Source organism: Vicia villosa, linkage group LG6 (assembly GCF_029867415.1).
Source record: "Vicia villosa cultivar HV-30 ecotype Madison, WI linkage group LG6, Vvil1.0, whole genome shotgun sequence".
NCBI classification, from domain to species: domain Eukaryota; kingdom Viridiplantae; phylum Streptophyta; class Magnoliopsida; order Fabales; family Fabaceae; genus Vicia; species Vicia villosa.
In genome coordinates, this window is record NC_081185.1 from 81,220,252 (window position 1) to 81,364,430 (window position 144,179).

A 144,179-nucleotide genomic window follows, 5' to 3' on the forward strand; every position below is an offset into this window, starting at 1 on the left:
GAGCATGGTGAGCTTGCATGTGTGAGGCGTTGGATTGGCTTTGAGATTGATCCAAGGGCACAGATTTGTAGGTGCATGGTATGATGGTGTACACTGAATCCAAGGGGATTCAAAGTCTTTGCAGGGGCCCACGCTGGATTGACCAGCGAATAAGATTTGAGGGAAGGGCCACCTTGGCGCGCTGAAAAGTCAGACGAACCACGCTTGGACGCGTGGTCGTCTTCAACCTCCAGAAGTGAGGTTTTCAGCTTCAAATAGCGGGGGTTTTTAACCTCCCCTATTTGGACGTTAAAATTCCAGTTTTTTAACAACCTATGAACCTGCAAAAAATACGAGTTAGAAATAGAAACAAGTGACCCAGATCCACTAATTAGAGTGTCCTGAATCCAAATATGTCATTTGTTTTAAGGTTTGAAGCTCCTAGCTATGGATACGAAGAAGATGAAGCTTAAACACTCATGGACTCGTTTTAATGGTGGAGCCTGATCCTCACGTTGGAACACTCATGCTAAGGCCCAGATCACACATATAGGTCCCCATAATGATGTTAGGGTGGTTAGTTTGCAGTGAAATTAGTTGCATATACAAAAACGAAAATAAAACTCATATGTACATGAAGAGCTTTAAGTGCTTTATACGACTCTCATATGTCTATATTTAGAGCTCAATCTTACTCTATAATGTTTGAGGAGATGATTAGAAGTGTTTATTGGTATTGATATTGATTGGAAATTTGAATTTGAAAATTACAAAGTATATGCAAATTTTGAGAATTTTTGTGATATTTCTTGCTATACTCTTGCCCTATTTCGTGTGTCTCCCCTTTTGCTGAAGTATGATGCTTCTTTTATAGCCCAAAGTTGCTTGGAACTCAAGCTAAGAAGCTTTGTTGTCTTTGTTGAAAGTTTGATTTTTAAAATATTAAAAATCTTTGAATTGTTGACCAAGCTTGACTCCATTCAATGCTCTTGTCTTGCTCTTCAATTCTTGCAGAAAAAATGAAGATTCCTTGAAGTGAGTCATACTTGGAGGCCAAGCAACCATTATCCATGCATTTTCCTTTTAATTTTAATCTTAAAGTAAGATAAAATTATGCAAAAAATGGCCAATAAAGATGTGGGCTTTGTCTTGGTCGTGGGAGGCCCATAGTAACATGGCAAAGATGTTTGGACCATAAAAACTTGGACTCATTTGGAAAAAAAACATTTTTGAGCAATGTTGATTTCATGCATTTTCCCAAAATTTAGCCAACTTCAACAAGGTGTAAATCCTTCAATTTTTGTCATATGAAGGAGATCTTGCACTTTTTGGAAACCTCAAAGAGTCCTCTAACCAATGTCTTTGGTCTCATATCAAAATGATTTTTGGTTCTCCTTGTGTGTCCATTTGAAAAAAGTGTCTTTTTGTTGACTTTGAAAATGACCTGTAATGTCTTTGGCCATATTTTTCAAATGGTGAATGCTATGACCATGGGATCAATTGCATTTGAAAGATAATTGAATTTCCTTCAAAATGAGCTTTGGTTGACATTTTTTGGATGAAGGATGAGAGAGTTATGATCAGTCAAAGTTGAGTTGACTTTTCAGGCAAAAACCCTAATTTTGAATCTTAGGGTTTTGTTGATTTTTGATCTTTCCTTGATGAATTGTGATCATCCAACGATCAAATGTTGAATCCTTTGACAAAATATGGACTTTGACAAAAAATTTCATTTTTGACTGTCAGTTGACTTTTTTGGTCAAACGGGTCGTCTGTTGACTGTTTGAGCTGCTGACGGTGCGTCTGAGTGAATTGAAGTTTGAAAATTTGTATGATGGTACTTTGAGATGTATGGATGTATATGAAATCCATTTGAGCTCTCAAAACTTGTTGCTCCTGTTAAAACAAGAAAAACCCTGATTAGGGACTGTCTGTATAGGAGGCAGTTAAGCGTACCTGATTTTTGTGCAGTGTTGAGTCTCTGCTAATCGCGTGATATTCAGAAGACTTCTAACACAAAAATCTTGGAAATTTGAATTGTGAATGATTGATTTGATTGATTGTACAAATCACTGTGAATTGTACTGTCTGCAGTTTGTCTGTCAACCGACTGTTCGTGTACCGAAGCAGCAGTTAAAGTGAAAAATCAACAGTCAAAGTTAATTTTCTTTTTTGTTGTTTTTTGTTTTTGTTTTATGTGAAAAATGAAAGTTTATTTACATGACTTGTTAGAAAAACACAGACATAATAAATAACTAATATTTACGGTATGCGGGCAAAATTACCGATAATAACCCTGAAAATCATTTAATGCACAGAAATAGGAATATTTGACTGGCAGAAAACACACAAAATATTATCTTAGTAACTAAGCAATATTATGACAAATAGTACAACATTTAATACTGACAGTACAAATATCACATACTATATTGAACAGTACGACGAATAAACGGTACATTTAAGAAATAAGAAATACGGCAAATTTTAAGAATGACGATTAATGACCCATGCTATGAACAATAACATGTAGATGATTGGGAGCATAACCATTGCAGGTCCACACTCCTCAGGACTGTGCAGGCAGAAGAAAGTTGTGATCACCGTAGCAATGGTGACGACTGTAAGAAGCAGTGTTTCTATCCATTTTGCCATTTTTGCTAGGGAAGAAGAAATGATGGATTATGAGGTAGGATTTTGAAAGATGATTTAGAATTTGATGTGAGATTTGTGGGAAGAATGAGAGGTATTTATAGAATGGAAAGATGATAGAGACGTTGGGGAATGATGTGATTCCGTACAAAAGGAAATTTGAGTGGTAGTGAGATTTGAAAGAAAGTGTAAGGTATTGTTGGGAAAAGAGAGATGGATAGAATAAAGTTGAGATTTGAATTTGAAAGGATAGATTTGAAAAGATTTTGAAAATAATGGAATATAGCACAAAAGTTAGTGGGAAAACAAAAACAATTGTTACCAGTACAGTGTGAGTTTCCTGCTTTTGCGCCTGCAAAAAGATTTAACCCTGCATGAACTGTGTTAGTACTATTTATCTGTAAAATAAATAAATAGTATTTGTGAAGTAAAGAACAGTATTTGGCGTTTGCGTAAGAATAAATTCCACTGTAAGCCAAGTTACTGTGTAAGAAAAATTCTGAAAACCAAGTTCTTCATATGTCAGGATATTTTGAAAAAATCCATGTTTATATGAGACTCTTAATTTTCATATTGAAACTTTCCTGAAAAAAGAAGTGGGCAAATTTTGGGGTATAACAGACCCTATGCAAAATCATGGACGGGCTAATATCGGGAATGTCGGCCAATGTCGACCCAATCGCCTTCTTATGCTTCTTCAAAACCTGCAAAAGCTTATTTTCGTGATCAAAATCAAGGTTAGAAGAAATTATAACTGGTAGCTTCTCATTCATCTCTAAATAAACATATTTTAGATTTTCAGAAATTGGTTTCAACTCTTGGGAATGTGGTTGTTCGATGGATGATTTGTTCCGGGCAGCCGGGGTGTCAAGAGCTTCAGCCGCATAAACGACTTCATGTATGACTTTATCTGCATGAGAAACATCAACCTGCAAGGCAGCCTCAATCTCAACACAAACAGAGCAAATTTTAGTGTCAGTACAAACATCACAAAAGTAAACATCATCAAAATCGGACAATTATGGAAAATCATCTGCAAACAAATAAGTACAAGTTTCATCAACAGTTTCAGAAAGCAACTCTATTTGAAAAATAGATTGCTCTTCCAAGGGTTTTTAGTTTGATCCTTGAGCTTGTTGCATGGCATTCATCAAAGTGGCAAACTGTCCAATCTGTGTTTGCAAAGTCTGAAGAGTAGAATCTATTTGTTGTTGATACTGGAAATTATTTGCAGCCATTTGTTTGACAATATCCTCTAGTGAAGGTTCGGAAGGTGCATAGCACACAACCTGAAATTCCTTTAGATGCTTATGCGGATCCTCACCTGCAAAACCATTAAACCTAGGCAACAAATGTGTTAAACCATATTCCAATTCAAAAGGTGCATCAGCTGCGGGATACTCAATACATAAACCATTATAGTTTGCATCAGGGGCAGCCAACTATCTCAAAGTTCTTTGTTCAGCCATGTTATCAACAAACACAGAAATACCAACTATGTCCCAAACAGGCAAAAACAAAGAGAAAGAAGAAAAACGATTAAAATAAAATCATAAAAATATAAAAACACAAAATTTAATCTAATTAAGACAAATAAGAATTTTGGGAATTTTTTTGGATTTTTCGACTCTATGAAAACAGTTAAAAATTCATTAAAAATAGAAAAACGATGAATTTGGCGATTTGGGGTCGAATTCCCTTACTCTTCTAGAGTAAGAGAGTATTGATCGCACAATTTTCCTGCTCCCAGTAGGCGAAAACAGATTATCAATCAGACTCAATTTCCAAAAAAAACCATTTTTTCGACTAAAAAAGGCGTTATGGCCGAAACCGCGAGGAACATATGGCCTAAACGCACAAACACTTAACATAAGATTCTAAAATTAGTTAATAACGATAAGAATCCCCGGCAACGGCGCCAATTTGATCCGCTGTCGCGCGCGGATCAAAAACGAGTTATTTTGAAAAGACCGTAGATAGCGACAAGTGACTCGAATATCGTTCTCAAGGATTTTTGTGTTATATTAACTGAACAAAATGAATTTAAGGGGGGGTTGTTTGGTTGGTCAAAAAAATGATTATCAAAAGCAATTATTGAAATAAGTTGTTTTTGTGAAATAAGTGATTTTGGGATAAGTCAATCTACCGATTCGGATTCCTACCAATCATCGATTATTATAATCTCACTACCCTAAGTGGATTCCATTCCCGTTCGATTACAATATAATCGACAAGTGCAACGATATTATACGAATTATATTTTCCGTTTGCCGAATTAAGCATTCGGTTAAGCAATAAGCGGATTAACGATTAAGCATACGATAAACACACAGATATATTGGAAAACATAAATCAATCGAACCAAACAATATATATTAAGAATATCAAATTAAGCAAAAGATAAACAAAATATATAATTGAAGGAAAAGGAATTTTATTGCAATACTATAATAATCTCATAGTTTTGGAACCTGAATACGGAAGATTAACTCGAAAGGATTAATTCGCCATGGATCAATTCGTACCACTTTGATTTTTCGTGAATAGTGACGGTGATGAACAGTGTTTCGGCTTCTTCCCTAGGAGAAACTAAGACAACCCATTTTACAATCCAACTAGGTCAAACATACGACCCAGGCCAAAACTAATGACCCGAAACTTAAATAAAACTAGTGCTGCAACTTCAACGAATTTTCTGGTCTTCTACAGTCCGATTCTGACTTCGACTCCAACATAAGAATTGTAGCTCTTTCTTTTAGCTTTCCGGAGATTATTAGAACGCCTCAATCGGACTCCTGGAACTCCAGATATGATCGTTTCCGTGCAGACTGTTAATGCTGAAAAATTAATACGAAAAACAAATAAGTGCAAAAATAAAATAAAATATAAAAACAAATTAAAACATAAAAATAAATAAAACAAACCGAAGAAATGCTTAGTACAAACATGGAAGAACGTGCATCAAAATGCACTGATCACATACACATACACATATATATCTTCTCCCCCTTTGTCATTATCAAAAAGGATGGGAAAAGACTTTTAAAAATATAGAGAAATTTATAAAAATAAAAACAATTTATACCTTTCAGTTTTACCTCATGGTTGATTTCATCAAACATTCATCTTTGGTGATATATGATTTTGAAGCCTTTGTCACAAAGTTGATTTTTGCTTAGAAGATTTTGCTTTAATCTTTCAACATAAAGTACATCTTCAATTTGATGTGAAAGTTAGTACTTCAACTTTGTCAATGCCGGGAATTATTCCTTTAAGGTATTCCCATATGAAATAACCCTTGGACGTTTAGAACTATATATGAAAATTATTTTATGTCTCCCATCAAATGCTTAGAACCACCACTTCTCAAAAACACCATAGATTTTAAGTGGTCCTCAAGCAAACCTACAAAACAAATTAAGTTTGATTTGGTACCCAATGTGCTTTGGTTCTATCATAGTTAGGTCCTTTCTTAACCCACACATAATTACCACTTGCCACATTAAAATTTCTAACACAACAAGCATTAGGTGTATGGCCACTTAAACCACAATAAAAACATGTAGAAACAAAGTTGCTTTTATATCTATAAACATAGGATTTATTTTAAGGAAATCTCTTCTTAGGATGGTGATGAACCACTTTAGGCTTGTTAACTTTCTCTTGGGATGTTTGGTCACTAACCTTAACAAAAATAGTTTTGTTAGAACTTGGTTTTGAGAACTTTGAATAACCAAGTCCACTTTTATCATTAGAATATCTTTGTTGACTAAGGTCATACTCCAAACCAATTTGTCATTTTTCATATCTTTCAAGAAATCTCTTTAATTGGACAATTTGGAAGGAAAGTGATTCACAATCAAATCAAATATGTCAAGATTTCAAACAACATGTACTGATGTGGTGGTACAAAATGTCACAACATATGTCAGGACATCTAGTTTTTTAATGTAAGCTCATACTCAGTTGTATCAGTTTAAACTAGATGTTATGACATGTTGCTTAACACCTTTCAAGAACTATGTTTTAGCAAAATTATGTCAATCCCTAAAACTATGTGTCATACCCCAAAATTTGCCCATCTTATTTCTCTTAAAACAAACTCAGATCAAAGTTCAAGGCTCAAAAACATCCCTCCTAAGCAAAGGTTCAAGAAACTAGGGTTTGTGGTTTCCTGAAGAAAATCAATGAAACAAAGGCTCCAAGGCATCTCATATGGCCTATGATGTTTCAAACTATCTCTATGACAAAATTCAGGTCTCAAATCAAAGAGTTGATCACTCATTTACTCAGAAAATTAACAGTCGACTGATTTGACCTAAAAGTCAATTGTGGTCAAAGTACAGTCAAAACTCCTGATTTTTTGCCAACAAACTTATTTTGAAGTATCATTCACCATTTGATCAAGGATTGATCATGGTTCATCAAGAAAAGATCAGAAATCAGCAAATTCAAAAGTTTCTAAATTAGGGTTTTCATAGGAGAAAGTCAACTGAACTTTGACCAGCCATAACTCTCCCACATGCCAAGTCTAAAAATGCTTCATTTGAGAGATGTGGATCAAAAAATTATAGGTCTTTTTCAAAAGTCAACCAAAAGTCATCTTTTTCAAAAGAGCACGCAAGGAGCATGGAAAATTATTTTGACATGAGACCAAATACATTGGTTAGAGGACTCTTCAATGTTTCTAAAAAGTCTAAGAACTTGAAAAAATGTTGAAGGATGAGGAAATGGCAAGGTGTACAAGTTCACCTATTTTCAAGGGCATGTATGAAGGGAAAAGGTCCAAAACTCAAAATATTTTCAAATAGGCCCACATTCTTTACATCCAATCCTTATCTTAAAGCCCATCCACGACCCAAAAATATATCTTTCAATATTATATTATTTTTATTAATTATTTTATGGTTTTTATGCATTTAAATCATAATTTAATTATATAAAATAATAAATTAAATGAAGATATGATTTTGCTTTGATTCTAAGCCAAATATCAATCAAATATCTTCATTAAAACACCCAAAATTCGTTCACATGGTTTGAGGTACAAGAAAGGTCAATCAAGACCAAATTTAGAAACTTTGAAAATCAAATTCCAATCAAAATTGCAATCAAAGATTCATTGAGATTTCTTCAGTTTTTGTTGACCTGATTCTATCTCTTATAAGTAGTGAATCATTCCAAACCCTAACCGACGATTTTGACTGGCCAGAAGAACCCTAAATTCCTCCAAAAAAATTGAAGAAAAAGTCACATTCGGATTCCAGGATACAAGCAAACTCAGGGTGTCTCATTGATCCTAATACGTTCCTGAAGTTGTTTGGAAGCTATCCAGGTCTTCACCTTCGATCAACGAGTCCAAAATCACCTGTAATAAGCCACGGTTTGTCAAAATTTAATTTGAATCGAATCCATACATACACACATCTTTAATTGATTTTGAATGCATATTTGTGTTTGTTAAAGTATTTAGATGAATTCTGGATGGTTTGATTGTACTTATATGCTTGAACGAACGATCAACCATGGTTAGGGTTTAAGTCCTTAAAAGGGGGCTTTCGATTCTGGGTAAAATTATACCAAATTGCAGTTTGTTCTGGACTCACGAGGCCTAGACGATTATAATAGGATGGTCGCGAAAAATTTATGTGCTCGTATGGAGTTTTTGCAGGTACAAAGAATTTAGCTACGAGAATAAGGCGTAGCCAATTCCTAGCAAAATCCTAGCTTAAGTTGCAGGGTTTCAATGAAGAAGACGAAGCGTCGCAAGCGCCCATTGGCTGGATTCAAATCTCCCCCCACGCCAGTCTGTTGGAAGCTCATGGATCCGGTGTGAACGTCCCTCGCGCGCGTATGATTGGCCCTCACTCTTCCAGCCACAAGATTTTACCAATTCCAGATCCAATGCATATGGGCTTGCGTGACCACCATGGAATTCCTGCGCGCAGCCACACGGAATCAAAAGCTAAGATTTTTTTAAAATTTTTTTATTTTTAATTATACAATCTATTTTTATTTTATATATTATTTTCCTTTTTTCTTTTCTTTTCTAAAAAAAAACTTATGTAAATTTTCTTTTAATAAAAATTATTCTAATTTTTTTGTTTGTTTTGTTTTGTTAATAAAAACATTAAAAAATAATAAAAATATTTATTTTAATTATTAATATTTATTTTGATTTAAATGATTAAAAGGATAAATTACTTTAATAGTTAATTGTTTAAATTTTAATTAATTTTTATTAATTGATGAAAATAAATATTAGGGTTAGGCTATTTTATTCGAAATTTCATTTTCACCGATTTAATTAATTAGGTTGGAAAACCAATAATTAATTAAATTGATTTTATTTTTCTATTAAACTTAGTCAATTTGCGCCCTAATCAGGGTTTACGAAGATCGTGCTTACACTGAAAATGTTTTCCTTGTGTAGTTTTTCAGGGTTACCATCAGGGTTTGTCCGACTACGAGCCATATCAGATCAAAAGCTAAGTCCCTGATTTTATTCTTATTTTTTTAAATATTTATTTTTGCCTTCTAATTTAAATTAGGGTTTATCTTCTATATCAATGAACTCTGCCTACACTCACCCCTTCTGTTTATTTTTCTTTTTCCAATGTTCAGGGTTAGTCAGTCGGTCAAAGCTCGATTAGTCGGTAACCCTAAAACTCAGTCTATTTATTTTTCTTTTGATTATTACTTATGTCAAACGCATTATTGGGGTTTTATTTGCTATTGCTTTTTCCCCTTCCCCATGGTTTATCATGTAACTAATTCTGGTTTGTATTGCTTGTCCTTGAAGGCACTTAACCTTGTTTATATTACTGCGTGGTGAGTAACTTAGGGAGTGTAACCTCGAATTGAAATAGAATCATTAATTTTACAAGATAAATTATTTTGAATCTGATCACGTGATTGTTGCACCCACACATCTTTTATGGTAACCTCTCTTGTTGCCTGTTGCCTGTTGCCTTATGTTTTTCAGTGCAGAATAGCCAAGTCCCTCGAATACGAGGATACCTCAGCAATGTTGCCCTCAGTTCATTCAGATCATAAGTCCCTAATGATGCTGCCTTCGATTCGCTAATATGATCTCGTCCCTCGAAGTTGCCTACGAAGTGCTGAGGTATCCTCCGGTTGCCTAAAAATAAATGGCTATTTTGATCCTTCCCTTAGACTACCTGCCCCTCTATGGCAGGGACAGTCTTGTGGCGAACGATGATTCGACGACCCTTTAACCTCCAAATAAAAGGACTTCTCTACCCTCCAATGGTATGGATAGCCCTGAAAGGCTAAAAGAATATTTTTCATCTAACCATGTAATTTGCCCCTAATTGCTTTTCTCTGGTTTAAAAATCTTTTTATTACATTTCTTCTTAAAAAACTCCAATAAGGCTACGCTCATTTACGAGCTAAAGTCCTTGTTTCTTCTTCTTCTACATTTCTAAACTTTTGGTTTCAAAGAGCAAAGCAATTAAGAGCCCATGGATAACCATGGATACAAAGGGTGCCTTACACCTTCCCTTTGTATAAATTACCCCCCGAACTCAGTTTTTATTTAAAAGGTTTTTCCTGTTCTTTTAGCCTTTCTATTTAATTTGGATAAAATAAAAGTCGGTGGCGACTATTGCTTACCGCGACATTTCAAATAAAGTCAGTTCACCGTATTACACCATGGATCTAACAATCTCCTCCTTTGGCAAATTATGGCTAAAACAACCAAAGTTCAACTTGGAGACACAAAGCAAACTACATAAAAATTGTATTAAGGATACAACAGTTACACAACTTCAGGCTACATGCTAATCATATAAACTTTGTACATGAGGAAGAAGATAAATGATACTCCCTCTAAAATGCAACTCCAATTTACCATCCTGGAGTTTCTAGGAGAAAGCCCACATAACTCAGAGCACAAGACACAACTATTCTCATAACTCAGACCACAAGACACAAATAGAATGTTAGAACATCCACCATGTCATCTTGAAAACACAATCACAACAGAAGTAGCAAAAGAAGCAGAAACAAACTCAGACTAAAAACTCACATGACAGACAATCATGCTCCCCCTAAAATGTTGCATACATCAAACAAAATTTGACTTAGACCTAGACCTACTGACATTTTTCTCCTCCTTTTTAGCCAAAATTTGACAAAAATAGAGTGAAAAATTGACACAAAAGAATTAACAGAAGCAACAATTGATTCAAGACAAACAAAAAGACTCAAAACTTACTCAAAATAAACAGACCAAGGACAGACCCTAAACTTGATACTAGACCAATTGCACCAAACTGACTCAAAATAAGAGACAAATAAATTGAAACCAACGGAAAAAAGGTAAACTTGACCCAAGGAGACAAAAAAACTAAGTCTCTTGAAAGAGACAAAAACTAAAGAGATAAAGCAAGAACACAAGACTTTAAACAAGACTGACCAAAAAATACACCTTTTTTCTATTTTTATAAACAGATAGCATATAACAACTATCCAATTCACTCTCCCGAGTCAATGAAATTGATCCAGTCTTTGTCAACATCTAGAGTTGAATCATGTAGATGAACCTAACTCTTCATTAGGGATTTCATCTTTGTTACAAATGTTTTCCCTGTCCTAGATGCTCTAGTAATGTTCCAACATTTTTTGCAATGTTGAACCCAACCTTTTTTGGATCACTGCCCTTATCCTTCTTAGATTCCAGCATATGAACCTTTTTAGCACCAGTATCCTTGGAAGATTTGCTCATTATTGAAACGCAGTTTATGAGGATGGTGAGGTTGTAAAGCCTTTCAATACAAGGAGAGTTACCTAGTTTGTAACGAACCCTTGCTTGTAACGATAGTCTAGTCAATGAGAGTGGTTTTGGAAGAAGATAAAATCATCCTTGGTAATAGTGCACCACTCACTATAGGAGAGAGAGAGACACATTTCTTATTAGCTTTTCTCTCTTTCCAAGCTTTGAATGCTGGAAAATGTTACAACATTTGAGATGACACTCTTAATGCCATTGAAAATGCTTTTTCTGAGATTGCACATATCACAAGAGGAAGGCATATACTTGGCAAACCGGCCAAATAGTTACTACTATAATTCTGCAGCAATGCAATTCTAAAATTACCCCTCATATTCTCAATGTAACTTGCACCTTAAGTTATGATGAAAATACTTCCTGCAGCTTCTCAGACATACCAATCTTAGGAGGGTCAATGTTTTCCTGTAACAAGACTCCTGACACAATGGTGACTTGAACCAAAGACTTGTTTCTGTAAACAGAGTTAAATCCTTGAGTACCTTGATTGTAGTAGCTTATCACACAAAAATGTCATGACATTCCGTTTGACATTGTACACTTTTAGTAATCAGCCCAATAGAGAATACATCTTCCTTCAGCAATGTAGCTATCTTTATAGATAGACCAGGATAAAGAAATTTATGATCCAAGAGATATATTATTTCTCAACCAGAACATACTCCTTTAATACCATCTTAATTAGACTTGCCCAAAGGCTTTTACTCCAATATTCACCATCATTAGTTATTTCATCTCTGAAACTACTGATGATTCCAGACTAACGTAAGCTCCAAATAATGAACTCCCTCTTGGACAATTTTTTTTATTTGAGAGATTTCAAACTCAGTACCTGCTAGCCTTTTCCATAATTTATGGAGTAACCACTTGCTGAGATGATGTTTTAACATCTAGTTAAACATCACTAAAGGTACTCCTCCCAGCAGAAACTCTTAGAAGCATACCTTATTCTCTTTCAAGGAGAAGATAAGAACCTTTGAAGACTTTACAGATAATAGATTTTCCTTTGCTAAGATCACAAAGAAAAGGAATATACATGTTTCTATCCACCAAGATACTCAACTTGCAGTAGCATGGTTGTTGTTTTGTACCAAGAAGAAGAATATGACTCCTTCATGTTTTCCATTGCATCGTTTTTTCAAATCTGGCTTTTATCAATTTTTATGGTGAGAGAGTAAAGGACGTTGTTTTATTGGTTGAAAGAGAATGAAAGTGTGCATCGGGGATTGGTGAAAAATGAGGCTTCCTTATTTTCAAAAATGAGAATAATACCCTTACATAACAATTAACTTATGAAAATGAGAAGAAGAAGAAAATAAACTAACTATTAAAATATTTTTATTTTTATTTTTTAGATAAAAAACAAGACACCGGAAACAATCGAAAACGATTAAAATAGGACACCTGGTAAACAATAAAAAAAGACACGCCTAGCTAAACTACGCGCAACGAAATTCCGCAAAACAGATAGGAAATTGTCAAAAATAAAAATACCCGGTCAGATAGGCTCTAACTGTACAGGAAGCAACTGCAAACAAAGTCAGAAAAATAAAACGAGCATACCAAAATAAACTACACGTAATGTAGTTTCATAAAACAGTTGTTAACGATCAAAACTCAAAATATCTTGCCCACTAATTTTATGCACAGTGTCGAATCGCTTTTACCTGTCTGCCTATAGAACCAAAATTTTATTCTGAAGAAAGCAGAATGATTCAAAAAGACACTTGAGGCGTAGAAAATGCATGAAATGCAATTTTTGGTCATTTTCTAACTTTCAAATGATGCAAATGCTAACTTAAGGTTGACTTTTGGTCAACTTAATATATGAGTAATCGAATAATGTTGAAAATGCAGTGAATGAATGACCATGCGACAAAGTTAGGGTATGACAGGTTGATCCCCATTGGTCACAAAAAATTAGTTCTAAAGGTTTAGAATAAGTAGATGTTGAAGCACTAGAGGGACTCATGGGAGCTTTACCCAAGCAACATACATTACAAAATTCAATCAAATTTTTATATGGAATTGGAATATTACACAATTTTAGGATGTTACTAAGGACTTCATGATAAGGATGTACTAATATATGGTTCTAAATCTGATATAAGTTAGGACTAAATCACTTAGAACTATTATTACAAGTAGTAGTCGAAGAATGAGATTCCAGTGCAAGGAAACTCTTGAGACTAGTTGAACTAGAAACTAAGGGGTGGAGATGTTGGCACGAGACTTAAATAAGTTTTATAGACACTTAGCACTTAAGGAGATGAAGACTGAGACTTGCAGTCAAACTTGTACAATACATCACTTGCAAGGGATCCACGAAGAAACCCCTAGAGGTAGCCTGACATTTGAAAATCATTAATTAGCATGAAACTCAAAGTAAACAGAATTGTCTCAAGTAAATTGACTCATACTAATAACCAAATTCTTAGTAATTGAAGGTACAAGAAAAATTGGTTTAGTTTAAGAGTTGTATTATGGTAAAAGTTTGAAGTAAAAGTAATGAGCTAAGAGAGGTAATAGACAAACCTTGACCATTTCCAATCTGGACATGGTTAGAACTAGGGAGAGAGATAGGATCTATGAGATTAGATGCATCAGGGGTACTAGGCTTGGCTTTATAAGAAAGTTGAGTCAGTTCCTGCTACATTGGCTTGAAACTGGAATGAGGAATTCACAGGCTTGGATAAGCTATTGGACCAGGAACTTGGTGCTCTATAGCCAAGTTGTGTCCACACATTTGGTTGAGGGTTGTTATAGCTTCCATATGGATCTAGAGTAAGCTGATAGTAGAAAAAGCTAGCATCATGCTCAGGCTTGTAATAAATTTGGTGCTGATCAAAACTCCTGTGGTTACTACGACCACCACGACCTCTTAGCCTTCCATCGCAAAAACTACGACCATGAGAGTAATTGTCACAAAATGCATATCCAGAATTTTGATAGTTGAGATTGGTAGAGTCATTACCTTCAGGAATCTGAGGACTAGAAGGTTGCACTGATCCTTGAGTAAGATTAACAGAGATGGGCTCTTACATCCTTTTTGAATTTTTAATTTGCGTTTCTTGAGTGATGAAAAGAGATTTGAGGTCATCAAATGAGACAAACTAAGGCATGGTGTTGACTGCAACAATAATTGTATCAAATTATGTTGGTTGGACTTCAAAAATCAGTTCAATTTGATCGCGATGAGGAATCAGAACTCTATTAGACTTTAAGGTGTCCACAATTGTGTGAACACGAACAATGAACTCAACACTAAAACATGAACCTTTGGACAAATATCGTAGCTCAGAATGAAGTTGTTTCGACCGCATTTTCATTTGCGTGTGATAAAAGAAGTGGATCTCGTCCCATATTTTCCATCAGTGACGTAACAGAACGAAACACGAGAGAAGACCGTCAAATATTGTTGACAACAACCATGTGCATAGAAGTGAGTCTTCTCCTCCCACGTAGTAAACTCCTAATTCTTTTAACTAGAATCGCAATCAATAATAGTTAGGTATCATTCAGGAATTTGTGGTGTAGCCACAAATTTCACCATTTTTGTACCTCACAACACTCCTTCTGCTTGCTGCTTCAGTTAACGATAGTTATTTTCATCAAGTTTGACAAAAATTCTTTCTTTGAAGGTAGATTTTACAACAACAAAAATTTCACCATGATTTGTTGTAGCTTGAGATTGTTGAGATTGCGATGATGTTGCCATGAAAATGATTGAAACTAGCAGTATAGGCACAAGGATCAAGAGAAACTCATGATACCATGTTAAAAGTTGCAGGTAGTCATAATAGAGAGAGTGTGTGTGTGTGTGTGTGTGAGAGAGAGAGGGGGAGAGATAGAAATTGATATTGATTATTTAGTTTGGAAATCAATTACAACTTTCCTTATATAGAGGAAAAGTAATCATTACACTAAACTGAATTCTATTATGCCTAATTAAATTATGTTTGGGATTAGACAGGGAGAGGGTAATTGGGCCAGAGCCCAGTCTCTATTACACTATACAAGTCCAATACTAGTTATATTCTAATATATATGTGTTTATCTAATTTAAGAGTTAATAATATAATATAGCATTTATTCCTGACCGACCAAAAATCCAACAAGATCAACTCAACTATGCGGCCCTATCTAGATAAAGCATTCTAATAGTTGATGAACAAGTGTGCCTCCACTTTAGAGTACCGCACTAGAGCATATTAATGTTTTCATCTCCACTGTTGATTCTCGTACAAAGCTCCCCCACAGTCCTTGTCGGGTCATCCAGTAATGGTTTTAGTTGTACTTGATTTTATCCTAATTCGGCCCAAAACCACAAGGTTTACATCCAATCCCCAAATATAGACCCTTGAAATTTCTACTATCACATAACTTTAACAATATGATCAGACAACCTTCTTACATCAACCTTCTTGCATCAGACAATATGATCATACTTTTACTACCACAACCTTCTTACATCAAACCTTATCTTTGGTTCAACTTGTAATTTTTACATCTATATATCATATCAGATTAGCACTCACAATGAAAGATTAATGATAGGTGGAAGATGATGATGTGGTAATTGATAAGATTTATATTTTGCAAAAGAATGATATATATATATATATATATATATATATATATATATATATATATATATAAGGTTAAATATGTTTTTAGTTCCTATAAAATTATCCAAAATGGCTTTTAGTCCCTATAAAATTACTTTCGCACTCAGTTTTAGTCTCTGTAGATGGACCAGAAGTGAGTGTAAAAGTAATTTTATAGGAATTAAAAGTTAATATATTTTTTACAGGAACTAAAAGTCAAAATTGAGATATTTATAGGGACCAAAAACTTATTTAACCCTATATATATATATATATATATATATATATATATATATATATATATATATATATATATATATATATATATATATATATATATATATATATTTGACTTATTAATTATGTATCAAAGTTGACCAACTAACAAACAAACAATCTATGAAGTTATTTATATAACTAAGTAACTAATTCAAGTTGTAGATTAACTAACAAACAACATCAACTATCTACCTAAGATTAAAACATGTCACTAAACATTCTATATTACCCTTTAAGTAAAATAAATTATATACTACACAATACCCTTTTATGTAATTGACTAAATAAATTTGTACTACCCAATTATATTTTTCCTCTCTTCTAAATGACACATCTATTTTTCATATATTCTTGATTTCACTTCTTTACCCGGGTAAAACTTTTACACATATTTTAATTTTTCCATGATTTCACTTCTTTACTCAGGTAAAGCTTTTACACATATTTTAACTTTTCCATTTCCTTCTCAAACACCACAATTTTCTCACCTAAACATTTTTCTTTCTCTATATCATTTAGATAATATTATACATACCTTAGAATTTATATAATTGTCATTTATTTTAAAATAAATAAATTTATTTTAAATTTTAAATTTAGATGTGTAATCAAAATCTATCATTATTTCACACCTTTTTTATTTTAATCAGCAAAATATTTATAAATGTTTATAGTTACTAGTGATTTGCTGTATATTTATTTCCAAATATCTGTAGTTATTGGTACTCTAAATTTTGAATATTGTTAATAATTATATTTTAAAAGTTTCTGCATTACATATGAAAACACCTCTCAATGAGGATTCAAATTAAGTAACATATATCTACACTTAATATTAATTTCATATTGACATGGACTTAGAATAACCCTTAATTAATTTTTTTATCGATTTATTTTATATTTTATTTTTTATAATCAAAATATTATTATTTTACGGGTCACTATCACCACAATTCATTTTTTGTTTTAATCAACAAAATATTTGTAATATTTTTAGTGGTTAAACATATTGGATTTATCATGTTGGTTATTTGTACATATTTATTTATAATATTTGTAGTTATTAATAATTTTATAATAACAATTATATATTAACAAGAATCAAATCTTATCGAATAATCTAAACTATGAATGAATTTATCCGTGCAGACAGACGAGTCTTCTACTAGTTACCAGTGGCGGAGCGAGGGGGTGACGGGGGAAGGCCACGACCACCCCATTATTGAAAGCTACTTATAGTTTTATGAATGATTCTATGTGTAATGGTATTGTGATACCAAGTGAACAAAAAATTTCACTCTTTTGATAGCTTTATTGTCATGGCTCTAGAGATCAATCATCTACCTAGTCTATAGAGTTTACAGAGGTAGGACTCACATAACTACTATCTCACTCAACTAAACAAAATGTATTTTAGCACTAATATTTTTTATTTATTTATTTCTTTTTATAATTTATAAAAAAATCAGTTTTCTTCTTAAAAATAGTTTATAAAATTATACTAATTGTCAACAAATTCAATATTATAATTAATATTTTTAATTTTTTAATATATTCAAATAATTTTATGTTTAAGAACAAATGTAATAATATTAAGAAAATTGATATAAGTGAAACATTAATGAAACTTATTTTAATAAGTGAATTTTATTAGTAGATTCGGCTAACTTATCATTTATATAATCTTTCTTATAAATATATATTTGTATTTCAAAATGATAATAAAAATTATAAAATTATTTCTATCAAGTATTGGAAATGGTAAGATATTAATTTGAAGATAATATAAGTAATATTAGTTTTAAAAATTAATATTATATTATAAATTGAAAAAATAATTTTATTTTGAAACAACTTTTTCTATAAATGAATCACTCTTTTAAGGATAATGAGTAATATTTTTTACCACCTATATTTCTACCACTTTTAATATCAAATAAATTTTTATATTTACAATTTTTGTCAATTATATTTGTTTTATTCGCTTCTATTGCGCACGTGTCACTGTTATCTCTAGTTTTTTATTATTTATTTGTAAATTCATCTATTTTTTATGTATTTTTTGATTTCAAGACTTTATTTTTTGTGAAAGTGTAAATTTTAATTTTAATTTTAGGTTTAAAATTATATATCTTTTATTTTAAAAAGTTGTTATTTTTATCAATTATAATAGAAAAAATTGATAGTATTGTCACTATAACATTTTCTTATATTTTATTATAATTTAAAGATTTCGTATTAAAAGTAATTTAAATATTTTTATAATTTTTAATTTATTTTATCGGCCCAAGTAATTTAAATATTTTTATAATTTTTAATTTATTTTATCGGCCCTTCCAACTTTTTTTATTTTGGCTCCGCCACTGCTAGTAACCTCTAAAAATAAACTTTAACAATATAGTTATTCTCATTCAATTTAACAAATATTTAAAAATATATAATTAAGTTTAATATTTTTATACCGTCATTGATAATCTCAGGCTTCAACACTTTTTTAATATACCTCTACAGCATCTACAATCCCTGGCTTCAACATATCATTCATATGTATCCTCTATTCATTAACAACTATATTATATAACCACGGGTCTCGAAGTATATGTATAAGAGATGTAATTGAAACATTTTCGTGCTATTCAAGTGTTTGAATAGCATTAGAGAGGGTGACACAATTTTTATATGGGTGACGAATGCCAACGTCGTCGTTCTCACACAAGGACATGCATAATCTCTTATGTATGTGATTCATAGTATTTCCTAAATTATATCTAAAAAAAAAGTTTTGAGCAACAGACAAAAAAATAAGTTGAGAAGTAAATTAACCCAAACTAGTTTCTCTGCATTGTGTTGAAAAAGAATTCATAATAGTAATAAATAGAAAATTAAAATGTCCTCATCCAATTCAAACACATTGGTCCAATAAGTAGCACTGGAATCATCCAACAAAATAGTCTTACTAGCTAAGAAAAACACAATTAAGAAACCATCAGTAGTCATTACAACACTTGAATAATCTAACATAAACTATAAAAAAAAAACAAGCGGTTTGCTGCATAGGAGTTTAATGTGGATGAGGAAGAGGCAAAACTAAGCTCTTCATATGTTCCTCCGCATACCAAATTAGAGGATTAGGAAGTTCAACACGTTCAACTCTACCATCTCTTCGATTATACATAACAACATCACCCCAATCTTGTGTGCAGGCCAGCATCAGGACATCTCCATTTTCCGACAGACACACCGGCAACAGCAGCCAATCAGGCACAAAATCATCCAATTGAAGATAGCTAATGTTCACCAACCGAGTCCAGGAATCTTGAACTCCAAACTCTCTCATTTCCCACAAAACAAAATGGGTCTTCATGTGGTCATAATAAAGGCACAGGCAGCCCCTAAAAACAGCAAGAGCTGGTTCATCTTCAGGCTTTTCACCAAAACCGTCAGGTAGCAACACATACTTAGATGTTTCGTTCCGCAGATCAAGAGAAAAAATCACTAACTGTTCGATGGTAACATTTTCCCATTCATACTCATGACAGTTTAAGTTGTTAAGTGCTAACCAATTAACACTACCATTAACAAATGGTCCGTTAGTTCTTCCTAGTAAAGTTGGAAAATCAGGGCAAGTGAGAGTCTTTCTCCAGCAACTATCACCCATGCAATGAACTCTCCCCTCCCATTTCTGCACTGTATGATCCCAAAACACAGCCACCACCTTGCAAGGAGTAAATACAAAAATTAATCCAAAGACTGGTATCACTTTTTTAGAACACCAATGTGCAACAATATTATTATTTTTATGTTCAACTCCTCCGCACTAAAGAGGGTATAACCCAAACAGCAAGTAATAGAAAGAAAAGAGAAAACAGCAGTGCAAGAAAAGTCCAAAATCGAAATAAACAGCTCCATCTTTAACCAATACACAAAATCAGAAGCTAGCATAACAGCAAGACAAACAGCAAATCAGACAAGGCATCAAGAGGGAGAATGGGAAGAGACGTGAAATTCTGATCACCGACATGCATTACACTACGAATCACACTTGAAGTTTCTCCATTATACTCATTTCAATTATCAACTCAAAGTCAAACCCTAGTTTTTTTTTTTAAACAGCAAATCACACAAAGCAGCAACACTCACCATCCATCTGCATGTAACACAATTCTAAATCTAAATATATCCACGAGCACTAAATTGAAATTGAACTAACCTTGTATTTGTCTCCTGAATCATCATAGCCAAATCCAAGGTGCACACTGGCATCAGAATGCAAGTTATTCAAAGTTGGTGAGTTTTCGGATCTCAATCGTAAAGCAGGGTTCCAGAAGCCACTACAAATTTCCCTGTTTCCACCTTCTAGTGATTTATCACCGATCAAACAGACCAAACCGTTGGCCGAGCCTATTGCATAAAAACTATCGTATGTATAACGGTAACACTTGTCTTCGTTGACGACAGTAGAGGCTGGGTATTCGAGTAGACGACGCACAGACTGTGGAGATACCACCCAAGTTTCTGAGTCTTCTACGACATCGAGTAAGGTAAGTAAGGTGTGAGTATGTTTGGGTGATCTTTCAAGGTGAAGTTTAGCGAATGTTGGATCAAAGATGAGCGATTTCCACTCTTTGCAAACGCATGTCAACCTCACCAGAACCTTCACCGGGAGCCATGAAAGGATTTCCTTGATAAGATCGGAAGGGAGAATTGGAAGAGACATCATCTGAGACATCATCGGAGACATGCATTGCACACGAAACCCTATAAAATTTCTTCCGTTCACTCAACACTGTCTATTAAACACATTTCACTTGACAACTCAAACGCTCTCTTTTGTAGTCTTCACGTCTCTCTCTCCTCATTAACTCCTCTATTTAAATTTTTTTAATTCATTTTTATAAGTTTTTTTTTTTTTAATCAAGGATTATATAAAAGGAGTACTAGGGGTACTCAATCCCATTTACAAAAAAACGGGAACAACCCGCAAAAGGGACGAAACCGAGGAAATTACAAAACAATTAGATTCAATCTTAAATATTGCAATGGATCCTTGCAAAACTCATAGAAATTTTAATTGGCAAACCTAATTTCTCCAAAATTCGACCACTTCCAAACTATAACTTTAATGCTCCAAATTATATCAGAAAAATCCCATTTTTCCGACCTGAAAATCACCATATTCCTCCTGCTCCATATACACCAACACACCCCTAACCAAACTAGACTTTCTGCTCCCTTCCTAACTCTGTTAGATCTAAAAGCATTAAACAGAGTAAGATAATTTTCCCAAATACTATAACCCATATCGACATCTATTCCTATCCACCCTAAGATAAATCTCCAAATTTCCTTAGCTATCCTGCAACCAAACAAAATATGATGCAGGGTCTCCTCTTCCTCTTTACAATAAACACACATACGGTCGGAAGATTCAAAAAACACACCTCTAATCGATAACATGTCTTTGGAAGGAAGCCTGTTAATAATCACTCTCCAAGCAAAGGCTTTGAATCTGAAAGGAACAGCAGCTTTCCAAACCAGGCCCAAGACCTTCTCTCTTGCCGGATCGTAAATTGAGCCCAATCGTTGTTCAGTGATTAGGTCATAACCCGAACTAACCGAATAGGTCCCTTCCGCCGCCGCCTGCCACACAACAGAATCCTCCTTCCCTCTATCTGGACTGACCGATCTCAAAAAATCCAGCAACTCCATAATCTGAACCTGCAAAACAGTGTTATTCATAACCTGAATTCCCAAATTTCCCCATCTCCAAACCTCCCCATCCCACTCCCCCATATTTCTAACAGTATCGTTTTTCATACTCGACAAGGCATATAAAATAGGGAACCTAGATCTCAAGGAAGTCTCACCAATCCAAATGACTTGCTAAAACAGAATTCGATTGTCGGCTCCAATAGCAAATCTGCAATTACCGACGAAAGACCCTTCTTCATGTCTAAACTCCAAACGAGATATATCTTTCCACCATGTTGATGCAGTCCTGCTCTGATTTCCTGAAAAACCAATTAAAGTGCTGTTGAAACCATTGCGTGATTCACATTATACGTTCTCATTCTCATTTATTAGTTTGATTTTATTTATTCTTGTTAACATTTCTATAGTTACAAACTTAGAATTATTTATTAACTTTAAATGTTAACATTTTTATAGTTACAAACTTAGAATTATTTATAAACTTTAAATTTATTTTTTGGTTCGTTTACAGTTAGACACTTTAAAAATTCCAGTCTAGATTTATATTACGTTTTGTCAAACTAGTAATAAATCTGTGCATATGCACGAGTTCTGGTTTGATACGCGAATTTGTTTACATAAGATATTTATTTTAAATAAAAAATAAAATTTGAGTCAAAATTTTTATACCATAAATATCATTTTTCGTATATAAAAATATTTAAATCAATAATAGATTTTTTTCGTATACAAATATTATTTATATTTAGGTATCATTTAGAAAAATATTTAGATCAATAGTAAATTTTCGTATATAAAAATACCTAAATTAATAATAGGTTTTTTTTCTCGTATACCATTTTTGAATCAAAATTTTTTGGATCACAAATACCAATTTTCATATATTAAAATATTTAGATCATTAATAGATTTTTCACATATACAAATATTATTTATGTTTAGAAATCGTTTACAAAAATATTTGAATCAATTGTAAATTTTCTTATATAAAAATATTTAGATCAATTGTAAATTATGTATTAAATTTTACATTTGTATCTATCTATTACTAAACAATTGATCAATCTACCTAATTTGCCCTTTCATCAAATTTCTTTTACACTACAAAAAGGACAATTTCGTAATCTTCTAATTAAACCACTTTTTCATTACAATCTACCCATAAAGCCCTTTGATCAACATACTATACATACCTCATTTTCTCCTAATAAAAAGGATATTTCAGTAACTACATAAATAAGCCAGATTTTTTTGTACTTCCCTCTTCCCAAACCCTAGCAGAAGCAATCCGCTGACCTATTTCTCCCTCCATTGTGAACGTCTCACTCTCTGTCTCTTTCTCTGCTCTCACTTTCCCTTCAAACCCTAGCAGTTTTTCACCATGCCTCATACTTTGACGTCGTCATCTCCACCGCAAATTATGATAACAACAGCATTTGGATGACATGAAGTGAAGGAAATGGAAGACGAAGCTGCTGATTTGTGAGAGATACAGGCCAAAGTCGAGAAAGATATGGGATTTGTGCAAGGTGATTCCTATTTGTCCCTATTAAGATCTTTGGGTTTTTAGTTTTATTCTATTTTTGTACTTTATTTTTGAAAAAATTTATGGTGTGTGGTTTTGCAGGACCGTTGTCGCCCCATTGTCCTTCTCCTCTTGACGAACCCCATACGTGTCGTCCTCCTAACTCCTCAACTCAAAATCGCAAAGTCCAACTTCCAAGACTGCAAAATCCTACTCATCCCTTTCTGGTATCTGGACCATGTTTATGTTTATGTTCTACACGTTTTGATAATTCTGGTTTTGTGGTAAAATTTATTGCAAATCATGTTTATTCATTTTCTCAGATATAACACTACAATATACTACGATATACGTACACACACTAACCATGATCCTCAATAGTTAAATCTCAATCTTGTAACAGACCTGCAAGACACTTTCACAACCACTGCAGACTCCGATCTTGTCGGTTTCGCGAGGCTTTTCTGTCTCAGATGAAGTAAGTAGTTAGTGTAGAAGATTCATGAGATTCCCCCAAATTTTTTGAAATGGATTGGTGTTCATATTTGTTGAGTATTTAATAGTGTTAACAACTTCTATTTTATTCTTAAGTGTTTTCTCAATAATTTCTATTTTGATTTTTCTGTATTTCTAATTTGCAGGCATTACCTGGTTTGAGCGTCACTACATCCATATATGAGGTAGGTTTCATCTGTGTTTTTGTATAAAAGGAAAAAAAACGACAACTCTCAAAGGCAATGGAGGACACTCTCATCTAGGATTTGTCCCATCAACCATTGTGAACCTTTTAGAATCCAAGACACGTTTTGGAAACAACATCAGGATACTTTCCGAGGTTTATCTGGTATGTTCATAACAATTAACTATATTAATATGACAATATATGTCTGTGATATTTGTTCATTGGTTGGATATTGTCAATTTTAGAGACATAATAGCATTAAGACTTATATGTTTACTTTTATAAGCCATGAAAGTTTTCAATCAAATTATGAGAATAGTAAAACAGTGGCAATTACGAAGGAAGGTGAGCAAGGCCTAATGTCCAAAATTCCATGTAAAACAGTGTAAAGTTTTCATTTACTGAATGTTAGAAATTTTTATTTACTGAAATCCTCATGAATTTTGGAATAGAACATTAAATGCCTAAATGGTGAGTGCATTTGAATATCTTATGGTAGAATTATCATAATAACCTTTGGACATATTCCAATAACACCATGGAATAATTTCATGTCATTAATTTTTGGTTTTTACAGTTACTTTCTTTATTAGCTTATGCCCTTGAATTTGGTTCAGCTGCTGCCCTGCTTTGACTGCATTGTTGAGAATGGGTTCGTGGCTTTCAGCTGAGGAGTTTCGTGTCAGTGTAAATAATTATTTCAATAATAGTGTAAATGTCCCTCCAATGATCGAGCTGTCCGTGTTAGCCTTCTCCAACATATTGATCAAGTCGGAGTCATTATCAGCTCAATATAATATATAATCTACAGATTCTTCCGACAATTTCAATTTCATTAACATCTAATAATCTTTGGTTAATGTATAGTATAATTTACAAAATGAGGTACTACTTTGTTAATATTATTGAATTGTTATTATTATTATTATTATTATTATTATTATTATTATTATTATTCAATTCATGTTCCAAGATTCAGATTGAAGCTTAATCTCTGCACCATTTGAAGCTTTAATCAGTGAACACTTTATATTTCCTTCGATTCGTATTAGTTTTGAAACAAACTTTATCGATCCAAAAATCAATAAGGTGTGACTTTTTATGGAACTCATGTTTACAGGTCCCATTTTTTTTGTATTGCAGAAGTTTAAACTGTGTATGAAAATGGAAGCTCCTCAAATTGCCATCATATCCTTAAGTGCACTTTTCAGTAGGCCGAATTCTCTAACCAGCTTTAACATGAAAGGAATTAGCCCTTCAATACTGACTTGGCTTGCTCAGAATCAAGACATCAACAACTTTGGTCCTGACGTTGAAATTTTATTTTATTCTCCTTGCACGTGGATCGATGGCACGTTGGTGATGAGACAGAAGGTTTTCTGTAGGTATTGATGCGAGGGACAAGCATCTTGGTATCCATTTTCTTTGAGAGAATTGGGGGACCTAACTGATGCCACTAACACAAGGTTAACTTGTTATTTCCTTCAATGTTAATGCATTTTATTGGGGTTTTGATATGTTAGTAAAGTGAGACAAAACATTTGATAAAGCTCCTGGTTTTGGATGCGGCTTAAATCCAGAAATAAATGCATCACTTATCACTTATCCTTATACTCAAAAGTTTTTCTATCTGGCAAAGCTTCCAAAACCTTGTGCCATTCCTTTCACGTTTGTCATACCCCAAAATTTGCCCGATCAAATCCTCGTCCAATAATTTATCAAGGGTATTGAATTTAAGAGTTGTGGGGTTTAAAATTTCTATTGTTAAACTCATTCTCTTATAAATTATTTTTATTAAAATAGGGGTGAAATTAGCAGATGTTTTGGGATCTAAACATTGGGCCCAATTACCACAAGGGTTCTATTGTTTTGTTAATAATAAAATTGCTTTTACTAACATTTTTTGTTTTTTGGTTATTATTATAATTTTATTAATTATTATTATCCATTACAATTTTATTAACTAACTAGTATTATTATTAGAATTATTAGTATAATTAGAATTATTACTATTAATTTTAATATTAGTATTATTAGGATTTTTATCCTTTTATTAATTTTATTAAATTAATTAGTTGGGCAATAGGCCCATTAGGTGTAGAAAACCCTAATTTGACCAATATAAATAGAACATTTCTGTACACATTGGAGGAGGCCAATTTTTCTCCACTAACAACCCTATTCCAAACATACACGTACAACTTTCTCCGCCCTGACAACTAACTATTCACCAAATTGTTACATACGTTCTATCAGAGAAAACAATCATATTTTCCTCCTAGCCTCAGATACACACTCCCTCATTCAGCAATAGTCAATTTTATTCTAACCTTTTTTACATATTGTACATATTATTTTAACAATAGCAAAAACTTGATACACGTTAGAACAATCCATATCATACTCATAAAGCTTGTTAGAACAATCCTTTGAAAAAAGATCTATACAAATTCTGATAACATTAACACAATTGGTACAAGGTTTTGTTGCAGGGATGTTCAAAAGAGGAAAAAATCCAAGATAATATTAGTATCACTGTTTTTGTTTATTTGTTATATAACTTGGTTTTGCAGAAACAGAAGACGTAAACGAAGCGATCTGCTGCTCCGCCGTACACAGACTCAAACACCGCTTCAACCCACCCGACGCCGACTCATCCTCCGGCCACTCACAGCCGCCACGGCCTCCTGATTCCGACCCGCCATTCTCGGACGTCACCCGATCCCACGCAGCCTGCACTCCCTCCGCCTCGATTCACCGCCCCTCCAATCGAACAATCATCGGCCGCAAAACCTTCGGCCATCACCATCCCTCGGGCTTCCTTCAATAGCCAAAGCAACACCGGGGCGAAAACGTACGTGCAGAATCCGTTGAGCAAGCAAGTTGAAGGAGTTAATTTGAGTTTGGAAGTAGTTTTAACATGAGGCCATGGCTAGGTTTTTTTCTTGAAGCATTGATTTGGGGACGATAGGTTAGCGGGGGAATTGGCCGAAATTTATGCTTTTGCTGGTTTCATGGGTTCAGTTATGGCTATTGTTTTTGGATTTCTCGCTAATGTTTGCAGGTATCGTGAAAATCGCGGCCGGGTACCGCCGCTGCCAGCGTTTTCTGTGAAAGCCCACGGAGAAGATGAATACAGAGCGTGTCTTGTTTTTTTTATTTTTATTTCTCAAGCTCTGTTTGTCTTAAGTTATATTGGTATTACAGGAATATCAAGTTGTCATCACAGCACGAATGGTAAAAGACACGTCCTAATCATGACCAGAATAGGGGTTCGATCCCTGCATGGGACAAGTATTTTTTTCTTCATTTTTCAGCTTCACAAGCCTGCAGATCTGGTACATGGGCCGCGCGAATCCACACCACTATGTTATTGCTGAAGGCCAGAAGTATACACCCCCATGGCGCACTTGCAGGAAACAGCCACATAGGATATGCATCCCAGGTTTCTTTTAACTGTTTATATTATTTACATACCATTTGTATAATTATTTAATTATAAATATATTAATATGTATATAATTTAATTTTCTAATTAGGGTTAGAACATAAAACTAGGATTAGGTTTAGAATTATATTTTTCCGATTATTTTGATTATTCGATTATTCGAGTTAATTAATTTAATTAATTTTAATTAATATTAAACCACAATAAACCTTAGAAATGTTTATACTATTAGGGTTTGTCCCATCCCATTGGCCACGTGGCCAAAGATATTAGGATTTAATTTATTACTTGTTTCGACTAAATTTATTGGTCGCGACGGTTAATAATCGATCAATTTAATTAATCAAATCCTATAAATTAAAACACAATTATTTTGCTAAATGGTTTTAACCATCTTATTGGTTATGATGATTAGCATATTTCCTCAAAACCATCTTATTGGTTATGATGATTAGCATACTTCCTCTTACCAATTCGTTATTATTTGTAATCGAAACTATCGGTTATGAGGGGTAACGATAAATTAACAAATCAATAATAAAACATATTAATTCATTATTAGTGATAATCGAATCAATCGATTTGAATTGGTAATGGTGCAAAACCCCAATCTGTTAACTATGGTGATCAAACCTATTGATCATTGCGGTTAATAGTGCCAAATCAGGGTTGTACGCCCAAACATCTAAAACACACTAAACCACGATACTACGGATTTTCATCCATTCAATTGCGATTTTCAAATCACAACTTCTAAAACTACGATAGGCCATTCAAAAAGCCTCCAAACAATTTCAAATACATTCATAATCAATTCTAAGGGCGTACAACCCGTACCCCGAACTACGTTGACTCTGATCCTCCATAAGGAGGTACGTAGGCACTTGGCAACAAGGCGAGTCCCCCTCTTCCAAACTCTAATCATGTTCAAATAATTAGCCTTTAACTCTATTTACTGTCTGTCATCTTTCTTTATCTTTTGCCATAAATCTTTATCTTTGAATGTTAGCCTTTAGGAAAGGGTTGAGGGTGCCTAACACCTTCCCTCAACCTGAATATAGTATCTTACCCTGATCTCTATACTGCGTAGGGTTTCCTATTCGCCCTTCAGAATAGGTGGCGACTCTCTAAGTTATAATTTTTAGGCAGGTTGCTACAGCTGGCGACTCTGCTGGGGAAACACTTAATGGTGAATTACTATACTCCTATAGGTTTTGGTAGGGTTTAGGTTTGTGGCGAACTATTTAGGTTTTTGGCGAATTCTTTTTAGGGTTTGGCTAATTAGCCATTTTAGGATTTATTTATTTTTGTAAATATTTAAATTTTTATTTATTTTTTCCAACTATTTACGTTAGTTAAATGAATATATATTTATTTAAATAATTGCTGCTTTAATGCATTCTCTAAACTGTAAGCAGCCGAATTGTGAGGTTAGTTTTTTATATTTAAATTTAATTTTATTTATTTATTCACAGCCTTAAATTACCGCAATGTTTTACAGTAATTTAAATATTTATTTAATTGCTGTTTCGCTATATTTTTTTGAAATTATAAGCGGCTGGATTTCAAGGTTAGTTGATAAATATTTAAATTTATTTATTTATATATTTATTTATTTTAAGGTTCATTTATTAATAGCAATTTAGTTAAATATTTCTTTTTATGTGAATATTTGTTATTCTTATTGCATCTTCTGGATAATATAAATTGTTGTTAAACCTAAGTGTGGGAGTTAACTTTGAGATCAATAGGGGAGTATGAATCGCCTACGAGTCTCATTGATAACTCCACTCGGAGTGGGTTGAGTATTCGGAAATGTCCAAAACGAGGCTTGACTTTGTTGAGGGCAGGACTGGATACTTGGCTGATCTCTCCGAGAACCTACCCCAAAAATTCGAACCTTATGGATAAAATGAGTTGTTCTAAAACCCAAAGAGACAAAAAGTCTCGGAGGCTACGAACGACCCCATGAGACCTTCTAGAACCCCCCATAAAAAGGTTGGCTCCCTAGAGCCCCCTACGTCGAACCTATGAACTTAGGACTTTTGTGCTTTTGTGCTCATTATATGTTTGCAATTTATATACTTCGAATGTCTATACGTTTCAATTTTGCAGGTATCACTACGTGGTCCCTAGCCTGTAGGGACTCAAATTTCTAAGACCGCGTCCTTCCCACGAAGGACATTTCCATTAACGCACGTCAATTGGCCTCTCGATGGTCATGCGATCTAGTGACTGTCTCGAACGGTCACCCCGTGCTTACTACTACGTACTCCCTAGCATATAGGGATTTTTTGTTACATCCATGTGTCTTCACAATGACGCGTCCTTCCCTGAAGGACAACTTCACTAGCATGCGTTCGATTGGCCTCTCGATGGCTATGAAATCTAGTGACGGTCCTGAACGGTCACTCCATGCTTATTCTCGCGCACCCTCTAACTTGTAGGGTTTGGATCCCCATTTACATATTACATCCCTAGCCTGTAGGGATTTCTCTTCGTCCATATCGTCCTTAGATAGGTTGTGTTCCGCATAGAGAACCTTCCCACGAGGAACAAATTCATTGGTACACGTTGATTGGCCTCTCGATGGCCATGAGATTTAGTGACTGTCTTGAACGGTCACCAGCCGCTACCTTCTACATACTCCCGAATCTAAGGGATTTCCATTGGCATGTCATAACGTCTATCTCGCAAGAATTTCAATAGGGTCTAATGTCGCCTCTAAGGCTATCTCTAGGATCATATGTTACACGTCTGCATTGCATACATGGAGTTACAATATAAGAAGTCTATCGCTTACGTGTGCATTTGCATTTTCATGCACTCATACATTCGCATTTGCATTTCTATCTTCGCCCGCATCCATACCAACCGTGCTAGCCGGTTTCCCGAAACTCCAAAAAAAAAATAAAAAAAACTATGGAGAAAGGAGAATAAAAGATCTTGGTCTTACTAAAAAAAAAAGAGGATGTCTTCCGCTATGCCAACCACGTGTCCATGCCTTGTCATAACAAGATTACAAATACAATAAAGGTTTTCATCGAGCAAAGATTAGTTCAACAAAGAGTTCCCTCATAGATACACTCAAGATGTATCTAATCATAAAGGGGTCCATCTTAGAACATATCAAACTTTCAAGGACGCTCTACGATAACCTGGGGGCAAGGATTTGTCCAACTGGGGCAAGACTCTGAACAAAGATGCTAACTACGATGGAGGGAAGCCGACATATGTTAACTCCGCACCAAGGGGCAAAAGAGTCATAGGCGTTCTCTCTATCAATCTACAAACTTCGAAGGTTACAATGGTGTGATACTATCCTAAAAAAAAGCAAAAGAGCTTCAGTCAAAGGAAACTCATGAAGTTCCTATATGACGAAAACCCACCGCTAACAAGCAATTTGTTCCCGATAGGTTTGACGTGCCCAAGGGGAATTCGAGGTCACCTTCTACTTCTACAAGTCCACGAACTAAGGAGTAAAACAAAGTCGACGGATTCACAAAGGAGATTGCCCTTAGGATTAATAGGTGTATCTTTCTAGGTGTATTTCCTACGATCACAAAACGCTATTTGATGTAAAACGTTGTACTTTTCGAATAGTAATTCAATACAATAACCATGCAGGTTTTGGAGTCAATTCATTCACTCACTACCATGACTTTCCAGTCACACACTTCTATTTTCAAATTTAGGAGTATTAACAAACGTGAGGGAGAATGACGAATACAAATAACTTGGTCCAGTTAAACATATGCTTTCAAGGTAAGACCGAGCCGAGGATGTACAGGCATTACTTCAATTCCTAAACAGTGGAGATATAAGGATGTTAATCCCTCGTTACCCCCTCGAGCCAGGAGTTGGAGTTTGTTTCTACTTTTCAAAATAACCTTGATTTTAACCAGGGGCAGGGTAGACTTCAATTAGTTCAATGGTGTATTTTGGTTGTCAAGAGAATCAGTCAATCCAAGCAAGGGTTCAAGCATAAGGATCAAGCAAAGCAAAGGTTCAAGCATATTTTCTTCCTCGCATTCATCAAAGATTGAGGAAGTAATGGAGATAACATTCACAACAATCTTCTTCCTCATTACATCATTCAAGATAGAGGAAATATCAAAGGTGAGGCTTGCGAATCAAAATCAACATAGCAGTCACAACATGCAATATCCAAGAATCAATCTCAAAAGGAGCTTTCAAGAATAAAAAACGCCCGCTAAGTCAAAATGAAAATTCCATAAAAGGAAACAAAAAGACTTAGGCAAAATTGGGGCATCCCGATGGGTCAAATTCAAAAGAATTAGCTCATGCAAAAATAAGGGATAAAAACAAAGGCGAAATACAAAGGATAATCTTGTGACTGCTAAACCATCAAAGCTTCACATCAATGCTTGGATCTTTACAATATATGTCATCAAAGTTTGGATCTCCACTAAGGCTTTTGCTCAACATCGAAACTGAAACGATTTTCTTGCAAACAAAGCACATCCATTGGATTAGGCGAATTTTTAGGATCTGGAGAACATCAAGGAGAAAGGGGTGGGATAAATAAAATTTTGAGCCTTATATCCATTGTTTCTTAAAACATGAACCAGGCCAAGTTACAACATTTAAAAGTCCTAATTGAGGCAAGGTTAACTACGAAAGCATATTAAGCAGGAATTTGTTATACTGACTCCTATGTTTGTTAAAACTACTTCTAATCACTATGCTTCTTCAAGCATTCTTTTCAAAACCATCCAGTCCTAATTCATAACGGACTTCGATTTCAAAACTTGCATACGCATTCCATTGGAGCTACTTCTCAAAAAGTACAACACCATCTACGATTATACACTTAGCATCGAGGAAATCTCGAAATGGGTTAATCAAAGGTGATCATTTCTAATAAAGACCCTGGAGTCGGGGGAACCACATCTAGGGGGTTCTCCTAAACAGGGGCAAAAATTTCAAGGAGCACAGGGGCATACAATCGAACATCCTATTAACTAGGGGCAGTCTTCCTAAGGTTCAATCGACTTAGGGCACATCTCAAAGCAATCTCAAACAGGGGCATGTCAGACATGGGAAGAATTCAAATTCAGAGGATAGAACACTATGGATAACCTTCCATGACCTGGAGATCAGGGGCACACCCTTCAATTCAAACGTCAACGCATATGACAAGGTTATTTCCCGGGGCACTTCCTTCATAACTTGGAGATCATAAGCGCCCTGTTTCCGCTGAGCACTGGGGCATGGGGTGTCAAACCCATAAGGCGAAAAATTCAAAGGCTAAAGGTGTGGAGAACCCCCAAAGGTTAAAGGCGTGGAGTATTTCTAAAAAAAAAAAAAATCAAACTGGGGCAAGACACACAACAAAAGGAAAAGGCGTTCTCGCACTTTACAACTTCGAACAAATATTTCTCCTAACTACGATCATCAAAGTTCAAAAACATGTATCGGGGAATCGCGCTAGCATCACACCCCATCCTAGCAAACAGACCTGCAACTCCAGCGAACTATATACGCTTTGGTTATTAATAACCTACCGTTGGAGCATCACACAAATACATACAAATCACGCATTACATACATTGGTTGATACATTACACCGTAACTCTTTATGTGGTCTTCTTCAAGACAAACATTCATATCCATTCAAAAGACCTTTTTCGGGTAATCCTACAGAAGACATTACTTCGTTCCACTCATTACGTCAACCAAGCATACGCATATGCATAAGCATACATAAACATTACAAAGCCAGCATAAGCATAGTCAGGGTATAAGTGCAAGCATGGAATAAACAAGTTCAAGGGGTTTGAGGAGATAAAACCATGAGATTGCATCAGCATTAGCACACATGCATACGCATTAGCATTAGCATATACATATCACAAAAGCCCAATTTTTATTGGCAATCCAAACCATTACAAAGTCCAGTTCCCGTCTGGTAGTCAGTCCTCGTCTGACCATTTCATCAGTATACATACAACATATACATGTGTAAGCATTCACACATACGCATTATACAAACAACAGGGGCATGTGCATAACGCATAAGCATGATGCATACGCATTTACAAAACAAAATTCTACATAGGTAAATTTCGCAATAACACTCGCGGATAACCCTATTGGTGGTACAGGTAAATTATGCGATAACACTCGCAGATAACCCTGATAACATAGGTAAATTTCGCGACAACACTCGCGAATAACCCTATTGGTGGTACAGGTAAATTCTGCGATAACACTCGCAGATAACCCTGATAACATAGGTAAATTTCGCGACAACACTCGCGAATAACCCTATTGGTGGTACAGGTAAATTCTGCGATAACACTCGCAGATAACCCTGATAACATAGGTAAATTTCGCGACAACACTCGCGAATAACCCTATTGGTGGTACAGGTAAATTCTGCGATAACACTCGCAGATAACCCTGATAACATAGGTAAATTTCGCGATAACACTCGCGGATAACCCTATTGGTGGTACAGGTAAATTCTGCGATAACACTCGCAGATAACCCTGATAACATAGGTAAATTTCGCGACAACACTCGCGAATAACCCTATTGGTGGTACAGGTAAATTCTGCGATAACACTCGCAGATAACCCTGATAACATAGGTAAATTTCGCGACAACACTCGCGAATAACCCTATTGGTGGTACAGGTAAATTCTGCGATAACACTCGCAGATAACCCTGGTGAAACAGGTAAATTCTGCGATGATATTCGCCGATAACCCTGTCGGTGCAGGTGAACTTGCTAGAATTATAGCAAGCAATCCTATTGGGGTCCAAACTGCGATGTAACTTGCCAGAACTATGGTAAGTGAGAGGTTCACAAACTGCGAGTAGCTTGCCAGAACTATGGTAAGTGAGAGGTTCACAAATTGCGAGTAGCTTACCAGCACTATGGTAAGTGAGAAGTTCACAAACTGCGAGTAGCTTACCAGCACTATGGTAAGTGAGAAGTTCACAAACTACGAAGACTTACTAGAACTATAGTAAGTAGGGGTTCACAAATTGCGGAGGCTTGCTGACCATAGCAAGCCAATTACACAACCAACAGAAGGTCCTCGCTTTTCCTTTTCAGGAGCCTTTTTCAGGCAGTCTTCTTTAAAGCGTATTCCATCCTTTCTAGGAGCTTTTTCAGGCACACAAGATTTTTAAACCGTTCTTCAATTGGGTTTATCACGTTAGTCCCTCGGCAGTGATATCTTCCAAAACTTCAATAACAGTCAAAGGTGTCTTCTTTCTTTTCAGAATTACTAACATACTTCGATTAACGTAACTAACAATCATGCATCATTTCAAGTAACTAACCTCATTCATACGTTACGCATATACATACATGGCTCTCATTTATTTTGAGAAGCGCACTATTTCATACATCGCATGCATCATAACATCGCATAAAATTCAGGTTGCCTCTTTAGGCTGTGCTACAACCAGAGCATCTGGTTCCTTCCAGAAAGCATTTGCTTCATATTCCGAAAAATGGTATTTACCTTGGGTGGCATCTTTAAGCCTATCTCCCGCAGAAAATCCTTCCCGACAAATGCAAATTTTAGGGCATTCTCAGTGTTCAATCATCTTCCACCTTTAGATCACGATAGGCAGACGTGCCTATCCGATTCTTTAGGTTTAAGAAGATTGAACAGGGGCAGCTGTCATACCCCAAAATTTGCCCGATCAAATCCTCGTCCAATAATTTATCAAGGGTATTGAATTTAAGAGTTGTGGGGTTTAAAATTTCTATTGTTAAACTCATTCTCTTATAAATTATTTTTATTAAAATAGGGGTGAAATTAGCAGATGTTTTGGGATCTAAACATTGGGCCCAATTACCACAAGGGTTCTATTGTTTTGTTAATAATAAAATTGCTTTTACTAACATTTTTTGTTTTTTGGTTATTATTATAATTTTATTAATTATTATTATCCATTACAATTTTATTAACTAACTAGTATTATTATTAGAATTATTAGTATAATTAGAATTATTACTATTAATTTTAATATTAGTATTATTAGGATTTTTATCCTTTTATTAATTTTATTAAATTAATTAGTTGGGCAATAGGCCCATTAGGTGTAGAAAACCCTAATTTGACCAATATAAATAGAACATTTCTGTACACATTGGAGGAGGCCAATTTTTCTCCACTAACAACCCTATTCCAAACATACACGTACAACTTTCTCCGCCCTGACAACTAACTATTCACCAAATTGTTACATACGTTCTATCAGAGAAAACAATCATATTTTCCTCCTAGCCTCAGATACACACTCCCTCATTCAGCAATAGTCAATTTTATTCTAACCTTTTTTACATATTGTACATATTATTTTAACAATAGCAAAAACTTGATACACGTTAGAACAATCCATATCATACTCATAAAGCTTGTTAGAACAATCCTTTGAAAAAAGATCTATACAAATTCTGATAACATTAACACAATTGGTACAAGGTTTTGTTGCAGGGATGTTCAAAAGAGGAAAAAATCCAAGATAATATTAGTATCACTGTTTTTGTTTATTTGTTATATAACTTGGTTTTGCAGAAACAGAAGACGTAAACGAAGCGATCTGCTGCTCCGCCGTACACAGACTCAAACACCGCTTCAACCCACCCGACGCCGACTCATCCTCCGGCCACTCACAGCCGCCACGGCCTCCTGATTCCGACCCGCCATTCTCGGACGTCACCCGATCCCACGCAGCCTGCACTCCCTCCGCCTCGATTCACCGCCCCTCCAATCGAACAATCATCGGCCGCAAAACCTTCGGCCATCACCATCCCTCGGGCTTCCTTCAATAGCCAAAGCAACACCGGGGCGAAAACGTACGTGCAGAATCCGTTGAGAAAGCAAGTTGAAGGAGTTAATTTGAGTTTGGAAGTAGTTTTAACATGAGGCCATGGCTAGGTTTTTTTCTTGAAGCATTGATTTGGGGACGATAGGTTAGCGGGGGAATTGGCCGAAATTTATGCTTTTGCTGGTTTCATGGGTTCAGTTATGGCTATTGTTTTTGGATTTCTCGCTAATGTTTGCAGGTATCGTGAAAATCGCGGCCGGGTACCGCCGCTGCCAGCGTTTTCTGTGAAAGCCCACGGAGAAGATGAATACAGAGCGTGTCTTGTTTTTTTTATTTTTATTTCTCAAGCTCTGTTTGTCTTAAGTTATATTGGTATTACAGGAATATCAAGTTGTCATCACAACACGAATGGTAAAAGACACATCCTAATCATGACCAGAATAGGGGTTCGATCCCTGCATGGGACAAGTATTTTTTTCTTCATTTTTCAGCTTCACAAGCCTGCAGATCTGGTACATGGGCCGCGCGAATCCACACCACTATGTTATTGCTGAAGGCCAGAAGTATACACCCCCATGGCGCACTTGCAGGAAACAGCCACATAGGATATGCATCCCAGGTTTCTTTTAACTGTTTATATTATTTACATACCATTTGTATAATTATTTAATTATAAATATATTAATATGTATATAATTTAATTTTCTAATTAGGGTTAGAACATAAAACTAGGATTAGGTTTAGAATTATATTTTTCCGATTATTTTGATTATTCGATTATTCGAGTTAATTAATTTAATTAATTTTAATTAATATTAAACCACAATAAACCTTAGAAATGTTTATACTATTAGGGTTTGTCCCATCCCATTGGCCACGTGGCCAAAGATATTAGGATTTAATTTATTACTTGTTTCGACTAAATTTATTGGTCGCGACGGTTAATAATCGATCAATTTAATTAATCAAATCCTATAAATTAAAACACAATTATTTTGCTAAATGGTTTTAACCATCTTATTGGTTATGATGATTAGCATATTTCCTCAAAACCATCTTATTGGTTATGATGATTAGCATACTTCCTCTTACCAATTCGTTATTATTTGTAATCGAAACTATCGGTTATGAGGGGTAACGATAAATTAACAAATCAATAATAAAACATATTAATTCATTATTAGTGATAATCGAATCAATCGATTTGAATTGGTAATGGTGCAAAACCCCAATCTGTTAACTATGGTGATCAAACCTATTGATCATTGCGGTTAATAGTGCCAAATCAGGGTTGTACGCCCAAACATCTAAAACACACTAAACCACGATACTACGGATTTTCATCCATTCAATTGCGATTTTCAAATCACAACTTCTAAAACTACGATAGGCCATTCAAAAAGCCTCCAAACAATTTCAAATACATTCATAATCAATTCTAAGGGCGTACAACCCGTACCCCGAACTACGTTGACTCTGATCCTCCATAAGGAGGTACGTAGGCACTTGGCAACAAGGCGAGTCCCCCTCTTCCAAACTCTAATCATGTTCAAATAATTAGCCTTTAACTCTATTTACTGTCTGTCATCTTTCTTTATCTTTTGCCATAAATCTTTATCTTTGAATGTTAGCCTTTAGGAAAGGGTTGAGGGTGCCTAACACCTTCCCTCAACCTGAATATAGTATCTTACCCTGATCTCTATACTGCGTAGGGTTTCCTATTCGCCCTTCAGAATAGGTGGCGACTCTCTAAGTTATAATTTTTAGGCAGGTTGCTACAACGTTTCTGAATTCCATGCTTGTCTTAGACCTGCTGTATGCATATGTAAACCAAACATGGCTTGAACATTATTCACCTCAAACATATTCTTTTCTGACTTAGTCATGGTGTGTATGGTATTGTGTTTTTTTAGATTTTATGAACTAAATATTGACTATGATGCAGTTCTGAATTGATTTTGGTGATGAAATATGGTGGTTCAAAATATGGATTGTATGGAAAATGAATGCCTATAGTGCACATGATAGCAACGTGACCGAAAAATGACGGATGAAGACGAAGCTTGAAGATTAGAGGAGAATTATGTCTAGAGTCAATGTTAGAATTAGGTCCTGTATAACTTTGAAATTAGCTTATTCTTGCAATGTCTTTGTAGTCTAGAGAAAATTGAAGTAATGGCATAAGTTGAAAAATCAACTATGTCTTCTTCTTGGTGCTTACTGTACATATGGGCCACTTGATATCGAACTCAGTATACTCACTATATTAGCAGCTTGAATTTGGTATTGAACTTGGCGTGCCTTGAATTAATGACATGAATTAACTCTCTGTTTTCTTACATATTTTCTAATCTTATACTCAGTACAGTTAACCTTTCTACAAAACAAAATATACACGTGTATTGATTGATCTCTTAGAAAATAATACACATTTTCTAATTTTATACTCAATATAGGTAACCTATCTTGATGTGGTGAAATTGCATTTTTTAATTCATGTTGTTACAATCTTGAATACTATAATCATGAATACTACAATGCAAGATACATAGCAATTACAAATTTGTTCTCATTCAATAATACTACATTGCAAGATACATACTAGCTATTTTGTAGTTATGTTTTCCTGTTTGGTATCTTTTATCTAAAATCTAGATATGTTATTCTGTCAATAGTTTAAAATTGGCATAATTTATTGTGGTAACAGATAAGTCCAATGCATATAAACTACTAAGATTGTTCAAAGTGTAATTAAATATGAGTCTTTTTTTACCATGATATTCTTTTTTGATTACTCAAATTGATTTTATAGGTGTTGGCCATGGAAAACAAATTGTCGTTGGTACCGGAGAATTACAAGATATAAATTGCGGGTATACTTAAGAAACAATATTTAATCACCAAGTTTTTTATTTGTAAAAATTGTTATCATTTGGCATGAAATATTCTCTGTTGATATTATCAATATTCAAAGCTTCATATGTTACAGTATTACATATTATATAGTAGTATTTTTTTTTGAATCAATATAACTTTGATTAATTCAAAAAATACGATATGTACACGGCGATCGCCCACGATCCAGCCAAGCTCAAAGCCTATTACCAAAACAAAACAAACAACAAAGCATCACCTATATCATAAGGCTAGCTAAGTAATTCCTATATTTCTTAACATTCCATAGTCTATAGACTAAACTATCTATGATATCTTTTTCTATATTCCCACTATATCTAGTATGACCAAACACCTTCTCATTGCACATTCTCCATAAGGCGTATATTGATTCAGTAAGGGCACACTTGATAAGAATTGCTCGCCAGCTCTTTCCTTTACAGTTCTTAATAATCCAGTCCATGTCCCTGTCCTAAGGCAAAGGATTATGCGTAACCTGGATCCAGTCAAGCACCTTGACCCACACGTCCTTCAAACCTGCACAGCAAAAGAACAAATGGTTGATAGTTTCTTGTTCAGAACAAAACACACAGCTATCATCCGTGATCATTCCAAACTTTTTCAACCACTCCTTAGTTTCCAAACATCCATTACAAACCAGCCACATAATAAAGATGGCACGAGGCCTCGCATAATTGCCAAACATAAGGTGTCTCCATGCTGGTTTCTCCTCAGTACCTTTGAGAGCATTATAGATCTTCTTGGACTGAAAGATCCCTCCAGTGCTAGCCATATGAGTCTGCATCTCCTGATAGAGCAGCCTTGAATGAAGCAAGTGTTTCATCATCCAAGACTGACTCTCCTTAACCTGCATCTGCATGAAATCAGTATGTCTCAGATAATATTCATGGATCCATTTGATCCACAAGGAGTCTGCCTTCTCGTGAATATTCCACACCAGCTTCAACATGCAAACTTTGTTCCTGCATTCCAAATCCATTATGCTCATACCACCATATGCCTTAGGTCTGCAAACATTCTTCCAAGCTATGGGAGCTTTGCTGGAAATATCTTTCCCACCTGTCCACAAAAAGCTGCGACAGATAGAATCAATGTGGTGGAGGACTGCCTTAGGCAGTGGCAAAACCTGCATCCAAAAGTTCACAATAGAGAAAACTACACTCTTTATTAACTGAATCCTACCAGCATATGTTAATAATTTGGAACTCCAGTGAGTGACTTTGTTGACAATTTTATCAATCAAACCCAAGTAGTGTTTTATGGCTAGCTTTTTGCTTGTAAGAGGTACACCTAGGTATCTAAAGGGAAGCTCACCCTCCCTAAATTTTGTAATTTTCCTAAGGATCTCCTTATCCCTATCCCTCACATCACTAGTGTATAAGAAACATTTAGTAGGATTCATGCATAATCCTGTAGATTTAGAGAAGGAAGCCATTTGAGCAATAAGCAGTTCCACAGATTCTTTGTCTCCTCTAGAGAACAATAAAAGATCATCAGCAAATGTAAGACTTACAAGTTTTAACCTTTTGCACTTAGAGTGATAGTGGAACTCAGGATTTCTGTCCAACTGTAGCAGCAGTCTTGTAAGATACTCCATCATAAGTACAAAGAGCAAGGGGGGATTGGATCTCCCTGCCTAATCCCTCTTCTTGCCTTCATGGTTCGAGTATGCATCCCATTTATGTTAAACCTGTAAGTGACAGTGGTGACAGTTTGCATTATCCATTTGATAAACTTAGCAGGAAAACCAAATTCTTCTAAAATCCTCTCTAAAGATCTCCAGTTAACCATGTCATAAGCCTTCTGCAAATCTATTTGCATCATACAATTAGGGGTAGTATGTTTCCTCTCATAACCTCTTACAAGCTCATATGCTAGCAGAACATGATCCTTCAATTGATGCCCTTTCACAAATGCTGCCTGATTTTTTGAGACAAGGGAAGGAAGCACAGTGCCTAGCCTACAGGTTAAAATCTTGGAGATGATCTTGTATATTGTTGTACAACAAGATATAGGCCTATAATCTTTGGCAGTCTGTGCTTGGTTAGATTTAGGGATAAGAGAGATCACTGAAGTATTAATCCCTTGATGCAGTCTGCCCTGAATAAAGAAGTCCTCCACAGCTTTATAGACATCTCCACCTACAATATGCCAAGTGTCCTTAAAGAATTTGGCTCCAAATCCATCCAGGCCTGGGGATTTATTATCATTAATCCCTTTAAGGGCTGCTAGAATCTCATCTTTAGAAACAGGTCTGGTAAGAAAATTCCTTTGATCCAGATTGACTTGTGTCCCTTGTCTCATGGCAACACAATTCACCTCCTCCAGGTTCCCTTCAGTTGTGCCCATAAGAGAGGTATAAAATCTCAACACCTCCTCCTCTATGTCACTCTGCTCATGTACAATACTACCATCTTCCCTAGTCATGCTTCCAATAAAGTTCTGTTTACTTCTCTGCTTTATGGATGCATAGAAATAGCTATTGTTCCCATCACCAGCTTTAATCCACTCAAGTTTGGCTCTTTGGGCTATATCCTCTTGTTCCATCTTTGCCAATTTTAACACCAGGTCAGTATGCTCCTTAACCTTCAGAATTAGCACAGGATTATGCCTATCAGCAGACAGAGATTTCTGGGCCTCAATAAGGGTACTCCTAGCTTCCATCAGCTTCCTTCTCAGGCCAGACAAAGGCTTACTAAAATTCCTCAGAACATGGACTAATTTTGAGTTTGTGCCAGATAATATACATGGGGTTACCTGAGAGATGTTGTTGCCAGTTTTGAAGAACAATTTGATGGAATCCCTCCAGATGAGTCACATTGTTCCTAAATTTAAACAACCTGCTCCTTCTCCTCACATGATCATGTCTACTAAGACACAATAGGGCATGGTCTGAAACCTGAGGCTCTTGAATTGCAAGGGTCCAATCCTGATAAGCTGTGAGCCAGTCAATGTTTGCAAGCAAATGATCAATTCTGGAATAAATAATCCCATCCACATGTTTATTCGACCATGTGTAGTACTCACCCACACTATCAAGCTCAGCCAAACCTGTGTTGTCCATCATTACTTTTAAGTCTCTGATTTCACCATCACTCACCAATCTGCCTCCAACTCTGTCTTGTGCTTTAATCACATTGTTAAAATCGCCTATCAAGCACCAAGGCCCAACCTGAGTAGCATTTATCCCAGCAATATCTATCCACAGCATTTTCCTCTGCTCAAGCTTATTCAAGGCATATATTGTCGTTAGCCAATACAAGAAAGTCCCACTACTATCATACACCCCACAATGCAGTAATTGATCTGTAGCTCTCACCTTCTTGATGTCATACTTTCTACTATTCCAGCTAAGCCAAATCTGTCCGTTATAGTGATTTTCATAATTGTCTAAATAAGAATCATGAATTCTCAGTTTATTCCGGATACCACTAGCATTATTCCTCTTCACTCTAGTTTCTACAAGAACTAAAATATTAGGCCTAAGATTATTGAGACGGGAGCTGATCTCAGAGATCTTACCTGACTTATTTAACCCCCTCACGTTCCAAGAAATCAGCATCATCCTCCTTGGATCACTAACCCTTCATTCACAAGAGTTAGTGGATCAAATGAGTTGTCTTGGCTAATTTGAGCAACCCCTTCACTGATAATTGCTTTTCCCTTCCTTTGTCTTTCAATAGTAGTCCAGGCTTCCTCTGCATTAACACTAGGCTGAAGCACTTCTGGTGGATTTTGAGTTACCTCAGTGTGTGTGGACTTCCCTTCCCCTGCTTCTGATTGTATATTCTTAGGTTTCCATTGTTTGACAGGTTTCTTCACTGTAGTATCGAGACAATTGTGACCAATTCGCTGACACCTTTCACAAAACTTTGGTCGCCAATCATACTCCACAATCTGCTTCCTCTTGTTTCCTTCAGCATCCCTTATGTTGATTTCAGTTATTGGAGGCTTCGTAACATCCATCTCCACAAGAATACGCGCGTACGAGACTCGCAACTTGTTAGCTGTGCACTCATCTGTAACAAGTAGAGTACCTAACGCACTTCCAATCTTACTCAAACTCCTTTGCCCCCTGTTATACCCCAAAATTTTCCCGCATCTTTTTTCAAGAAAACCTCAATCTAAAAATTAAGAGTTTCATATAATCTTGGATTTTCACATCCTGATTTATGAATACTTGATTTTTAGAATTCTTTCTTATACAGTATTTTGGCTTGCTGTTGAATTTATTCTTACGCAAACGCCAAGTACTGTTTATTGCTTCACACACGCTATTTATTTGATATTTGTTTACAGATAAATAGTACTGACGCAATTGGTACAGAATTAAATCTTTTGCAGGCGCAGAGTCCGGGATTCAGACTGTACTGGTAAACAAGTAAATTATTACTAATTTTTGTTTCCCACTAACTTTTGTACTATATTCCATTATTTTCAAAATCTCTTTTCAAATCTCTTTTTCAAAAATCAAATCTTAACTTTATTCTACACATCTCTCTTTTTCCCAACACTATCATACACTCTCTTTCAAATCTTACTTCCACTCAAATTTTCCTTTTGTACGGAATCACTTCATTCCCCAACGTCTCTATCCTTCTTTTCATTCTATAAATACCTCTCATTTTTTTTCATAAAATCTCACATCAAATTCTAAATCATTTCTCAAATTTCTACTTCATATCCATTCTCTCTTCCTCCCCGGCAAAATGGCGAAGCGGATGGAAACATGTTTTCTTATGGTCATCACCATTGCTACGGTGATCATGTCCTTCTTCTGTCTGCATAGTCCTGAAAAATGTGGACCTGCGATGGTTACACTCCCGATAATCTATTTTCTGTTGGTCATAGCATGGGTTATTAATCGTCATTCTTAAAGTTTGCCGTATCTTATTTTCTTAAATGTACCGTTTATTCGTCGTACTGTTCATTATAGTATGTAATGTTTGTACTGTCAGTATTAAATGTTGTACTATTTGTCATATTGTTGCTTAATTATTCAGATAATATTTTTGTGTGTTTTGTGCCAGTCAAATATTTATGTTTCTGTGCATTAAATGATTTTTAGGGTTATTATCGGTAATTTTGCTCGCGTACAGTAAATAATAATTATTTATTATGTCTTTGTTTTTTAACAAGTCATGTAAATAAACTTTCATCTTTCACATAAAACAAAAACAACAAAAAGAAAATTAACTTTGACTGTTGATTTTTCACTCTAACTGTTACATGCCTGAATAGTCAGTTGACAGTCAAACTGCTGACAGTACAATTCTCCGTGTTTTGTACCATCAATCAAATCAAACTTTTGCATTTCAAAATTCCAAGATTTTTGTCCTAGAAGTCTTCTGAATATCACATGATTAGCAGAGACTCAGCACTGCACAAAAATCAGGTACGCTTAACTGTCTCCTACACAAACAGTCCCTGATTAGGGTTTCTTGTTTTTTCAGGAGAAACAAGTTTTTGAGACCTCAAATGGATTTCATGAACCTCCATACATCTCAAAGTACCATCATACAAATTTTCAAACTTCAATTCACTCAGACGCACCGTCAGCAGCTCAAACAGTCAACAAACGACCCATTTGACCAAAAAAGTCAACAGACAGTCAAAAATGAAATTTTTTGTCAACATCCATATTTTGTCAAAGGATTCATCATTTGATCATTGGATGATCATAATTCATCAAGGAAAGATCAAAAATCAACAAAACCCTAAGATTCAAAATTAGGGTTTTCTCCTAAAAAGTCAACTGAACTTTGACTGGTCATAACTCTCTCATCCTTCATCCAAAAAATTCAAACCAAAGCTCATTTTGAAGGAAATTCAATTATCTTTCAAATGAAATTGGTCCCATGGTCATTAGGTTCACCATTTGAAAAATATGAACCAAGACATTACAGGTCATTTTCAAAGTCAACAAAAAGACACTTTTTTCAAAAGGATACACAAGGAGCATCAAAAATCATTTTGACATGAGACCAAAGACATTGGTTAGAGGACTCTTTGAGGTTTCCAAAAAGTGCAAGATCTCCTTCATATGACAAAAATTTAGGGATTTACACCTTGTTGAAATTGGCTAAATTTTGGGAAAATGCATAAAACCAACATTGCTCAAAAATGTATTTTTTCCAAATGGGGCCAAGTTTTCATGGTTCAAACATGTTTGCCATGATATTATGGGCCTCCCACGACCAAGACAAAGCCCACACCATTTTTATCCATTTTTGGTTTAATTTTATCCTATTTTAAGATTAAATGAAAATGGAAAATGGAAGGATAATGGATAGCTTAGTTTCTAAGCATGAGTCATCCAAGAATCTTTAATTTTCTGCAGAAGATTGAGGTACAAGGCAAGAGCATTGAAGAGAAGCAAGACTTGGTCAACAATTCAAAGGTTTTAATATAAAAAAATCAAGAATTCAACAAAGGCAACCAAAGGCTTCTTGGCTTCAATTCTAAGCACAACATAGCTTATAAATAGCTTAGAGTACTTCACAAATAAAAACCACGAATTCAGAAGAGAATCTATGCTTGTAACCATACTTGTAATCACTTAAATTTTTCAAAGAAATTCCAAATTCGAATTTTGAATTCAAGTCAGTTTCAATACAAACTAAACATTCAAACACCTTCCTCAAGTATCACTGAAACTATTCCAATCATTTCCCAGCCTTGAAACCCACTGAACTAAGCACTACAGGTCACAATTTACTCAAAATAAAACCAACTCTTATCTGATCATTCAGGCATGTTTAACAAGATGTAGACATATATTTGAACTTAGCTTAATGTCCTGATCATTTCTGGACATTTAATTAAAGTTTGGGAGCCTGTACACGAAACTACCATTTTAGGGTTTCTTAGTTCAAATTTAGGGTTTTTCGTTAGAACCAAAAATAGGACAAATTAAGGGCATGGTTGAATTCAGTAGATTGAGACGAATCGAATGGGCATGTTGCGCCAAATTTATATTCATGTTTGACCCTATTCGCTATTTTGCAGGTTTAGAAGGTATCTATTACAGCGCTTTTATTACAAAAATGTTATTAAAGGTGCTAGCTGGAGGTTGAAGACGATGAGGTGTCCTCACCTCATTGGATAGAACGCGCGCGCCAGTGTTTTTGAATTCTGGGTTCCCATGTGAGCTTTACATCATCTTTCCATGTGACCTCAATTTCTGGGCCGTCTGATCTCATTAAACTCTCAATCCAACGCATCAAAACACTCATCCTTACCATGGTCCTCATTTAAATACCACATCTGATCATTCATCTTTTTATTTTCTATTTTATTTTAATTTCTTTGTGAAATTAATTAAAAATAGTTTTAAAAATCCAAAAAATACACAAAAAATATTTTTAAGTTTCTAAAATAATATTTTATTTTCTGATATAAAAATATTTTATTTTTCTTCATTATTTGAATATTTTGTGTAATTAATTAGATAATATGCATATATTTATCTTTTAATTATTTTCACCCAATCAAAAATCATAAAAAATTTGTTCTTTATATTAAATATTGTTTATATATTATAGGCTAATTTTGTACATATTTAGAATAATTTTCTCTTTAAGTTTTAATTATTTGTGTAATTATTTATATAATTATGTGTTAATTAACTTAGTAAATTTCAAATCAATTTCAAAAATCCCAAAAAAATTAGTTTTGTTTTAAAATTAATTAACAAGCATTTTGAACATATTTTGAACTTAATTTTTAGGTTTGAAATTTATTTTCATCTTTTTTACTCATTTTAATTTAATTAATCATGCATTAATTATAATTAAAAACAATCATAAAAAACCAAAAACATTTCTTTTATTTCCTTGCAATTTAAATTCCTAAATAAATGTATAGGTTGTCAAATTCATGTAAATAGCGTAGTTTACATTTCCTGCACAATCGATGTAATAGCGTAGATTTACTTTCCGCATTTTACATTTCCGCATTTTAAATTCCAGCACATATAAACTGCGTACATGCCAAAGATAAAATTGAACTGTTAGATCACTAACTTCAAAGATAAAATATCTGAATCCAAACACAATCACACTTGCACCTCTTAGGGTAATCCCTTTCTCATTCTTTTCAAAATCAAAATCAAATTCTATTATTTCAAACGCAAAAGTCGAACTTTTGTTTATATCCGGTGAAAGGATAGATTTTTAAAGGAAATAGGATAAAGACCTTATAACTCAGGGTAGACCTCCTAATTTGCTTGCTCAAATCAAAACAAACAAATCTCTCATATATCATTGTTTTTCAAAATAAAACTTTCAAAAAAAGACAATACTTTGTATATATCCAAACGAGGATCATTACGAAGTTAACGTTCTTTTTTCAAAAAACATCTTTTGAAAGATAAAAACACTTTGTATACATCCGCACAAGGATCATTACAAAGTCAATTTACAAAGGTATTTGGAACCACATACGAGCATTTCAAGGCAATCGAAAAGTAATTGAAAACAAGTGAGCTAAGCAAATTAAAAAGCCCATGGATAACCATGGATACAAAGGGTGCTAACACCTTCCCTTTGTATAACCTACCCCCTTACCCAGAATTTCTTAAAGGTCTTTTTTCTGTTTCTTTTATAAACCTTTCCTTAATTGGATAAAATAAAAGGTCGGTGGCGACTCTCTGATTTTCAAAAATACAAAAGCAGAAACAAAAAGAGTCAGTTCGCGTATCTCTCCGCGAGAGGTATGGCAAAAAACCGAGCGCGCGACAGAACTGGCGACTCTGCTGGGGATACTTTCTAAAAAACAAAATGTTTTCAAAAGGGTTTACCTTTAGAGAATAGATTATTCCTATGTTTTCAATTGTTTGACTTGATTGCTCTATTTTTCAAAAGGTTGTTTGGGTATTTTGCTTGTGTGAAAGATTCTAACCCGAATCTCGAGATACCTTAAGTATGTGACAATAGACCAAGGAAACTGTACGGCATGTACCGATACGGTTGATCTGGTAGTCACCGTTAGTGCGATACTTTGGTTTATACTGATGTCCCTTGAAAACGATCAAGGAGTATATTAGGCTTCCGAAATGTCATTAAACACTAATTTGTCTTAGAACCTTTTAGTTGAACTTGACTTGTGGCCTATTAAGTGGCTAGCTTTGAAGTTGATCGAAGTTAGTTATCCTCGAGGAATATTTTGATCGGCCGTCCGAGCGCCGTATTGAGATGTTACCTCCAAGGATCATAGAACCCGAATACTATTCTAGGACAGGTTTTAACCAACTCAACTTCAGTGGGGAGGGTATCACCTATCAGCTTCATGCAAGCCTTTAAACTTAAGGCTATTGTTTGATTTGTTTTTGTGTGCCACATGTTTGACATCATAACATCATAAGCATCATAAGCATATCATTTTCTCACTAATCATTTCAAGGATCAAAGAGTTTACCTTTGTTTTGTTATTGTAGGTAATGGCTCCCGCCACCAGAGATTACATCCGAATCAACATCTCAACGGTGCCATCTGAACTGAAAAACTTAGTATCAGAATTCCCCAGGAATGTTCAATTCACCGAAAAGCACGGTCACCTACTCCATTTGGTTACCTCAAAATTTAAAGAAGACATGATACGGGTCCTGTTCCAGTTCTTTGATCCCGAACATCATTGCTTCACCTTTTCTGTTTACCAGTTAGTACCCACTTTGGAAGAGTTCTCTGAACTAATTGGATTACCTATTCGAAATCAATTACCTTTCACTGGTTTAGAAAGGATTCCAAAACCTGAAACCATTGCTGCTGCTTTACATTTGCGAAAGTCAGAAATCGAGTCCAATTGGGAAACAAAGAGTGGAGTTAAGGGTTTGCTTGCTAAGTTCTTAATGGAAAAGGCTCGATTACTACTAGAAAACAAAAGTTACCCAGCTTTTGAGGAGGTTGTGGCTCTTTTGATCTATGGGTTGGTTTTATTCCCTAATCCCGACCAATTCATAAGTGTGCACGTCATCAACCTTTTCCTAACCCGTAACCCGGTACCAACATTGCTGGGAGACATTCTACATTCTCTACACACTCGTACCATGAAGAAACGAGGAACTCTTATGTGCTGTATACCACTACTGGCTAGGTGGTTTACATTTCATCTTCCCCGATCAGTGTTGAGAAATGAACAAAGAATGCAATGGTCTCGCAGGATTATGTCTTTGTCTCATTCAGATATCCGGTGGAACAACTTCTTTCAAAGAGACATTACTATCATTGATCATTGTGGAGAGTACCCTAATGCGCCACTACTTGGCATCAAAGGGGGCATCACTTATAATCCCTCTTTAGCTTTACGCCAATTCGGATATGCACGGAGCAACGGTCCTCATGACATGATTATCCGTGGCATTGTGTTTGATTACGAGGATGATTCCCACAGACATCGACGAAGGTTCATACATGCGTGGGGAAGTGTCTATAGAATAGAAAGCAAAACTTTGGGACAATGGAATTCTATTCCTATGGAACCTTACCTCAGATGGGTTCGGGCTCATGCTCAGAAACTCATCATGCCATATCCCGCTATTCTACCTGTGACTATTGAGCCGGAAGCCGAAGGAGACGAACCTCAAGTTATTCTACATCCGGATATGCCAACTGACCTGGAAGAGTTGCAAAAATCTTGGGTTCAACTAAAAGAGGAAAGAGATACCTTCAAAGCACACTGTCAAGATTATGAGAGAAGATTATTGGAGCTCACCGGACAACTCCAAGAAGAGCAGCAGATCAACACATTCCTGGGTGCAAAGAGAAAGCGTCCATGGGAGACCTGAGGGATCCTTCACTTTATTTATTTCTGTTTTGTAAGCCCGAGTGAGGCAAAAAAAGAAAAAAAAAAGGAGAAGAAATAAATTGTTTTGACTAACAAATGTTTGTTTTTCTTTTGTTCTAACAAATCTAAACTCTAAGATCCTTGAAAACATTGCATATACATTTCATTCATTGCATATACATTTCATTCATTGCATATACATTGCATTCATACACATTGCATAACAGGTTCACATGACGGATTTCTCATCTCCTCGCTGTTTATTTCAGTCAGAAGAGATGGAATCTGAAACAAGCATCAAGAATCTCGAAGCACAGAACGCCCAAGTTCAAGTGGCAATTTTGGAACTGGCAAAGGGGCAACAAGAACTGAAAGCCCTGATGATCAAGAAGAAAAAGAAGCCCAAAGGATCTGTAGGCTTGAGCCAACTGAAAAGAAAGATCAAAATCCCAGCCAAAAAGTTCAAAAAGCCACCGATCCCTGAAATAGTCGGTGATGGTGAACAAGGAGACAATCACAGCAACCAGGGTTCTGCCAAACCCTCTCTCTCTTCTAATGAAGAAGATTATCGTTCTGGAGACGAACAGGATGATGACAAGTATCAGCAGTTGGAAGAACGCATGAAAGCTATGGAGATACAAAAAATACCTGGCTTAGATTTCAATGATCTGGGACTCATCTCAGATGTTGTTATCCCTCCAAAGTTCAAAGTTCCTGTCTTTATGAAATATGATGGAGTTTCTTGCCCAAAACTACATCTGAGGTCCTATGTAAGGAAGATACAACCTCACACAACAGATAACAAATTGTGGATTCACTTCTTCCAAGAAAGTCTGTCGGGTACACAACTCGAATGGTACTACCAGCTGGAAAGTACCAAAGTTCACACCTGGGAAGATTTAGCTGCTGCTTTTTACAAACAGTATCAATACAATGCTGATCTTGCACCAACCCGTACTCAACTAAGGGGGCATGTCCATGGCACCAAAAGAAAGTTTCAAAGGATATGCACAAAAATGGAGAGATATGGCTGGAAGGGTTCAACCACCCTTATCTGATCGCGAGCTGGTCGACATGTTCATGGGCACTTTAACTGGCCCTTTCTATAGTCATTTGCTGGGAAGCTCATCATCAGGTTTCACTGACCTGATATTAACTGGGGAACGTGTCGAAAGCGGCATTCAAAATGGAAAAATTCAAATAGGCTCTTCCTCTGGTACTACAAAAGGCCCATCAGTGGGAGAAATGAGGTCAACACAATGCACAGTCTGAAAGGTCGCAAAAGTGAGCAGCACCAATCTGTGGGGGCAGTTCTGATCTCCGCATCTGCACCTCAAAAAGATCAACAGCCAAAATATACGCGTCGACCAGATGCGCCAAGAAGAAATTTCACCAGAATCAATATGCCAATCTCTCAGGCATTGCAGCATTTTCTAAAAGCAGATCTGATCACATTAAAAGATCCTCCAAAGAATGTCAACACTTCCTCTCCGAGTTATCGCCCTGATGCAACGTGTGCGTATCACTCAAACTGTCCAAGACATGACGCAGATCACTGTTGGGCCCTGAAAAATAAAATACAAGACATGATAGATGCTGGGGAAATTGAGTTCGATCCTCCAGAAACTCCAAATGTCATCACGGCACCCATGCCGAAGCATGACAAAACTGTCAACGGTATCCTAGACACTATTTACATCTATGATGTGACCGAATTGTCAACTCCGCTCCTCGAAGTCAAAGGAAAGCTAATCCAAGCTGGTTACTTTCCAGGTTGTGACCCTGATTGCTTTTATTGCTCATACCTGCCCAATGGTTGTGAAAATCTGAGAATGGGAATTCAAAAATGGATGGATCGCCGTATCATTATGTTTGAGAGGCTCCCTTCTATGGATGTTTTATGCGAAGTCTTTGCAAACGGGATGAAAATAGAGGATGTCTCAGTGATCTCCAGCTTACCATTCAAAATCTCTGCCAAGGCTCCTTTCAAAATTTCCGCTACACTCAAAGTAGCATCAGTAATCATTGCTAGTCCAACTCCATTTCCATACTCCTCAGATAAAGTTGTCCCGTGGGGTTACGACACTAATGTTTATGTCCATGGAGTTAAGCAGGGTACCTCGACTGAAGAGGCCACGAAGTTAGCTGCTCCAACTATGGATAACATTGTGGGTACCAGTAAGATTACGAGAAGTGGAAGGATCTTTTCACCAGAAATTTCTCCAAATGTTGCTACTGGCCCAGTCCAGGTCCCAGTTCCTAATCAAGATATCGACGCTCGAGGAAAAAAGCCACAAGTTGAGCCAGTTCAAATACCGGTGGAGGTCACTGTTGAAGATCCATCGAAGCAAGAAATGGAGGAAATATTGAAAATCATCTGCAAGAGTGATTACAATATTGTCGAACAACTGGGGCACACTGCTTCAAAAATCTCAATGCTGTCTCTGTTAAAGTATTCAGAAGCTCATGCCAAAGCTCTGATGAAGTTCCTGAAAGCTGCGCATGTGCCTCAAGAGATTTCAGTCGATCAATTTGAAAATTGTGTTGCCAATCTAACAGTGACCAATGGCCTCGGTTTCTCTGATGTTGATCTAACCCCTGCTGGAAAGAATCACAATAAAGCCCTACATATCTCCATTGAATGTAATGGCACCACTCTATCTCATGTGCTGGTAGATAACGATTCTTCTTTGAACGTGTTACCAAAAACAGTACCGGAAAAGCTTGACTTCGAAGGAGTTGTGTTACAACCAAGCGATGTTGTGGTAAGAGCCTTCGATGGGTCAACAAGAACAGTGTACGGAAAGGACGCCCTTGGATACATGGGGCAAATGCTGTAACTTCTACCCTGCATCATAAGTTGAAATATCCAGTAAAAGGAAAGATTGTCACAGTTTATGGCGAAGAGGAATATGTGGTTAGTCACCTGAGCAATTCCAAGTATGTTGAGTTGGATGACGAATTCATCGAAACTCCCTGCCAATCTTTTGAGGTGGTCTCTCCAGATGTCTCTACTACCAAGCATATTTCTGCTACTCCAACTACAACTATGGCTTCTCTCAAAGATGCCAAAGCTGTGATAAAAAAAGGTGATTGCACAGTATGGGGACAGCTCCTCGATATACCTTACAAATCCGACAAGCTAGGCCTGGGCTATGATAGTGGAAATCAAAAGAATGATCAAAGTCCTTGTTCTGGAGGATTAATGTCACATTTCATCAGCCAAGGAGTAAAAGCCATTGAAGACGATGGAGTGTTCTTGAACCATATCATTCAGCCATATCCAGATGAAATTCCACCCATTTCCATGGGAATGTGGGATACTTTGGGAGATCCAAGCGGCGGATATAATTATCAATATACCGCACCTCATAATTCTTTTATTGCTATGGAAGATATTACCCCAACTGGATGGGGTGATCAATTTGAAAATGACAAAAGTCCCAGCACTCAGCAATATCAAAATCCACCTAAAGAAGTTTGGGATACGCTAGGAGAGCCAAGTGGCAAATATGACTTTATGGTGAAATATTTCGCTCCTCCGAGCTCACAAATCGCCATGGAAGACATTGTCCCAACTGGATGGGATGAACATTATGATGACAATTTTACTCCTGAAAACACCAGGGAAACACCAAATAACGAGGGTTACTTTCTGTCACAGTACACTACTCAACAGACTGCACAGGTCTCCCTCATAGACATCATCCCGACTGGATGGGACGGCCTTATCGAGCATCTCGCTCAGCCAACAGAGATATCTCAGTCTGGGCTCTCGTATCCAGCAGAGTATATCACTTATCCCGAAAGATCACCGACTCATTTCCCCACCAATGAAATCAATGCTGTGGAAGATGAAGAAGACAACTGCAACTGGAACAGCTGGATACTCCCTGCTCACCACAATGGATTGAACAACTGGGAAGCTGAGGATGTGATCTCCTTTGACCAGGAGTAAATGCAATTCCCTGTTTTCGTTGTTTATATTGTGCAAAGATAAAAATGGTTCCTGTACTATCGAACCATGGACTTGAAAGCTGTGTGCCTTGCCCGAAGCACACTTGTCCTTTTATAAGGATTTGTCATATCATGATCATGTGCATTCATTAAAATCATGGGACGTTTGCATATTCAAATTTTGTGATCCTTTTTTCTTTGCTTTATTCATTTTTTCAAATAGCTATGTTTTCTTACACACACTCACATAATAAATGTAGATTCACATTCACTCCGGATCCTGTCGATAATGATTCTGCTATTGCCCGTCATGACTTTGAAAATCCGATCTACCAAACTAAGGACGAAAGTGAGGAAGATTGTGAAGTACCAAGAGAACTTGCAAGGCTGCTAGAACAAGAAGAGAAGGCTATACAGCCTCATGAGGAACCAATTGAGGTTATCAACTTGGGCAGCAACGAAGAAAAGAAACAAGTCAAAATAGGGGCTGATTTAGAACACAGTGTCAAGCAAAGACTGATTCAAATGTTGCAAGACTATGTCGAGATATTCGCCTGGTCCTATGAAGATATGCCAGGCCTTGACACGGAAATTGTGGTTCATCGCCTGCCAATCAAAGAAGGTAGCACTCCAGTCAAGCAGAAACTACGAAGGAGTAGGCCTGATATGTCAAAAAAGATCAAAGACGAGGTTGAAAAGCAATTCAATGCCGGCTTCCTGAAAGTTGTAAGTTATCCTCCTTGGATAGCTAACATCGTGCCCGTACCTAAAAAAGACGGGAAAGTCAGAATGTGTGTAGACTACAGAGATCTGAACCGGGCAAGCCCCAAAGATGATTTCCCTTTACCTCACATCGATGTACTGGTTGATAATACTGCACAATGCAAGGTATTCTCCTTTATGGACGGGTTCTCAGGGTACAATCAAATCAAGATGGCACCCGAAGACATGGAAAAAACAACCTTCACAACACCCTGGGGAACCTTTTGTTACAAAGTAATGCCCTTTGGTTTAAAAAACGCAGGAGCAACCTATCAACGTGCAATGGTAGCTCTATTTCATGATATGATTCATCAGGAGATAGAGGTGTATGTCGATGATATGATTGCGAAGTCCAACACCGAAGAAGAACATCTGGGTCATCTACACAAGCTGTTTGACAGACTCAAGAAATATAGGTTGCGACTGAATCCAAATAAGTGTACCTTTGGAGTAAGATCCGGCAAACTCTTAAGTTTCATCGTCAGTAGCAAAGGTATTGAGGTTGATCCGGCCAAGGTCAAAGCCATTCAAAAAATGCCTATACCCCGTACCGAGAAACAAGTCAGAGGATTCTTGGGACGTCTGAATTACATCGCCAAATTTATTGCCCACGTGACTACTACTTGTGTGCCGATCTTCAAACTGTTGAAGAAAGATCAAGTGGAAAGGTGGAATGACAAATTCCAGTTAGCCTTTGACAAAATCAAAGAGTATCTCCAAAAACCGCCAATCTTGCTACCACCTGTGGAAGGAAGACCCCTGATAATGTACCTAACTGTGTTAGAAGATTCAATTGGGTGTGTACTGGGGCAACATGACGAGTCCGGCCAAAAGGAGCATGCAATCTACTATCTTAGCAAAAAGTTTACCGATTGTGAAACAAGATACTCACTACTCGAAAAAACTTGTTGTGCCTTAGCATGGGCGGCTCGCCGACTAAGACAGTATATGCTAAATCACACCACTTTCCTAATCTCCAAAATGGATCCTATCAAGTACGTGTTCGAAAAACCTGCTCTCTCTGGAAGAATAGCAAGATGGCAAATGATCCTAACAGAATATGACATTCAATACACTTCACAAAAAGCAATCAAAGGAAGTGTGGTAGCTGATCATCTGGCTCATCAAGCAGTGGATGATTATCAAACATTGAACTTTGACTTCCCAGACGAGGACATTATGCTAGTCAATGACTACAAACAACCAGGATCAGAAGAAGGACCCGAGCCAGGATCCCGGTGGACTATGGTTTTTGACGGAGCTTGTAACGCACTTGGCAATGGCATCGGAGCTATGATCATTTCTCCTGCAGGAGGTTATACACCATTCACTGCCAGATTATGCTTCAACTGCACTAACAATATAGCCGAGTACGAAGCATGTATTCTGGGTCTCAAAGCTGCAATCGATCTAAGAATCAAGTTCCTGAAGGTCTACGGAGACTCGGCCTTGGTAATTTACCAAGTCAAAGAGGAATGGGACACGAAGCACCCGAATCTAATTCCTTACAAAGAATATGTGCTGAGTCTGATTCCTTATTTCGAAGAAATCACTTTTGAACACATCCCACGCGAGGAAAATCAACTAGCTGATGCCTTGGCTACCATGTCATCCATGTTCAAAGTCAGGTGGGACAATGAGGCGCCGACGATCACCATTTACAGACAAGATGAACCATCCTACTGCAATGAGATCAATGCCGAAGAAACGGGAGAAAAACCATGGTTCCATGAAGTAAAAAGATATCTCGAAACTCAGGAGTACCCTGAAGGGGCGTCCATCAACGACAGAAAGTTTCTAAGGAGGTTTTCCGCCAAATTCTTTCTAAGTAATGGAACCCTATACAAACGCAACCATGACTCGACTTTACTTCGTTGTGTAAACAAGAAGGAAGCAAAACAGATTATGGAAGACATACACGATGGTGCCTTTGGTACTCATTCAAGTGGACATACAATGGCTAAAAAGATCCTCAGAGCAGGTTATTACTGGTCTACCATGGAGATGGACTGTCATCATCATTCCCGAACCTGTCACAAATGTCAGATATATGCAGACAAGGTACATGTACCTCCAGTCCTGTTAAACGTCCTGACAGCTCCTTGGCCTTTTGCAATGTGGGGTATTGATATGATTGGAGAAATCAAGCCCACTGCCTCCAACGGACATCGCTTTATCCTGGTCACCATTGACTACTTCACAAAATGGGTAGAAGCAGCTTCATTTGCTTCTGTCACCAAGAATGTTGTGGCCCGGTTTATCAAGCACAATCTCATTTGTCGGTATGGCATTCACGAAAGGATCATCACGGACAATGGCACAAATCTAAACAACAAAATGATTACTGAACTTTGCACACAATTCCAGATCAAACATCATAATTCTTCTCCATATCGACCAAAGATGAATGGCGCAGTGGAAGCTGCCAATAAAAACATCAAGAAAATCATACAAAAAATGACAGTAACCTACAAAGACTGGCATGAGATGTTACCTTTTGCTCTTCATGGTTATCGCACATCTGCGCGTACTTCAACAGGGGCAACTCCATTCTCCTTAGTCTATGGTATGGAGGCAGTTCTTCCAATTGAAATTCAAATCCCTTCCCTAAGGATTATGAAAGAAGCCGATCTAGACGAAGACGATTGGATTCAGACCCGGTTAGACCAGATAAACTTGCTTGATGAGAAAAGGCTCGCAGCTATTTGTCATGGTCAATTGTACCAGAAGCGCATGATCAAAGCCTTCAACAAAAAAGTCAAAAGTCAAGCATACCAAACTGGTGGCTTGGTTGTCAAACGCATCATCTTACCACAAGGTGATCCCAGGGGCAAATGGACTCCCACTTATGAGGGACCATTTGTAATCAAGAAAGTATTCTCCGGCGGTGCCATGTTGCTTACCACCATGGATGGCGAGGATTTCCCACACCCTGTGAATGCGGACATAGTCAAAAAATACTTCGCTTGAAAAGAAAAGCTCGCTAAGTTGAAAACCTGAAAGGGCAACTTAGGCAAAAAAATGAGCGTCTCGGTGGATTGAAAACCCGAAAGGGCGGTCCAGGCAAAAATTAGAGACTAAATAATACTATCCCGGTAGGCTAAAAACCTGAAAAGGCAGCCTAGGCAAAAGTTAGGGAATAAAGCGTACAACTATGTTCAGTTCAGCTGCCTACTCACCATCAAGATTCAACATATCGAAGACGTCGATCAGTCCAATCACTTTCTTCCAACAAGCGAGGGATGAGATGTTCGAAGACAGATTGGCAATAGCAGAATTGAAACTTGACTGGATTGTTTTCACATAGCTATTTATCTTTATAAATATTTTCCAAAGCTTTATGACAATTTCCTACTACTAGGAATGTTGTTTCCTTGAACTAATCAGCCTATCATGGCTCTTTTTCAAAAATCAATGCAGCTTAGGCTCAAAATCAACGTTTTCACTTTTTCTGTTTTGAATACGTAAACGTCCCAATGATAATTTTGAATGAACATGTGCATTTGAATATGATTGATGTTTACCAAAAAAAAAACAGGAACAGCATTCAGGTAATGTCTCAATCATTGGGACATCATCCCGAAATCATACATCAGAAGAAAATCTCCAACAGAGATGCATTTCTCAGCAAATTCCTCGATAAGATTTTTCTCTCCAAACGAAGTGATTCGAGAAATCTTATCCCCCAGCAGGGCTGTTCCAGATTACTATCTCCAGAAGGTGTGGTCTCCACACCAGGACTTGGTCAAATAGTGCATCAGAGGATTATGCATATTCCTCATTCCCACTCAAAAGATCATCAACAATCACAATACCTTCATCTCCAGATGACTGACTAGCTGGGATTTATTTTCCCAATTATACATCATATATCATACATCATACATCATACATCATACGTCATACGCATATTCATACACAGCATATAATATTTCATGACAAACGCATACATAACATGCATATTTCTCCTTTAGTTAGAGAATCTCATGCATTACATACATCATGCCATTGCATATCACTAACTTGATTTTTCAGGCAGACGGATGTCTTCAACAAAGATGTTCTCAATCACATACAGTGTTCCCCTTGAACTCTATTCAAATAAGCAGTTCTCTCAGATATAATCAAGACAAGGATTCATTCTGAAGAGATCTCTCTTTTCAAATTACTTATCAACTCAAAAAACAAGCAACGCAGATCTAAAGCTGATACCTCAGACGGTTCCAGAACGATCTACCATCGAAGATCTAAAGCTGATACCTCAGACGGTTCCAGAATGATCTACCATCAAAGATCTAAAGCTGATACCTCAGACGGTTCCAGAACGATCTACCATCGAAGATCTAAAGCTGATACCTCAGACGGTTCCAGAACGATCTACCATCGAAGATCTAAAGCTGATACCTCAGACGGTTCCAGAACGATCTACCATCGAAGATCTAAAGCTGATACCTCAGACGGTTCCACAATGATCAACTTTCAAAATCTTAAGCGGAAAAACTTTGGACAGTTCCATAACAATCATCCTCCTAGACTTAAAGCGGTAACCTTGGACGGTTCCGAAACAGTCAACACAAAGACTTTCAAATCCTTCATCAAGATATAATCAATGGATTCATTCTGATGAACAAACCATCAAACACATTTTCCAGGGGGCATCTGAAAGCCCATCCCAGGTAATGTTTCAATCTTCCAACCATATTTCTCAGACAACATTCAAAGACAAATTCCAACATCACTCCCGATGGAGGTAAGTGCAAATTTTCAGGGCATCTAAAATATTCAATCATCTTCCACCTTCAGATTTCAGACAATCTCTTCAGGTTTAAGAAGATTGAATAGGGGCAACTGTTATACCCCAAAATTTGCCCGCATCTTTTTTCAAGAAAACTTCAATCTAAAAATTAAGAGTTTCATATAATCTTGGATTTTCACATCCTGATTTATGAATACTTGATTTTTAGAATTCTTTCTTATACAGTATTTTGGCTTGCTGTTGAATTTATTCTTACGCAAACGCCAAGTACTGTTTATTGCTTCACACACGCTATTTATTTGATATTTGTTTACAGATAAATAGTACTGACGCAATTGGTACAGAATTAAATCTTTTGCAGGCGCAGAGTCCGGGATTCAGACTGTACTGGTAAACAAGTAAATTATTACTAATTTTTGTTTCCCACTAACTTTTGTACTATATTCCATTATTTTCAAAATCTCTTTTCAAATCTCTTTTTCAAAAATCAAATCTTAACTTTATTCTACACATCTCTCTTTTTCCCAACACTATCATACACTCTCTTTCAAATCTTACTTCCACTCAAATTTTCCTTTTGTACGGAATCACTTCATTCCCCAACGTCTCTATCATTCTTTTCATTCTATAAATACCTCTCATTTTTTTTCATAAAATCTCACATCAAATTCTAAATCATTTCTCAAATTTCTACTTCATATCCATTCTCTCTTCCTCCCCGGCAAAATGGCGAAGCGGATGGAAACATGTTTTCTTATGGTCATCACCATTGCTACGGTGATCATGTCCTTCTTCTGTCTGCATAGTCCTGAAAAATGTGGACCTGCGATGGTTACACTCCCGATAATCTATTTTCTGTTGGTCATAGCATGGGTTATTAATCGTCATTCTTAAAGTTTGCCGTATCTCTCATTTTCTTAAATGTACCGTTTATTCGTCGTACTGTTCATTATAGTATGTAATGTTTGTACTGTCAGTATTAAATGTTGTACTATTTGTCATATTGTTGCTTAATTATTCAGATAATATTTTGTGTGTTTTCTGCCAGTCAAATATTTATGTTTCTGTGCATTAAATGATTTTTAGGGTTATTATCGGTAATTTTGCTCGCGTACAGTAAATAATAATTATTTATTATGTCTGTGTTTTTAAACAAGTCATGTAAATAAACTTTCATCTTTCACATAAAACAAAAACAACAAAAAGAAAATTAACTTTGACTGTTGATTTTTCACTCTAACTGTTACATGCCTGAATAGTCAGTTGACAGTCAAACTGCTGACAGTATAATTCTCCGTGTTTTGTACCATCAATCAAATCAAACTTTTGCATTTCAAAATTCCAAGATTTTTGTCCTAGAAGTCTTCTGAATATCACATGATTAGCAGAGACTCAGCACTGCACAAAAATCAAGTACGCTTAACTGTCTCCTACACAAACAGTCCCTGATTAGGGTTTCTTGTTTTTTCAGGAGAAACAAGTTTTTGAGACCTCAAATGGATTTCATGGACCTCCATACATCTCAAAGTACCATCATACAAATTTTCAAACTTCAATTCACTCAGACGCACCGTCAGCAGCTCAAACAGTCAACAGACGACCCGTTTGACCAAAAAAGTCAACAGACAGTCAAAAATGAAATTTTTTGTCAACATCCATATTTTGTCAAAGGATTCATCATTTGATCATTGGATGATCATAATTCATCAAGGAAAGATCAAAAATCAACAAAACCCTAAGATTCAAAATTAGGGTTTTCTCCTAAAAAGTCAACTGAACTTTGACTGGTCATAACTCCCTCATCCTTCATCCAAAAAATTCAAACCAAAGCTCATTTTGAAGTAAATTCAATTATCTTTCAAATGCAATTGGTCCCATGGTCATTAGGTTCACCATTTGAAAAATATGAACCAAGACATTACAGGTCATTTTCAAAGTCAACAAAAAGACACTTTTTTCAAAAGGATACACAAGGAGCATCAAAATTCATTTTGACATGAGACCAAAGACATTGGTTAGTTAGAGGACTCTTTGAGGTTTCCAAAAAGTGCAAGATCTCCTTCATATGACAAAATTTGAGGGATTTTCACCTTGTTGAAGTTGGCTAAATTTTGGGAAAATGCATAAAACCAACATTGCTCAAAAATGTATTTTTCCAAATGGGGCCAAGTTTTCATGGTTCAAACATGTTTGCCATGATATTATGGGCCTCCCACGACCAAGACAAAGCGCACACCATTTTTATCCATTTTTGGTTTAATTTTATCCTATTTTAAAATTAAATGAAAATGGAAAATGGAAGGATAATGGATAGCTTAGTTTCTAAGCATGAGTCATCCAAGAATCTTTAATTTTCTGCAGAAGATTGAGGTACAAGGCAAGAGCATTGAAGAGAAGCAAGACTTGGTCAACAATTCAAAGGTTTTAATATAAAAAAATCAAGAATTCAACAAAGGCAACCAAAGGCTTCTTGGCTTCAATTCTAAGCACAACATAGCTTATAAATAGCTTAGAGTACTTCACAAATAAAAGACCACGAATTCAGAAGAGAATCTATGCTTGTAACCATACTTGTAATCACTTAAATTTTTCAAAGAAATTCCAAATTCGAATTTTGAATTCAAGTCAGTTTCAATACAAACTAAACATTCAAACACCTTCCTCAAGTATCACTGAAACTATTCCAATCATTTCCCAGCCTTGAAACCCACTGAACTAAGCACTACAGGTCACGATTTATTCAAAATAAAACCAACTCGTATCTGATCATTCAGGCATGTTTAACAAGATGTAGACATATATTTGAACTTAGCTTAATGTCCTGATCATTTCTGGACATTTAATTAAAGTTTGGGAGCCTGTACACGAAACTACCATTTTAGGGTTTCTTAGTTCAAATTTAGGGTTTTTCGTTAGAACCAAAAATAGGACAAATTAAGGGCATGGTTGAATTCAGTAGATTGAGACGAATCGAATGGGCATGTCGCGCCAAATTTATATTCATGTTTGACCCTATTCGCTATTTTGCAGGTTTAGAAGGTATCTATTACAGCGCTTTTATTACAAAAACGTTATTAAAGGTGCTGGCTGGAGGTTGAAGACGATGAGGTGTCCTCACCTCATTGGATAGAACGCGCGCGCCAGTGTTTTTGAATTCTGCGCCAGTGTTTTTGAATTCTGGGTTCCCATGTGCGCTTTACATCATCTTTCCATGTGACCTCAATTTCTGGGCCGTCTGATCTCATTAAACTCTCAATCCAACGCATCAAAACACTCATCCTTACCATGGTCCTCATTTAAATACCACACCTGATCATTCATCTTTTTATTTTCTATTTTATTTTAATTTCTTTGTTAAATTAATTAAAAATAGTTTTAAAAATCCAAAAAATACACAAAAAATATTTTTAAGTTTCTAAAATAATATTTTATTTTGTGATATAAAAATATTTTATTTTTCTTCATAATTTGAATATTTTGTGTGATTAATTAGATAATATGCATATATTTATCTTTTAATTATTTTCACCCAATCAAAAATCATAAAAAAATTGTTCTTTATATTAAATATTGTTTATATATTATAGGCTAATTTTGTACATATTTAGAATAATTTTCTCTTTAAGTTTTAATTATTTGTGTAATTATTTATATAATTATGTGTTAATTAACTTAATAAATTTCAAATCAATTTCAAAAATCCCAAAAAAATTAGTTTTGTTTTAAAATTAATTAACAAGCATTTTGAACATATTTTGAACTTAATTTTTAGGTTTGAAATTTATTTTCATCTTTTTTCCTCATTTTAATTTAATTAATCATGCATTAATTATAATTAAAAACAATCATAAAAAACCAAAAACATTTCTTTTATTTCCTTGCAATTTAAATTCCTAGATAAATGTATAGGTTGTCAAATTCATGTAAATAGCGTAGTTTACATTTCCTGCACAATCGATGTAATAGCGTAGATTTACTTTCTGCATTTTACATTTCCGCATTTTAAATTCCAGCACATATAAACTGCGTACATGCCAAAGATAAAATTGAACCGTTAGATCACTAACTTCAAAGATAAAATATCTGAATCCAAACACAATCACACTTGCACCTCTTAGGGTAATCCCTTTCTCATTCTTTTCAAAATCAAAATCAAATTCTATTATTTCAAACGCAAAATCGAACTTTTGTTTATTTCCGGTGAAAGGATAGATTTTTAAAGGAAATAGGATAAAGACCTTATAACTCAGGGTAGACCTCCTAATTTGCTTGCTCAAATCAAAACAAACAAATCTCTCATATATCATTGTTTTTCAAAATAAAACTTTCAAAAAAAGACGATACTTTGTATATATACAAACGAGGATCATTACGAAGTTAACGTTCTTTTTTCAAAAAACATCTTTTGAAAGATAAAAACACTTTGTATAAATCCGCACAAGGATCATTACAAAGTCAATTTACAAAGGTATTTGGAACCACATACGAGCATTTCAAGGCAATCGAAAAGTAATTGAAAACAAGTGAGCTAAGCAAATTAAAAAGCCCATGGATAACCATGGATACAAAGGGTGCTAACACCTTCCCTTTGTATAACCTACCCCCTTACCTAGAATTTCTTAAAGGTCTTTTTTCTGTTTCTTTTATAAACCTTTCCTTAATTGGATAAAATAAAAGGTCGGTGGCGACTCTCTGATTTTCAAAAATACAAAAGCATAAACAAAAAGAGTCAGTTCGCGTATCTCTCCGCGAGAGGTATGGCAAAAAACCGAGCGCGCGACAGAACTGGCGACTCTGCTGGGGATACTTTCTAAAAAACAAAATGTTTTCAAAAGGGGTTACCTTTAGAGAATAGATCATTCCTATGTTTTCAATTGTTTGACTTGATTGCTCTATTTTTCAAAAGGTTGTTTGGGTATTTTGCTTGTGTGAAAGATTCTAACCCGAATCTCGAGATACCTTAAGTATGTGACAATAGACCAAGGAAACTGTACGGCATGTACCGATACGGTTGATCTGGTAGTCACCGTTAGTGCGATACTTTGGTTTATACTGATGTCCCTTGAAAACGATTAAGGAGTATATTAGGCTTCCGAAATGTCATTAAACACTAATTTGTCTTAGAACCTTTTAGTTGAACTTGACTTGTGGCCTATTAAGTGGCTAGCTTTGAAGTTGATCGAAGTTAGTTATCCTCGAGGAATATTTTGATCGGCCGTCCGAGCGCCGTATTGAGATGTTACCTCCAAGGATCATAGAACCCGAATACTATTCTAGGACAGGTTTTAACCAACTCAACTTCAGTGGAGAGGGTATCACCTATCAGCTTCATGCAAGCCTTTAAACTTAAGGCTATTGTTTGATTTGTTTTTGTGTGCCACATGTTTGACATCATAACATCATAAGCATCATAAGCATATCATTTTCTCACTAATCATTTCAAGGATCAAAGAGTTTACCTTTGTTTTGTTATTGCAGGTAATGGCTCCCGCCACCAGAGATTACATCCGAATCAACATCTCAACGGTGCCATCTGAACTGAAAAACTTAGTATCAGAATTCCCCAGGAATGTTCAATTCACCGAAAAGCACGGTCACCTACTCTATTTGGTTACCTCAAAATTTGAAGAAGACATGATACGGGTCCTGTTCCAGTTCTTTGATCCCGAACATCATTGCTTCACCTTTTCTGATTACCAGTTAGTACCCACTTTGGAAGAGTTCTCTGAACTAATTGGATTACCAGGGTGAATCTTTTTTTTCTCTCTCCTACATTATTTATTTCAAAATGTAGGAGAGAGAAAAAAAAGATTCACTCATAATCTCCAGCATTTATTTTAAAATTCAATGGTTCAGATTCATTCTCACATTCTCATATAAATATGGCATTCTCATATGATATGCCCTCATATAGAGGGCATATATATATATATATATATATATATATATATATATATATATATATATATATATATATATATGTAAATGTGTTTTTATTAACGTGTATACTTTCTTTATGGTGTTAATTTGAGATATAGTAAATGTGTTTTTTTTAACATGGAGTTAGTATTCAAACTTAAGTTTAATGATTTTAATTTTTTGTTGAATTTGATTTTTTTTTTTATTTAAGACATATTTAATCTATTATATTTTTTTATTATTACTAAAAAAAATACTAATTAATTTAATTTTTAATTTTAATAAAATTAAATATGTATTTTATTAAATTGAATAATATTACATAGTCATTCACATAATTACTTTTTTATCTTTTGGGTCACTATTACCATAATATCTATTTGATTTTAATTAATAATATTTTTTATTTGAAAACAAAATTCTCATATTTAAATGTCAAATTTTCTTCTTCTTTCTCTAAATCACAATTTATCTTTATATAATAATTACTTATTTTACAATTAAGTAATTCAATTTAAATTCATACGAATTTGTCAAGTTTATCATTATATTTTTTCTAATGATATTGCAAATTTTTTGTTTTAATATTTTGACTTTCATATTTTTTTTTCATTGTACTTTCTCAATTAAAATGGGTTTTTTACAAATGTATATAAATAAATTATATATTAAATTTTACATTTGTATTTGATATTATCTACGTGTTATGACATTAAGACTCATTCATGTGTTTTTTACATTAACAAATATTTTGTTGTTATTTTTTTTTATTTCATGATTATTATTTGAAGATTCTAAGTACTACCTATTTTTTAGTTATTTACACAATATCATAATTAAATTACCCGTGCGGGAGCACGAGTCTCTTACTAGTTTCAATTAACAGTTAATATATTAGAATTTTTTTAAAAAGAATACCAAATAAACCAATATAAAATAGAGTAGATACTAAAATACAATATAGTATATTGTAAACATAAAAACTAAATAATTAAAAAACAATAAAAGTTATTAATATATAAACTAGTGTCTTACCTGTGCGTTCGCACGGGTACCCGTCTGTCTCGCGCATTGGGTTTTAGGGCACTTTAATAAAATAGGGAAAATGTATATATATATATGTGTAAGTTCATATAATAAGGTAAAATATTTTAAATAGGTTAAAAATACCTGTTGGACCTTATAGTTGGTTAATATATCTAAGTTAATAGGACATTAAAGTTTATTGGGCCTTAGAATTCTAGCCTTGGTGCAGAAAACCTATTTTTATTGTTAGACCTAATTTGTTAATAGGCCCACAAAAGAATCCTATTATTGGTATTGTTACATAACGATGGCATTTAAAATGAAAGTAACGTTGGATTCATAACTCTTCAACGTGTTGGCAATCAAAGAGTCTGTCTTTGGCATTGTTGGTGTAAGAAACGCAGGGTTGGGTGATAAGTGTGAAGAACAAAATGTCGCAGCCAAGAAGGTATGTGCATGTGTTACTGTTTATGTTGTTTGCAGAGTTTATCATAAGATATTCATCCATTTAGAGGTCGCAATGTTGTTTTGATTCCAGTTCACCCGATCGGTTGGAGTTGCAAACTCCATGGAAGCGGCTCACAGTTGAGAGGATACTGAGTGGGTCACATGAGAATGATGATGTTATGGAGGAATGGAAGAAACAACATGAAAGATTGAATCGTGTCGACGATGCCGGTAAAGTTTCTGTAGAGGCTGCCAGGATTGTTGAAAATAAAGGGTAATCTTATAGTTTAATTTTGTTTTTTTGTATTGAATTCCGTTTAACCTCCACAAAATTGAATGTGTTTCCGGAATAATGAGTTACAACTTAGTTTAATAAATAGTTTGTATGTTATTGTGTTGAAGGGATGATGGAGATGGGAATGAATACATAATGATATCTTCTGATAGTGAGAGGTAAAGTTTATTTATAAGTGATAGGGAATATATTATAGTTATAGGTATATTGATGCTGTTGTGTTTGCATTGTGCTGTAAATGTGGTATTAATTTCAGGGAAATGAGTCCTGTACAGGAAGAGTTCGAAGAAGCGTACTAGACTCGTGAAGTTCATGATGTAAAGAAGTTTTGCTCAAATGTTATGGTAAGCAGTGTTCAAAGTCTATAGTTGTTGGCACACTGGTGTTATACAGAGATGTAATGTAACTGATATTGTATGTCAATGAGTGCAGCATATTCCTGCAGAAATAGTAGAGAAATGTGGGCTTGCTGGAATGTCAGAGATTACCCTCAATGATGTGGACAACGGGTACCCATTTGAGTGCAATGTGAAGAAGAGGCCAAAAAAAAATGAAACATATTTGTATGGAGAATGGTTTGACTATGTAAGGGCAGCGGAATTGAAAGAAGGTGATAAAGTGCACTTTGTGATTTATTACCCGCCAGTGTTAGATATTATGGTAACAGTGGAGCGCAGTGGTGATCGTTGATAGAGCTGTTGGTTAGGCAATGTTTGTGGTGGATGTATAGGGCCGTTTTTTAGCAGTTTGGTTTGTATGGGATTTATGGTTTTGTTTTTTTGTAATGGTGGATGTGAACCAAGATTAACAATTATGGCACTATGTATGGTTTTAAATTAAATATTATCAATTTTGTTTGTAAGTTTCATGGAATGAGCCAAATCTGCCATGGTTTTTATGCAAAATTGATTACCATTCTGTTTTAAAATTAAGTATTGTTTATTATAAGTATTGAACAGGATATCTATCAAACTTGATCATAATAGGGTACCTAATTTCATTATTGTTGGTATAAGTTGGGGTATGGCTCCTGTAAATGGTAGGCTATTAAATCTAATAGGTAGACACACAACAATGGACATATGAATAGTTGAAAATTCAATTTAATAGTATATGTTAAAGAGTAGTACGATAATATTAAATGGTTATAAAATAGTTGTAATGTGTTATATTATATTGGGATGTGAAAGATCAATTGGGTTATGGGCAGTTAATGTTTTTCGTGAGGAATATAAATAAAACGAAAACTGTTTTGAAGTGATGTAAATGCAAAGAAGACTAATTGAACAATTGCATTGAATTCTATTGGACGGTGGAAAAGTTGCAGGTAATGTCAACAGTCCATTTAGAGTGTTATATAAGTAATGTGTAGGAAGTTTGAAAGCACTAAAAACTGAAGCATTCATCATTACTCTGGAACCAACAGTGTAAGCTGCGAATTTCTGAAAAGATGGAAGGAAGAGTTGATCAAGCAATGAGAGGTAAAGGTAAACATATCATTTGAAAGTTTGCTCTGTTACATTTTGAATTTAAAAGTTATATATGGTTGCATGCAGGCGAAGAAAACTCGGTGAACCAAATGGCTGTGGGGAAAGCTGACACTTCTGATAACTCTGTGTATGTTTGAATTAGCTTATGTTGAGTATACGTTTTATGCTTGAATTTAGAATGTTTGATAACACATTTATTTATTGACCATGATGTTTGTTTGTATAATGTTCCAGATGCCATGAACCGGTTGTTGAGGATTTTAGTTGCCATGTAGAACAGCCTGCTAAGTTACAATATTGTATCTGGAAGCAAGATGTGGTCAACGGGAAGATGGCTCAGTCATGTCTTCTTGTAAGTTATTATTCGTTTTAAGCTTATCGTCTTTCCCTATCAGTTAATGGGATTATCTAATGTTGTTTTATATCAATATTGCAGGAAATTCCTGAGCATGTTGTGGCAAGTCGCTGGCTCCATGGAGCAAGGTTTGTAGATTTGGTTGACTGGGAAAGGGAAGTCAGGTATGAATGTGAAGTTCATCATACCGAAAAGGGTCAGATGTTCTTAGGGCGTGGTTGGTACAAATTTGCCAAGGAAAGGTGCCTGCTTGATGGAGACTCTATGGGCTTCAGCGTTAAGGATCCCATAAGCAAGGAGATACTTGTAACAATGTTGAAAAATTGAAAATGATGTAAAAGTTTGTTATAAGTATCTAACTGTTTAACTTTTTGTAATTTTCTGGTGGACTTAGGTCCACCTTTATATTAATATATAAGATTTTGGTATTTAGATGTTATGCTATATATATATATTATTTCTGTTACTTGCATTGCTAATATGCTGTTAGTAATATATATTACTGCTGTTACTTGCAATACTAATATGCTGTTATTAATATAGATTACCGCTGTTACAGATTTACTCTGATCAATTTTAAAAACTTAGACATTGTTAAAAACTTCCTTATACACAACATTTGTAGTTTTCTCCCTGAATTTCTTTTCTTCATCATGTATCAGTATTTTGATTCCCTTTTTTGTTGTTACTCTTGACAATGCGACATAAATCTGGCCATGTGTGAATACATCTTTCGGTAAGTACAAACCAACGTTATCCAATGACTGTCCCTGTGATTTGTTAATTGTCATAGAATAGGAAACTATAATAGGGAACTGTCTCCTATTCAGTTTGAATAGCCATGGTGATTGGGATGGTGACATATCCATTCGAGGTATGTAAACCAAATTTCCCAAACCTTTACCACCCATTATTGAAGCCTCCAGTACATGGGCTGCCATCTTTGTTATACACAGCCTTGTGCCGTTACACAAACCTTCAGCTTGATCTATATTTCTCATGAGCATTATAGGTGTCCCAACCTTTAGTTTTAAGTGATGGTTTGGCAATCCTGATGTTCGGAGGGAACTTAGAAATTCTGGCGTGAGGATATCAACTACTGCTGGGTCATGAATCTCAGACTTGTCAACTGAATTTGCGCTGTAGTAGTCACGAATCTCTCCTGCATTGTTGACTGAACAGAATTAGTAAAAGCAAAAATTAGATTAATATAATCCATTAAATTATATATTTTTGTTGCTTAACCTGGCATCAAGTTAAGTATATGGTCATTGATCTGATCAACAATCTCCAGTGTAGAGGCAAGTATCGCTCGACTTTTAAGGTAATCAACACATTGGAAATTATTTATGAAATCAGGGTATGTGGTATTGACAATGGCCACAATTGGATCATCGAATTCTGTTATCAGAATATCAGGTGGTATGTTGATTTCGGCGGTGCCGTCATTAGGCTCAGATATTCGGCCCTCTCCTATTCTTAAAAGCCAATCTGAAAACTGTGCTATCTCATTTTTGTCAGTCTGTGTTGATCCTGTTCGTAGCCGCATGTTTCTTGTCAATGTTAATACCTCAACTGAATGCCATATGTAAGATGCATTTATGGCACAGTGTACAATATCGGAACGACTTCCTCTGGGGACGACAGGTAAAATCTGTCTGAAATCGCCCCCGAAAACAACAACCTTTCCACCGAATACATCAGTTGAATTTTTGTCTGCACTCATAACATCTTTCAAAGTTCTGTCAAGCGATTCTATTGCATACTTATGCGCCATTGGTGCCTCATCCCATATTATAAGCTTTGTCTGTCGTAACATGTCTGCAACATTATCGTTGAATTCAACCTTGCAAGTAGAATTGTCCATAGTTGGTACCGGTATCCTGAACTTTGAATGTGCAGTTCTACCTCCTGGAAGTAACAATGATACTATACCGCTAGTTGCAACAGTTAAACATATATCGTGTTTTGATCTTAAAGCAGCTGCGAGTGTTCTCCACATATATGTTTTTCCGGTACCACCATAACCATGAAGGAAGAAAACCGCAGGTTTTTGAGACTCCACAGCGTGGATGATTTTTTCATAAATACTTCTTTGCTCATCTTAGGAACATAATATTGATTGTAGAACGGTGTTAGAATAATTGATTCATAGAATTTCAAAGCGTAAAATAAAATGAATTTAATTGACGCAATAGTTACCTGTAAGAGCAGCAAACAGATTTTCAAATTCTGAGTTCATTGATGCTGTATCATAATTACGCTCATCATATATGATCCTGTTTCCCAACTGTTCAAGAACATAAGCATCCGGATATGGAATAGGACTAAAATCCTTTAGTGTCCTTCTATTTGCATGAAGCAGTTTCTCAATTTCTATTAAAGTCAAATTTTGTAACTCTTCTTGTGTGAGGACCAATTCTGCATTGATATGAGAAATTGAGTTATAATACTGTTGGTAAGTCATCTGTAGGTTGTTATTAACAAATTGTTTTGTTTGCTATTTTATTATGTCTAACAAACCTGGATTAGCAGCCAATGCTCTTTGTGTATGTAAGACACCATCAGATAATAGGAGCCAAGTTTGTTCCCAAACATGTGCAGGGCGATTAACAGCACCAGACAAAAGCATGATAACAAACAGTTTTCGAAGAAAATGACCAGTCCCCCAATGACTTGCCTCCTTTATAGCAGCTATGTATTCTTTGTCGTCTTCAAGAAATCCCATTGCAAAGCATGCATCTATGAATGTATCATACTGAATGTTATCCACGGTCCTGATTTCCTCATATGTTGTTGGTCCTTTTGCCACCGTCAACATCATGCGCAGGTAAAACAGTTCACCAGTTGTTGGCGGAACCCATATGAGACGTCCAATGGTGAAGCCTTTTTTCCGCGGTTTCCATTCTCTCTTTTTTTTGTGGTAAACAAACTTTGAGACAAATTGACCATAAGTTAATGTTTGTGCCTCTTCATATTTAGCATTTGCTACCAGCCATGCAGTAAACATTGATTCAGTCACACTTGCAGTTTCCAGCACATTTTCCATGCGTGCATAATCTGTATAGTATATAGGTTTCTCCCCAACCAAATGATAGAACATACGTTCCACAGCTGGTTTTCTGCCATGAATATTGTAAGAGTAAATGCGCCAACATGCTTCACTGGGAGAGACATACCTGCAGTCGAGATATTGTTGGATCTCATCAACAGGTTGATTGCTATTTGTTGAAACTGCTGCTGTTATTCTGTCATAGCCTTTATTGATATATTTGAAAAGATATTTTATGGAAGTACTCTGATTACACCATTCCATGTTTATATGTGCCTGGTATTTCATAAGAAATCTGGTATTATATGGAACCACATGTCTGTTGTCCAAGGTGATACCATTTTTTTCAATAGTGAAGGTTTTTGATCTTCTCCTATACAGCGGATATCCCTCTGCATCAACAATAGTGTGTTCAATAAACTTTTTGGGATAGTATTTAGAACATCGTCCATTCTTCATACATTGTGAGGTCACGCGAGCAAGGCCACAGGGTCCATGCATCATATGTGCCTTAACCAATTTGTATAAATTGGGATGAACAGTCGGGTCGGGAATTTCAGCAGAAATGATCTTGTCTATGTCAGATGGTGTTGGGTATTTGCTCTGAGGGTGTAGGAATATCAAGATGTGAGCATGTGGCAATCCGCGCTTTTGGAATTCAATGGTGTACATATCTATTAAATTGAAAGTTAGTTTGATGTAATATTTTGGTTCTACACAGACACATGATTGAAAAGTAGTATAATTAAATGAAACAACTTACATGCAATCACTTTTCCAACGACATGGTGTTTTGTAATATCATCCATGAGGGTATCAAACTTTATTTTGAAAACTTTTGAAATGATATCTGGCCTATCATGGGGTTGTAGACCTGTGCCTGACAATGCTCTTTTAATTTCAGGCCAATTTGGGTTGCAGGTAAAAGTAACAAATAAATCAGGGAATCCCAATCGACTTGAAATGGCCATACCGTCAAAATATAGTTGATCCATATATCTCTTGCTACCAACAAATGTTGATGGCAGAACAACTCGTTTTCCTCGCTTTTGGTGTTCATTTCTTGTATCGCCATCAGTTTGAGCGGCCAAATTATTATATTTGCCCACTCTTAATTTCGATTGATTATCTCTCAACCAATTCAGTCGTTCGGATTCCATCATAGCATAGCCGTCGACTAAGAATTGTTGAAATAGGCGTCTTGAGTAAAGTAGTGTTTTTGCCTCTTTGCGACGTTGTTGTAACCGGTAAGAAAACCAATCCTTAATGCTTTGACGGTTTCTCCTAGTGACCTCAGTTTCATGGCGATATCTGTGCATTATATTTTTCCTGTAACCATCTTCCCCATAAGGAAATATAAGAGGATACTGATAAGCCAAATATGCTGGGTGAAACTCATCTATTCGTTGCAAACCACCATTGCGGCGCTGAATTAAGATGTCCCTTTTATCAGCAGAATCAATGTCTCCCACAATGAGTGCAGCCACTTCTGAGACAGTAGGTTTGTTGTAAACACGGCCATCTTCGGATCTATCAGAAATAAGCCTGAGTTTTAAATTTGTGAAAGAACTTGTCCTTAAAACATCCCTTGCCATTCTAAAAGCTTTGGCATGAACATTGTGCTGATCTAACATCATCTTGAGCTTTTTGACAACCGGTCGCTCGATGCCTTTGTTGTCCCTGTTTATTTTTCGCAGCCATGAATAAATAGTTTAACAAAATATTTTTATAAAACAATTGTGTAATTATGTCTGAGCATGCTTACTTGAAACATTTTATTCTGTGTTCAACTTCATTGTCCGTGTCATAGATGTATAATTGAGCATATTGCGGAGGTTGCCCTGTTTCTGGCAGCAGTGTACCAATTCGATGACAGGTCTGACCCTGCAGTCTCAAAGTAGGGGGTCCACCTCTTTTAGAATATGTTGTGTCGAACTTCATTCCAGGGGAAGTGAATGAGAACATTGCGTTGTATGTTCGTATGTTAGCCTGGTAGTTTTTACTATCTGAATATGTTTTATTAAATAGAAGATCTTGCAACACCTGTGGAGGTTGCTCAAGGAACGGAAGAACAATTTTTCCTCCACGGCAACAACGATAAAAGCGAGGAGTTGCTGTAATTTTGTGTCTATTCACTTTTTCTTGGTACCACATACATGCTTGGCAGTGTGCGCATTCATAACTTTGGTCGCCAATATCGTAATATTCTGAAAGAAGAAACCACAATACTGAATATGTCTATTAACAGAAGAAGTGTACATCATTTGGTTATCAGTGTATGATATGGAAATACCTTGAAGATGGGCCTCCTGTAATTGTGCCGGGTCTGAATCTTCGTCAGAGCCGGAACTATTAGAAGAATTTAAATTATTGTCAGAGTTGGAGTCATCATTGTCTTCATAATGAGATTCAACAGACATATTATGATTTGAGGTAGATGGATGATCCATGGACTGACTTGACATATTATAATTTGAAGTAGATGCATGATCCATGTTCTGACTTTGACTAACAATGTTGTTTGTATTTTGAACCCTACTAACTTCAGTATAGAACAAATTTCTCAATCTTTTTCTGTTATCCAAGATTATTTTCCTTCTCTTTCTAGCCATAGCCGTTTCAATAGTGGTTTCATATGTTACAGAAGATGTAAAATTATGATTTAAATGGGAAGTGAGGTTGCTTGATCTGACACGGTTTCGATAATCCCTCTTTGCTTTAAGAATAAGCTTTCTCCTCTTTCTTGCAATGGATGTTTCAGGAGCAGTGTTTTTAACAACATCTGTTTCCATCACAAACACAAAAGTAGGATGAATAATAATACTACAAATAAGATTGATTTGTATAGATTTATGCACACAATATGAGATGTATAGCATGCTACTTCATGGTTTTGAATACTAAAAGTTTACAGTTTCTAATTAAAGGGGAATTGGTGGGTTCAAATGTCATGAATGCAGTATTGATTTTAATTTTTCTTTCATACTTGAATATATATGAAGTTGGAACTGAATATGAATAGAATGATGGTTATAGATTTAAATTACCACTTATCCCTCCCTTATAACTGTTGTGTGTGTTAAATGTATTTAATTTAATCTATACAGGTTATTTATAATATTTTATTTGATGGATGTGTTACTCTTTTAAAAAGACTTTAAGTCAAAACTAATATTATAAGTAAATAGAAACTGAACAGTTAACCCACTTTCTGCATGTACCAAGTACTTGTTTCCTATTGCACTGAATAGAAGTTTAGCATTGCAACTGCCTGCGGTTAGGGTTCCGACAATGGCATCTTCACACGGTGGTCCTTCTGTGCGGATTCCCTCTGATGATGAAAATGATTTCAGGTATGAGTAGATAATTTTATTTCACCTTTGCTTTGCCGTACAAAATAGGGTATACTGGTATACAAAATATGGTAGTGTGGTAATAACAGTTAACAGCATTTATTGATGGGTGTAGTATCAATATAGCTCAATGTTGTATTATGTGTGGTATTTGTCAAGAAATCAAATGTGACTGAATGACTATTGTTGGTTTTTATTGTTGGATTGTATATCCCGTCGTTGCTCGGCATATGACTATTGCTTAGTAAAGAATGCTTCATATGCGGTTTGTTTTTAATCCATATTTGATGTTGGAACAGCGATGATCAGGCAATGGAAATCATAGAACATTTGGTAAAGGAAATAGGGTACGATCCTAAGGTGGAAAGAAAATGCAGGAATAAACAGCGCAATGTCACCCCTGGTCGTGTTGTGTCGAATGTTGATGTTGTCGCACAAAATAGCACAAGGGTTAAAAGCAATCCCAATGCAGGACCTATAAAGATAAAAGAGGAATCAACAGACATTGACACAAATGAAATCAAAGTTTCTGAAGTTGGTGAACCAAGTGGATCAAAAGAGGGTAAGAAACAAAAGGGTAAAGTGGTGAAAAAAGCAAAGGTGGGTACAGACATTACTGTAGACAGTTCTACAGGGGCTCAAAAATTTTTCTGGAACACCCATGTTACAAATGCTAAATCTACACAGCAGAATGTAATGGTAAGGAGATATTTGAATATGAGCATCATGTTATTGAAAATGTAAATAGTATATATTGTTAATAGTTACCTTATTTCTTGTATGCAGCATTTCCCTAAGGAAATCGCCAAAAGATGCCTCCGTCGCTTTCAAGATGAAATCAACCTGCTGGATGTGAGGACGAATAACATTGTTACCTGTCAGGTTCACAAAGCTAACAGAAAAGGAATACCCCAGCCATATGAAAAGTACATGGCCCTGGGATGGTACGAATTCGCCAAATCTCTTAACCTGCGTAATGGGGATACAATAGCGTGGAGTATGTTGCGATTCTCTCCGTATATCTATGTGAAGGTTGAAAGACAATGAAGAAACTGCTGCTATTTGCAAACCGTGTACTATACCTGAATTTTAATGGCTATATTATATGTTGGGAATGTTATTTTGGTACATTGTGTTATATATATTCTGCTACATGTTATTTTGTAAGCACTTTATCCAGAATGGGAACACAGTAATATTGTGACCATTGGAAGATCTAATATATAATCGTTTTCGGGACAAATTTTTTAAGTTCTCCTATTATATTCTATTAATCCGCTCTGATATGCTTTTAGTTAAAATGAAATCTGTCCCATAATATTGTATCAACATTATACTAAGATCAGACATAAAATTATTTATTGATAGTTAACATAGTCAAATGTTAAAAGTTCTGGTGTTTGTTTGTGAGGCACAATCCATGTTTTAGTTTACAATGTAATGACAGAAAGCTTAGAGAGTGTTAATCCAAACAAACCGTTCTTTGCGACATCATTATTGTAACTAACATTAAAAATAATAAAAAAGCAGCACCCCGTTATAAGAGGTATAGTTAAAATGGAATGTTTGATATATGATCAAAAAGAATCAAAATAATTAATAATAGTATATATAATATGTAGTTGAATTTGAATCATTTGAATATAATAAGCCACACAAACCATTGATAGTTCTTAAATCAAATTGAACATAACAGAAGCACATAGCCAGTATTCATGCACTAATTATTACAGAAAATGAAATCACACACATGATTAAAAGCAAAGGAAACTAACATTCAGTTTTTATAACAAACACCTAAGCAAAACACACACAAAATAAAAATAGATCTAATCAATCTTCTCCATTTTAATTATCTTCTTCAGCTTGTTTGATGACAGTTCCTCATCATGTAATCCGTCAAAATCAATGGATTCACTTGATGCAGCAGGAAGATGCCTCTTACCACCAGGTGTGACAGCATCAGGCTTGTGCTCAGATGTAATTTCCAGGTCCTGCAATGCCATGATGAAGACTATTAGTTAGGAATATTGATATAAATGTAAGTCGGTAAGTGTTAGTAATATTGATATAAATGTAAGTAGGTAAGTGTGTTGCAGTGAGACTTACTGTAACCAATTCACAGTCTTCATTGCCATCTGTTTTAGCCTCATCAACACTCTCTTTAATCTATATATTGTTAAATACAGTTTTCAATATAACATAATCACAGGAAAAGCAAAAAAATGCATACACAGTTTAAAATTTCTACCTCCAGAGTCTCAGGTACGACAGTTTGGATTGGAATAGGTTCCTTGAGAATTTACTAAAGAAAAACAAAATCAGGCAAAAAATTGTTATAATATGAAGTCCTCGTTTATAAAACAAATGTCAGTTCATTAGAGCTGACCTCATCTGTTCCCCATTTTTCCTTAAGTTGCTGGATAATAGGATCATTTTTTATAATCATAACGACAGAACAGTTCTTCCAGCGTGGATGCCACTTAACCTTCATAGCCATTTCCAACTTCAACAACTGATCAAGTGCTAACGGAAAGTCCAATGGATCAGTAATTCCAGCCTATTTAAACAACTGGCCATATTAGTGTACACAGAGTATTGGAAAGTACATTCTAATTCGTCTGCACAATATAAATATAACCTGAATCATAGTGTTACGAAGTTGCGATGCAGATAAACCCAACAGCATTTCACATTCTCTGTTCCATAAGACAAAATTGCAGCTTTGGCCCCCGTGAGTAACCTCAATTTCAATCTTATACCTGAACATCATAAGAAGTCGTTCCGTTAAAAAAGCCGACAACATAGAAACATCATAAACATGACAGAAACAACATCTATTAGGTGAGAACAACTAAAACCTAAGGACTTCAGCCATGGTTTCATGACCAGCTTCACACTCAAAGGGGGGGCTGTCCCCACGCGCTATAGATTGACACATATGACAGGCACGATAGTACCATCCAAACGGAGATGCTACTAATAATTTTGTTGTAGCGACAGTAGCACAAAATGTAACCTGGACAAATAGCCGCCAAAATCAGAAACATGTGACACACTAAAGAATGAGGTTATAATTATGATAATATAGGAAAATAGAAAGACATACATCCGTAAGTTGAATAATCTCAGCAATAGGCAAAACAACAGCCTTTGAGAACAATTTTTGCACAGGAGTGAGCTGTTGATTTTCAGAACTTTGGGAGGAATATTGGGAATTCCCTCCAAGTTGTTCAGACAGGGTTACCCTGCTCTCCTCAGGCATTCTGCAGAGCATGGATCATTATCAAATTCATACATGAAAAAAATAACTGCACAAAATGGATGACACTATCAACATACCTATCAATAAAGTCTTTCATGACCGGAAAATCAGCATCAACACATAAAAGGGTCACATTGTAGGTGTTTGTCACAGACAGAGGATACTTTCCTGCAAATTCAAATTATACCTTGTCAATATATTTATCACAGATTTTGTAGTTTTAGTATTAATTTAAAAAATAAGTCATGGAATAACCTTCTTCCTTCACTTTGGCATACTGAAGCAACACAACTGTAGGGAGTGATGCAGCAACCTTAACTTTGTTAAACTTGATGAACTGATCCGCGTATGATTCCCACAGAGTACAGTTCAACATGTTGTTGCTAAACCATGATCACAACACATTAAGATATATAACATGATTGATATATCAGGCAGTCTAATGTATAAAAAAAACAAACCTGTGATCACGCAACATCATGCTAATTTGCTGCTTCTTTGCACCTGACTCAGTCTGTGCATAACCAATACTATCCACCATTCCAACGACATCTGTCAGGCAAATTTATTAATTTCACACGGCTAAAATGCATCAAAACATGAGATAATAAAAAAGCCAAAAACCATACTCACGAATCAGAACATGTTTGTCAAACCTCCCTGTTATGATGTCGGAAAAACTTGTAAATAAAATCGATTTCGGGGGTATCTCATGTTTGTCTTCATCAAGAACAGACGTTCCAGCAGTAAACTTTATCATATATTTGTGTCCCGATGCCCTGAAGGCCAGAACATAAGGCACCACCTTAAAATTAGATACAACATAAGTATGCCCTAATAAGCATTTTTCGGTGAACACCGACACATGCGGTGCTGGAACAACAGCATGAATATCATCTCCCTGCAGCAGAAACCAAAAAATGATTCAAACTATACAAACATAGGTAAATGATAAACATACTGAAACATAAACAGGGTAATCACAAATTTGTCAACAAAGATCATTTCAAAATGTTCCTTGTTGTTGGAGACAACTTTCCATCTGTGGTGAATCCTAACAACAATCTTCCAAAGCTCTTTTCCATCATTGATCTCTGCTATTCTCTCAACAGGCCTTGACATGATAATGCAAATTCACACTGCACTGAATGATAACCGCAGAAGTTAGCAAGCATGGAAAGAGAAGAATGAAATCACTGATAAATAGGCAAGCCATTTAAACACATAATTACTGCAATTGTGCAGTTTGGAACGTGGACAGACACAATAATGGACCTTACATAACTCCAGCAACATGAGAAGCTGTGAGGGTGAAACTTCCACAACAATAACTGCCGCAGCCCACCAGGCAGTTGAAGGATCAAAAATTCTGTAGTAACCACCAAAGCTGATGTGGATCAACCATAGAAGAGTTGCTGATGTGGATAGCCTAAGAAAGTCTCAAATGGTAGACTTTTCTTATATGATAGATAATTAAAAATAGACAGTAAAAATATGTGGTTAATATATTAGTTACTATCATTTTCTTTTTATTTCTATATAAATTTCACAATATATTTTGAATAGTTGTATCAAAAAATTTCCTCTTAATTATGGATGTTTTCTTAACTCTTTCTCTCTGTCTATTATACTCATCATTAACTACATGTTTCATAACTTTATATTTCTTTCCATATATATATATATATATATATATATATATATATATATATATATATATATATATATATATATATATATATATATATATATATATATATATATATATATATATATATATCACTTTTCATACCATATCCTAAGAATAATCATTATTTTTTCTAAGATATCTTAAGAGTTATCATTACTGTTTCACGTGAAAGAGTTTTGATGGATGATATAAAACAATCACACAAAAAGCTTTGGCCTTACTTACACATTCATTCTTTCTTCTTTTCTTTCCCATTCATCTTATTCATCCATGGAATCCTCAAAATGGATTCTCAAACATGTATCCATTTTACTCATTCTCTTTCTTACTCCTTCAATATCCTCAACTTTAGATCTTGTGGTTACACACTAAAACCTTGCACCAAAACTTCACTATTGTATCAAATTTTAGATTGATAAATAGAAGAATTTTGAAAGATTGTTCTATTTTTAATCCTTACGTTAAACTCAATATCAACAAAATTTCTAGCTTATCAGATGACTAATTCTTCATGGTTACAGTCACCAGAGTTTCAAAACCGAGAGATGGAGATTGGGTGGTTATGATCTTACCTTCAAATTCCAATAAGAATTTACTTTTAAATTATGAAAACCATTGCTAATGTAGAATATTAGTTTCAAATTATATGAAATATGGAATTGAATTTAATTTTATAACAGTTGAACATTTATATGAAGTGTTAAAACTTGTCTTCTCAATGAATTTTATTATCTACAAACTGGTGATACTTTAAAACTTCCTCTGCTTTGTCATTATCCGGTAAAGGTATGTTCATAATCCTAGCCAAACATAGAAACTAAATCCACAACAAAACCTACAGAATCCACAATATAAACCTCATCAGTAACATGATCACAAAACCTGCAGTATATCAAATCTTCTGAGGTAGCAATAGCTTTATTATAACACTTGATTAACATTTCTATGCAACATCAACTCTTAAAATTAATACCTTCAACAAATTTCATCAAAACACAAATAATAATGTGGTACACAGACATATAATAATCAAGTGAAAAAAATGTTACAGCCCTGCAATGCAACAATATAAAAATTTAATGCAACACTTCACAGCCTAGAAATCTAATTGGTAGTTATTTTTTAATCATGAAGGGATGGTGATGCTTCCATAGGTTTCCAGTCATGAGTGACTAACTGGACTAAGTTTCACTTATTTTTAAAATTCCTTAATCTCATTATGGATTGCCAACTGTCATTCTCACCCCAATTACACTTCCCACAAAGTTAATATAGGCAAGGCAAAATAAAATGCTTAACGTTCAATTAAGAAAAACTGAGAAAGATAAGAGATATTTATGAAGATAAAGTGATGATAAAGTGATGATAAAGTGATGGAAGTGTAGAACTCACTGTAACAAAATATTTGAAGCTTTCACTGCTCTGATCCCCATGTGATTCCTTTGATATGAGTAACTCTGCATACAACTGAGAAAGGAAGTTATATAAACATGGTGTAGAATGATTTGGAAATGGGGTGAGAGGCCGAAGAAAGTGTATTACATGAAAAATAACAGATGCAACGTATCGAACTATAAAACAATCATGAAGATAAACTATCATATAAAACAAAACCACGCGATGAGAACATATCGACCTATTCTTTCATCGTTTAAAATAAAGAAATATAACCCATTAAAATTAAACTGCATAAAACTTTGTGGATAACTAAAAGGAGAAAACATAACATTGAATTAGGTGCATTTGCTTGCTAGAACATAACCCACTTAACACTTATATCAGAAGTTGTAGCCATTGGTGTTCCAAAACAATGAGAATAGTACATAAAATTCAAACTGAATACATGTCCAATGTTTGACATATGACAACACCAGCTCCACTTCAAGGATTAAACTTAAGACTATGCAAAATTATTATCACACAAGAGAATATAAAACAAAGAAAAGTAAGTATCTAATACCCATTAGTCACACATTTCTCAAGAAAGTGTTTGAATACAACCATAATTAAAACTCATTTAGTAAATATCATGTGAGCCATCCAAATGAACAACAATCAGCATTAAAACTCATTTAGTAAATATCTTAGTTTGCATATCTTACTCACAAGCTCCTGATGCTCAATCCCATTTTCCAGCTTTGAATCTATCATTTAAAAGTATACAATTATCAAACTCTAAATCTGTGTATTGCAGAAGATGACATGTTAACAAACAAATTTAACAATCCATTTCATAAACAATGATAATACATACCTCTAACGCTGAATTGCGTAAAGAAGATGAGCCTATTTATGCTTTGACAAACCTGGTGCAGAATATTTATTCACTAATCCAAATAATCATGTGCTAATCTTTCATATGATTCTCTTGCATTATCAAGAACAGACCTTCTTGAAATATCAATATTCTCTTCATGTTTTTTCATTCTTTGATTAGAAACTTCTATTCTTGCTACTTCCTTCAGTTATTCAATTTTCAATATACAATAAACACTAATAATTACATATAAGACTATATTTACAACATATCTCTATATACCCTGAGACATTATAAATAAAGCTTAACCTCATCTTTTTTAATTCTATTGGCTACATCCACAAGAGCATTGGCTAAAGCAATTTCTTTTGTTGCTGCAACAGAAGCATCAATATAAACCAAATTAGACCAAACTTTGAGAAGAAGGTAATTCCTTGAAATGAAACAGACATCAAACAAACAAAGTCTAATATCGAACCACAGTAGGTAACACACAACTCGAACACAAATTTTAGTATTGCACACTTTGAATGGTTAATATTAAAACACGTGATAGGAGTATGCAAACCTTCTCCGGTCCAAATTGTGCAACAAATATTATTACAGGAATTTGAGGCGATTTTCCAAAGGAAACACCTTTTCATATTGCTAATATGTTAGAATGAACTATATTCTAACCATAATAGAAGGGAAAAAATGAAACTCCACCAAAATAAACTCACCATTTTTATAGATTAAGGACTTTCAGTTACCCTTCTAAGAAATAGTAGTTGATCCATGGTAGATTTACTTTCCAATATTTATCCTGGATCAATCATCTGTATGCATTTGTAGATCCATGGTAGGTTTCTGAAATCCATTTCTAAAAAAAACGATTCAAAATTGAAATAGAAAAGGACAACATCAACTGAGGCCAAAAAATGATGAAGGATTTAGATCCTTATGATAGAGCATCGAAATTATCAGCGATGCAGGGAATGAGAGCTGAGAGAGAGAGTCAACACTAATGGGATCTATGGTACCATCTTCTACTGCACTTCTTACTCAACCACATGTACACTCCCTCGGTAGGGAAAACAGAGAATGAAAAAAAAAGAGAAAACAAGAACAAAACATGGTCATAGATCCCAAGCCCAGTCGCATCATCGATTCGCCGTCGGAAATCATTTGCGCCTCGGAGAATCATATACCACCGATCACCTCCACATTCCTCTCGCAGTGAGTAATCGATTCTACCTTTTATGTACCTTTTAGGGTTTAGTGAGTGAATAGACTGTGAGATGTGAAAAGGTTTCATTGGCTTTGGAAAGTTAGCCAGTTTGGTTGTTCGGTCTTCCCCAAATAATTCTTTATGCATCGAGAAACAAAAATGCATGTGAACCATTTTTGTTTGTTTTCAAGGCTCATGTGAATCAATCAATTATTATTAATATTAATAAAAAAAATGAAAAAAAATGAAATAATTAATTAAATAATAAGATATTGTAATAAACTTTCTTTTATAGCAAAAATATAAATAGAAGAATGCATGAGAGAGTGCCAAGTGGCAAACTTGCCAAAGTACTCATCTTGTTTTTTTTCTATAATAATAATAATAATAATAATAATAATAATAATAATAATAATAATAATAATAATAATAATAAAAATAATAATAAAGTAATAAAAAGTGAAAAATGAAAAGTGAAAGAGTGAAAAGTGAAAAGTAAAAATTGAAAAATGAAAAGTGAAAAGTGAAAAAGTAAAAAGTGAGTTGAAAATTGAAAAGTGAGATTGAAAAAACAAACAAAAGACATTTTTTGCCCCCAAATTATTAATTTAGACTAAGATAACAAAATAGTATTTTTGTGATTTCTAGAACAACAACTTTTCTTATATTATATATTTGAGTACATATATTTCTATCGTTAACATTTAGAAAACTACAAACATAACATAAAAATAAAATATTTAATAGTACATAGTTATTATAAATTTCAAAAGGCAACATGTCAATATCTCTAAAATAGTATTTTTGTGATTTCTAGAACAACAACTTTTCTTATATTATATATTTGAGTACATATATTTCTATCGTTCACATTTAGAAAACTACAAACATAACATAAAAATAAAATAGTACATAGTTATTATAAATTTCAAAAGGCAACATGTCAATATCTCTAAAATAATCTCTCTACTCAACTAAACAGTAAAATCTTAAAGTTCATCATTGTAGTAATACCAAAGCTCAGAACAATCAAGTATCGAACCCAGATTTGCTTATTTCCAAACAACAGTGTAGTAGTGTACCACTAAACCACTTTTTTATTTATGCTTAATTTTTCAACTCTTTTATATATTAGGATTCTCTTGTTTTATTACAACAGCAAAAAAAGCAATTGAAAAGAATACTTTATTTTTTTGTTATTTGAGTTGAATTAAAGTTTCAGTTGTCAACTAGTTTAATAAGTATATACTACACTATTGGTAATCTTCATATGAAGATGTCTAAAAAATAATTCAAATCTATCTACTTTTAATATAATAAAGTAGAATACATATGAAATCCTATAATTATCCCTTTAATCACCATTTTGAGGGTGATAAATGGGGACATAGATGTAATTGCATTTCCCTTAATATTTTAATTAATAAATAATTTTTTTAATCATTTTGTAACCTTTCATTATCCCTTTTATCTTTTACCATCATTATTAACGTGAAAAACTTTATTTGGAATTGTGCAATCTTTCTTGGAATACAGCAAAACCACTTTCACGCTTCTCATCTTTGTAATCATTTTGTTTTGCTTTCAAAACTTTCAATCTTCTCTCTTCCTCACTGCATCATTGCCATTGATTTGTCTTCTACTATTTCTTATTTCTCTCAGTTCTCTCCCAAACCCTAATTCCTCCATTTTCATTTTTTCTCCTCTGTTTTCATCAGCAATCGGCAGGCATCAAAGGTTGGATTCTAAATCCCTTTTTCATTTTCGTATGAAATCCTAAATAATGAACAACAACCTTATCTATTTAACCTTCTTCACCCTTATATCAAGCAGAGGCTTAATCAAAGGAGAACTTTCAGAGAGAGACATTGAAGGCGATGATAAGCTCCAAAAGCTCCTAAACACGGCTACAAAGGGAGTCCGAAAAATAGTGAGTTTTGATTTTCAATTTTAGATTTATTCTAACTTTTTATTTTAGGGTTTGTCATTTTCTATTGAGTTGTAAAATTAGTCTATAGAATTGGGAACATTTGATTCATTCATTGTTTGTTAATATAACATTTGATATAGTTTTTTTTTCCTGCAAGGAGTAAGAAGGATAATTACAAGACCTTCAAATCTCCATTATCATCTTCAAGGTTTGTACATTCCTTTTTTTAATTCATTTAATAATTTGTCAACATAGTTATGAGATTCTAAACCATCTATTTTTTTTACATAGTTATTGCAGAGTTTGAGATAAAGGAGGTTAGGTTTCTTAGTCTTGCTAAACAGAGGCTCCCTGCACTATGTGAAAGTTTCCTATTTGCAACTCAGTGGGGTTTGATTGTATGAAAATATCAATGGAAAATGACTATAAAATTTGATTGTATGAAAATATCAATGGTTTTGTTCATGAATTTTCTATTTTTTTCAATAAATTTTGTTAGTAAAATAGTCCTTTTTATGATATTGATTCTTCTAATACTATTTTTTCTCATCATTTTCAATTAGTGTTCCGTTTCCTCAAATTTTTTATTATCTTCCAATTTATGTTTTTTAATTTCCCCTAATTTCTTTTCTGATTTGCAACACATAAGTATTAATGCTTAGTTGTGCAACTCCTATTTAATTTTTAATTCTTCAAGTTTGTTTTTAACTGACCTTTTAGTTTTCAGTCCTTCATATCCATAGTTAGTGTTTCTTTTTAATTTACAATTTCTACTGTTTATCTCCAATTTGTTTGCTATGGCAGGAAAATGTCTTGAAAATTTGTTGGGATTTTTTATATATGGAATGTTACAATGGATTTAAAGTATTAAGTTTTTAATATTTTAAATATGATTAGAATTTTATAATGAATTAAAAGATATTAGATTTTCTATATTCTAAATAGGATTATGTATTCAAAAAATTTAGATTTTATTCAAATATGGTCGTAATATTATAATGGATTCAAAGGTATTAAATTCTTTATATTTCAAAACTGATTATATGTATTTAAAGGAATTATAGTTATCCAAATCTAGATTATAATCGTTTCAAAGTATCAAATGTATTAAGTTTTTTTAGGGAGTTTTCAATAGTCCCTATTGTTGTGAGTATTTAATTTTTTTGCAAGGTTGATTAATTTACGTTTTCAATAGTTTTAAATGTCTTTCAAACTTCTAAGACTGTTATTGTATTTTTATTTATGATTTGAATTCAATATTTTATGGATTATATCATTAATGATTAATATTTTTCATAACCATATATAATTGATTTATCTCTTATTTTATTGTGAATTTTCTGCTAAAATCTTTGTACTTTTATATTTTCTGATAATTTATGAAGTTTGCAATAGTCCTAAATGTCTTTCAGACTTTCTGTTATTGTATTTTTATTTATGATTTCAATTCAATATTTTATAGATTTATATGATTAATGTTATTTTCCGTAACCATAAATAATTGATTTATCTCTTATTTTACGACCAATTTGCTGCGCTAATCTACTTTTAATATATGGAGTTTTTCAATTTTCAGGTAAAGAAATTGAAGATTAATTTAGGAAGTTTTCAATATTCCCAATTGTTCTCAATATTGCAAGGGTGATTAGTTTAGAAAATTTTCAATAATTATAATTGTCTTTCAAACTTTCTAAAATTGTTATTGTATTTTATTTATGATTTCAATTTAATATGTTATGGATTTATATAATTAATTGTCCATATTTTTTATAACAATATATAATTGATTTAGCTCTTATTTTACTACGAATTTTATGCTAATCTACATCTATTATAAATATATTATAAATATAAGAGATGCTATATAGTACGAAACGAAATACACGGAGGCTAAAAAAATTAGTTACCAAAAAACATAACTTCCACTTTATACTGGAACATGAGCGAGATTGTTTTAATTCTTGCATTTCTTTTATTTGGACTACGTAACATATATAATTTTCCTAAATATAATAATTAGGGACATAAAGGTAATTACATCCCCCTAATTATTTTAATTATTAATAACCTTGCATTTCTACCATATTTTTACTACCATCATTACTACCGTTTGGAAAATATCAATTTGCAGCATGTTTTATCACAAACTTCCTTGGAATTGTACAAAAACGATTTCCATTCATCTCCCTCTTAGAATTCTACAAAATCCTTCAAAAGCAAGATGCTAATCTCTTAGAATACATTAGTCTGGATATATGACTTTATTTTTTTACCTGCTAATGTCTTAGAATACATATACAATCAATATCATAAAGTAAAATTGATGGTTACCTCTAAACTTTTCTCTATAAATTATAGGAGGAGCTGCTCCAATTTAAGGATAAAAAAAAATTGTAATACTACGTACTTACTATATATTTGTTAGGGATTTTTATTCTTTACAACAAATTTTCATTAAAAATAATTTAATTTAGTTTTATATCTCACTCAATCTTATTGAATAGGTCTATATTAAAACGGGTTTTAGTTTATAACTTAAAGACCACTTAATATTTATGATATATTTTAATTAATGTTAATAATATGTAAATTGAAATTACACATACTTCTTTAATTCTAAAGTTCATTTTTCTTATATTGCAACAAGCCATAAGACATGTCAATTGAGTACACCAATAAAATACAATCACATATCAAAGTTCTATAACACAATAATTTTTTATAAATGAATATTTTACATGGACAATAACAATAGGTGAATACACAAAAATCACAAGATCATTTTGGTCCTATAAAAATGGAATGGATTTAATAAATTAAGTATGATTTTTTATAAATTTATCTTAAAAAAATATCATAAATTAAAAGAAAATAATTATATTTAATATTATGACTTAATACAAGAAAAAAAATACTTAACTCCTTCTAATAAGAATTTCTGATGATTAATTTTGATTTCAAACTAATAGATAAAAAATATTTATTTAATTTTTGATGTAAATTATCTTAAAGTAATTGGAATATTCTTACATTACCAAAATATAATATGGTATAATAATTTGCGATGTAAATTATCTCAAATTTGTTTTTGATTTAGAGTGTCAATTTTATAGGCAACAATAATTTGCTTCTATAAAAATTGTTTCAATCAATTAAGTATGATTTCTTTTATAAATTTTTTAAGCAAAAATATCATATACCTGATAAAAAATGATATATATTATTATTACATGATACAAATAAAAATAAAATTGACATGAAAAAATGTTAGTATTTATTTATGATAAGATGTTAACATTTATTCTAAAAGTTGATACATATATTTGTTTTTATTAAAAAACATGAGAAAATTATGATTGATGAATAAACAAATTTTTTTATGAAAGACACAAACTTAAAACAAAAGGCCAAGATATCAACTATTATATATTTATTTACTATTTATTAAAATATTATATATAAGTAGTGTACATCCTCATATTTAATTCTTTAAAAAAAACTTTTAATATATTTAATTGAAAAAAAATGGGTATATGAATTTCACGGGAGAGTTTAAAATTGGGATTGGAATTTTCTCACGTAAAATTTCAAAAGGAAGGATAAGATTTCACGGGAGAGTTTGACTACGATTCTCTCATATAAAAATTTCACCAAAAATAAAGTGTCTTCATGGTTCGGAGGACCATCTTAAATTCCAATAAATTAAATATATGATTCACTGAAGTTCAATGGAGAGTTAAAAAAGATTAGGATTTGATTTAATTCATAAATTAAATATGATTTTTCAATTTATTTATTTCAATCTAAAAACAATCATTATTTCTTTTGCATGCTACAAGTTTTCCAATCAATTCCAATATCTAAAAGTAATCATTACGGTTAATTAATCATAAAAAGTGAAATTTATATAACTCTCTACCTTCCATACAATATCAACAAATATATAGTACCTTGACATAATTCAAATTCAAATAGAGGAATCAATATAAAATAATTGTAAATAAACATACAAAAAAGATTTTGTATAGAATTAAAAATTAAAAATTAAATGCATATAACACCTTTCAATACGCATTATTGTATTTTTCCCAGAAAATAGTTGACATTACTTCTAATTTATATTCATTTCTTTAATATCTATAAAAAAAATATTTGACATTAATTCTAATTTATATTCATTTCATTAAATATATCAAATATAAAGTAAGAGTTGGTATATAAATCTTTTTCTGTCAAGATTATAAATAAAATTATACGTTATTTTTTATTTAATAAATGTTCTATTTTTGTTATTGGATATGCAATTTGAATTAAATATTTTTGCTGTTTTTATTTCATTACATTAGTATTTTTGATTCGGTATGAGTAGCTAACACAAATATGAGAATTTAACGACATATATGTGATAAGTAACATTAATATTAATAGGGTTTTTCTAACCTATGCAACATTGCATAGGATAAGTGCAATTAATACATTATTTTCTTTTGAAAAACAATCTTTTATATTTTCTCTCTCCCAATCAACATAAATAATAATTAATATGGTAATTTATATTTAAAAAAGTGGTGTATTAATTGTCTCTTATCCTATGCAACGTTGCATAGAGGTTAGAAAAACCCATATTAATAATATACATCTTTTGTACAAAATTTTCTTTGGTAAATCAAATTAAATATATATTTAAAGTTAAATAATGAGATTTAAATGTGTTGCATTGAATTATAATACGTCATTTCATTATTTTTTGTTTCTTGACTTATATAGATGTTATAATTTTTTTTGCAATTTTTTATTTTGATAATTTGAATTTGCAATTTGAATCATGCTCATAAAAAGGCGGGTAGACATACTAGGGGTGGGAGCCTATAAAAATTGTTGATAATGTGCGTCTGCGGAAAAAAAGGCGGGTAGACATACTAGGGGTGGGAGCCCATAAAAATTGTTGATAATGATAGTACATAATAACTACATTATCTCAATTTTTATTTATTTTTTTACTTTTTATCAAGAACTATATTTTTTCAGAGTTAAAATTGTAATCAACATAAATAATTAATTATCTCTAATATTATTTTAATTTTTATCCAACATAAATATCATCATTGAAAACAACTACAAATTGATAAATTAAATTAATATTGATATGATAATCATCGTTGAAGAAATTATTTCGCTTAATTAATATATATTTTAATATAATTCTTTAACCATAACCATATTATATTTATTTAATATTTATACCGACTTTACGTGAACCGTGCGGGCGCACGGGTCCTTTACTAGTTAATAATAAAATAAAAAACACTCATTCAAATTTATTTTCATAAAAATTAGAAAATAAATTTCTCCTTAAATAATGAGTTAAAAGGTAGTGCACTGACAGTGTAAACAAATTTTACACTGTCATCCAATAAAAATATTTTATTCTGCCACATCATATCAGTAATTTAAGATTTAAAGTATGACTTGATGCTTAACAAAGTCGTGATTGGTTGACAGTGTAAAACTTTTTTACACTGTCAGTGCACCACCCCTTTTCTCTTAAATAATTATTTCCCAGCTTTAAAACAATAATAAAATAATGAATAATTGATAAATTAAAATACTAATTCAAATCTATTTTCATTTTCAAGAAAATCGGATACAATAATAACTAATTTATTAACTTACTAAATAAATTAGACACATATTTTTAAAAAATAGTTAATTTTATTAAATAATAAAATTAATTAAATAATGATGATTAAGTTTAGAAAATAAGAACCTCGTAATTCTAATAACCATTATGCAGTGATTTTCTTTATAAAATTTTATTAGTTAGTTAAGTAAAAAAAATTATTAATTTTATAAAATGTCAACTCAATGATTCCAATAACTCACACTAGTGTGTATACCCGTGCGAGGCACGGGACAAAAGGGAAAAGGGTCGCTCAGATTCTTAAAAGTTTGATTATTATTTTATTATTATTTTTTTCAAAAAAAGAAAATAAAAGACTAAATCTAAAGCTATTAAGATTTATTTATTAATCAATAATTAAAATTTATTAACAAAATTAAATTAAATGTATAACAAATAAATAAAATAAAATAAAAACTATCCTACAAACCTACAAAAGGCGGAAGGAGCGCCCCATTCCTTCAAATATTTTTTAAAATTTTTTTAACTAAATTTTTTAAATGTTATTACTAAAAACAACAAATAATCTAAAAAGGATTTGATTTAATTTTATTCAAAATAATGAAAAACAAACTTAACCAAAAAAAAGAACAAAGAACCGTCTACGGTAAAAAAGAATTATTTTGACTGATTATTATTTAATTAATGAATATCTACAACTAAATAAAAATTAAAAGAAAATAAAATAAAACCAAAAAAAAAACTCTAAAAAAAAAGAGAGAGCATTCCATGACTTCAATTTTTAATTAAGATCTTATTTAATTAGCTTAAAAACAAAGACCAAATCAAAAGTCACGTTATTTATTTTAATAAATTCTAACCCATTCCTATTTTTATTTTTGTTTTTAGTTTTTTTGTCTATAGGTATTATATTATCAAGAAATATGATTATTAGTATTATTGTTTGTTATTATTTACTACTGTGTCTACAAAGAAAAAATTAATTGATAGTTGCTTGTTGTGTGAGTTAAATTTTGGAAAAAATAAAATATGAAAAATAAACAAAATACTGATAGACATGCAAAATATATGTATTCACCCATTATAATTGTCTCATGTTTTTTCATAAATTAATAAAATAAATCATACTTAATTGAGTGAATCAATTTTCATAGAAACAAAATGATATTGTCATCTTTAAATTTAATTTCACCATTTATAAACCTATGATATTGTTTTTTTCCTTCTTCATATTAAAATACAACATAAAGTATTAATTTGTCTTTAGTTTATAACTTAAAGTCATTCGCACTTTTTAGGTATATACTCTATTTTATATGATTTGCATCTGCCTAAAATTAAAATAAAATATATCATAAATTTATTTTAATTTTTTACAAATAAGACAATTAATTTTAATAGAGATAAATAATCTATAATATGTTCACATATTTTTTTAAAAAAATAAATAAATTTTTTGCAGTTCTAAGTTTTTACCAATAATATAGTCATCTTATAATCAACAATATAATTATTTATTAAGAATATATTTATTTTAGAAGCATGTTATCTAATTATTTAAAAATTATAATCTTTTTATATATTTATTTTGGAAGAATGTTGTCTAATTATTTAAGCTACTAATAAAAAAAATAGTTTACACCGTCAACAAATCATTCTTTTAAATGAAAATGATTTACACATTAATTATAAATCAATTTCATAAATCTTACTTATTAATTAAATTTGTAATGTATAAAACTAATATTTTTAAAAATTTAATATAATTCATGTATCATAAACAATTATTTTGATTCGTCTTATGAATTTAAACATTCAACATATCCTTAATTTTTCAAACGAAATCAATTGAAAAAATTTCTTTCAATTAAAACAAATCTGTGCAATATTTTAGAACTACTTATGTCTTTGTTATTAGTAGTATACATAAAAAAATTCTTCAAATAATAAAGTATTTATTGTTAATAGATATTAATAGATATATTTTTATTACTTAAAAATAGTAATAGGATTGAGAATTTGTCTAGGGTCAAACTTGCCAAAATAATCATTTTACTTTATCATATTGTATTATTAATTCTATGAGATGGGAATAAATTGTACTTAAAATAATATAGGATAAGAAAAAAAAATGTTTTATTAATCATTAAATAATAAAATGGAGGTGAAAAATAATGTACTTCAAATGTTTTTTATAAAAAGTAATGTCCAGATTTTAGTAATCATATACTCGCTTAATATATAGTCAACTTTGAACTTACTAATTGATTATGACACACCAAATTAGTAAATTTATAAATAAAAAATATATTTAAAAATATGAACTATAAAATGGTTATATTTAGAAAAATAAATTTAATTCTATAATTAAATATTATTAAACCTTAAATTTAAATTTTAAAATAAAAAATATTTAATTATAGTTGATAAAAAATAATTGAACAATTTAATATTATTGTTAATTTAGATGAAAATTAAAATACATTCTTATTGATAAATGTAAACTCAACAGTCAACTATCTCTTTCTTCTTGCTATTTAATTTGAAACCAAGAAAGTCAACTATCTCTTTCTTCTTGCTATTTAATTTGAAACCAAGAAAGAAAATAGAAAATAAAATAGTACAGGTCAAATATGGATTTAAATGGATTGCCAAATTTGTGACAATGTGTTGTGAACATTTAATTGGACAACTCAATCATATTAATTAATGTGAACATTTAATTGGACAACTCAATCATATTAATATTAATTAATGTAAGATTTATAAAAACACCACAAAAATAATATTTTAAAATATCAGTATAAAATATTTTTATAATTTCTAAAATAAATATAAATATTTTAAAATTGAAATATGAGAAAAAGAGTTTTTATATACTTTACAAAATCTTTAATTCATTCTTATTATATAAAATTAAAAAAACATATGAAAAAATATTTGAGAGATAACCCTAAATATAACCTGCAGTCAAGAAAGACGGAACGACGCCGCTGCCAATTCTCCATGCCTACTATTTTTGTTCATTTATTGCCATTATTTATTATTTATTTTATTAAAATTCATTAAAATAAAAGCAAAACACCTCTCTCATACACTGATTCATCTCTCAATTTCTATTTGTTCTCAAAGAAAACCTCTACGCTAACGCTCCGAGACACGCCTCTTCCTCTCTCAAAATCAACATCAAGCATAAACTAATATCAATAAACGCTCATCCCATGAACGCTAAACACATATTTCATTATTGTCAGGGAGATTACATGTTATATGGAACTCAAATCAAATAGAAACACAAATCAAAAGTAGCAAAAAGTTACTACAAAAAAATAAATATGGTACTTTCTCTTCTTCTGCGTTTTGCTTTTGTTCTTGGGCTCTGAATCTTATTCTCTTATTATTTGTTATTGATCTTGTGAGTGTGGAGTTGCTGCGGCTGTGGTTTTGAATGTGAATGTTGAGGGTGAGAATAGGCTACGGTTTTCGGGAGGTTGTGAGTGAGTTATGTAGCAAGGTTTAAGGGTTTTGAGGAAGAAATTTGGCAGAGTTTTAATGGTATTTTGATGGTGATTTTTGGTGTTTGTAATGAGGAGGAAATGAAGGTTGTTATAGAGTGTGTTTGAAGGAGGAAGATAAAGGGAATTTAAATATTTTAGGATTCCCAAAGAACTATTGCATTCCCAATTAATATCAATAATTTTACTTCACTCAGGTAACTTTTGAATTTTGAAATATTGAATTCCTAAATGATACCAATAATATTTTACGTTTTCCCAAAGAAGTTATTTAGAGTCATCAGGTAATATTTAGAGTCATCATAATACCTATTTTTCCAATGATTTCAGTTTCCCATAGCAAACAAATTTTATATTTATTTCATTTATAGAAACATGTAAATATCATAGAAAGGTTGAGAATTTGCCAAGTGTCAAACTTGCCAAAATACTCATCTTGCTTTATTATATTGTATGATTCTGCCACATCATATCAGTAATTTAAGATTTAAAGTATGACTTGATGCTTAACAAAGTCGTGATTGGTTGACAGTGTAAAACTTTTTTACACTGTCAGTGCACCACCCCTTTTCTCTTAAATAATTATTTCCCAGCTTTAAAACAATAATAAAATAATGAATAATTGATAAATTAAAATACTAATTCAAATCTATTTTCATTTTCAAGAAAATCGGATACAATAATAACTAATTTATTAACTTACTAAATAAATTAGACACATATTTTTAAAAAATAGTTAATTTTATTAAATAATAAAATTAATTAAATAATGATGATTAAGTTTAGAAAATAAGAACCTCGTAATTCTAATAACCATTATGCAGTGATTTTCTTTATAAAATTTTATTAGTTAGTTAAGTAAAAAAAAATATTAATTTTATAAAATGTCAACTCAATGATTCCAATAACTCACACTAGTGTGTATACCCGTGCGAGGCACGGGACAAAAGGGAAAAGGGTCGCTCAGATTCTTAAAAGTTTGATTATTATTTTATTATTATTTTTTTCAAAAAAATAAAATAAAAGACTAAATCTAAAGCTATTAAGATTTATTTATTAATCAATAATTAAAATTTATTAACAAAATTAAATTAAATGTATAACAAATAAATAAAATAAAATAAAAACTATCCTACAAACCTACAAAAGGCGGAAGGAGCGCCCCATTCCTTCAAATATTTTTTAAAATTTTTTTAACTAAATTTTTTAAATGTTATTACTAAAAACAACAAATAATCTAAAAAGGATTTGATTTAATTTTATTCAAAATAATGAAAAACAAACTTAACCAAAAAAAAGAACAAAGAACCGTCTACGGTAAAAAAGAATTATTTTGACTGATTATTATTTAATTAATGAATATCTACAACTAAATAAAAATTAAAAGAAAATAAAATAAAACCAAAAAAAAACTCTAAAAAAAAAGAGAGAGCATTCCATGACTTCAATTTTTAATTAAGATCTTATTTAATTAGCTTAAAAACAAAGACCAAATCAAAAGTCACGTTATTTATTTTAATAAATTCTAACCCATTCCTATTTTTATTTTTGTTTTTAGTTTTTTTGTCTATAGGTATTATATTATCAAGAAATATGATTATTAGTATTATTGTTTGTTATTATTTACTACTGTGTCTACAAAGAAAAAATTAATTGATAGTTGCTTGTTGTGTGAGTTAAATTTTGGAAAAAATAAAATATGAAAAATAAACAAAATACTGATAGACATGCAAAATATATGTATTCACCCATTATAATTGTCTCATGTTTTTTCATAAATTAATAAAATAAATCATACTTAATTGAGTGAATCAATTTTCATAGAAACAAAATGATATTGTCATCTTTAAATTTAATTTCACCATTTATAAACCTATGATATTGTTTTTTTCCTTCTTCATATTAAAATACAACATAAAGTATTAATTTGTCTTTAGTTTATAACTTAAAGTCATTCGCACTTTTTAGGTATATACTCTATTTTATATGATTTGCATCTGCCTAAAATTAAAATAAAATATATCATAAATTTATTTTAATTTTTTACAAATAAGACAATTAATTTTAATAGAGATAAATAATCTATAATATGTTCACATATTTTTTTAAAAAAATAAATAAATTTTTTGCAGTTCTAAGTTTTTACCAATAATATAGTCATCTTATAATCAACAATATAATTATTTATTAAGAATATATTTATTTTAGAAGCATGTTATCTAATTATTTAAAAATTATAATCTTTTTATATATTTATTTTGGAAGAATGTTGTCTAATTATTTAAGCTACTAATAAAAAAAATAGTTTACACCGTCAACAAATCATTCTTTTAAATGAAAATGATTTACAGATTAATTATAAATCAATTTCATAAATCTTACTTATTAATTAAATTTGTAATGTATAAAACTAATATTTTTAAAAATTTAATATAATTCATGTATCATAAACAATTATTTTGATTCGTCTTATGAATTTAAACATTCAACATATCCTTAATTTTTCAAACGAAATCAATTGAAAAAATTTCTTTCAATTAAAACAAATCTGTGCAATATTTTAGAACTACTTATGTATTTGTTATTAGTAGTATACATAAAAAAATTCTTCAAATAATAAAGTATTTATTGTTAATAGATATTAATAGATATATTTTTATTACTTAAAAATAGTAATAGGATTGAGAATTTGTCTAGGGTCAAACTTGCCAAAATAATCATTTTACTTTATCATATTGTATTATTAATTCTATGAGATGGGAATAAATTGTACTTAAAATAATATAGGATAAGAAAAAAAAATGTTTTATTAATCATTAAATAATAAAATGGAGGTGAAAAATAATGTACTTCAAATGTTTTTTATAAAAAGTAATGTCCAGATTTTAGTAATCATATACTCGCTTAATATATAGTCAACTTTGAACTTACTAATTGATTATGACACACCAAATTAGTAAATTTATAAATAAAAAATATATTTAAAAATATGAACTATAAAATGGTTATATTTAGAAAAATAAATTTAATTCTATAATTAAATATTATTAAACCTTAAATTTAAATTTTAAAATAAAAAATATTTAATTATAGTTGATAAAAAATAATTGAACAATTTAATATTATTGTTAATTTAGATGAAAATTAAAATACATTCTTATTGATAAATGTAAACTCAACAGTCAACTATCTCTTTCTTCTTGCTATTTAATTTGAAACCAAGAAAGTCAACTATCTCTTTCTTCTTGCTATTTAATTTGAAACCAAGAAAGAAAATAGAAAATAAAATAGTACAGGTCAAATATGGATTTAAATGGATTGCCAAATTTGTGACAATGTGTTGTGAACATTTAATTGGACAACTCAATCATATTAATTAATGTGAACATTTAATTGGACAACTCAATCATATTAATATTAATTAATGTAAGATTTATAAAAACACCACAAAAATAATATTTTAAAATATCAGTATAAAATATTTTTATAATTTCTAAAATAAATATAAATATTTTAAAATTGAAATATGAGAAAAAGAGTTTTTATATACTTTACAAAATCTTTAATTCATTCTTATTATATAAAATTAAAAAAACATATGAAAAAATATTTGAGAGATAACCCTAAATATAACCTGCAGTCAAGAAAGACGGAACGACGCCGCTGCCAATTCTCCATGCCTACTATTTTTGTTCATTTATTGCCATTATTTATTATTTATTTTATTAAAATTCATTAAAATAAAAGCAAAACACCTCTCTCATACACTGATTCATCTCTCAATTTCTATTTGTTCTCAAAGAAAACCTCTACGCTAACGCTCCGAGACACGCCTCTTCCTCTCTCAAAATCAACATCAAGCATAAACTAATATCAATAAACGCTCATCCCATGAACGCTAAACACATATTTCATTATTGTCAGGGAGATTACATGTTATATGGAACTCAAATCAAATAGAAACACAAATCAAAAGTAGCAAAAAGTTACTACAAAAAAATAAATATGGTACTTTCTCTTCTTCTGCGTTTTGCTTTTGTTCTTGGGCTCTGAATCTTATTCTCTTATTATTTGTTATTGATCTTGTGAGTGTGGAGTTGCTGCGGCTGTGGTTTTGAATGTGAATGTTGAGGGTGAGAATAGGCTACGGTTTTCGGGAGGTTGTGAGTGAGTTATGTAGCAAGGTTTAAGGGTTTTGAGGAAGAAATTTGGCAGAGTTTTAATGGTATTTTGATGGTGATTTTTGGTGTTTGTAATGAGGAGGAAATGAAGGTTGTTATAGAGTGTGTTTGAAGGAGGAAGATAAAGGGAATTTAAATATTTTAGGATTCCCAAAGAACTATTGCATTCCCAATTAATATCAATAATTTTACTTCACTCAGGTAACTTTTGAATTTTGAAATATTGAATTCCTAAATGATACCAATAATATTTTACGTTTTCCCAAAGAAGTTATTTAGAGTCATCAGGTAATATTTAGAGTCATCATAATACCTATTTTTCCAATGATTTCAGTTTCCCATAGCAAACAAATTTTATATTTATTTCATTTATAGAAACATGTAAATATCATAGAAAGGTTGAGAATTTGCCAAGTGTCAAACTTGCCAAAATACTCATCTTGCTTTATTATATTGTATGATTCTGCCACATCATATCAGTAATTTAAGATTTAAAGTATGACTTGATGCTTAACAAAGTCGTGATTGGTTGACAGTGTAAAACTTTTTTACACTGTCAGTGCACCACCCCTTTTCTCTTAAATAATTATTTCCCAGCTTTAAAACAATAATAAAATAATGAATAATTGATAAATTAAAATACTAATTCAAATCTATTTTCATTTTCAAGAAAATCGGATACAATAATAACTAATTTATTAACTTACTAAATAAATTAGACACATATTTTTAAAAAATAGTTAATTTTATTAAATAATAAAATTAATTAAATAATGATGATTAAGTTTAGAAAATAAGAACCTCGTAATTCTAATAACCATTATGCAGTGATTTTCTTTATAAAATTTTATTAGTTAGTTAAGTAAAAAAAATTATTAATTTTATAAAATGTCAACTCAATGATTCCAATAACTCACACTAGTGTGTATACCCGTGCGAGGCACGGGACAAAAGGGAAAAGGGTCGCTCAGATTCTTAAAAGTTTGATTATTATTTTATTATTATTTTTTTCAAAAAAAGAAAATAAAAGACTAAATCTAAAGCTATTAAGATTTATTTATTAATCAATAATTAAAATTTATTAACAAAATTAAATTAAATGTATAACAAATAAATAAAATAAAATAAAAACTATCCTACAAACCTACAAAAGGCGGAAGGAGCGCCCCATTCCTTCAAATATTTTTTAAAATTTTTTTAACTAAATTTTTTAAATGTTATTACTAAAAACAACAAATAATCTAAAAAGGATTTGATTTAATTTTATTCAAAATAATGAAAAACAAACTTAACCAAAAAAAAGAACAAAGAACCGTCTACGGTAAAAAAGAATTATTTTGACTGATTATTATTTAATTAATGAATATCTACAACTAAATAAAAATTAAAAGAAAATAAAATAAAACCAAAAAAAAAACTCTAAAAAAAAAGAGAGAGCATTCCATGACTTCAATTTTTAATTAAGATCTTATTTAATTAGCTTAAAAACAAAGACCAAATCAAAAGTCACGTTATTTATTTTAATAAATTCTAACCCATTCCTATTTTTATTTTTGTTTTTAGTTTTTTTGTCTATAGGTATTATATTATCAAGAAATATGATTATTAGTATTATTGTTTGTTATTATTTACTACTGTGTCTACAAAGAAAAAATTAATTGATAGTTGCTTGTTGTGTGAGTTAAATTTTGGAAAAAATAAAATATGAAAAATAAACAAAATACTGATAGACATGCAAAATATATGTATTCACCCATTATAATTGTCTCATGTTTTTTCATAAATTAATAAAATAAATCATACTTAATTGAGTGAATCAATTTTCATAGAAACAAAATGATATTGTCATCTTTAAATTTAATTTCACCATTTATAAACCTATGATATTGTTTTTTTCCTTCTTCATATTAAAATACAACATAAAGTATTAATTTGTCTTTAGTTTATAACTTAAAGTCATTCGCACTTTTTAGGTATATACTCTATTTTATATGATTTGCATCTGCCTAAAATTAAAATAAAATATATCATAAATTTATTTTAATTTTTTACAAATAAGACAATTAATTTTAATAGAGATAAATAATCTATAATATGTTCACATATTTTTTTAAAAAAATAAATAAATTTTTTGCAGTTCTAAGTTTTTACCAATAATATAGTCATCTTATAATCAACAATATAATTATTTATTAAGAATATATTTATTTTAGAAGCATGTTATCTAATTATTTAAAAATTATAATCTTTTTATATATTTATTTTGGAAGAATGTTGTCTAATTATTTAAGCTACTAATAAAAAAAATAGTTTACACCGTCAACAAATCATTCTTTTAAATGAAAATGATTTACACATTAATTATAAATCAATTTCATAAATCTTACTTATTAATTAAATTTGTAATGTATAAAACTAATATTTTTAAAAATTTAATATAATTCATGTATCATAAACAATTATTTTGATTCGTCTTATGAATTTAAACATTCAACATATCCTTAATTTTTCAAACGAAATCAATTGAAAAAATTTCTTTCAATTAAAACAAATCTGTGCAATATTTTAGAACTACTTATGTCTTTGTTATTAGTAGTATACATAAAAAAATTCTTCAAATAATAAAGTATTTATTGTTAATAGATATTAATAGATATATTTTTATTACTTAAAAATAGTAATAGGATTGAGAATTTGTCTAGGGTCAAACTTGCCAAAATAATCATTTTACTTTATCATATTGTATTATTAATTCTATGAGATGGGAATAAATTGTACTTAAAATAATATAGGATAAGAAAAAAAAATGTTTTATTAATCATTAAATAATAAAATGGAGGTGAAAAATAATGTACTTCAAATGTTTTTTATAAAAAGTAATGTCCAGATTTTAGTAATCATATACTCGCTTAATATATAGTCAACTTTGAACTTACTAATTGATTATGACACACCAAATTAGTAAATTTATAAATAAAAAATATATTTAAAAATATGAACTATAAAATGGTTATATTTAGAAAAATAAATTTAATTCTATAATTAAATATTATTAAACCTTAAATTTAAATTTTAAAATAAAAAATATTTAATTATAGTTGATAAAAAATAATTGAACAATTTAATATTATTGTTAATTTAGATGAAAATTAAAATACATTCTTATTGATAAATGTAAACTCAACAGTCAACTATCTCTTTCTTCTTGCTATTTAATTTGAAACCAAGAAAGTCAACTATCTCTTTCTTCTTGCTATTTAATTTGAAACCAAGAAAGAAAATAGAAAATAAAATAGTACAGGTCAAATATGGATTTAAATGGATTGCCAAATTTGTGACAATGTGTTGTGAACATTTAATTGGACAACTCAATCATATTAATTAATGTGAACATTTAATTGGACAACTCAATCATATTAATATTAATTAATGTAAGATTTATAAAAACACCACAAAAATAATATTTTAAAATATCAGTATAAAATATTTTTATAATTTCTAAAATAAATATAAATATTTTAAAATTGAAATATGAGAAAAAGAGTTTTTATATACTTTACAAAATCTTTAATTCATTCTTATTATATAAAATTAAAAAAACATATGAAAAAATATTTGAGAGATAACCCTAAATATAACCTGCAGTCAAGAAAGACGGAACGACGCCGCTGCCAATTCTCCATGCCTACTATTTTTGTTCATTTATTGCCATTATTTATTATTTATTTTATTAAAATTCATTAAAATAAAAGCAAAACACCTCTCTCATACACTGATTCATCTCTCAATTTCTATTTGTTCTCAAAGAAAACCTCTACGCTAACGCTCCGAGACACGCCTCTTCCTCTCTCAAAATCAACATCAAGCATAAACTAATATCAATAAACGCTCATCCCATGAACGCTAAACACATATTTCATTATTGTCAGGGAGATTGTCAGGGAGATTACATGTTATATGGAACTCAAATCAAATAGAAACACAAATCAAAAGTAGCAAAAAGTTACTACAAAAAAATAAATATGGTACTTTCTCTTCTTCTGCGTTTTGCTTTTGTTCTTGGGCTCTGAATCTTATTCTCTTATTATTTGTTATTGATCTTGTGAGTGTGGAGTTGCTGCGGCTGTGGTTTTGAATGTGAATGTTGAGGGTGAGAATAGGCTACGGTTTTCGGGAGGTTGTGAGTGAGTTCTGTAGCAAGGTTTAAGGGTTTTGAGGAAGAAATTTGGCAGAGTTTTAATGGTATTTTGATGGTGATTTTTGGTGTTTGTAATGAGGAGGAAATGAAGGTTGTTATAGAGTGTGTTTGAAGGAGGAAGATAAAGGGAATTTAAATATTTTAGGATTCCCAAAGAACTATTGCATTCCCAATTAATATCAATAATTTTACTTCACTCAGGTAACTTTTGAATTTTGAAATATTGAATTCCTAAATGATACCAATAATATTTTACGTTTTCCCAAAGAAGTTATTTAGAGTCATCAGGTAATATTTAGAGTCATCATAATACCTATTTTTCCAATGATTTCAGTTTCCCATAGCAAACAAATTTTATATTTATTTCATTTATAGAAACATGTAAATATCATAGAAAGGTTGAGAATTTGCCAAGTGTCAAACTTGCCAAAATACTCATCTTGCTTTATTATATTGTATGATAATGATTTTCTTTTAACTCCTAATAATTCAATTTTCTATTTTTGGAATTTTTAGTGTAGGTAATGTTTGATTCTTTTTAATTATTTATTGTTGTATTAAAATAAGAGAATGTTATGAGTTGAATTATTAAGCGTTAATAGCAAACTGGTCTAGTGGTACACTTCTTTGACTTAAACGAAATTTTGTAATTTTTCTTGGAATTTTGCATACATTAGTTAAGAGACGAAAAAATGGTATTTTGCCTAAAAATAATACACTTATTTGATATAATTTAAGCGCTTAGAAACAACGTGTCAATTTATAAAAAATATTTATAACTTATTTTTGTTTATAAAAACAATTGTATCAACAATAGACTTTTTCCGTTTATAAAAATATTTGTAATTTATTTCCATTTATAAAAATAATTGTATCAACAATACAACTTTCCCGTTTATAATTTTTTTTATAACTTATTCTCATTTTTAATAATAACTGTATCACCAATAGAATTTTTCAGTTTATGAAAATATTAGGAGCTTTTAAAAGTTACTTTTAAAGGCTGAATATCATTAAAAGAAAAAGCAGGATACAAAAGAGAGCCGGGGGGACCAAACTGAAACCGGCTCAAGAGCTAGAGAATCTGAAGAAAGGCAAACCGAGCCTATTCCTAACAAAATCAGTTCTCAAAAAAGAGGGATAAACATCAAAAAAGATCGAATCAGTAATCGTGAGCCCGAAGTTAGCAAGGGAGTCTGCACAAGTGTTCCCTTCTCTATAAATGTGGGAAATAACAAAAGACATGTGAGATGTTATATTAACACAATTAATCCATCTAGTTCTAATATTCCAAGGCACCCTATAGGGGGGTTGAAAGCCTTAATCACCGCAGTAGAATCAGATTCCAACCAAAGATGAGTCCAGTTTTTCTCATTGGCGAACTCGATAGCTAACATAGCACCTGTGAGTTCGGCAATGAGCGAATTAGAGACACCCAAAAAATGCGGAAAAGCACCAACGAAGTTTCCATTGTGGTCTCTGAATAAACCACCGCACGCCGAAATACCCGGATTATTAGAAGACGCGCCATCACTGTTAGCTTTAATCCAATTCCAAGGAGGGGGCTTCCAGATCACCTCAACCAATCTAGAAGGTTTCGGAGGCAAAATAGAAATCCGAAACTTTTTAAGGATGGCAAAGTCAGATATGGAAAGATGCGGAGAAGCTTGCGAACCAATACAGGAAGTAGAACATGCTGCCATGATAGAAGAAGAAGAAGAGGAAAGCGAAATCGCTTTGCCAAGGAATCTAATGCTGTTTCTAGCGAGCCAGACAGCATTGAAAAGGTGAAGAATTGCAGAGTGTGCAACAGTAGCACACTGCCCAGACCGAAAGAGGCCACAAAGGTGCCAAACATCCTCCCAATTACGAATATCGGAACGACAATCAAACATGGTAGAAAGCCAAGACCAAAGAGCAGCAGCAAAAGGACACTCAAAGAACAAGTGTTGAGAGGATTCCACCGACGCGTTACAAAGGCTGCAAGCAGAAGCAAACAAAAAACCCCTACGGGAAAGATTGTCGTCCGTCGGAGTCTTGTCAAGGATAAGCCGCCACACCAAAAAGGATTTGGAAGGAGGAAAGTGTTTGGACCAAACAAAACGATGCCAACTGACAGGATGTTTCTTGCATCTAAGAAACTCATAAGCAAGCTGAAGAGTAAGATCGCCCGTAGGAGAGGGATTCCAAACCAACTTGTCCGGACGAAGATCAAAAGGAATTAAACAATTAGAAACTCGAGTAGAAACTAAAACGGGAACAGGATAAGGGAGAGCTGCCAGATTCCAACTGTGACCCGAGATGATGGTACTGACTGGAAAGCCCACCACGTCAACCGGATTAACCAAGTCTTGAAGCAAAGGCGGACCGCACCAAGAATCGGACCAGAACATGATGTTGCGACCATTGCCAAGAAGCCAGGAAGAATTCTCCAAAACCTTGCTGTAAACCTGTTTAATACCGGACCAGATGGAGGAAAAAATGTGGTGTTTAATGATACCCAAATGACGGAGGATACGGCCTTTCAGGAGAGTAGCCCAAGATTCAGCCGAAGAGAAAACATCCCAACAAAGTTTCAAATTAGATGCAGCATTGAGAGTAACTAAAGAACGAAGGCCTAAACCTCCTTCAGAGAGGGGTTTGCAAATATTCGACCAAGCAACGGTAACTAATTTGCGTTTCGAAACATCCCCGCTCCAAATGAAATTCCGAGACGCAGACTCAAGCTTCCTAAGGAGGGAGATCGGCCAGGAATAAACCGCAAGAGAGTGAATAAGCATGCTGTGAAGACAAGATTTCACAAGCTCAACCCGCCCAGCGAAAGAGAGGAGTGAGCCTTTCCAAGAAGCCAGCTCGCATAAGAATTTGTCGGCAAGCGGTTGAAAGAATTTCACTTTGGGAGAGCCCTTGAAAATAGGGACCCCGAGGTAAGAAAAAGAAGCCTCGCCTCTACTGAAACCAGTGAGGGCAGCAAGGATGTTGAGTCTAGAAGAAGACATAGCCCCGGAGTGGATGGTGGATTTTCTCGAACTGATAAGTTGTCCAGAAATATCAGCATAAGCTGTGAAGGTACCAATGAGAGCTTTTATGTTAGCAGACGAACCTTTGCAAAAGACAAAAATGTCGTCGGCATAGAAGGAGTGAGAGGGAACTTTAATGTTCCTAGGACCAGAAATCAAATCAATAGAGCCTGCAGCAACTAACCGGGAAATACTACGGCTGAGCACGTCTTCGGCGAGGCAAAAAAGAAGAGGGGAGAGAGGGTCACCTTGACGAACCCCTCTCGAGCAGGTGAAAAAACCTTGAGGAGTGCCATTGATGGACACAAAGAGGCGGGCAGAATGAAGAATACTGTTGATCCAAGAGCAAAAGGTTGTGTTAAAACCGAACTGCTTGAGAACATTCAGAAGGAAAGGCCAACTAAGGGTGTCAAACGCTTTGGCAATGTCGATTTTAAGGGCTACATTACCACACCAGCTTTTGGAGTCAAGAAGATTGATGGCTTCCGAAGCAAGACAAATGCTATCCTTGATATTACGACCCTTGATGAAAGCACGTTGTTCGGAGGAAACGAGGTTCGGCATAATGGATGCTAATCTGTCAGCAATGATTTTAGAGATGATTTTGAACTTGAAGTTGGATAGTGCAAAGTTAAAGTTAAAAATAAGAGCTTTTAAAATAAAGTTAAAGTTGTTTGTTTATGATTATTTTTTAAACTTTAAAATTATTTTTAATTTAAAAGTTATTTTTTAATATATATATATATATATATATATATATATATATATAATATGCGTATTGATTAATTATTGTATTAACATATATAATTTAGTGTATAGTATAAAAAAATTAATAATTATTATTGAAAATCATTATACAATAAAACAAGATATAATATGTAAAATAAATAAAAAGTTGGACAATACTAGCATCTATAAAAATGATAACCCTTATCCTTAATATATTAAGACAAAATACTAAGTCACTCTTTAGGCGCCTAAATCTTGCATCCTTCCCGCCTAAACCTCTACTCATTTATTATTTTACCTCCCTTTTAAAACACAAAACTTAACCTCCCTTTTTAAGTGCCAAAAAATTTGCATTCCATCAATACTAATAAAAATAATATTAATAAATAATATTTAATTAAATGTTTGACTATGAATCAGCCATCAATACTTCTATATCGCTTTTATTTCCATTCAAAACTATGGCATCAACATTCTTTTCCTAAAGCATTGCAAAAGAACAAGACAAATCAAAAATATTTCAATACATATATATATATATATATATATATATATATATATATATATATATATATATATATATATATTCAGCTTTTATTAAAAAATGGAAATAAGTTCTACATTTTCAAACAATTACCTTACCATATTCTCTTATATTTCAATACATATATATATTCAGCTTTTATTAAAAAATGGAAATAAGTTCTACATTTTCAAACAATTACCTTACCATATTCTCTTATTTAACATCGTTGCAATCTTTATGGACCCACAATGTTAAAAAAAATCTTCAAATTAACTATTATATTAAATATAAAATATTTTTTTATAAATATTAGGTTAGTAATAATTGCTAGACAAAATCAAAATTATGTTAGCCCACATCTTTATAATTGAGACTGTTTACTTAACGAGGAGTACTAAAAAAAATTTCTGCTACACGTTTTCCCTATTCCTTGAATATAGCTTTTCAATAATAATAATAATAATTATTATTATTATTATTATTATTATTATTATTATTATTATTATTATTATTATTATTATTATTAACCTCTACTCATTTATTATTTAACCTCCTTTTTAAAACACAAAACTCAACCTCCCTTTTTAAGTGCCTAAAAATTTGCATTCCATCTAACACTCAGTCTCATTTTAACCAAATCAAAATATCTCCTTTTTTTTTTTTACAATACACTTAGTCAAATAAATTATGGTATTTTTTTATCTAAAATTAACCTACATCTAATAATATTAATAAATAATATTTAATTAAATGTTTGACTATGTAACGCTTTTATTTCCATTCAAAACTATGACATCAACATTCTTTTCCTAAAGCATTGCAAAAGAACAAGACAAATCTAAAATATTTCAATACATATATATATTTAGCTTTTATTAAAAAATGGAAATAAGTTCTACATTTTCAAACAACTACCTTACCATATTCTCTTACTTAACATCGTAGCAATCTTTATGGACCCACAATGTTACAAAAAAATCTTCAAATTAACTACTATATTAAATATAAAATATTTTTTTATAAATATTAGGTTAGTAATAATTGCTAGGCAATACCAATATTAGGTTAGCCCACATCTTTATAATTGAGACTGTTCACTTAACGAGGAATACTAAAAAAAAATTCTGCTACACGTTTTCCCTATTCCTTGAATATAGCTTTTCAATAGCTTCACATTTTCCCTATTCCTTGAATGTAGGTTTTCAATAATTATACCATTTTAATTTTATATGTTCTTCAACTTCCTATGCAGATTCTAATAACTCTATATCATCATGGTTTTAGTATAAATAGATCCAACATCCATTTCATTTTTATGCTATCTAAACCCTAAACCAACATCAAGGTTCTACAATTCAGGGTTCAGGTAAAGAAAATGTTTATTGGGAGTTTTTAATCCAAGTATATTTTCATGGTTTGGCTTCGTCTCATTCAATTAATAATTTTAATCTTTTTTTCTTTTGTGATTTATGCAGAATGACTCTATGTCTCAGTGTGATTTCTGACATCGTTCCTCCAAAACTGAACTGGCAGATTAAAGTTCGTATACCAAGTTTGTGGAAAGTTCATTCTTGGAATGACCACAATACTATTACCAGTTTAGAAATGATTTTGATTGATGAAAAAGTGAGTGTTACAATTGGTGTTTATCATCTGTCATCTGTTATTTAGTTTTTTTTGTTATTTTCCTAAAATATTGCAATTTTACCTCTTCCTGTGTTGTTTTTCAGTGTTCAAGTATCCAAGCTTCGGTGAAATCGACACTAATCACCCTCTTGCTATATAATTTATAATATATTGGTTGGATTGCATGATCCTAAATTTATTATGACAGACCATAAGTACAAGATTAACTTCATCAAAACCACCAGTTGTACTAAGATTGGAGATGTTCCATCCATTCCTAAAACTTATTTTAAATTTGTAACTTTTCCTCAAATTTTGACTGGACTTGACCAAACACGTGCAATAGGTTAGTCATACTTCAAATTTAAATTTTGCGAATTTTCATTTACGTTTAACTAAAGTTTATTTGATCATATTTTTTCACATGTCATTGGTCACGTGATTAAAAAGTTTGACATGAAGAAAACAATAAGAAGTGGAATTAGAGTTAAACTCTTAGATATTGTGTTGGAAGATTTGGAGTAAGAGTTTGCACTATCATTTCATTATTATGATTATTATTATGTTTATATTATACAATAACACTCATATATTAATTGACTAAAATTGTTGTTTTATTTGTATCATCAATAAAGAGGAAATAATGTGGATTGTACTTTGTGGGCTGAACATGCTGAACAGATGAACACTTATTTAACTGATAATGGTTATGATAAGTCTGTGATAGTCATTTTACAGTTGTGTAAGTCTAAAAATTTTCAATGTAAGTGACTTATATTTTAATAGATTATATTTTTTGTAGCTATACTATTTACAAACCTTACTAACAAAATAATATCTAAATATTTTTCCAGCAATTCATGGCATATCAAATGCCTTTAATGGTACAAGAATCTTTATTAATAGCAATCTAAAGGAATCTCTTGAATATAAAGAGAAGTAAGTTCAATTTATTTTTTGAATATAAAGGAGTCTCTTGAATATACAAGAATCTTTATTTTTTGTTTCATTATTTATTTGGATTTATATTTTATGTTGTTAGGTTGGAGAATGGAAATAAGTCATCAAACCAAATGATTAGTTATGTATCTAGCCAAAGCAACAATGTTTCAATGGATGATTTTCTTAAACATCCGAAAATGACTATTTTTGAAGTTCTTCAATGTTCCAAGGTAATAATCTTTTTTTTTAAATTTATATGTATAAATCCAATTTCTTCATTTAGATACATATATTTAATCAATTATTGTTTTATATATGTGTATTTGCACATTAGGTTTCTACTGTTGTTGTTCTTGCCAAAACAATTGACTTCGACCACACAAAGAAATGGTATTATCAAGCATGTAACCAGATGTTCAAGGAGTGTACGTACAAAAAGTGGAGATTTGTATTTTTGTGAAACTTGCGTCGATGTTCTTCCAGCGAATCCAAGGTATCGTAATAAATATTTGCTTTGTTTTTTTATTAGTTTGCATTCCATTGTAATTTGTATTCTTTACAGAGAATTAAGATACATGTTCAAGTTGCTGATGTGAGTGGATCTTCAACTTTTATACTTTTTGACAGAGTGGCTACACAAGAATTAGAAAACCCCAGTCTAAACCTGTTTGAGGTAGAACATTCATATATTTTGTTGATTAAGTTTCTCTTTTTTCTTTGTTTAAAGATCTCTAATACTTGCAAAATTTATAGGATAATAATGATGTCACCTTATGGCCTGCTGTTTTTAATTCATTGTTGGACAAGACTATGCTATTCAAGATTCATGTTTCCGATGGTAATATTGAAAAAAAGTGGCAAAGCTATACTGTGGTGAAAATTACTACAGATCAAAATTTGATTGATCAATTCAAAATGAAACATGACATCCATGACATGAATGTAAGATTGCTTGAAACACTTTGATTTAACAAAAATTATTTTCTACTGTCTTTGCATTAAAATATATTTGACTTAAACATATAATGATGATGATAGGATAATGATGAAATTGATCAAGTTAGTAATAACCATACTGAAGTTGAAGACAACCTATCCAAGGTATTTTTTCAACAAGTCTTATATTATTTGCTTCCTTCTCCCATAATAATAATGAATCACATATCATATTGGAGCTGATTATTATATAAAATAACTTATAGGAATCTGTTGCTGAAGAGTTTAATCAAGCTTATGACAAGGTATCTATCTAAAATCCTATGTTCCTGTTTTTCTACTTTAGTATTTGTTAGAAATTAATTAAATAAATTGTAAATTTGACTATTTTTTAATTTTAAAATATTCAGAATAATATTGATGAGAGTACTCCAACCACCTTGATGAAAGGAAAAAGGGTGTTGATAGGAAGCAATTCCTACCAAGGTTCTAAACTAGGGTTTAAACTAGGAAAGGGGAAGAACAATAAAAAGGACTTAAAATAAAAGATAAAATTAAACTTGATTTCATTGATTCCTTTGTAATGTGTCAATGACACTACATATATAATGTTACTAATGGGCCAATAACTAAAATGCCCAAATACTAGTGGAAACCCAATTCAATAACAATTGAACTAAAATACCAACTAATATAAAACCTTAAATTAATAATTCTAATTAAACTAAAAATATTAAAATATAACTAAATACTCTCTATCATTGCCAACCCCTTCAAAACAACCTTGTCCTCAAGGTTGTAGACAAGTAACACCCTTAATAAATAAAAGATATTAGCAAAATGCTGCAGCGCCAACTTCCATTCTGATTGCAACTCAAAGCTCCTTACAACTTTGTAAAATGTCATGAAACAGTGTTGGAAAAGTGATGTTTCAGCTTGCACTTGTGGCACTAGAGGTTCCACTTTCTCAATATGCTGATGTTTAGCCACTGGAGCTACCTGAACATGTCCTTTAGGAGGAACAAGAATACTAATTTTAATAGCAGGATTTGCATTTGATTGTTGGATTTTCCTCCTTTCTTTCAAAGTATTCTCTGCAACATAATTATGTCCAGGAAGTGGCAGGTTGCATGAGCCAAACCATAAACCACACGCTGAAGATAACAATACCAGCATCTTATTGATAACATTAGAAGAAATTTTCTCCATCCAGCCAAGGGAAGATGCATTTGAACTAATGTGGTTTTCGAAGGCCCTCTCTTTCATAAGAATTTTATCAAACTGCACTTTACTAGTTTGGGGTCCTTGTTGAACTTCAGGATTAAAAGGGTCACCAACTACCCAGTGTTTCACCTTTTCCACCACTTTCTTCTCAAACTCATCATAAATTCCTTCTTGAACAAAAACTCTTGAAAATGCAATGCACACTTCACCCTTATTATGAAGTATTCCAAATAGAGCAAGATCAACAGCTTTATCAACATCAGCATCATAAAAAACTATGACAGGTGACTTGCCTCCTAACTCAAGCGATACCGGCTTCAAATTGCTCGACGCAGCCGCCTGCATTACGCGACAACCCATTTCGGCTGAACCAGTAAAACTGAATGCATCAATGTCCATATGTGAGGTGATAGCAACTCCTGCAGTTGCGCCAAATCCAGGTACTACATTAAGTACTCCATTCGGACTTCCATCCTCGTTAGCGAGATGAGCATAAAACAACGCAGAGAGAGGTGTTTGTTCAGCCGGTTTAAGAACCATAGTACAACCAGCATCCAAAGAAGGAGCAACCTTAGTAAAGAACATAACAGTCAGAAAATTCCAATGTATAATATGTCCAACAACACCAATAAGTTCCATCAAAGTATACAAATGAAGATTCCTCGAAGTTTTGAACATTTCTCCATGAATCTTATCAGCAGCGCCAGCATAGTATCGCAAGATATTCGCCGCTTCAAGTACATCAACAGCCTTAACAGACCAGTGTGGACAAAAATAATTTCTCTGGCCAGTAACACCCATTTGACGGCAAGGGACTGAGTCATTCTTTTTATCAGTGCAATTAGTAGCAGATCCCATATTCTCACATGCAGAAAGTAAATTATGAGAAATAATGAGCATAACTTTGGAGCAATACGAATTAGCTTCGCCAAAAGAGAACAAAAGAAAATCTTCAATGTTCGTGTAGATTGAATTGGTAATGCTCATTGTGTCTTCCGTCAATGTCAAACCATATCCAAAACGGCAATGTCGCGGATGGCTTACAGAAAACATGGTTGACACTGTGAGTAGAGATTTGGGTGGTCCTGAATCATATGGATCGGTATTAGGGATCAACACGGCGTAATAGTTATCCTCACTAGGAACAAATTTACCGAAATACTTCTTAACCAGATCAGGATACTTTCGAATCGCCTCAGAAATCGAACAAAAATTAGCACCAGCTTTCACGAGTGTCTTCCTATGAGTAGTAGCAATGGCACCACTATCAAGAACGACGTCCACCGCGACAGTCGCGAACCGATTTTTTTCGTTTAACAGAACACAGAGCTTATTGAAATACCTAAGAAGCTCAGTGTCGGCTTCTTCTAAGCTGTTAAGAGAGGGTTTCTTCTTCGGAGCTGAGTAATAACAGATGTCTTGAAAATTGATGGATGGATAAGAGTTGTCTGACCAATTCGGTTCCTTCCTTTTGGAGAATTTCTCGAAGGCGTGGAGGCAGAAATTGAGCATCCAATCCGGTTCTGATTTTAGGGTTAAGATTGACCTAATCGTTTCATGGGACAGTCCTTTTGGGATGGGGAATGAATCGATGTCGATGTTGAAAGGGAATTTGGAGTCGTAGTCACGGTTGCGGAGGATTTCACAAATGTTGTCGTCGGAGGTGGTGTTGCTGGGTTTGTTGCTGTAAATGCCGACGTCAGTGCAGATTTTGAGGGGTTTGTGTTTGGGGGTTTTTGAGATTGGGAAGTGGTTGGGGAATTTTGTGAAGGGATGTTCGCGGTTGTGTTGGAGGTGTATGGAAGAGTCTGAATCGGAACCAGAGTCGCTGCCGCCATTGTCGAGTTCGAGGTGTTGTGGCGGCGCTTCTTCGGATTCAGAGGAGGAATCGGCTTTGACTGGAACGATTTGTACCTTTATTTCCGCTTTTTGAAGTTTGGTTGGCTTCGAGGATTTGTTCCTAGTTTCTGGTGCCATTGGAGATTGGAAGAGTGTGAAGGATTTGTGTGTGTTTCGGGATCCCCGATCTGGTGGTTCTGGAAGGGGATTTGGAGGAAGAGATGAAAGTGTTGGTGTGGCTGCCGGAAACGGGAAGGTTGAAATCGTTTTGAGTATGATGTTGCTCATTTTCTTTTTCTTCATCTTCTTTTTTTTTGTGTTTTTGTTCTTAACCGATAACCAACATAATTTCTTGTTCACTAGATATGATGGGTTTGGAATGGGTGAAGGAGTTGGGTATAATATTAAAGGTGGTGTATGATAAATGTATGATTGTGGGGAAATTGGAGATGGATATGAGTAATTAGAATGTGGTGAAAAGCCATTATTGAAATACAAACATGGTGATGAAGATGCAATATGGGTGTAATAATGTGTAAAAATTTCCCATGGAAAAGATGGAAAGGAGGGTGTGGTAGGAGTGATGTCTATGGTGGAGTAGTATGGAAATGAAGGTGTGTGATAAGGATAATTCATAGGAGGATTTGAGTACATGATGAAAGCACCAATTGATAGGAAGCAATTCCTACCAAGGTTCTAAACTAGGGTTTAAACTAGGAAAGGGGAAGAACAATAAAAAGGACTTAAAATAAAAGATAAAATTAAACTTGATTTCATTGATTCCTTTGTAATGTGTCAATGACACTACATATATAATGTTACTAATGGGCCAATAACTAAAATGCCCAAATACTAGTGGAAACCCAATTCAATAACAATTGAACTAAAATACCAACTAATATAAAACCTTAAATTAATAATTCTAATTAAACTAAAAATATTAAAATATAACTAAATATAACTAATTTAATATTAAAATATTAAATTAATAAGTACTCCAACCACCTTGATGAAAGGAAAAAGGGTGTTAAGTGATGTTGAAGTGCTGTCAACAACAATTGAAGAGTGTGATGTTCAAGCATCAACCACTAAAATGCCAAAGTTTGTTCATATTAAGAAGGAACCTGCAGAGTAGAAGTTTTTAGTTTAGAATGCAGCTTTTTATTGTATTTGGGATTTTATATTGTGTACTTTGTATGTTTGAACATCAGACCTTATTAATATTTAGGATCATGTTATTTTATTGTAATCCTGTCATTTATTTTTATATAATATAATTTCTTATTGGATTAATAACTTTTCGAACTATCCTTTATGTTCGTTTCCTCTTCCTAATTTTAAAAGTTCAAATAATCATCTTCATCTATTTTATTGTATTCATTCATATCATTTCACCAGTGTGCTATCATATCTCTGGTCATTAGCTTAAGGTATTCTTATTAACTTTGTCTTAATTTAACATCTTTCTCTCTTCTTTAACTCACTGTTTTCCTGCATAAAAAATATCAGCTTTGTCATTCTTTCATTATGATTTTATAAATATAATAATGAATATGTAAAGATAATTTAAAATTGTATTATTGGGCACTTTATCGAATAACCAATATATTTTCATTCATTTTTCATTTTCACACTTATCAAAATTTCTATAATCATGATATAAAAAACAAATATCTTCATTTTTTTTCTCTTAATCTACCATTATCTTTATTTTCATTCAGCCTATCATTTCTATTTCCTACACATTCCTAATTTAATGTCTCAATTAAAGAAAATAATGTTATAATTGACCTTACTTTTAAAGTGAATAAAAAAGAATGGATGAAGTATTAATGTATTTATTATATCTTAATTGAATTTTTTTTATTATTTGTAATTCCAATGCATATTAAATATTCTTATTTTATACTCACATATGATTGCTTTTTTGATGGACTATTTACGATGAAATATTAACTTTCACGCTTTTCAAACAAATTTTATGACGTGTTTTTAATGATGGTATGATTACTTTTTTAACTCCTCAATAAATTGTACTTATAGTAGTGTATTTCACTTCTCTAATTTTGCTTTTGGTGTAAATGTTTATATTGAGCAGGTGAATCAACCACAAAGAATCCTATGAACACTTTCTTCATCAATATTATTATATCTCACATGTAAGTTTCTTTTTTGTTTTTTTTTTATTTTTCTTTTTAATTTGGATTTGTGGTGTTATTTTTTAGTCTACGAGCAATATGTTCTTTTAGTCTTTATTTGGAGTAACTAAAAGTATAATAGAATGAGTTACTTTTACAAACTTACAAACTTACAATTTGAGTATCACTGCTGCACCATGTCACTATCAACCCACTAATGTTCAACCTTAAACCTCCTTCAAATACCCACTTCACCCAAACGACAACACCTTCCTACTTTCTCCCCCTACTCAACAACAATTGAATCAATAGCAGTAGCTCTAGCAATACTGATTCTATTTCCGACGATCTTGGTCTTTGGGTTTACCATCATTCCGGTTTACTCCAACCGGGTTTCAAGTTCGTTTTGGTACCTATTTAATATTTTGAAATAACTGAATATTATTATTGAAATCCATCATGGCATACATATTATTATATATACCATTATCAATAACTAATATTCTAATCCTTAATGCAGAACATAAGTTGTAGTTTTAAAGTACGACAATGGAGGAATTTGAACGGCATGTCAGCAAACGCGCGAAGTTAAGTGGCAACCTATCCAGACCTTCAGAAAATACTTATATGTCAACCGCTTCTAAATCCACGAGTCTTCAAACAAAAAACACTACACTTCAAACCATCTCTGTTCATAATAACTTCGAAAGATTGTCGTTGTCCAACATCTCAAATGGTATATATGTGTATATGTATTAGTTTACATCTATTAACATTGTATACATGTTTGTGTTGTAATTCAAATTTCAATATTGAACATACTGATTTTAACTATAGTTTTTAAAATAAAAGATTTAGGCCATATGAGGGAAGGAAAAATATCAGCTAGGAGATTTATTTTGAATAATGGTACCCTGTTACGACAATCGGAAAATTGCAGTAAACTTGATTGCCAAATGTCTCCTTCAGCTTTGGGCCATATTAATGAAGGAAAAATATCAGCTGGGCGGTTTATTTTGAGTAATGGTACTCTGTTACGTCAATTGACAAATAAATCTAAATATGATTACCAAAAATCTCCTTCAACATATTCAGATATGGCCTCTGTAGAAGGTACTTTTTATATTTTTCTATTAATTACTATAAATACTCATTTCATGATTTCTAATTTACATGCCTTAAGTATATTTATGTTGCTTTCAGCCATCCATGAAGTTCAACATTTTAATTTCTGTACTCGAAATAAGTGTAGTGATGTCTTGCAAAACACTCACAATATTTCTTCAACCCCAATAGAGGGTAGCTGGAAATCTAGAAAGATAGGACCTGGTAAATTTGTCATAAGAAATGCAAATACATCAGGCTCTTCTATCTTGATCCACAAGGGGCATATTAATTTGTCTGATCAGGGAGGTAAATCATCATTATATCATTCTAAAAATACATTTTATACTATTTTTATAGATATGTATTTCAACTAATTTGTCAACTTTTAACTTACACTATTTCATATGATAATTTTATTTATTTGTGAATTATTTTTTACAATTGAGCAGGTCTTACTTTGTCTACACGTTCAGATTTGCAAATGATAGATGCTGAAAATGTAAATACTGATACATATGGTACTTATGCTACCTATTCAAATAACAGATCAAACCATCCTAAAAGATTTGTTTTGTGCGGTACAAGAATTGGACGACGTTTGTTTCATGATAATGTTGATGATATTACTCAAAGTAGACCTATTGATTCAATTCTGCAGCCTTTACCTGGTATTAATTAATTAAGTAAATAATTTTAGATAATGTGTTGATTTTCTACCTGCCAATTGTAATGTTCATATTATGACAAATTCCTTTTTGAATCAGATTCAAATGTTGTTGACGCAGATGATGTTGATGTGAATGGAGATACTTTTATGCATGATCAATTAGATGGTTTGTTTAATAATAATCAAATAAATTTTTCAGGTTTCTTTGAAATGAAATTTGACTAATTCTTTTATATTAGCAAATAATAGCCAATACACCTGTCTCTTATTATTTGTGTTTATTGTGCTAATATAAAATCCAACACTTTAGTTTTTTCTTATATGATGATGCAGAACAAAGACAGCATGAAAGGAATGGTCCTGAACAAGAAGCACAACGACAGCATGAAAGGAATGGTCCTGAACAGGAAGCACAAAGACAGCATAAAAGGAATGGTCCCGAACATGAAGCACAAAGACAACATGAAAGGAATGGTCCTGAACAAGAAGCACAATTAAATCTTTCGATCTTGCAAGCAAATCAAAATGGTAGTTGTCTATATACAATAGTAATTTATGAAATTGTGTATTTAATAAAACACATAATTGTTCTTTTTTATATCTTTCATAGGAAATGCAATTGAAGATGATGAAGACAATGACATTCACAGTGAGTTAGCTGAATTTGAATATGGTTCAAGTCTAAGTGAAGGTTTGTTTGAAATATGTCATATCTTATCTTATTAAAAGTAATGGTTCAAATGGATTTGATTCATCCCTTATATGTACGAGATTAAAGAAAAGTATACGTGGAGCTAATTTGTTTAATAAATACTAATGAACTTGTGCAGATTATTGGGACATCGATGATCCAAGATGGAGTTGTCGACATTGTGGTGCCATGATGTGGTACGAAGAACGACTCGAAAAACATCGTAATTCTGAAAACCCAAAGTTCTCAATGTGTTGTTTGCAGGGAAAGGTTTCTCTTGATAAATTATTAGATCCTCCGCCAATTATTAGAGATCTCTTTCTAAACAATGATAGAAAAAGCAAGCATTTTTTGAAGCATATCCGTTCTTTCAATATGATGTTTTCATTCACATCTATGGGAGGTAAAATTGTCAATGATATAAATGATGGGAATGGACCCCCAATGTTTGTAATGAATGGCGAGAATTATCATCAAATAGGAAGTTTGCTGCCACCTCTTGGATCAAAACCAAAGTTTGCTCAATTATATATATATGACACAGAGAATGAAATTAATAATCGAATGGATTCCGTTAGGTACAAGTTTATTTCTAAACAAGTAGTTTTAAATTGCTGAGTTTTAAATATTATTTACTATTATTTTCTTAATTTTATATTCTATATTGTATTTACAGAATGGAAAATGACAGATCATCATTGAGGGCATCTATTATTAGCGACATCAAAGAAGCACTTGATGAGTTTAATCCATATGCCAAAACTTATAGGATGGTCCGTGACAAGCTACAAGAAGAAAATGTTCACCATTTGAAATTAAGGCTTATAAGTAAAAGAGGACGTGATTGTCGAACACATAATCTGCCAACTGCATCTGAAGTGGCAGCACTTATTGTGGGTGATTTTGATTCTGCAGATGCTGAACGAGATATTATCGTAGAGGAGAGATCGGGGCTTTTGCAACGTGTTTATTTGACAATGCCATCGTATCTACCTTTACAGTATCCAATTTTGTTTCCACAAGGAGATGATGGATTTCATCCAGGAATACCATTAAAGTTCATTAATGAGACCACAAATGCTAGACAAAAAGTTTCAATCAGAGAGTGGTTTGCATATAGGATTCAATATAGAGAGTCAGAGCATCCACTTTTACTACTTTCTAGAAGATTGTTTCAACAATTTTTGGTTGATGCATATAGCATGGTAGAGTCTTCAAGATTGAATTGGTACAAAACACATCAAAAAGACGTAAGAGCTGAGATGTACAAAGGACTTACAGATGCCATACTTCGCGGAGAAACTGATGCTGCAAATGCATGAAAAAGGATAGTTTTGCCATCGTCTTTTACAGGTGGTGCACGTTATCTAATTCAGAACTATCATGATGCCATGGCAATATGTAGATGGGCTGGATATCCCGATTTGTTCATCACTTTCACTTGCAATCAGAAGTGGCCTGAATTACAAAGAGTATTGATCGGAAAAATAGCAAGTGTACTATTTTCACCGATGTAGTAATAATGGGTTTTACCCCAAGTATCGATCACGAGGATTGCGTAGGAAAGATAAATTATTGTAAACAGTCAATTAAACAAAAGAGCATATGGGGTTTTTATATTGGAATAATAAAATTCAAATAAATAAGCTGAAAGTCAAATAGCTTTTGTGTATAAATTTAGAATAATGCCAAGGTAGGTGTATGATCAGCCTTCTAATGACTCTGTAATAAGATCTCTTTAACAAGTTCATATGATGCAACTATTTGTTCTTAAGGGTGTTTTCCTAAGTCCTTAGTGAAAACCTTTTGGTTTGCAATCCTAATGCCTAAGTCCTTAGAAACAAAGGTTTGTGAACCAAAGATGTAAATAATCAAGAATTTTTCAAATAACCTTACGGTATCCCTAGGCCTAGGTGATAACAATAAGATTTAATTGTTTAAAAACCTTAACAACCGTAGTCCTACAGATTGTTAACCGTGGATCAATCTTGTTTTGCCGACAAAGAAAGCAATAAATACATTAAACAATCAAATTGCAAAATACGAAAGCTTGATTAAAGAACAACGATATTCAGAGTCATTACAATGCAAATCAGGGACACCCCCCTGGCATTGGGGGGTTTAGCCTCTCATAATATTCAAGAAACCAAAATCACAAAGTTTAGACATTTACAAAGATTAGGAGAACTCGGATCTTCAATGGTGTCCACCGTTGAATCTCTTCGTCTTCCAACACCTTGATGAAGCTATCTTTTCTCTGCTCTGGAATTCTATCGTACGATCAAAAGTCCTTTCTCCTTGTCTCTCATTCCTCTTTTAATCCCTCTAGGTTTTCAGCTCTCAGCCGGAATACCCAAATTGCCCCCAGAACTTTAAAATTGTAAAAACATAGAAAATCCGAAATTCTGTCCGCACAGGCTGACACGGCCGTGTCACTTGACACGGGCTGACCGTGTCAGCTTCTGCCACTTTTGGGGAGAATTCTTCAGCAGGTCGGACACGGCCGTGTCACTTGACACGGTCTGACCGTGTCCGTCTCTGCCTCTTTTGGATTTGACTTCAACATCAAAGTTGTAGCCCTTTTCGTTAGCGAAATTTTGCCACAGGAACCGCGTCATTCCGAGTTACGAAGCTCCAGTTATGATCAAAATACTACACGCATGTCATGATTTTCAGCTTCTTTTACACCAACACGTGCAATTTCCATCTGATCCAGAATTAATCTACAACCACCAAGTAGAGAGATCAAGAGCATCTAAAAAGACATGATAAAGGGCACAAAAACATAATGCAAGCAATTAACTAATATTAAAGGAATCAACGAAAAACTCTTGAAAACAACCACAAAGTGTTACCAAGTATGACGATCTTATGCCGGATTTATGACGAAATTAAGTAGAAATGGTGACCGATCACAACCCCAAACTTATCTCATTGCTTGTCCTCAAGTGATGCAAGAGATCAAACCCAGGTCACCTTAAACTTTTCTTTTCCACAACATAGTCGATGTCTTTCGCAACTTACTTCCCTTGTTGTCCATCACACTTCACAACAGAGTGTATTTCACCTGCAAACTTTTCACACTTCTCACATTGTCTCTCGGGGTTAGAGTGCTTTTCGCTCAACATCACGATATGCAATATCAACCCTTGACTTTGCATACATCCTATTTTCACTATACAAAAAGAATTCATACACTTTTGAGGACTTTTTAGGTTGTAACGGGGCTGAGGTGGAAGGACGGATAAACAAGGAATTGATATGCAACTGGTTTGTGAACTAGCACTTATGTTATTCTTCTTGTCTTTGTGTTCGGTTTTGTGTGGGGGGGTTTCTTCTGAGACTCTCCTTTTTACCTAATTACTGGGTAATCAACATCGTTCGAGTCTTTCATCTCTTTTTAGGCAAGTGTTTCAAACTATTTTTTTCTTTTTTTTTTCTTGTGCTTTACACACTTTTCTTTTTTTTTTTTATATCACACTTGCCCTTTATTTTCTTAAGCACCACCCCAAACTTACAATTTCACACAAGTTCAAAAGAAACAATAATTACACAAGTGCCAAACAAAAATGATAGAATTATGGTTAAGGATGACATGTGTGGGTTTAACAAACAAGGGGGGATGGCTCAACGGGTTTAACGAGGGATAAAACAAAAATAAATGAAGGACGAAAGGCTCTAGGGAGAACAAACAAGTGCCTCAGTGTGTGATTTCATATTTTTACGTTACAGTTGTTTACACCATAGAGTTTCAGAAGCGTGGATTACCACATTCCCACATACTTATTTTCTTGCATCCTGAATTTAGATGTCGAACAGCCAATGATATTGACAAAATTATATCTGCTGAAATTCCTGACAAAAATCTTGATCCTGTCTTATTTCAAATTGTAACGACACTGATGATACATGGTCCCTGCGGACGTCAAAATAAAAACTCGCCATGCATGCAGAGTGGAAAATGCACAAAACATTTTCCTAAAAGATTTATTGATAGTACTACAATCAGTGACGATGGATTTCCTTTATACAAAGGAAGAGATAATGGTATCACTGTAAATAAGGGTGGTATTGAAGTTGATAACAGGTTTGTTGTACCTTATAACAGATATTTGTTATTGAGATATAATGCTCATATAAATGTTGAGTGGTGTATCTCTTCAAATATGTCAATAAAGGTCAGGATCGTGTTACGGCAACATTTTATCAAAGTGCTGGCCAAGGAGAGAAAAGATGCGTAGATGAGATAAAATTGTATTATGATTGCAGATATTTATCCTCATGTGAAGCAGCTTGGAGATTATTTTCCTTTGATATCAATCATAGAGAACCTGCCGTTGAGCGTTTGTCTTTTCACTTGCAAAATGAACAGTATTTAGTTTTTGAGGATGATGTTCCATTGCAAGATGTAATCAACAATCCAAACTCCCACGTGACAAAATTCTTGGGTTGGATGGATGCAAATAGAAAATATCCTGAAGCAAGGGGCCTTACATATAGTGAATTTCCTTCAATGTTTGTTTGGAATAAACGTAGCCGTGAGTGGACAAAGAGAAAAAAAGGATTTGCAATTGGAAGATTACAATTTATTCATCCAGGAAGTGGTCAACTATATTACATGAGAACATTGCTTAATCATATCAGAGGGGCAAAATCATTTAAAGATATTAGAACAGTAAACAATGTTGTTTATGACTCATTTAAAGATGCTTGCTATGCTCTGGGATTGTTGCGCGATGAAAAAGAATTCATTGATGCCATCATAGAAGCAAGCCATTGGGGGACATCTTATTATTTAAGGAAGCTTTTTGCAACCTTATTGGTTCTGGACCAACTTAACAAACCAGAATTAATTTGGAGCAAAACTTGGCAATATATGAGTGATGACATTTTGTACCGGCGAAGATTAGAACTCCAAATTGAAGGTATGATGATCTTACAATATGATTAAATATTTATTTTTAAAATAGTGTTTTGAAATAAGTATTTTTTGTTCACTGTATCATCATTGTTTTGATTCCAGACACCAAGAAATTTCTAATATAATAAATGTTCTTGCTTCTTGGAATATATATGGGAATGAATTACTGGTATAAATTATTTAGAAAAAGATATATTAGTTTCTTCTACAAATCTCTAAGCTACCATTTCTATAAGTATGAAATAAGTGAGATATATGTTTTGATAATTATTTATAACAGCTTATACATATTTTCCTGACTTTAATTTTCATTATTTATAACAGCTTATACATATTTTCCTGACTTTAATTTTCATTATTGTTTTCGGTTACCATTTAAAGCCATTTAATTTTTGTGACTTTAATTTTTATTATAGCTTATACATATTTTTGTATTTAAAGCCATTTAAAGAATTGCTTGATACGAAAGTGGTAGTATCAAGTGGAAAACATTTTAAATTGGTATTTTATTTTCCTTACTCTTTATGTTATAATCTAATAATGTATTATTCTAATATTAAATATAATTGTGTTAATTCAGATTTAGTTTTGACTGATGAGGAGTTACAAAATTTTGCTCTTGTTGAGATAGAGAAATTACTACAGAGCAATAACACAACTTTGAAAGACTTTCCTGCTATGCCACAACCAGATATGTCATTGTTATCTAATGGTCAGAATAGACTCATACAAGATGAACTTAATTATGACAGACAAGCTTTGGCTATCGAACATGAAAAGTTGGTGTCATCGATGACTTCAGAGCAAAGAGGGATATATAACAGTATAATGCAATCAGTTGCTCGAGATAAAGGTGGACTTTTCTTTGTCTATGGATATGGGGGAACAGGAAAAACTTACATTTGGAGAGCTATATCTGCAGCTATAAGATCAAGAGGTGAAATTGTGCTCACAGTTGCTTCAAGTGGAATAGCAGCGTTGCTAATACCAGGTGGTCGAACTGCACATTCAAGGTTTGCTATTCCATTAAATATTGATGAATTTTCTACTTGCAACATTGCACCAAAAAGTCCTTTAGCTCAGTTGATAATTATGGCTAGACTTATTATTTGGGATGAGGCTCCAATGATGCACAAATATTGCTTTCAAGCTGTTGATAAAACTTTTAGAGATATTCTTAAGTCCTTCAATCCTAATAGTAGAAATATTCCATTTGGAGGTAAAGTAGTTGTTTTGGGTGGTGATTTTAGACAAATTCTTCCTGTTATACCGAAGGGAACAAGAGAAGATATTGTGCATGCCAGCATTAATTCATCTTATCTATGGGATTTTTGTCAAATAATGACATTAACCAAGAACATGAGGCTTTAAACTGGATCGTCAGGATCTGATGTAAATCAAATGAAGCAATTTTCTGATTGGTTGTTGAGCATTGGAGAAGGAAAAATTGGCGAGGATAATGATGGAGACTTAAACATTGAAATTCCAGATGATATGATAATTAAAAATTCAGGAGACCCCATTGCTTCTATAGTTGCTGATACTTATCCATCTTTCTCTGGGAATTTTCATGATCCATCGTATTTTCAAGATAGGGCTATTTTGACACCAAAAAATGAAGTTGTTGAACTCATAAATGATTACATGTTATCTTTGATTCCTGGTGAAGTTAAAACATATTTGAGTTTTGATACACCATGTGAACAAAGTGAAACTCTTGATGGTCCATATAATATTCTTACTCCTGAATTATTGAATACCATCAAAGCTTCAGGCCTACCAAATCATCAATTGAAATTAAAGGTTGGTGTGCCTGTTATGTTGCTCAGAAATATTGACCAATCATCAGGATTATGTAATGGCACGCGTCTCATTATTACTCAACTGGGAAATTTTGTGCTTGAGGCGAAGGTCATTTCTGGAAATAATATTGGCCAAAAAGTGTTTATTCCGAGGTTGTCATTGACTCCTTCTGACTTGAGAATTCCATTTAGATTTCAGCGCAGACAATTTCCCATATCTGTTTCTTTTGCAATGACGATAAATAAGAGTCAAGGTCAATCTCTTAAACATGTTGGGATCTACCTTCCACAATCTGTTTTTACCCATGGTCAGTTATATGTTGCAGTTTCTAGAGTTACTTCACGAGCTGGTTTAAAACTTCTTATCACTGATGATGATGGTAATGCCACTAATAAGACTTCAAACGTTGTTTACAAGGAGGTCTTCCAAAATATGAATAACGTACGTTACTTATTCTATGCTAAATTATTATCAAATTTTATTTTATTTTTATTTAACAAATTATTTTAACAACTTAATTTTCCTTTGCCGGTTTAGTCCATTGGTTGATTATGCTCTTGAATGTAGAGAGGAATGGTTAGAAATTTTTTACTTCAATGCTGTTATATCTCAATATATAAATATACGAACTCCATTAATTTATGTGGTGTTTATTTTTTTTTTTTAATATAGGTGGATCACTAATAGTACAAATTCAAACGATTTTGATGCAAATTATTTATTGTGTAAGTTTGTTCAAATTACTATTTTAATTCCTTTACAACATTTGTATTTCTATTTTAATTTACTTTCAAATTTTGTATATTGTGTAAATTTGTTTAAATTGCTAATTACTCTTAAATCTCAAAGATGAATTTACTTTATTTTTGTTCAATTGCAGGAAAAGTCAGAGAAAGCAACAATGCCTTATGAGATTCCAACAGTTTTTTTAACCTTTTTGTAGCCAAGGATGCTTCTTCTATCTTCCTTTGCAACACCATCTTTGTTCTCTGATTCAATGCTAGCATCAGCTTATGTCTTTCATATTCGTTCTTTCTACCATCTTTTTTAAGCTGAAGAACTTCCTTTTCACGTGAAGCTTTTCGTAACCTAAATTGTTCAGGTTCCTGCTTAATTTTGTGTTGCAGTTGAACCTTTTGAGATTTAATTCTTTGGATCTCATCCTGCAGTTTCTTTGCAGCTTCATTACCTTTCTGTTTTTGTCTCAACATATGAGCCTGAGCATCCTGCTTCTTCTTCAGCTAAGAGACCTGTTATTCAAGTGTATTTAATTTTTGAAGATATTATTCTTTTAGTTTGTGAATGCTATTACCAGAGATGGATTTGAGTTCTTTAATTCTCCCAGCAAATATTTTTCTCATATTCCAACTCAAGAAGTTTATTTTCATAATTTTGTTTGAGAATTGAAGTATTATTAAAATATATAGTTTTTTTTAATTTTAAACATTAATATTTTTATTATAAACATAAAATATCTATCAAAAATTTGTCCCGTGCAACGCACGGGTAAAAGTACTAGTGTAAACAGAAGAAGAAAAAAATAATAAATAAAATATAACTCTAGATGTTATTAACCATAGAAAAAATTGAAAAACTTACGGTCTGTTGTAATAGTGTCATTTTTTTAAAAGAAAAATGTTTCCAATGGGATTCGAACCGCGACCACATGTTTTAAGCTTCGAAAAAGTTGGTTTCAACTCCTTTTTTACAAGCTCCTTTTACTCAATTTTTTGTCTTTAAAAAAAGCTACTTTTTTTTCATAAGAGCTTCATTAAAAATGTGTTTGGCCCTCCATCTCCTTATAAGGAGAAGAAAAGTAGATAAAAAGTCGGGCCAAACAATACCTAAATATAATTATAACAGCAGTAGATTTTTTTCCGTTTATAAAAATATTTGTAACTTATTCATTTTATAAACTAGTGGGATACCAATGCGTTTGCACGGGTACCGGTGTGTTACGCACATTTGTTTCTAAAATGTAAAATCAATAAAAAGAAAGAAAAGCAAAATGTATAACTAAGAGTTTATTATTTAAAAAGTCATATTTTTATTTATATTTTAATGTTACCAAATCATAAATTTAAACTAAAAATAACTCTTTACTATAATTACTAGCGTGATACTCGTGCGTCCGCATGGGTAGCCGTTGTGGCCGTGTTATTTTGTTCAATATAGATATTATTCTAGAGGTAAATGTCATAAAACCAGATGTGTAAAATATAGAAATTTCTTTTTAATAGGTTGGTGCAAAGTTTGGGATATTTTCATGAATAAAAATTATTTTCCCGTTAATATTCCATATTTCGATCATTAACTTCATGTTCACCTAAATATTTAATATGTTTATCAGTAATTCATGTTCTCGTTAATATTGAATATTTTATAGTAACTTCATGTTCCCGTTAATATTCAATATTTTGATTAATAACTTCATGTTCTTGCTTATTTTGTTCAATATTATATTTTTTTTTTAAAAAAATTGATGTAATTATTATTATGATACAATTCGTTCAGCAAAGATACATAATAAAATTAAAAATGAAATTGATAAAGAATAGAATAATGAAGTGTTATTTTATTAATATGCAATAAAAATTGGAAAGATCAATAAAGAATATACAATATCGATTGTCCAATGCAATATAAACTTAGTCACATTTACTTTCAACGTATTAACATTGCTTCCCGTTAATATTTAATATTTTAATTGATAACTCCATGTTCCCGTTAATGTTCAATAGTTTGATCAATAACTTCATGTTTCCGTCAATATACAATATTTTTACCGATAACTTCATGTTTACGCTAATATTAATATTTTGATCACTAACTTCATATTCCTGTTAATATTCAATATTTGTTAATATTCAATATTTTTATCAGTAACTTCATGTTCCCGTTATTAGTAAATTCATGTTTCCGTTATTATTCAATATTTTGATCAGTAACTTCATGTTTCCGTTATTATTCTCAGTATTTTTATAAGTAACGTTATGTTGTCCTTAATATTCAATGATAAATGATAATAAAATAATTAAAAATATTTCATATTATCATATAATTTTGATATTATTTAATTCATACATTATTTATATATTTATTATAGATCACAATACTATACTTTATAATCATATCAAAAACTAAACGAAACAAAACAATACTATACTTTATACTCGTCACTAAACAACACTAATAAAAAACATAAGGTAAGTTGTGTATGAGTTGAATAGTATTGTAGAGAAATAACTATTTACTAAAAATAAATATTTACTGTAATTGTTTAAAATTAATTGAGTAATTTAATATTTTTGAAAATTGAAGATAATATTAATTCAATTTGTATATTTAGAAGATTAAAAATATATTTAATTCTATAATTTAATGTTATTAATTGATAAATGTTTCCTTAAAAAATTATGCCAATTATTTAATATGATTGATTAGAATTAATTATGTAAAACATGGATTAAAATTAATATGATTAACTTTTACTTTCCTCAAAATGAAATATTTATTAAAAAATATGAGGTATAACTTGATGACTTTTAAACTTGATTTTCATTGCCAAAAAATTAAGTGGGGGTAAAAAGTCGGTGTTATGTCTAAAAAAGGGCGAACAGAATTAAATAAATAAGTATTTATGACTCTTAATATATCATATTTATATAGTTTAAATAATATAATATAAATACATATTAAGAAATATAAAATAAAAATTAGAGTAATATTTATGATAATTAATTTAAATAATTGTAACTAATTTTTTTTATAACTAATATGTTAATTTTTTATTTTATAACTAATATGGTTATTTTAAAAAAAATTAGAGTATATATAAATAAGCATTATATAGAAGTTGAAATGTTAGCTGAATAACAAAACACGTGCCTATAAATTTTTTTTGTATATAAATAATATCTGGATCACTATTTTTATAAAAACATTTGTTCCCCGTTTATAAAAATAACATTGTCTATATTTAGTTTTTTTATATAAAATCATTTTTTATATAATGTTTTATAATTTATTTTTAATTGAATGTAACATTTAATATTTTTAAAATAGAAAAATGAAATATATCGTAGATATTAGAAAATATTAAAAAATAAAAATTTATTATCATTTAAAAATAAAAAGAATAAAAAAGGAAACAAATCAAATGCATATTATATTATTGTTTCGTCGATTTTGTTGTCTAATTAGGGGTGGGAATAGGCCAGGCCGGCCTACAGGGGCCTATAGCCTAGCTTACTTAAGGCCAGGCCAGGCCAGGCCTATTTGATAAAAAGCTAGGCTTGGGATTTTTTAAAAGCCTATTTAATAAAATAGGTCAGGCCTAGGCTATTAAAAAAACCTATAAATCCTAAAAAAACCTATAAAATTAGTCTATTTAGGTTGGCATATATATGCATATATATTAGAAAAAGCGTTAAATAGATGGGTCTATATATGCATATATATTAGAAAAATGCTAAATAGGTTGGTCTAAATGTTCATATATATGCGACTTGTAAGGCTTCTTAAGTAATATGAATTAATTGAAAACATTAATAAGAAAGAGGCTTTTAAATAGGCTTTCAGGTCAGGCCAGACCGGGCTTAAAAAACGAGCCTATAGTAGGCCATAGGCCAGGCTCAGGCCTTATAAATTTATCGTAGGCCAGGCCCAGGCCTTATAAAGCCTAGCCTAGCCTAGCCTATTCCCACCCCTATGTCTAATAACACTATTACATTAACAAAATGTTAAATATAGACAAATTAATAGACCTATATGGATAATTATATTAAAAATAAATTATTTTTTAGTATAAAAATAAATCATATAACTATTAAATAATACACATAAAAATTAAAATTTTATAATTAGTTGTTCATCAAATTATAACACATCATAGCAAGTTATTTGCAATCTTATCTCCATCCACTCATAAAAATATGTTGTGTCTCCCCTTCATTGGTCCGTCCAAGATTTCATTGTATCTTTGCTCTATCGGATATCCTCACCATGACAATTTTAATATTTTTCTCGTATTTAGATAAGTAGTACATATTTATTAAATCATTATTTCAATGACATAGATTTCAATAGTAACATTTTTTTTCATATTTAGATCAATAATAAACATTACATTCTATTTTTCTCTTATTTTAATCATTATTATATTTTTTTTATTATATTTTTTCCTTAAGTTATTGTAATATATATTTACTTAATTTATTTTAAAAATTTTTGAAAAATCAAATTTATAAATATTTATCCATTTTAGACTTTAATGTAGCAATAATAATTATTTTACAAATAGAATTCTCAACTCAACATAAACAAAAAATTATATTTTATATTTTATGTCTATCTTCTTTATAATTTAAATGACTTGAATAATAACACTAAAGCAATACCTCTTTTTCCATTTATTTTTCTTATTTTCACTTTTCTTATTTTTGATTTTGATTTTGTAGAGAATATTTTTTATTTTATTTATTTAAAGTCCAATATAATTTATTTAGGTTAAAATTTTTATAAATATATATTTTGAAATTAATTAAATATATAGTTTATTAATGATCAAATTGTGATTATGCTCTCTTTTTGATCTTTAAGATATATAAAAATAATAAAACAAATCAAAAAACAAATAAAAATTCATTAGATATAATGGATTAAATTTTATTTATTCTTTTACTCTAAGTTTTTTTTTTCTTCTTTAAATTCTATTAAAAAAATATATCAACAAAAACTGAGACCCAAAATCACCGCAATTCGAGAAGAACGGGAAGTACCGTTCAACAGTAAAGTTGAAAAGACAGATTTATAATTCCAGAAGAACCGTTCAACAGTAAAGTTGGAAAGATGAGACTTATAATTCCAGAATAACCGGACTATTCAAAAGTAAAGTTGGAAAGACCAGATTTATAAAAGTGGAATCATTTCTAAGGTAGAAAACCAACGGAACTGTTCAACAATAAAATCAAAACAACATAAAAAATGAAAATGAAAACTCATTAAAACCAAAACAGTAACAAACAAACAACGTCAATGAAACACATACAATCATCACATTTATCACTGTATAATTTATCTATTCTCTTTTCAACCTATTACAAAAATTAATTGCACTCTGATTACATAAATTGTACTTACATTTGTATTAACTTCTACTTCTTACGTACTCGTACTCTACAATTGTACTTACAAAAATGGCAGAAATCAAATAAAACTAATGATTTGAAAACACTGATGGCAGTTTTTCTCTTGTTCAGATGAGTTTTGATGAAAACTCTATCAAAGTACATAAATGTAGAAAATCAAACCAATATGTCAGTTGGTTTGTTCTGATGTTGCTTGATCTCATTCCACCATCGTATCTAAATAACATAAGACCAAAATAATAGAATATAAGAAAAAAACTCATTAAATCATCTCAAAATGCTCCCTCTTGTTCGAAACAACCTTCCATTTGTGGTGCACTCAAACAGAAACTTTCCATAGTTCTTTACTATCGTTGATGTCACAGGTTTTCGCTAATGGTCTCGCCATATCTTACAGCCAGTTAGCACAAGCAGCAAAGTAAAAATGGTCTGATACTACAAAAAAGTGGAAGCCACAAATGCTATAAATAACGCAATCATTATGTATAATGTAGCAGTTACAAACTCTTCATTACATAACTGATGCAGAAGGTGAATGGACAGAAGAAGATAAAGTCCTCATTATGTTAATTATGTAACACATAATTATGCAGAATGGAAGATGCATGGACAGAACCACACAAATGCTAATTATGTAACACATTCATAGTGGAAGATGGAAGAACATAACTTCATAAATGAACAGTCCACGTGGCGCATCCATAAGCAACATTTCCTACTCTCAGAATAAGCCACTTGGCAGCATGGGAGGAACTCTTCAAAAAGATAGAGTTTTCTTATATTATAGATTTAAAATAAATTTAAACTAAAAATAACTCTTTGCTATAATTATTTAAAATTAATTGAGTAATTTAATGTTTTTTAATTGAAAATAATATTAATTTAATTTTTATATTTAGAAGATTAAAAATATATTTAATTCTATAATTTAATATTATTAAATGATAAATTTAAACTAAAAATAATTATTTAATATGATTGATTAAAATCTATAATATAAGAAAGTTCTATCTTTTTGAACTTTCTATGTGGTGCTGCCAAGTGGCTTAGTCTGAGAGTAGAAATTGTTTCTTCTTGATGCGCCATGTGTAATTTTGGTGATTTATGAAGGTATGTTGTTCCATATTCCACTATTGATGTCTCACATAATTGGCATTAAGTTAGGTTTGTCCATGCATCTTCTATGCTCCATTATTATGTGTTACAAGCAGAACTTAATGAGGACTTTATATGCTTCTTTCCATTCAGCTTCAGCATCGGTTATGGTTATGTAATGAAGAGTGTAATGAAGAGTTTGTAACTCCTACATGGTTTTGTTATTTATAGTATTGGTTAGCTACACTTTTCTGCAGTATCATACCAGTGTTCAATATGGCAAGACCATTAGCAAAAATATGTGACATCAATGACAGCAAAGAACTTTGGAAAGTTTCTGTTCGTGTGCACCACAAATGGACAGTTGTTTCGAACAAGAGGGAGCATTTTGAGATGATTTTTGTTGATGTATCGGTAATGAAGTGATTTCTTTGGTTGTTTTTTCGTATATTGTTTTTGGGACAGTATATTATATATTGTTGTTTACTAAATTATCATGCACACGGGTACCCGATGTTTAAAAATTATCCTGCACCGCAATTTATAATATTTTTATTAGCATGTTATAAAGCAGTTTGAACAAGATTTACATTTACTTGCAGTTTTAAATTATCTTGCTAACATTAGAGGGGAGTGATGCATCTGGATTTAGAAAACCTGAAGAGGAGGAGTTTGAAACACGTTTGTATGTTTGCAGAGGGAAAAGAGTTGTCAGATTGAAATAGGTAATGTGTTGTTTGTTCATGAACTTTTGTGTTTCCGTTCATATATAATTTAAACTTATTCTCTGGAAGGTCCCATTTGCAAGGTCTTCATTGAACCATGATGACGTCTTTCTTCTTGACACCAACAATACGATTTATCAATTCAATGTAAATAAATTAAATGGTTAGCAGCATAACTTTTATTGTCTTTCAAAAGTAAAATACAACTATGGATGGTGTTATCATGATACCTATAGTTACAATGATTTGTCTCATGAAAATTATTTAATACTTAATTTGGATTTAATGTCAGGAAAACGTATACCAGCTGCTGTTTCTGAGTTCCCGTGCAATTGTCCAGGCATATCTAACAAGGAACTTCCTGCTTAACCTGAAACAAGTATTATATTAACATAGATCAGTATAGTATATTATATAAACAAATTCTATATATCAAAGTTCATAATGGAAGGATATTTTAAAATCATTATGCCTCCCGCAAAAATCAATTTCACAGTTACAAAGTTACATGGCTCTATGCTTGGGAAAAAGAATTGACCCATAGAATACTAATGGCTAGCACATTGCTTCAAGTAGCTCTACTTCTCAAAGGAGGTAATCACTGTCATGATATTTCTTTAGCTAAATAGAACATTTGTATATTTGCAAGATGGAAAAACCTTACCTAATGGACATGTTGTTATTTCTCCTGATGGATTATTTCCTTCCCTTTTTCCGAGAAGGTGAGACAATACTATATATGTACTTCATTAATTATGTAATCATTTGTTAACTATGTGATGATAGACTTGTATATTACTGTCGATAGGTGAATTTATAGGTATTTCCTCGGGGTGAGATAAGCACAATATCCACCTTTTTATTCCGGACATTCGACGATCGCTGCCCGAAGTGGAGGACATGGCGGAGCCGGTGACGGTGGTGCTGGTGGTGGTGGACACAACCACTTGTGGAGGCCGAGGTGGTATAGATTGACATATATTCTCGCACTCAACACACATTGTGCATGGAACTTGGTCTTTAGCTACTGATGAAAAAGTAGATTTTGTGTTGATTTAGTTTTCAATACACAACAACTCAACTCTTGGAAATGCGGTAACAACATAGTAACAACATAGACATGTAAGTGGCTAACCTTTTCGCTCTCATCGCTAAATCGATTTCACCATCACCACATCTGTCGAATTTTTCATGCTTTAAGTTTTCAAAATTCATCTTTTTTTAGTTTACAGTGCACTGAAACGTGAACTCAATTCATTGTGATTAATGGCTTTTTCTTATTATTTCTAAATTTGACTATACATTTTTCCGAGTTAACAATTATTTGGAATAGTCAATTCATAGAAGATTTAATTTGAACATTAGTTTGTATTATTTCCTTTTCATCATTTTTAATATTGATATGGTTGTAGATAACTTGAAGAGAATGATAGATTTGTCAATGACTAACTGTGTTATTGTCCTCAAAAGGGCTTATTTAACTAATGTCTCGCTGTTGGAATGGTGTTTTTTTTTATCTCTTTTTGTTGTATAACAGGTTTGTGATAAGGTCTTTTTTTTTGTTCTAAGTTTGATATATAGGTCTATAACAAACAGAAAATTGCACTTTTATACTTTGTTTTGTTGTTTCTATAATGTCTACCAAACACTAATCAATTGACACTGATATTTGCATGCTCACTCTGGTTTCTATGTCACTGTTGGGAAACCATGATAGTTGTGGGTATCTGTCCTATATTAACATTGGATTCTGTAATTGAAATCTTTTTCATATTTTCTTGGTATGTTAGAGTTACTAGAAGTTGTTACATGTCTGTTTTGTCTTCTGTTTGATAACTAATTGATATTTTCTTGAATCCTTGGTGATTTTGTGATATTTTTTCTCAGGTTAATAACTCTGAAAAATCAAAACCGAAGACATGAATATGGCTGCCAAGAGTGTACAACCCTCTGCATTGCAAATTGTTAATCATTCTGTATAGAGCAGCAGCTAATCATGCGGCAAAGGAAAAGTAGAAGGTATAGCAGACTACTTACCATATCCATAATATGATTGTATGAAGAATGAATGGGATCATTTTATAAGTAATTATTTCAATGAATGTGTTGCAGATGATGAACTTTAAGACTCTTTCATTTGGTAATGCAGAATTAAATTTGTTCCTGTCTTTTCATTTCCACCAAAGTACTTTAATACTCATGCGCTGAGGATATCTGCTGTCAAACTTTGGTGCTATAGATTAGTGTTCCGCAAAACGGTCTACATGATGAGATGAGCAAAGCTGTAGTGGTTCTTGATGGGGTGAGCTAAAATTCCAGGGAAAATAAATCTTTTGGTTAACACTTTGTTAAAACAATTAAAATTATGCTCCTTTTGTCAGGTCAGAATTCTGTTTAACTCTTTGAAGAAAATGACACCTTATGTATTGTTTGATTTAGATTGCAAGTTTCTTATAGGAATACTCAATAGTTCACCTTGCACTTGCTTATGCAAGTAGTAGGATATTGGTATTGCATTTACTTGGAGTGAATGAAATTCATTTGTTTTGTAAGTCATTAGTTAGTTATCTAATGTACAAGACAATTTATAATTGTATCAGCTAAAGTACATTCTCTATTCTACTAAGTATCTTATTTTCTTTTAAATTCAAATATGTCTTTCTTATATTTAAAAATTGACATCGCCGACGGAGGGCTGCTTCGTGTGGAGGCGCGCGGCGGATGGCAACGATAATGAGTTGTTCGCATGGGTTGCTGTTTGGACTTCGGAGGCGTCTCTAGGGAGAGTCGGTTGCGATCTTGTCGGAGTTGGGAGGCAGCAGATTCGATTCGTGTCCGGAAGTTTTATATTGCATCCTCTGCTTTATACTCCTCCTCTGCTCCAGATCTTTGATTCACTGTTGTTTGGTTAAGTTGTTTGTGATTTTTTATGGGCTATGACATATGAATGGAATGGTTGTGTTGTGTTTCTTTTTGATGAACTTTTGATTGTTGTTTTGTTGATGGTTCAAGTAGTAGGATGTTCTGTCATTGTTTGTAAAGTTGGATGAGTTTGTTTTCTCAATAGTGCTTAAGGCATGTGCTGCATTAGAAGACCTACGCACTGTAAGGCAAATTCATAGTCACATTGTAAAACTTGGCTTGAAATCTGAGGTCTCAGTTGGTACTCCTCTTGTGGACTTTTATGTTAGGTGTGCTAATTTTGAAGGCGGGCGTCAAGCCTTTGAGAGCATAAATGAACCAAATGATTACTCGTGGAGTGCTGGAGTGCTACAATCGTTGGATATTGCCATAGTGATAGATTCGATAGGGCTATTGAAACTTTTAATAAAATAAGAAGAAAATGAGTGTTATTGAATTCTTTCATCTATACCAACATTTTTCAATCATGCTATGTTGTCTCAGATTTAGTTTATGGGACTCAAGTTCATGCAGATGCAATAAAAAAGGGCTAATTCAATGCCTCTCTAGGAGAGTGCTATGATCATATCATAGTTCTAGACAAAACTTGGTATCTATGACCTATTTTGAATATGGTAGATTTTTAAAGAGAGGAAAATATCGCAATAGGTGATATTTGTTGTGGTCAGTAGTTTAAATTCAAAACAATATTATTCCATTTAATTAAATATTAAATAATAATTACTATTAATTTAAATATTTTTATAGATAATTCCAAAAGAAATTATTTACATATATAGGAATAATTATACGATTGATTCAAAAAAATTTAATATAATCGGAAACATTAAGTTACTGATCCAAAATTTGAATATTAACGGGAACACAAAGTTACTGATCAAAATAATAAATATTAACAGGAACACGAAGTTATTGACAAAATATTGAATATTAAAGATAACACGAAGTTAGTGATATTTTTTTTAATATAAATGGAACATGAAGTTACTTATAATTTTTTTCAATATTAATGGGAACACAAAATAATTGATCAAAATAATGAATATGACAACACAGAGTTACTGATAAAAATAAAGAATATTAACGGAAACATGAAGCTACTCATAAAAATATTCAATATTAACGGGAACAAGTTTGGAATATTAACGGGAATATGAAGTTACTCATCAAAATAATGAATATTAGCGGGAACATGAAAATATTGATCAAAATATTGAATATTAACAGAAACATGAAGTTACTGAATAAAATATTAAATATTAACGAGAACATGAATTAATGATAAACAGATTAAATATTTACGGGAACATTAAGTTACGGGTCGAAATATTGATTATTAACGGGAAAATAATTTTTATGAATGAAAATATCCCAAACTTTGCCCCAACCTATTAAAAAGAAATTTCTATATTTCACACATCTGGTTTTATGACATTTACCTCTAAAATAATATATATTGAACAAAATAACACGGCCACAACGGGTACCCGTGCGGACGCACGGGTATCACGCTAGTTGTTTTAACCTTTATATAAAAAATGACTTGAGTAGACATGATTTATAAAAAATTCTCCAAAATCTTTAAAAGTAATCATATAAAGTTATTGTAGGCTATTAGAAAATACAAAAGTAATCTATATGGGCTAAAGAACTTACAAAAGAATTAATTGCCTTCTGCAGGATCACTTTTTCATGGTATATAGCAATACAATATTGGAAGTTGTGGTGAAAAACCCAATATATCAAAATGATGATGACACTATAAGGTTGAAAAAGTTGAATAGATTATACCTATTAGAAAACTAACATAATATTATTAGTTGCTTAGAAAAGTAATATACTCTGCTCTCTTCATATATAATCTGGCTGATACTTCTTATACAGATCAATTAAAAATACAAAAATTATAAAAGTATGAAACGGTTCTCAATGCAACCTACTTGTCATATCACGACCTATTTTTTCCTTTTTGTTATATTTGTGCGACCTGACCTTTTCACCCTTCAGTCGTTCGACTTGTCGAACTCTGTCTGCAAGTTGGGCTATGTCTCTTAAATATTGGATATCTAGTTTCTTCTTAATAAAATAATCAAGACCCCTATCGCTAATTCAACCAACTCATGTTTGGGCACTAGAGTAAAGCACCTCGACTTCAAGGTTCTAATTTTATTGAGATAATCATCTATAGTCTCATCAACCTTTCTTAAAACATTCACCAGTTCCTTGAGGTTAATCTTGGATTGGTCCATGTAAAACTGTTCATGGAATGCCCTATCTAGTTGGTTCCGATTAAATATGGAATTAGGGGGGTAAAGTGGTAAATAGTGTGAATGCATTTTTTTAACATATTCAAAAAGTATTTTATTTTCAGATTTTAATTGTTGGCTATATCACCTGCCTCAGTTTGATACCTAGCAATATGTTCAACTATGGATTCGTTGGTGTCACCAGTAAATTTGGTGAATTTTGGGACCTTCCAACCCTTAGGCAGTTCAGTTTGTCGTACGTATTCCAACAACAGGGATACGAAATTGGGCCTATGGAGGCCTATACTTAGATTCTGAGCAAGAATTTTCTCAACTTCGTTATTTATGTTGTTTTTCTCTCCAAAATTGTTTTGTTGGACACTTCTCAGTACTTGATCTATGTATTGTCCTCGTGGGACCATGACCACTTTAGGGCCATTTTGCCCATCGTTGTCTTCGACTACCTCTATTGCGAGTGGGTCAACAGGCCTAGGGATGTCAGGCCCCAGAGCAACTGGATCCTGAGGCGTACCAAAAATAATTAACAATCCTACTTATTTAATGGGCTAGTTGTTGATAACTTTGTTAGTATTTTGAATTAACTGGGTAAAAACAATACATATTTGTTGAGTAAGCATATTAACCATTTCATGGTTACTCCTGTCCATTTGTTGCCTTACGCACTAGAGAGAGTTATTTGTTAAGGATGGTATGCTTGGAGGAAAGTATAATAGTCCTCTTGGTTGTAACCCATCCAACCAAACAATTAACAGTTAATATGAAATTAATTAAATGATGTGTTTGTTTGTTAATCATGAAACTGACGTGTAATTGTGACTAAAGAGAGATAATAATAACTAGCTACCAACTTCTTTTAATATAGTTGGTTATTATTTTTGTTCTATTTGATTATACCTCATTTGGAGTTGGTCATCTTCAAAGTTTATTTAGATGGTGAAGTTCATCATGAGAAAGATATTTTATGAGTGGCTTTGGGATTGGACCTATAAGGTTATTTATGTGGGAGATAGAAATGGAGATGCTGAGGATGGTTTGTAAATGAGATTACACACCACTAGCCAGCCTGTTAATGTTGGATATGTTTACAAGTTAGAGAGAGAGAGAGAGAGAGAGAGAGAGAGAGAGAGAGAGAGAGAGAGAGAGCATAAGTGTTATAAGATAGAGAGGATTCTGAGAGTGGTTTGTGTGTTTGTGTATGGGAGGAAAAAGATGAAGGTGAGAATGTATTTTTATGCATGAATGAAAGGTTTTTGGGGACACCATATATGGAATTTTGTGTAAGTCACATACAACATTGTAGTACATGAGACCAATAAGGAACAACGTGGGTCAAATATACATAGTAATATTTGATAGTATTTGTATTATGGATTATGGATAGTATTATGTTTTTTAATGTGTCATTTTGATAGTATTTTGAATTATGAATTAACTCTAATACATGACATTTTAATCTTATTGCATTAGTGTATAATTTAGTTTTTTTTTGTAATCAAGATATATTAAACGGGGCTAAAACACCCAAACACCGATTACAAAAGGAAGCTACCGCTAGCCAAAAGAAGAAAAATTACAATCCAAATGAAATCTAACTTAAATATAGCAAAAGGCTTTTGCTAAATTCATAAAAATTACAATTGGATAGAGTAATTTTCCCTATGAAAGACCATCTCCAAATTAGAGCTTTGCAACCCCAAACCAAGTCTCTAGCATTCCAAACAATGTTGTTGAAAATAATCCCATTCCTACACAACCAAAGGCTCCAAACAATTGCCATCCAAGCACACCCTACCTTCCCTTTTTTAATATTAAGCCAACGACAAGAAGAACTCCACTTCACAAAACTCTCTTTAAAATCTACCGTCTTTTCGAAACTCACACCAAACCACTCGGCCAATTCCTTCCACACCATGTAACACCCCTTTCTAAACCCTGCGGCAATTAATTAAATTCATTCAGAGTACATGAAAAATAAGGGTGCCACAATCCAAAAACTAACTAAACATCGTTCAGTTATGTCATGCATTCACTGAGGCAATCATCATCAATTAAAAACATTTCATGTTAACACAGCGGAAAATCAACATCACATGGATTAAGTTTAACATCTTTAAAACTTATCCTTCAAAAACATCAAAAAATAACTACAGTTATGAAACATAAACTCTAAACATCGTGTCCCCAGTGTTACAAATATCAGAGCATGACACCTGACGCTAACTAAATAACTGACTCATGAGCTAATCCTCACCGAGTCGAACAGCCGCTATCCTCAATCTGAAAATGACAACATGTAAGGGTGAGTCTCATCATAATTAACAAATGTTATAAGGGTATAAAGCAATAACACATCATAGCTGCATCGTTCACCCAATTGTTTCATAAGCAGATATTCAGACAAGTTTTATCATCACAAAACAATCAACCAACACATAATTAATAATTATAACACTGGAATACATCCAATCATGTTATAAAAATATGCATATGTATGAATTGACTGTTTACGGTGATTTCCGGTAAACAACCGCTAGTCTTCCAAACTATAATAAATATGATTTGGTTACTTGCAGGATCGACTAGATTGATCCTAGGACACATAGTCAAGAAGATTGTTATCAATGTTTATTCGAACCGTATTCATTATTTGTCTTCTTCAATAAGCGTTGTTCGATTAAAGAACAAATAGTCTTGACAATAAATGTGACTTCAACGAAAAGATAAGTAACATAACATAGAAAATTAAAAGGACTATTGAAACGTAAAGAATCTTAAACTGCAGAAATGTAAAAGACTTTAAAAGTAAATAGCATGAAAGTAATTCGAAAGTAAATGACGTTAAAGTAAAGATACAGAAATGTAAATGGCAAGAAGTAAACGAAATGCAGTAATTCTGGAAGATAAAAACAAAAGATAATACACATGTATTAAAATGGTGGTGTCATACGTACATTTTCTCAGCGAACTCTTTCTCTTAACGCTTGATACTTGAGTAAATATGTGAGTGATTTGTACAAAATGAACACACGGAATCCTAACATTAAGACTCCTATTTATACTAGTTTCGACCTTAACGGTCCTATACTAATCTGCTGCCACGTTTCTCATAAAAACTCCTAGCGATGCCATCTGTTACTTGGACAGTTACGAAACCGTCTTCGAATTTCAAATCTTCCTGCCTGAGTCTGTCTTCGACGCGTGGCAGTGTATTAAACAAACACTACTAAAAAACACGCTAAGTAGTAATACTTGAATATATTTACAAATTTGTCTAAGTCCCCGAAGACACATACTTTTCGCTAGCTTTCAGTATTCATTATCTTCATAGTGAACTTAGAAATCTTTACTCTCGAAGCATGACCATCAGTAGTCATTTTTATTTTTAAGGGATGGCCATCAGTAACCATCTTTCCTTCGATTTTCTACTCCTTCGAAGGATAAATAATATGAAACGAAATCTTCAGCTAACAAATTGCCCCCAATAAATGCCTGTTTCGAAAGTCAACAGAAATAGGCGTTTCTTGTCATTATAAGATTTCGTTCTTTATTGATCTTTGAGAGTTCCAAGACTGCTGACTAACGTCATAATCATTGATGACCCTGTTTCCGAAACGTCTTGTCATTTTCAAAGATGTCTTCTCATAACTTACATTCCCACGTTTTAACCTTACTTCTTGATCATTACTCCTACATACTAGGAGTGAAGCTATCTCTTATTCGACCGCCGTTGGATTAAATCACCAGCCGCCACGTGTCCTTTGAATTTTACCCAAAAGATTTAAAAAGGGTTTCCGTTAAACCTTTAAATACTTGGTCTTATACTTCTACACAACCTTCCACCTCTATTTCTTCATCTTCTTCAAAAGAAAACAAAACATCTTCAATCTCTTCAAAATCTCGTTCTCTTAATCGGAAATTTCTCTATGGCTTCATCTTCAAATGTTCTTCAACCTGCTCTGAAGCTCCAATCAACAATACGGTCTGGGGAACAAGAGCACGTTCAAAACCCTAACACCGAAGAAATACGCGCTATTTACGCTTCCCAGGTAATCATTCCCTTTGAACTTTCTGGAAAATCTATCGCTTTTATGGGTCCATTACCAGGTGAAAATATCCTATCTCTGAATAAATTCTTCCCCGCTTATTACAAGACCAGACAGTTAGTTAGCAAAATTAAGATAGATGAAGATGGTTGTTCTCCCCCAGGAAAATCTGCTAACATGGAAGAAACTCCCACTGAAACCCCTTTAGCTTTAGCGAAAATTAGGGTAAACTATATGACCAACTCTGTAAAAGTGTTTAGATCAATTCCTTTGGCCAAGGATCCTGATTTGTATTATGCCTGGTTGGAAAAAGTAGAGAAACAGAAAGAATCCTTCTGGAAATCGTTAGGAATATACGATTTGATTCAACTGTCCAAGACAGGTTTAGAATACAACCAACCTATGTTAGTAGCTGCAGTTCACTTTTGGGATGCTTCTCACAACACTTTCCATCTCCCCTGTGGAATGGTTACCCCTACTCTTTTTGATGTGGCTGCGATTACAGGACTTCGACCAACTGGCGAAACCTTCGATCCTAACGAGATGGATAATGATACTATCGGTTTTAATGACTCACAAGTCACTTATACTGCATTCATCCAGAAGCATCATATTACCACCGAAACGGCAGTATCTGACGAAGAACATATTGCTTTTCTAGCGCTATGGCTTTCACGATGTGCCTTCTGTTCAAGATCTATTCAAGTTGCAAAGAGATATCTTTGCATGGCTAATCAGTTGCATGCTGGAAAAAAGCTCAACCTCAGCCAACTGCTTTTAGGGTCTCTTTATGAAAACCTCAGCGAAGCTGCATCTCTCACCAAGAATTTCAAATCTGGTAGTTTACTTTATGCTGGCCCTTTCTGGCTATTACAACTGTGGCTTAATGCTACATTCGAAACTCATCTTCCCTTTCGAGGAAATGTCAATGAGGAGGATAGCAAAATCAAGAATCGAACTATAGAAGGAACCAGGTTAGCTTACCTAACTCCAAAAGAGGAAATTGGAAAGCTTCGTGAACACTTCTTGGCGTATTCAATGATGTTTGCCCGGCGTAACCAGTTCGATCCCTCTATGGCCCCCTTTGTACACAGAACAATAGGTCCTGAATGGTTTACTCGAAAATTTCCACCAACATCTCAGGATCAACAAACTGAGTCTATGGAAATTTGGGAAGCCTTTCTGACTCCAAGGTTATTTTCCCATCGCCTTCGACCATCAAAAGGTCAATGCATTCTCATGTGCTACCAACCAAATTTAGTCTCGAGACAGTTTGGGTTGGTTCAAATAAAACCCAAG

At 32.8% G+C, this 144,179-nt stretch overlaps 6 protein-coding genes, 2 long non-coding RNA genes and 1 pseudogene across 13 annotated transcripts; 3 read left to right on the forward strand and 6 right to left on the reverse strand.

Annotated features, from left to right (window-relative positions):
* Window positions 1-19,225: 19,225 nt before the first annotated feature.
* LOC131611747 (F-box/kelch-repeat protein At3g23880-like) lies at window positions 19,226-21,132 on the reverse strand. The gene is made up of 2 exons (XM_058883645.1): window positions 20,540-21,132; window positions 19,226-20,044 (listed from the first exon to the last, which is right to left on the reverse strand). Exons 1-2 carry the CDS (start codon window positions 21,068-21,070, stop codon window positions 19,391-19,393), a joined length of 1,185 nt encoding a protein of 394 aa, XP_058739628.1. The 5' UTR covers window positions 21,071-21,132; the 3' UTR covers window positions 19,226-19,390.
* Window positions 21,133-21,396: 264 nt separating this feature from the next.
* Window positions 21,397-22,122, reverse strand: LOC131613991 (uncharacterized). Its single transcript, XM_058885623.1, has one exon. It carries the CDS (start codon window positions 22,120-22,122, stop codon window positions 21,397-21,399), a length of 726 nt encoding a protein of 241 aa, XP_058741606.1.
* Window positions 22,123-23,282: 1,160 nt separating this feature from the next.
* On the forward strand, window positions 23,283-38,847 carry LOC131609270 (uncharacterized). Of its 6 annotated transcripts, none has more exons than XR_009286047.1 (5): window positions 23,283-23,570; window positions 23,669-23,793; window positions 23,890-24,044; window positions 24,208-25,714; window positions 38,459-38,847. It is a non-coding gene; the product is annotated as an uncharacterized LOC131609270 (long non-coding RNA). The 6 variants fall into 6 exon arrangements; XR_009286050.1 differs by having other exon boundaries at window positions 23,948-24,044; XR_009286049.1 differs by lacking the exon at window positions 23,669-23,793.
* A 30,955-nt stretch (window positions 38,848-69,802) lies between these two features.
* Window positions 69,803-75,062, reverse strand: LOC131613992 (uncharacterized). The gene is made up of 7 exons (XM_058885624.1): window positions 74,564-75,062; window positions 74,036-74,477; window positions 73,034-73,950; window positions 71,742-72,944; window positions 71,421-71,639; window positions 70,464-71,321; window positions 69,803-70,392 (listed from the first exon to the last, which is right to left on the reverse strand). The coding sequence occupies exons 1-7, from the start codon at window positions 75,060-75,062 to the stop codon at window positions 69,803-69,805; spliced, it is 4,728 nt and encodes a 1,575-aa protein (XP_058741607.1).
* Window positions 75,063-77,547: 2,485 nt separating this feature from the next.
* Window positions 77,548-77,918, reverse strand: LOC131608987 (uncharacterized). The gene is made up of 3 exons (XR_009285914.1): window positions 77,875-77,918; window positions 77,733-77,792; window positions 77,548-77,617 (listed from the first exon to the last, which is right to left on the reverse strand). It is a non-coding gene; the product is annotated as an uncharacterized LOC131608987 (long non-coding RNA).
* Window positions 77,919-77,979: 61 nt separating this feature from the next.
* On the reverse strand, window positions 77,980-80,010 carry LOC131613993 (uncharacterized). Its single transcript, XM_058885625.1, has 9 exons — window positions 79,873-80,010; window positions 79,522-79,789; window positions 79,350-79,440; window positions 79,144-79,271; window positions 78,966-79,056; window positions 78,733-78,889; window positions 78,485-78,642; window positions 78,265-78,385; window positions 77,980-78,183 (listed from the first exon to the last, which is right to left on the reverse strand). The coding sequence occupies exons 1-9, from the start codon at window positions 80,008-80,010 to the stop codon at window positions 77,980-77,982; spliced, it is 1,356 nt and encodes a 451-aa protein (XP_058741608.1).
* A 27,085-nt stretch (window positions 80,011-107,095) lies between these two features.
* Window positions 107,096-111,606, forward strand: LOC131613995 (uncharacterized). Its single transcript, XM_058885626.1, has 10 exons — window positions 107,096-107,166; window positions 109,261-109,411; window positions 110,093-110,153; window positions 110,266-110,350; window positions 110,454-110,583; window positions 110,688-110,801; window positions 110,916-111,026; window positions 111,107-111,295; window positions 111,392-111,454; window positions 111,556-111,606. The coding sequence occupies exons 1-10, from the start codon at window positions 107,096-107,098 to the stop codon at window positions 111,604-111,606; spliced, it is 1,026 nt and encodes a 341-aa protein (XP_058741609.1).
* A 328-nt stretch (window positions 111,607-111,934) lies between these two features.
* Window positions 111,935-114,640, reverse strand: LOC131613996 (uncharacterized). Its single transcript, XM_058885627.1, has 2 exons — window positions 112,146-114,640; window positions 111,935-111,965 (listed from the first exon to the last, which is right to left on the reverse strand). The coding sequence occupies exons 1-2, from the start codon at window positions 114,638-114,640 to the stop codon at window positions 111,935-111,937; spliced, it is 2,526 nt and encodes an 841-aa protein (XP_058741610.1).
* Window positions 114,641-117,039: 2,399 nt separating this feature from the next.
* LOC131613997 (uncharacterized) lies at window positions 117,040-136,984 on the forward strand (annotated as a pseudogene).
* Window positions 136,985-144,179: the final 7,195 nt, after the last annotated feature.

What these genes read in the sequence shown, in the direction of transcription:
- LOC131611747 (XM_058883645.1), bottom strand. Translation starts at nt 21,070, where the DNA reads ATGTCTCCGATGATGTCTCAGATGATGTCTCTTCCAATTCTCCCTTCC. An exon ending in ATTCAGGAGACAAATACAAG is followed by an intron (nt 20,045 to 20,539) that starts GTTAGTTCAATT and finishes ACTCCTTGCAAG; the next exon opens with GTGGTGGCTGTGTTTTGGGA.
- LOC131613991 (XM_058885623.1), bottom strand. Translation starts at nt 22,122, where the DNA reads ATGGGGGAGTGGGATGGGGAGGTTTGGAGATGGGGAAATTTGGGAATT.
- LOC131613992 (XM_058885624.1), bottom strand. Translation starts at nt 75,062, where the DNA reads ATGGAAACAGATGTTGTTAAAAACACTGCTCCTGAAACATCCATTGCA. An exon ending in ACAGGAGGCCCATCTTCAAG is followed by an intron (nt 74,478 to 74,563) that starts GTATTTCCATAT and finishes TTCTTCTTTCAG; the next exon opens with AATATTACGATATTGGCGAC. An exon ending in TCTGTTTGCTGCTCTTACAG is followed by an intron (nt 71,322 to 71,420) that starts GTAACTATTGCG and finishes TATGTTCCTAAG; the next exon opens with ATGAGCAAAGAAGTATTTAT.
- LOC131613993 (XM_058885625.1), bottom strand. Translation starts at nt 80,010, where the DNA reads ATGTCAAGGCCTGTTGAGAGAATAGCAGAGATCAATGATGGAAAAGAG. An exon ending in ATGATGTTGCGTGATCACAG is followed by an intron (nt 79,272 to 79,349) that starts GTTTGTTTTTTT and finishes ATCATGGTTTAG; the next exon opens with CAACAACATGTTGAACTGTA. An exon ending in ACCATGGCTGAAGTCCTTAG is followed by an intron (nt 78,386 to 78,484) that starts GTTTTAGTTGTT and finishes TATGATGTTCAG; the next exon opens with GTATAAGATTGAAATTGAGG.
- LOC131613995 (XM_058885626.1), top strand. Translation starts at nt 107,096, where the DNA reads ATGGATGCTAATCTGTCAGCAATGATTTTAGAGATGATTTTGAACTTG. An exon ending in TCTCTTGAATATAAAGAGAA is followed by an intron (nt 110,351 to 110,453) that starts GTAAGTTCAATT and finishes TTATGTTGTTAG; the next exon opens with GTTGGAGAATGGAAATAAGT. An exon ending in TTGAAGACAACCTATCCAAG is followed by an intron (nt 111,455 to 111,555) that starts GTATTTTTTCAA and finishes AATAACTTATAG; the next exon opens with GAATCTGTTGCTGAAGAGTT.
- LOC131613996 (XM_058885627.1), bottom strand. Translation starts at nt 114,640, where the DNA reads ATGAGCAACATCATACTCAAAACGATTTCAACCTTCCCGTTTCCGGCA. An exon ending in GAGTTGCAATCAGAATGGAA is followed by an intron (nt 111,966 to 112,145) that starts GTTGGCGCTGCA and finishes TTGGTATTTTAG; the next exon opens with TTCAATTGTTATTGAATTGG.